Source organism: Ptychodera flava, chromosome 13 (genome assembly GCF_041260155.1).
Source record: "Ptychodera flava strain L36383 chromosome 13, AS_Pfla_20210202, whole genome shotgun sequence".
In the NCBI taxonomy this organism is placed as follows: Eukaryota; Metazoa; Hemichordata; class Enteropneusta; family Ptychoderidae; genus Ptychodera; species Ptychodera flava.
The window spans coordinates 23560412-23704590 of NC_091940.1; the positions used below are offsets into that span (position 1 = coordinate 23560412).

Below are 144179 nucleotides of genomic sequence, written 5' to 3' on the forward strand. Positions count from 1 at the left end.
CACCTCGATGATTTATTCAACCAAAAGAAACTTACCTTTTATTGTTGCTCTCGCTCACATGAAATCACCTTAATGTTTTAATTCAACCAATGAATAAAGCTAACCTGGCATTACCACATGGATTGCCAATGTTGTTGTTGTTGTTGTATTTTATTTATTTAAGTGTCCTATGTGGACTTATTCACCATTTAAATAAATTACAATGAAATGTTTTCTATTGCCACATCCAGCCCACTGGGCTTATAAGACACGTTGAATATCACATTGAAGACAAAAAAGGATACATTATTTGTAAAGTGTGCTTTTCCTTCTCGAAAATGCCCTATAAATGTAGTCTGCTACATCATTACAGAATTTTGTCATAAGTATACATAACTTGTTATCGTTGCTTAAGTCATTAAAATCTGGCATATCAGTCAATATCTTGTCTAAAAGTGACTTACGGTAATCTTTATACAGAGTACATTGAAACAAAAAATGAAATTCATCTTCAACATGAAGAGGACAGAATTCGCATAACCTCTGTTCAACTGCAAGATTACTGAATCTCCCGTTTCTATTTTAAGTGGGAGTATGCCCGTCCTAAACTGGGCCATGAGAGACCGCTTCGCACGAGACATACAACCTGTCAAATACATTTCTTTTCCGTATTCCTTTTTAAAATACAATACGTCCTTAATTTTGACTTTTGTTGCACATCTAGTTCCCATTTTCTTGCATGAAAAATTCTTAACAATTCACGAGCTTCTTCTAATTTTATCACTTCTCGGTTCACAAATCTATTTTGAAAGCCAATTCTGAGAGAACACTTTTTATATCGTTAGACCAATTTTTTTTGCAAAGCATAATCCCACAGAAAAACTGATTTCGTTATTCTGTTGTCTGGTGTTTTCAACAGTCTATTCCAGAAACGTAACATATCAAGCTTTCGACGAAAACTTGGGTTATCCCAACCCATATCTCCATTTAAGCCAACTTTGGTGCATATTTATGTACACCCATGAAATATCTCAATGCTCGATCTTGTATTGTGTCACAGTTTTTAAACTGACCAAATCCCCATATCCCCGCACAGTAGTCCAAAATTGGAACAACACAGGAATTATACAAGGTAGAAAAAGTATTGTAATGGAAATCCTTAAATCTATGGATTTTAGAAATAACAGCTCCTAAAGCCCTTCCTGCTGAATTGCATAAGATTTTTGCCGTTACTTCGTAGTCTAAAAACTCATTGAAAACCAGACCTAGATATTTATACTGAGACACTGTTTCTAAATTCCGTCCTTCATATTTAAAAATAAAATTTGACAGCCTGACATTTTATTTCTAAAATGAACAACTTGTGTTTTGTTTTCGTTTACTACCATACGCCATTTCTTACACCAATTTTCTAGACACTCAACAGCCTTTTGGAGATTTTCTTCATTTTCAGCAAGAATGACTATATCATCTGCGTACAGCAGAATTGCAACCCCTCGGTCACCGACTGGAACTCCAATATGGAGGTTATTTACCTCTTTAGCAAAATCATTCAGATAAATAGAAAAGAGTGTAGGAGATAGTACATCTCCCTGTCTAACACCAGAATCTGTTGAAAACCAAGGGAAAGCAAACCATTTACATTAACAAAAGAAAGTGGGTTCTCATAGAAACTCTTAATTGCCTTGTACAATTTGCCTGAAACACCATTTTCAAGTAACTTAAAGAACAACATATCTCTGTTTACCCAATCAAATGCTTTTTTCATATCTATAAAAGCTGCAAATGTGGGCAAACCTGACGCTTTTCTATTTCTGATAATACTTGTCATAACATAAATGTGGTCGATACAGGCCCTACCTTTCCTAAAACCATTTTGCTCATCGACTAAAATATTTTCTGCGTCAAAATATTGAACAAGTCTATTATTTATAATCCCAGAATACAATTTACTCACAGTTGACAGAAGGCTTACTCCTCGATAATTTAAAGGAACTCGGGGATCATTCAATGCATTTTTGGGTATTGGTTTGATTATAGCTTTTCTCCACATACTAGGTATTTTTCCAAAATTAAAATAAAGTTGAAATAACTTGTGAAGCAATGTAATTGCGGTATGGTTTTTAAAAATCTCTTACAGTAGTTTGTCAGCGCAAACTGCTTTAGTTTGTTTTGACTTATTTATAACATTGGTAACTTCATGAAGTGAAATATCACAATTCAATAGGGGGTTAACATGATTACTGTCTAACTGCCATTCCAACTGATTTTTACAACTCAAAATATGTTGGTAAAAGCCCGGGTAAAAGTCCTCATCGAATCCAGTGTCTCCCGTGACAGAAAGGCTATCGAGATCTTCAAAGTCAGATTTCCATTTATTTAAAACTGAATTAACATCTGTTGTGACGCTATTGTTTTCTGCGTAAACCTCCCATGGAATATCATTTTTTGTTCTAGGACCCAATTTATTAATGTGACTCCAAAACTCAGTTGGATTCTGTGTGTTTCAATTTTCAATATCCATCATAACCTATCTTTGGTATGACCTCTTCAGCTTTCTGTAAAATTTGTCAAAATGTATGTTGGGCATTCCTAAAGTTTGTTTAAATACCGATTTCTGTAATTTAGTACCTGTACATCTCATAAATTGTTTCTCTTTTTCTCTCATGTCCCTCCAGAGGGCAGTCAGTTCTGTATTCCAGAATGGCTTAGGGACTGGTCAGTTTCTTCAGCCTGGGGGGGGCGGTGGATTCATGGGGGGGGGTCACCCTGTTTTTGACTTTGGTGATAGGGGGGGTCACCATGTTTTTGAAATGCCCAATAGGGGGGGTCAGGTGTTTTTGAATTTTGACACAGGCTCATCATTGCCTAAAATGCTAGTGTCAGCCACAAAATTCATCATTCAGTTGTATTTTTCGGCGCGCCCTTCGGGCGCGTAACTTTAATAATCAGTCATATTTTTCAGCACGCCCAACGTTAACATATCAAGCATACATACATCAGAGATATCTGTATGTTCAATATTTTTCAGCGTGCTCTTCAAGCTCATTACTTTAATATATCATACATCTTTCAGCATGCCCTTCAGATGCATGACTTTAATATACAAGGCATATATATCAGAGATATCAGGATGTTTCATATTTTTGGCGCGCCCTTCGGGCGCCATACTTTCAGAGATATCTTGATGTTTGCTAAGTGAAAGTGTACCATTATGAAATCTGCATTTCATATGAAAAGGATGACAAATTCCTGATACTTTTCTGTTCTCTCTGTGAGAATTCAGTATGAGAAAGCAACATGCACATATATTTCACAATATATATTTGATACAGTGACTTATTTTAGAGATAGAAAAATGACAAGATATCTTTCCTTCTCATTGATGCAATTATTTTCCTTTGTTTCATAGGTTTTCTGTAGAAAGATACTTTTTTATGAACAAAATAACAGTTAAAAAAGGCAGTTTTTGTCATTATTAGGTGTGCTTTTATGGTTTCAATGTTACACAAGAAAAGTCCTCTCAGACACTGTACACATCAGATTTGGCTAAAAAAGCTCTCTATGGCTCCTCAGTAGATTTAATTGGATGGTTGGCAAGTCTTAACACCCATCAAAGTTTTTGATTCACTGCTTTTTCCTCTTTGATATTAATGATTGACATCCATTTCTGTACAACAGTTCAGGACATCTGGTTAAGCAGAGAAAGTGTGAAATACATTCACAGCTCATTCAAAATACAGCTCATTCAAAATGTACTGTATTTAAACTTTAAGATTGACACTTTGAAATTCCTATCTTACAACTGACATGTCAACAATTTCACTAAAACATAGAATGACTATTTAAAATATAAATATATGTAAAATGTAAAATATAATATATATATATATATATATATATATATATATATATATATATATATATATATATATATATATATATATATATATATATATATATATATATATATATATAATTATGTCCATCTTTTGTTTTACCTTTGTCGCGCCTGGGGGGGGGTCACCCTGTTTTAGAAATTTGGAATAGGGGGGTCACCCTGTTTTCAAAATTTGGAATAGGGGGGGTCAGCCACTTTTTGACGTCGACAAAAAATAATCCACCGCCCCCCCCCCCAGGCCGAAGAAACTGACCAGTCCCTTATGTACTTTGAATTTCTTTGAACACACTGGGACATCCCTGTACTCTAGCGTAGCATCCATTTCAGAAAAAAATACTGTCACAAAATTTATCATATATAATATCTACACTCAATTGGTTATTCCGAGATGACTCAATTTGATCTATTAATTCTATAATAGCATTTCTGGATAATTCCCCGTCTAGAAATCCATTTGGTATATTTGAAACCTTATATCGCCTTGTCTTTTCACCCCTAACTACGGGATTCATTGAATTTTTTCCATCATGCTCAAGCTCTCTTGTCCCCATTTTGAGTGTCAAAACTGAGTGATCTGGTAACGCACAATCACCAAGAAAGCAGTGCAAATCATACGTATCAATTAATGCAGTGACAGAATCCACAGAAAATTCATGACACAAGTGTACATTATCACATGGTACAAGCATATAATCATATAAAGTTGTCTTGAAGAGGATAAATTCTTCCATTCAATACAGACATCTGAGAATCTTTAAGAAACTCAATAAGTGTCTCACCGTGTTTGTTAACTACACTGTCTATGTTAGTTCTTTTAGGAATATTATCAATTTCTGGTATACAATCGTCTAAAGCACCAATCCGTGCGTTTAAATCCCCGCAAACGATAATATTGTCAACATCATTTTCTACATACAGTTGACAAAGTAAGTGAGAAAAGAAACCAACGGCATCTCTTCCCCAAAGAGAATTTTCTGGGGGTAAATAACACGTAAAGACGATAAAACTATACTCTGTTATTTTATCAACAAATTTCAATCCCAATATACCGTCATAAGATTTATCACAGACTGATATGTTATATCTACGGACAGTGTCATGTTTGACCAATATACCAACTCCACCTGAAGGGCTAATTGTACTCCGCGAAATAGCGAAATGGCGAAATGACGAAATGGCGAAATCACGATTTTCGATTTTTTCCAAATAGCAAAATAAACAAATAAAGAAACTACACACAGAGAAATTACCTGCCACCTAGAGTATGCTTTATAATCGTCTCCTACTCTTACTAGTACAACATTACATGTAAAACGCCATGTTGAACATCGCTGAAATTGGCCTCGGAATCAAATTCAGTTTCGAGTGACTGAACAAACAGCTGGCATGTTTTTTTTCCAAACTGACCAAAGTCATTTTCTGTCACATGAAAAGTATTTCGACCACAACAAGTTTATTACTGGCATGTGTTTTGCAGTATAAAGAAAAGGCACTGATTAGCGATGATACCATTGTCGGTTTAGTTTATTTGTTTGGCCGCCGTTTTATCACATACTCCTGCCAAACTACGTGTACGCGTGCACGCTTACGCAAAACATTTTTATCTTGGTACAAGAGATCTAAGGGACAAACCTTTAGATATTCGGAGGGGGTGGTCAGAAACGGAAAAAAAAATTCAGAACAGAAAGTTTGGGGGAAATATCTTCACACTACATGGCAAAATAAACAAAATATTTAGAACACAATTGAGTAAAATAAATCTGCAAGACTCAGAAAAATAATTTGCACATCTATTCTCATTTGAAAAAAAAATGAAAATTTGAAATTTCAGTTGTACAATTTTTTTTTCACAATCCGATCGTGACCACCCCCTCCCAAAACCTAATGGTCTGTCCCTAAGCCTCGAGGTATACGTGGTTTTGTGCGCTGTCAACTTCCGGGTTCGCGATCGCGCGATTTCGCCGAATTTATCGTACTTTCGGTGCTAAACTTCGATGTTGAGAATCAAAACATGTGCAGATTCACTGAATTTGACTTTGTTCAGATGAAACTCAGCAGATTTTCTTATCAATTTCCAACCTGCACGGCATACACATGGGTTTTGGAATCCACCGTGCAGATTGCAGTGTGCACCCGGGTATTTCGGCTTAACATCGATTATACAGCATACTCTAGGTGGCAGGTAATTTCTCTATGTGTAGTATCTTTATTTCTTCATTGTGCAATTTGAAAAAAATCGTGATTTCGTCATTTCGCCATTTCGCTATTTCGCTGAGTACAATTAGCCCACCTGAAGCACGTATGGCTCTTTTGTGAGCCAATTCTCTGTTAAAACCAAACCATCTATATCCTTCAATCTCAATACTCTCACCTTGTTTGAGGTGAGTTTCACTTAGACAAAAAACATCGCAATTCTTACGTAAAATAACTTGCTTTATCAAGTCGTCCATCCATTGATATTCCAATGTTAACACGTCACTGAAGGTCCGGCGGGCTGGTTCACTCCTCATTCAACGTGCTGATTTCTATTCTCTTGCCTAACAATTCGGCCACTACCTGTCACTCTATACTGCTCACCGTTTGGTAAATCCTTCAAAATTGATCGAAAGTTCAGCTCTATTAGGCGTTCGGCATGGGATCTGCATGAATGGATATAGACCCGTTGGTAAACTTCGTTGTCTTTGAGCAAAGTTTAGCTCTAAATACATTCACCTTCTGATTTCGTGTTTCAAATTCCACTTTTACCACACCTGGTTTGTCATTGCAGAAACGCATTCTACGACACTTTAACACCTGTGCGTCTGGAAGATTGAGGACATTGTGAACTATGTGGGTGACTTTTACGGGTAGATCTTCTTCTTCTTCTGCAACCAGGTAACTGAACAACGATAACTGAACGATTTATGTCAAAGTTCTGCTCGTCACTTTCACTGTTTGCCGCTGCATCAAATGTTTGTTCCATTTTCTCGACCCTTGAACGGAGGCCAGCTATCTCAAGTATCAACTCTTCTTTTATTTCTTTGGTTGACTGACGTACCTCATTGAGTAACTTCGTTTGATTTGCATCAATATGGTCGAGGCGACCATTGAGACGATGAATGGCGGCCATTATACCAGAGTCAGAATCTTCTTCCAAAGAAGCGCTACTTACAGATCTTTGAGCCCGAGTTGAAACTCCTCCTCCGCCAGACTTGGTTGACTGAGACTTATAAGATGACATATTAATTTCCAGACAAGAACAATTTGTAGAAATCGTGCGAAATTACAGGCAACTTGAGACGGGCGTTCAGCAAACGATGCACACTTTTTGACCCCCTAGCACACATATAATATAAAAGCACTCCACGCATAATTTGGTTCAGTTCACCTCTGTAGCCGGACAGGCAACAAGGAACTGACAATATCTTTGTGTTCCATTTTCAGGTTAGTTTCTTTTCTTTGACTACATTAATTGTACGGTAGTTTGGAGTATTCACAATGTATTTTGTTGCATTATTACTGCTGTATTTTAGTGTATGTAATTGCTGTATTTTGGTGTACATGAATTTCTTTAAATTTTGCACTCGTGTAATTTTGTTCAGTTCACCTCTATAGCCGGACAGGCAGCATACAAGGAACTGACAATGTCTCTGTGTTCTATTTTCAGTAATAAACGCTATCACTAGTGAAATGCATTTGAGTGTCGGCTTGTGGTTGACAGCAAAGACCGTGACAAATGGCGTAGTCGGCAGGATTGGCAAGTCCTAGTCCTTTTCCTGGTGTTTTGGATGGAATGGTAAGCGGAAGATACTGACAAGTGCCACGTCATAACTTGTCAGAAGTGTCTGGGCAGGGGACAACGCACAAACCAGGTGTGTGTCTTTATTCCGTTGGACGTTTTTGGGAGCCACCCAGACTGCATACAGATGGGGAGCCAGGTCCGTACGTCGACGGTGAGGAAACTTCTCTGTGCAGAGTACCAAGTGTTGAAGCTACAGAACTGTTGTCCGGGCCGGAACCGTTTTGTGAGAAGTGTTCATCATTGTATTCAAGGTATTGTGTGCCCAGAACTTGACAGTATTTTTTCCATGTGAATTATTTTTTTTTCAGTCAGTGATAACTTTGACTATGAACTGCCCGGACTTGGTGTTTTTGCAAATGAAATATTGTTAAACTCTTCGGTTATTCGCTGTTACAACCTGACCTATGTAGTGTTCTATAGCGTAAATGTCATGTAATATTTGTTAATTTTTAAATCAGAAATTTTCAGTGTTTTCTGTAAACAAGTTGATTTCACGTTACAATTGTGACTGAAGTGTTCTATGGCAATAGAGACACCAGTTTTGTAAAAAAAAAAAATTCTCACGACTTTAAAAAACCCAAACAAACATGGTTTATAGACATGGTAATTTGGGTTAGTTGCTGGACTATAAAATAATTAATTAATTAGTTTCAAGTTCAAAACTACTGGAAGATATGTGAACATTGAGTTTTGATTTTTTTTGGAAATTTAGTAATTATTAGTTGATTTTGTTGAAATTTTCTATTAAGTCATTGTTGATTCGTTAATATTGCATATTGCCTAGTATTTTCTGAATTTCCCTCTAATTTAGTATTTATTGAATCATTAAATTTCTCCTAGCATTAAGTTGGGTCGAACACCACGTTAGTGTAGATATATTTGAAGTATAATGTTCAAAAAAAAGTTGGTGCTAAGTATTTTTTTTGTAATTTGAAGCATTTAATTAATTTCGTTAGATATTATCTGTACGGTATATAAATTATAATATTCATTCATATCATACCTTGGTCTGAAGAACCTTTAACATTTTAGTCATCATACAGTCTTGTGCTACATATTATTTGTTGAGATATATATTCTTTGCATGTTGATATTTGTCATTGTGTAGTTTTGACTTGATCATATTCCTAAGAACACGTAGCTATTTTTGTTCTACATATCCCAACTTGCAATTGTTTCATAATCCACATTTATGTAATTAGAAGGAGTTCCCTTTTCAGTGCCTTCTCATTTTCCTGGATCTATCAGAAGATAGACTTCCAATTTTCATAAAATGGCTTCCAATGTATCAATTCAAGAGCGAAGCATTTATGTTCAACATTTGCCCATTGCATGTACTGTCGAAAGTGTCAAAAGAATTCTTAGAACAGCAGCTTGGTGTGGGAAATCTTGAGCAAATTTATATTTCTGGTGAAGATTCTGCTTTTATTATTTTGAGGATGTAGAGTCTATCACAGCTGCTTTGCCAGTCATACACAAAAGCACATTTAAAGAATGTAGGTTACAGGCAAGTCATATGACAACAAGTCGAGCGTTGGAACTGGGACACTTAATGGAAGAGGTCAAGTAGAGTGCTACACCACAGCAAACCAAAATCGGGAGATGTACAGGAAATTATAAGAATGCTGAGTTTACTATCTGAAGACGATAAGAAAGCAGTAGTGCAGGCCTTAACTCCCATTTCATCTAAGCCAACAGCAAAGCCAGAAATACCCACAACTGTGCCGAAACCAATCCCATTTCCATCATTAGCAGCATCAATACCTACCTCTGTTCCAGGGTCTTCTCCAATTATTGCATCATCACCTGCTGAAGCAGTTGCTACACAGCCAGTCACAAACCCAACTGCCTTTCATTCAGTGGAGTTCCCAAGAATAGTTGTTTTCTCTGGTAAGGGTGATGTCACTTATGAAATGTGGCACTACGAAGTTCGGGCACTACAGAGGGAAAATGTGTTTCCTGAGGCTATAATAATGCAGGCTGTCCGGAAATCATTACGATTCTCTGCTGCCGAACTCCTACTGCATATGGCACAGTAAGTGAGGCTACCCACAATCCTCCATGATCTGTACACACGGAGATCACTCACTGAACTGAAGCAAATTTCTTCTGTACAGAGAACAACTCGGTCCATATTTCAAAATTCTGGCAACATAATTCTGATCACCATAATTTTCTGATTTCTCACTGTGAATAATGAGAAGATCAACCCTTTTTCCTCGGAGGAGATAGCAATTTTGTAATTTTGTCGACATAAATTTTTGACAGCCATACACAATATTTTCAAGGAAACTAAGGGAATAAGTTGCATCTGTGTTGGCGAAAGAAAGGGTATTGATTTTTTTTTACTGTTTGTAACAAAGGAAATTTGCATGTCTGACAGGTGGTATGATGAGACCATCTTAGTTGCTGATAACTTTATCTTGACAAGTGTGCAATTTTTAGCACCTCCAAACATAAACTTCTCACTCAATTTTCTCTTGAATTTTAAACATAATCAATAATTTTCGAACATAGTCTTATCAAATAATCCTGAACTTGAATTGTAAGTTAAAAATTGTTAAGAAACTGATAAAATTGAAAAAGCCTTTAGCAAAAAATGTCTGAGTGAACAAATCAAGGGGAATTGTGGGTAGCCTCACTTACTGTGTATGGGTGAAGACATCACTGTGTCGAGATTGATCGAGAAGATGGATATGGTTTTTTGGAAAGTGTTGCCCCCTGAAGCAGTTTTGGAAAAATTCTTTACAGCACGTCAAGGCAAGACAGAAAAGGTAGCCGAATGGGCATGTCGCATTGAAGGGCTGTTGGATGAGCTGAGATCAAGTCAATCTGTGACTAAAGATGCAGTGTAAACCATGCTCAGAACGAAGTTCTTTTCTTGTCTGTCAGATGATCAAGTTAAGAGTGCTATAAGACACAGGTATGATACTGGTGAAAGTTACCCTGAGTTATTACTTGCTGCTAGGAAGCTGGAGGTAAATAAGGAGACCATCACACATGTTCACCAGAGAAGTGTGGCTGACAAGGATATGCTGGCCAAAATGGATGAGATCACCAAAAGTCTGGCAAGGTTATCCGAAAAGGTTGCTGAACTGGAGAAGCAAACTTCAACAAAAACACAATCCACTCCCCGTCGACGTGGTAACAATGGAGATGCCCAGGGACGGTGTAACAACAATAATTCTCAACCCAAGCAAGCTTTTACTGATAAGTGCTTCCAGTGTGGTGAACTTGGGACACAAGAAAACAGACTGCCCTTTAAATGGGGAGCGGCCAGGCATATAGATGGACATGTACTAAGCCGGAAAGGAAGCAGTCCCTCTAACATAATTGATTCCTTGGTAGGTGATGCCAACGAAAGTGAAATCATGAAGATTCTCTTGTGTAGCTCTCATAGACACAGGATCAATGGTATATACTATTTCTGAAACCTTCAACAGAGACAAGCTACAGAAACCAATCCAGGAATTGAACAACTTAGTGAGGGTAGAAGAGGCTAGTGGTACAGAAGTTCCTTATATTGAAGTCGAAGCACGTTTGCCTGATAGTCATGGGCGGAAATATCCAAAGATATCCTTTTACTTGTGGTTGAAGACACAGAATATAATAGATCAGTACCGGCTGTTATAGGCACAAATGTTCTCTGACACTTTGTGGTTGAGCCAGAAGAAGTACAATCCAAACCAGAACTGTCACCAGAATAGAGATTGACATACCAAGCAATTATCCAAGAAGATTGAAGCTAGGACATTTCCAGTCACCACTACTAAACCTATAACAGTCGGGTCATATGAACGCACAGTCATCCATGGATTTTGTAGGGCGGACATAAAGAATTGTGGATCAACTGTTGTGGTGGAACCAGAGAATGATAACCTTTTACCTGGTGGCTTACTTGTTACTCCTGCAGTGTTGAAGTTAGAGCCTCAGGGAAAATCATGCCGGATACCAGTAGTAGTGACAAATCTTGGAGCATGAGCAGTTACAGTCCCCCTGAAAAGCACCTTAGGCAACATCAGCTTGGCATTAAATGTCTCACAGCCTTAGATCCATATGGAGAGGATATTGATGCACACTCTAAGGACGCCACTTCACAAAAGGTTCCTGAATGGTTGATGCAAGATCTGGAGTTAGAGGAGGCTGGTGCTGAATTATCTGATGTCCAAAAAGGACAAGCCCTAGCTGTTATTGGAAAATGGCAAAATGTGTTCTCCAAGGGTGAAATGGATTAAGGATGCACAACATTGGTAATCATACTATAAGTTAACAGATGAAACACCCTTTAAGGAAAAATACCGTAGAATTCCACCTGGTATGTACGAGGAGTTACAACAGTACTTGAATGACATGCTACACAGTGGTGTGATTAGAGAGTCAAACAGTCCATGGTCATCAAATGTAGTTTGCGTAAGGAAGTCCGATGGAAAACTGAGGATATGCATTGACTATAGACGCCTGAATTCCAGAACAATCAAGGATGCGTATGCACTTCCCAGAGTTCTGGATACACTTGACAACCTTAGTGGGGCGGCATGGTTTTCATCACTAGATCTCCGTTTTGGGATATTTCCAGGTAGAGCACAGGGAACAGATGAAAGGACCCTGGGGTGGGGAGGAGGTTTTTTTGTGCAACGGTTTACCTTATTTGATTTTATTAATTTTGACTGTGATATTTCAAATAAAGATTTCAACTCCACACCGTCTGACTGCTTTATATATTACCGACAAGTCCTTATCTCCTCTCCAACTTGTGTATACACCACTGTAATTGCTCCGAAAACATTGCCAACTTGCTAATCCGCTGTCCGTATCAGCGGATTAAGTGATTGAGTCAACACCACAGCCGTCACACACGTAGTAAAATAAGGAAAGGGTTGAAGATCTCAGACACATTGTTACAAAAAAACGCAAATGTGAGCAGATATAGAAGTCAATCGAAATTTAACGACTATCAAAAGCATCGCTATACCGATGAACTGTTACATGCCAAAGTACGCCGTCTAAAATGGTCACCTTGCGCCAGAAACCAACCTACATTTTTGAGTCGGTCATGGTCCGATGTCGTCCGTAAGAGCGGAAGTCGGAAGTAGAACCTTTTGACCTCAAACCTGTTTATTTCCAATCCAGAAGTAAACATATTTCCCATGATGCGTTTGATGTTACATAATGTCAAAGTTAGTACATCATGCTCAAAATGAGCAAAAGTTTTATAAGATACGCTACACGACTGGTTTTGATCAATCCTACAAAATCAAAAACAAGGATTCAATTCCTTTTCGTCACAAAATGTTGCTAACGATGATTTGGAGAATATAACCAAAACTTCTGTAAATCCTGCACGGAAAGAGCTGAAGGGCGAGGTATCACGTTTCCTGCCTCTGCATCTACACAAACCTCCTTGGTCAATCGAGGTGGTAGCTTCAACAGCCACAGACAAGGAGAATTTTTCTCCTTGTAGCGAGGCTCGTACAGCATCAACCGAACCGAACACCGCTGCAGGCAGCTCAATATAGATTGATGTCATCGTGTATGCCAGTATTATACACTTTCCATGATATTCAGATATTATTCGATGCCACCATCGTCACCGTACATCTATAGCGTCTATCGTAAACATAGCACACCGTCATCGACGTGACTGACTCGTTTGCCCGGCCTCCCCGCTAATACATCAGCGACAATCCGTACCAATGAAGTTCTCACCTACAGGTACTCCAAAAGAACCTCCACAATGTGCACATCGTATCAACAAAACATCTTGAATGGCAAGGAACACGATTAGACTTCCTAATATTAACCCCAGTTATTACCAGGATTACGAATTTACTAGACATTTTATTGCCCATTTTCGTTTAAAATGTTAGTGTGTTTTTCACTCCGTGTCCATGTGTAGCGTAAGTTATAGTATTTTCCCCAAAGACGGACAGCCCTCGCTTCACTTTCCGAGAACAAGATGGATAAAATTATCAACTTTTTATTCAGTTTTTTGTTTGTGTGCTGGTACTGCAAGCACGCCTTTTCAATGAAAACGATTTCATGGTATTTGATACATTGTCTGTGTATTCTGTCTGTAAAAACGTCAGCGGCTGCGTTTAGGTTGTTGCGCGGCACAACAGAGGGTCCACGCTGACTTTTATATATTTTCGCTGTATTGTTATGCACTTTCCACCAGTATCATTCCTCAAACACGCAACTCAACGACGACAGCACATAATCTGAATGAACTGAAAGGATGGACTTAGCTTTTTAAAGTTCTAGGGTAGGAAAATGTAGTCAGGAACTTAATCTATGTCATTAATGTTGCTGTTCACCTTCAGGCCGTCCAGATCATGTATTTAAATTTTTTCTGAGCTGTCTCTCCACATGGCTGTTGTTAGTGACTTTTTAACTTTTCTACATTTTCTCTCCTGATCGGTCGGACGGTAGCCTAGTTGATTTCATCACAGACAAGGAGCTTCAATTTCCCTCCACGAGAATAGTTTAAGCGTCCACGGTCGTAGATTTCAGGCTTCCGATTTTTTCCCAATATTTTCTCTCCACAACCGATCGCACCAGGTCGTGGCTGTAAAGTGTTGAATTTTCACGACATTTTCTCGACGACCGTGACTTTCAGGTATTCGACTTCATTTCTGTCCACGACCGGTTGAGGTAGTGGCCGTAAAGTGTTAAATTTTTCCCGACATTTTCTCAACGATCGGTCATGAGGTTATGACTTTCAAGCTTTGACTTATTTCCCCGGTAATTTTTTTCAACGACCGGTCGTGGCTATAAAAGTGTTGAATTTTATAAGCCCGAAATTTTCCAAATGATCGGTCATGAGGTTATGGCTTCAGGTTTTTACTTTTTTTCCGGTAATTTTTCTCCATGACCGATCGTGAGGTCGTGGCTGTAAGTGTAAAGTGTGGAATTTTTGCCAACATTTGTCTACAGACCGGTCGCGAGGTTGTTGCTTTCAGTAATTTCTCTCAATGGCCGGTCACTAGGGAGCTCCTTTACCGTTTATTTATGAATAATAAGTTGTGTACCTTCCTATTTATTTACGAATTAATGAATATTTTAAGCGTCCACTAGTTTTACGGACGACATCGTGACACTGTGTCTGTGATTTTCAACCCTTTCCTTATTTTAATGCGAGTGGGACGGCTGTGATGTTGACTCAATCACTTAATCCGCTGATACGGACAGCGGATTAGCAAGTTGGCAATGTTTTCGGAGCAATTACAGTGGTGTATACACAAGTTGGAGAGGAGATAAGGACTTGTCGGTAATATATAAAGCTGTCAGACGGTGTGGAGTTGAACTCTTTATTTGAAATATCACAGTCAAAATTAATAAAATTACTTGTAGCAATAAAGAAAACAGTCAGACGGTGTGGAGTTGAACTCTTTATTTGAAATATCACAGTCAAAATTAATAAAATCAAATAAGGTAAAGCGTTGCGCAAAAAACCCTCCCTCCCACCCCAGGGGACTGATTTCTTTCCCCTATGGGTAGAGATGGCAGAAGATAACAAACAGAAAACAGCCTTCACAGTTGGAAACTTGGGCTATATGAATTCAACTGCATGGCAATGGGACTAACCAATACGCCTGCAACATTCCAGCGTCTCATGGAAAGTTGTTTTGGAGAACTGGCCTTCAGAGAATGCTGCATATATATGGATGATGTTATCGTTTTTTCTAAAACCTTTGAGGACCATCTTGTGAGATTAGAGCGTGTATTCCGGTGTTTGGAGTCAAATGGTCTGAAATTGAAGGCAAGTAAATGTGCTCTATTCCAGAGGAAAGTGAAATACCTGGGACACATAGTATCTGCTGATGGGATTTCAACTGATCCAGATAAGGTACCAGCTCTACAGAACTGGCCAGTACCAACCAATGTAATGGAACTTAGGCAATTTCTTGGGTTTGCTGGATACTACAGAAGATACATACAAAACTACAGTAAGATTGCTAAGCCACTGAAAGATACGGAAGCATATTCGTGCCATTTTTGTAAGAAAAAAAAATAAAAAATCTCGTAATTACGAGTTTTAATTCTCGTAATTACGAGTTTTGATTCTCGTAATTACGAGTTTTTAAATCTCGTAATTACGAATTTTAAAACTTGTAATTACGAGTTTTGATTCTCGTAATTACGAGAATTTGGTTCTCCTAATTATGAGATTTTAATTCTCGACATCACCTTTCTTGTGATATTTCTGCTCAGCAAATAATATTTGCGTGGGCTTCTTGGGTTTTGTTTTATTTAACACTTCTGTTAGCGTCTATTTGTAGCCGACTTCTAACTCGTTTTGATGACATGTGATGAAAGAGAACGCAACACGCTTCAAAGGAACAAGTCCTACCATGCCGGCCATTTTGACCACAACAACAGTGCAACATGTTCGAAGTCAGTCAACAATTACAAACATTTTATGAAGAAGGAACTTCATTGAGCAGTTCTTTGAGTGTTACCAAACGGAAAGGTAAGATCTGCAATAGAATGGAATTACATGAGCATACTACATCGTCGACTGTTTTCACTGCCGCCATTATCGGTGAATGTGGTGTTGTCAAGGTCACTCACAGCCACAGCTAAGCTAAGCACGGACGGGAAGTTCTTGTCGGAAACGCGGTGTAGTTGGCCTGAATTTTCACTGAAATGTTTCTTTCTAGATTGGTCAGTTTCCTGTTATGGATAAGAGACGCATGCCATCCAATGATCACCGATGTGCTAGCCACGAATGCGCGGCATAAGAGTGATTGACCTGTATGACCCCTACTTCAACAACAACCCACCATGCTGTATGAACAGCTCCATGTTTGCTGTGCGCTCACATCTAAGTTGATGCAGGGCGATCTGTTTGTCCCTATCATTTGATAAGTAATAGCAGGAATTAATTAAAAGAAGTCAAGTCAATTCCTGTTAAAGAGCATTGTACATATTACCTACTAATTCTGCTTAATGTAGTTGCAAAATAGTTTCATTGTATAGCTTGCCTTGCATTGTGCGTTCATGCGTGCAGTGTGCGTTGTATCGATAGGTTTGTTAATATATCATATGTTGTGATGGAATTATGTTCTAAAATATCTTATTTTCCCCTCATTTTCAGATTGACCGGATAGTGATCCAGAATATGGATGGTGAACTTTGAGCAAATCACATGGAAATGCATTGCGATAGGCTAGACATAATTAACAAACGTACCTGTTTGAGAATGCCAATGCCATTTGCAATCAATATTTGACTATTTTCTTCTTGAAAGTTTGTAAGTCGTCAATTGTAGTTCAGTTTAATTTTATTTATTACAATTATTCTGTGAATAAATGCATTTTTTCAAATAGGTCGCGATGTATCAAACTTCTTGACATTCGGTGCAAGTGAGAACTGTGAATTTAATTTTGATTTGCTGATCCACTAAGTACAGAGTTTACAGATTACAAGTTGCCCTTAAATTGGCAAACTAAGCAACATTGCTGAAGTGTTTTGTTTCTATACAGGCACAGACTTCCTTAACACTATTGCAACGTTCTCATGTTAATGGCTATGCCATATCATGCCCCCAGACTGACCAAAGTCTTGTAATAATGTAGATTATGCGATTTAAATTACGAGAATTAAAAACTCGTAATAAGAGATTTAAAACTCGTAATTACGAGATTTAAAACTCGTAATTACGAGATTTTAAAACTCGTAATTACGAGATTTTAAAACTCGTAATTACAAGAATTAAAATTCGTAATTACGAGAATTAAAAACTCGTAATTACGAGAAACAAAAACTCGTAATATTACGAGAATAAAAACTCGTAATTACAAGATTTAAAAACTCGTTAATTACGAGAATCAAAAACTCGTAATTACGAGATTAAAACTCGTAATTACGAAGAATTTATACTCGTAATTACAAGAATTAAAAACTCGTAATTACGAGAATCAAAAACTCGTAATTACGAGAATCAAAAACTCGTAATTACGAGAATTAAAAACTCGTAATTACGAGATTTAAAAACTCGTAATTACGAGATTTAAACTCGTAATTACAAGAATTAAAAATTCGTAATTACGAGAATTAAAAACATATAATTACGAGAAACAAAAACTCGTAATATTACGAGAATCAAAAACTCGTAATTACAAGATTTAAAAACTCGTAATTACGAGAATCAAAAACTCGTAATAACGAAAATTTAAACTCGTAATTACAAGAATTAAAAACTCGTAATTACGAGAATCAAAAACTCGTAATTACGAGAATCAAAAACTCGTAATTACGAGAATTAAAAACTCGTAATTACGAGAATCAAAAACTCGTAATTACGAGAATTAAAAACTTGTAATTACGAGAATCAGAATCTCGTAATTACGAGAATTATCTTGTCATGAGAATCTATAGTCTGTCATTGTCATTGCGAATGAATGAATAATAGGTAAAAACTACAGTCAAGTAATCGCAAATTTCTAAAATCTCAAAATTATGAGGTTTTAAAATTGCCAGAATGTTTGCATAATGATGATTTTGTAATTTCAATGTTTATGCAATCATGTGAAAATTTAACTATCACTGCGTTATTTCAACTCATCATCTATTTTGAGATTTCCTTTTCACTTCTACTTGATAACACCTGTGATAAAAATAAAATTTTTACGCTTTTATTTGCCATTTTCAATCATTTCTTGGGTTCTTGAAATGAGTTGCACTTCAATTCAGTCATTCATCTAGATCATAATCAATGTTTGTGTACTGTTCTTTTATATTAGGAGGAAGCAATGCAAAGACACGGATTGTTAAACATTCTTTACTTTATCTGTCTCAATACAAACCTTGATTGTGTAAATCTTTGTACGCAAATAATACTAATCTTGAAGTTTGGAAAGCTGCCGACTTCCTCGTTCACTGCTGTTTTGGATATGTCTTTTTCACACATGAAGGGGTGTTAGAAGTCGTCAGTTCGTCATAATTTCTAGTGCAAACCCAACATGATGACAACTGCTAATCTACGGTATGCTGGATGTAAAAATATTAACATCACATCGGCAGGTATTCGAAGTTGGGGGTTTATCTCCTGAGGCGGGGAGGGGGTGTTTATCAGGTTGTCAGACTCTAGTAAAGGTGTTGATAGATGTGAAATATTTGCATAATGTCACACTATCGATATTTCACCCCAAAAAGAGTGTTTATCAAGCCATACAAATCTACATGATGACTTTTGATCTAATGGATAACATACTGAATATCTACAATTGTAGCCATGCATCAGTCCAAAGTTCATTCATTCATTTATTCATCTACGAGTGTATTATAATTGCTTACAACACCTTATAAATCAGGATAATACCATATTGAAAACACCATATTGAAAACACCATATTCTCATTGCAATATGTATGAGAAATAAGAGCTCAAAATTATATAAGGACTGAGTTATTATGGATTGTCTGATAACTAAGAGAATGAGTGTTATAGTTGCGAGATCAAGACTCGTAATTACGAGAATAAAAACTTGTAATTACGAGATTTTAATTCTCGTAATTACGAGGATTAAAAATCGTAATTACGAGAATCAAAAACTCGTAATTACGAGAATGAGAATCTCGTAATTACGAGATTTTTATTTTTTTTTCTTACAAAAAATGGCACGAATATGCTTCCGTAGAATGACTTGTTGTGTGGAAGACAATCAAGAAGTAAAGCTGGGAGATTTCAAAAACTCCAATGGGGACAACATGAACAGCAAGCTTTTGATTCACTTAGAGAAATCTTGATGGCTTCACCAATATTAGCTTTGCGGACTACACACTACCATTTGAACTCCATACAGATGCAAGCTCAAAGGTCTTGGAGCTGTACAATACCAACGTCAGAAAGGTGTCCTCCGGTTGATCGCCTATGCAAGCAGAGGACTGACTAAATCTGAAAGTAACTATCCTGCTCACAAATTAGAATTTTTGGCACTGAAATGGGCTGTAACAAAGAAATTCAGTGACTACCTATACAGAAGAAAATTCACGGTGTACACTGACAACAATCCATTGACATACGTATTGACTTCTGCAAAACTTGATGCAGTTGGACACAGATGGATGTCGGATTTGTCTTTGTACGACTTCTCTATTGTTTACCGGAGTGCTAAGAAGAATATAGAGGCCGACGCTTTATCAAGGATCCCATAGAATAGAGAAAACTCAGAAGAGGAAACTATTTTGGGGCCAAGGTAGTCCAGGCACTGTGTCATGCAACAGAAGTTCCATATGTAGAATCACTCGGAATGATAGCAGATGTTGAGGGATCAGAAGTTCAAGGTGGAGGTAAAGTTGACTGGAAGACAGAACAGTCCAAGGATACAGCGATGAGGTATATCATTGATGAGTTGAAGAAGGGCTACAAACCAATCGTAAATGGTCATACAGAGGATGTCAGATTACTTTTACGTGAATGGAAACGTCTTGTTTTGAAGAATGGTGTCTTGTACAGGAAATGTTTAATTGATGATGTAGAACACTTGCAACTTGTACTGCCAGAACAACATAGAAAATATGTCTTGGAGGAGCTACATGATAAATTTGGACATTTTGGTCAAGATAAAACCTTGGACCTCGTACGACGGAGATTCTACTGGCCTAGAATGGCACTAGATGTTCAAAAGAAAGTGGAGCATTGCTTACCTTGTAATCGTCGGAAAACTTCAAATTCCGCAACCAGAAGTCTACTGGTGAATATTTATACATTACAATCAATGGAAATGGTTTGCATTGACTTTCTCCATATGCCAACCACAGATAGAGGATACAACAACATATTGGTGATGACAGGCCACTTCACTAGATAGGCGATGGCAGTGCCCACAAAGAATCAATCTGCGAGAACAACTGCCAAGGCACTATTTGAACATCTGATCCTGCATTATGGCTTCCCTGGAAGATTGCAAAATGATCAGGGAAGAATTTTGAATCCTCGACAATGCAAGAGCTTTGCAGAATTGCTAATATCAGGAAATCCAGGACCAACCCATACCATCTTGAAGGAAATGGAATGTGCGAGTGTTTTAATCAGACTCTACTACAGATGCTGGGAACCATGTCTGAAGAAAACAAGTCATGTTGGTCCCTTCATGTGAACACAATGGTTAACGCCTATAATGCTACGAGGCATGAAAGCACTGGATATTCACCTTTCTTCCTGATGTTTGGTCTTGAACCAAAACTGCCTATTGATGTGTTGGTGCATACTGACCAGACTTACCTACATCATGGTGGAACAGTCTCGGACTATGTAACAAAACTTGGAGAGAGGTTGGATTATGCTTATAAACTAGCAACTGAACGGTCTATCAAGTCTGGTAAACGGCAGAAGAAATTGTATGATAGACAAGTGAAGGGGCAATAATAAAACCTGGAGATACTGTGTTGGTAAAGAATACTTCTAACCCAGGTACTTAAACTGTCAGTCAACTAAACCTGGACCCAAGTTCATATTATCCAATCAACAACAAAGGAAAGAATGATTATCGTACAATTTGAGTTGCAGTTTATGTTGAAGGTTTATTTCACTACACACTCATGATGATAAAAAGTCTACAATGATTAGCCGGCAATACTGTTTAAACATTCAGAAACTCTAGACACGCCCCTATCCAAGTTCATATCAATTACAGTGTTCACTCAATAGACACTCTCCGGAATTGTTCAGGGTTCAGAGTCCACATCGATCCTGCTGCTACGGTTACAAATTCTGTGATGTAACCTCTTCGAGTTCGGGTGGGAAACTGATTCACACAAACGTCCTCCAGACAGTTGTCCTTTGGGATTAACTCAATAGCAGTCCAAACGCTTCTGTCAATGGGTTGGTATGTCGGGAAACTAGAAGTTCATAAGCCATGCAAAAAAGAGAAGAGCACTTACAAGTTACATAAGCTCTTTGAGTCAGCAGATCGTGGTATCGACTGGATCTTAATCCATGGCATGGCAATGCCATTCTAGTCACTTTATGTCAAGGTGAACAAGTTCATTTTCTGTTGAACTATTGGTATTCAGGAATCAAAACAAAAAGTACAAAACTACTAAACAAATCAATCTATTGCTGTGGAAGCTTGAGATTCAGAATGGCTCACAGTCCAATCGGGAAAGCACATGGCCTCTCCAATTTGCCTCACAATGGGTGTGGTCTCAAACTTCAAAAAATACACCATGAAAACACGTTACAAATTCAGTATTGCAACAAATGTGAAAACCTACCTAGAAGTTCATAAGCCATGCAAAAAGACCAACCACGTCGTCTTGGTACTAGCAAGAAGAACTAATTCCCATAGACCGAGTTTCTGCCCGCACAAGCACCACTCCACGCAGTATCTGTCTGCTTGCAGTGCATTGTGGGAGATAACGGCAATCAAGGAATTCCATCTGATTACTTAACTGTCAGATGGGATGGAAGATCAAATCACGTGACTTACTTCGTAACCAGGGTTACATACTGGACCTAAGAAAAATTACAAATTGGCAGACTAATGGGAGAAGGATCTATATACGGTACTTTCACAGTCAACAGAGGATATCCCGGTTTATGTGGTTCAAAAACAAGCTAAGGGTGGAAGAAAGAGAACCCTACATCAAAACCTACACTTCCTGATGAATGCAATGATTTCCATGATTCTTACATCAATGTTAGACATAGTGGACCAGACAAAATTGATAATGCTGATGAGGATGAAGTGGATAATGATGATACTGGTAGTGGTAATTTGCAACTAATTTCAATGGTCAACGTACCTTCAGAACCTCAATGCCCTTACGAAAGATCAAAATTTGCCACAAGTTTGCATTCCTTATTTGTTACAAACTTGATACAAATTCTGACATCCAAACAAGCACCAATCTTGCTAGTCACTTATATACACTTTGATTCAAACATAGGCTAAGTTTGCAGCAAGTATGTGTGGAGAGTGTGATGAACATTGCACAAGTTTGTACAGAGAATGTAGAGGTCATTTTGTTTTTGTTTGTATTGAGTGTGCACCAAGCTTGGAGATGTTGGGGGGGGGGGAGATTTTAATATCGTGGGCATGGTATCTGTTGCCTTAGCAACAGCAGACATATACTGTTGCCCTGGTTACATTTCAGGGGATTTAGATGATTGTATGACAGCGTCTTTTTCAAAGTAATGCTCACACAACATGTGGTACATGACATCATCGTGCTGCTACTCCCCATTGTATTGTATACAAATGATAATTTCTAAACTGGCTTATAAAGGTACACTCTTTAGATATGTTTACCTTGTGAGCAGCAGATTCTAAAATTCACCTTAGAGTCATGTATCCCGATGTTAGGTTGAACATCTATGAAAAAGTTGAGAGGATATTACTACATCCAACACGCACTCACCCTACGACACATTCAACTATACTACACTGTAAAAAGAAAAAACTTCTCACACAATAAATTTTGTTAACTAAAAACACAATATATTACTAGAGAATAAAACAGTATCTCTACTATAATAAACATACAATCTTTGTACTTTATACATAAAATGAGCTGTAAAATATATTCTTTTTGGCATATATGTACAGTACACTCTAATTCAAAACATTCCCTGACAATGGAATTTAGATTGAAAAATGGTAAATTCTGTCTCTTTAAAGAAGATCATACAGATCACAATTTTTTTAAAATTTGTACCAAATAGAAACTGAGTGGTGAAAAAATATTAAAGTCTCATAGATAGTTAACTATGAAAAACTTATTCAAAAAATTTTGTAATTTTTGTGACATATATGCTTTTGTTGACGAATAAAATTCACTTTAAACATTTCAAAATACCTTTCCGATTGAATGTACATGGAAAACATAAGAGTTTTAACTTAATGTTGTATTATTACAAATCAAAACGCAAAATCATCGAAAAACATTGTCCAGAGCTACAAAAAAAAAATAAAAACTTCATGGGATGACCTTGACTTAACAGCGATATTTGAACAGACACTTAGTGTTCAGTCCAACTTCAAAAGCAAACAACTAAACACAACCACATTCCATATCACTTGGATGATAGATTAGTTCCGCCGAGTCCAAAATATTGCTTCCACCGTAAGATACTGACAACAGTGACGAAAATAACTCTGCCATGTCCGATTTGTCCAATGCACAGCATGCAGTGGAGTTTCTATCATAAGAACCAATGCAATGATCGATAGGGACAGTCTCACTTCTTGTCATCATGATGTTCTCAATGAACAGTGGTTGTTTGAAATGGTCCTCTGTGGCATGGAAAGTGTCAAAGCAGCAAACTCTAGCTTGAAACTTAACTGAAATCCCGCGGAATTGTCCAAGGTCATTTGAGTGTATAACGGACATCCATGATCCACTGAATGTGTTTAACTTACATAAACTCTTGGTGTCGAACGGAGGCAATGTGTCCTTCATCAAACAACAATTGTACTCCCAAATCTCTTCTTTGTTCCCTTAATCGTCCGATGACAGAAAAGTCTACAATTTCTCCCAAAAACGGCAGGTAAAACGTTGTAAATTTGACTGCTGAAGCAGTGCATGATCCATGACTTGCTATGGTGCAGTGGAATTCAAATGCTGGTGTTGGCCAAATTAGCCAATCAAGTGTCTCTCTTCACGACATGTGATCTTGTAAGGTCGAAGTTCAAATACATAATAGGCTGTGTGACCTGTGACCTCGATGCTCTCATTTATCTGAAACGTCAGTTTCTCGAGAAATGGAAGAGTATATTACTTTTTTACCAACTTTTATGCACTTGAAATCAATCATTTGAAGACATTTGGTGTCAGCTGGGATCCATGGTCTTTGGACATGTGTAATAATGCAAGTAATCATTGATAGCCGTGCCAATGACTTTTCCCTGCTCTGAGCATACTGGTATGACAGTGTGAATGTGTTTTGGCGGACACATGACAGGTACTTTCAGTGGTTACGACTAGTGAACGGAACAAAAAAGTCTTTAAATGGAATTCGAGTACCAGTTTTGGATCCTTATCATTTAAAATATGTCCAAGGAAATTGTTTGAAAAATGGCAGCTTAGTTGACTTTTGATGTTTTTCATTCATGATGTTGCAATGGTTTGATATTGAGGTAGCTACCTCAATGGTTTTTATAAATTTGTGCATTCCACGCGTAACCTAATTCATATGTGTTTAACAACCGAGAGTATTTAAAAATTTTTGAATAAAAAGAATTAATTTGTCATTTTGTACAATGAACACAGGGTACGTAGTTCGATCATTGTTTCAATTCTGTGACAAAACAGTGCCACGTGGGACAGCTAAAAAAATCTGAAGTTCGTAACAAACTTGATTTGTATTTCACATATATCTACAAGCTTGGTACAAATGTCACAACTACCATGGTGAAAATCCCAAAGTGTGTACCAAACTAGTACAAACTTGGTGCATATTTCACATGTTCAATTAAAGTGTGTATCAAATTTGTAACATATATGTACTAATATGTAGCAAGTTTTGATCTTTCGTACGGGTGTCTAAATCCTGCTGCTGCAGAATTTATCCCATCCAAGAATGTAAGAGCCCCAATGGATAATGCCACAATATCAACTAGTACGGATACTGAAAACAACTATCAACTACTTACCTCTACGATCACATCAGATGAGGAGAGTCAAAGTCAACATACTAGGCGACTAGGCGACTGATGCCGCATGTTGTGGGTTCAAACCCAATTGAAAACTAGCCGTATTTTCTATCCTGGGTTGATAGCTCTGCTGGTGGACAGAATTGCTCCCGAGGTTATCGTTCACCCAGTTAAAGCGATCAGATTCGTTTCTTCCCCTCGATAAAGTTTGTATGTGCGATGTGTGATAGTGAGCATGCGTGAGTGAGTGCTTCACGAACTCTAGAACGTGTGGAGCGGTCTCAGTCAGAAAAATGTAACAACTTAGCTGGCTATTGAACCACTCTTAATAGAGTGGGGATTTAGCCGAGCGGTTCTCTCTGTGGCCTCTCCGCTAGGCAACTGATGCCGTATGTTGTGGGTTCGAATACGGATAGTTTTCAATCGGATTCGAACCCACAACATACGGCATCAGTCGCCTAGCTGAGAGGCCACAGACAGAACCACTCGGCTAAATCTCCACTCCCAAAAAAGAGTGGTTCAATAGCCTGCTAAGTTGTTACATATTTCTGACTGAGACCGCTCAACACGTTGTAGAGTTCGTGAAGCACTCACGCACGCATGCTCACTATCATACATCGCACATACACACTTTATCGAAACGAAGAAACGAATTTCATCGCTTTAACTGGGCGAACGATAACCTCGGGGACAATTCTGTCCACCAGCAGTGTTACCAACCCAGGGTAGAAAATACGGATAGTTTTCAATCGGATTCGAACCCACAACATACGGCATCAGTCGCCTAGCTGAGAGGCCACAGACAAAACCACTCGGCTAAATCTCCACTCCCAAAAAAGAGTGGTTCAATAGCCGGCTAAGTTGTTACTATAGAGCCGTCTTTCTCATCGAGCTGCGTCTATAAGGGGAGAACCATTTGATTTCTGGGGGGGGTATGGAGGATTTTGAAAAAAAAAATTTGTCACCAGGTGAGAGAGAAGAAAAAAAAATTGATCCTGTCATGGCCTGAGAAAAAAAAAATTGTCATAACAGACAGAAGAGAAAAAAAAATTGTCACAATGCACCAGAAATAAGCAAAATTTGGAAACCTTATTCTCATGTAGTCTTTGCCGGTGCGCCGCCATAGGCGGCGCAAATGTTTTACCACAAGCAATTATGTTTCTTTTCCCAGCACTTATGATATAAGCATGCACTACACGGGTCTACTTTACACCTCAGTACACTCAATGTTTTCCTTCCATTTTCTGACCCAAGAAATCATATTTCAGGATTTTTGTTGCCATATCTCCATAGCATAGGCACTATCTAAAGGGGACTATTTGACTTCTGTAAATTGTGAAAATTTAAAACACAAGACAGGAGTCAATAAACTAGTGTTAAAACCAATATTATTTTCTCAATATGAATTTGTTAGAAAGATGTACCTTGACAATGAAAAATTGAGGAACAACAAATATGATGAAATACAATGTGTGAGCCTTGTTTTCTGACCACAAACACTGGATCGCAAACATACCATATTCAGGCTTTTCATTAGAAGCTGGCAGCTGGAGAAATGACACAAGAAGGTCACAGATTTTCCGTTCCTGTATATTCATTTGTCTTCAGTCTCTGGCAAAAAGAACTGTTTTTCACAAATTGTATTGTCATTGTTTGGTTGTTGAATATTGTGACTCAAAAACTGATCATGCAAAAAATGTAAAAAATATCAGTGTTCAATGTCATTTTCAAACAGTTTTACCGAGTGCAAAATAAACTGAAACTCCTCTCAGATTGCACCATTAAACACATCAATTTCTCAAAATTTCCAATACGGGAGGGGGAACCCCCCTCTCGTGCTCTCCCCCTTGGGGTATTCTAATAGTTTCACTTAGTAAACAAATTAAAAAAACTCTCAGATTGCACCAGACTGCACCATTGCACACATCAATATCTTAAAAAATTCCATGTAAGATAGGGGAAAGCCCCTGTGACACTTGCCCCTAAGCCTCTCTCATGTTCTCCCCCTGTACTTTCAAATTCTGCCCCATCAGATATCCTAGTGAAAACCCTGTCATAATATCCATCCAAATTAAACAATATACTATATGGTTAGATACTGCGTGATCTTTTATATTTTTATTTTATTGTGACTTTGAATTTCATTTTGATGTGTTCACCTTTTTTGAACCATCATGAGATAACTGATGATAGTCTAGCAGGGTACATCAAGATTTGAAAGGTCTTTACTGTTGCTGTAATTACATGTATTGGTATTTAACTTTTCTAAGTGGGGAATGGTCAAAATTTCAGAGTTAGAGAGGGAGGTTACTTAAATTCATCATGGTTGGTGAAGGGGGAGGGTCACTCGAAATTTCGGAGTTTCAGGCCGTCAATAATGACGGCTCCCTTATATACAACGCATTACAAATTTGATGACCAATAAAAAAAAATTTGCACTGCTACTCCATTTGGAAAAAAAAATTGATGCAGGTCTGACAGTAGAAAAAAAATTGCTGTCACTCTGACAGGAAAAAAAAATTGCTCCCATACCCACTTCCTCCATACCCCCCCCCCCAGAAATCAAATGGTTCTCCCTAAATGAAGTGATCAATACAAAACTTTTAAACATCACTGGTTCTGAAAATTTACGATCAACGGTTCTGACCTATGGAATTAACACTGCGACGTTGTTTTTTGTGTGTTTGGGCAGCTACTAGACCTGTAAGGCTGTAGGTACTACATGGAGGTAGGTAGTAGACAAGTGCAGCGGGGCCGGGCCGAGATTGGTGTGGGGCCTGCAGCAAGGTGAAATTGATAGGGTCCATTGCAGAATGCCCGCGTGTTATCCTTTCTCGTTTGGGAGGAAATTTACCGCTGTATTCAGAATGCCTTTTTACCAGTATAAAAGCTCAGTAACTGATGCATCAAGAGCCAAGAGTCTGTAAATTTCTTAGCAGTAGCTCCATTGTTTTTTTCTAAATTTTCGCTGAGATACAGCAGTGCGTATACTAGTACCGATCGTTCCGACTCAGGCGTTCACAGTTGTTTAGGGAGCCGTCATTATTTACGATCTGGGGGTCGGAGGAATTACATTAGAAACTCCGAAATTTTGAGTCGCACCCCAGCCAACCATGATGACTTTGAGTAACCCCCTCTCTAACAGAAAGTTTGGCTTACCTGAGCCCACGTTATAATATGTAGATATAAAAGCTCACCTAATAAGCAGTCTCCGACCATATTGTTAAATTTGGATGGGTAGCATGTCATTATGGTATGGTTAAATGTCCAAATGGTTGTTGAACTCAAGTCAAATAAAATTTACATTTCTATGATAATATAAAGGATGAATTCACAACAGTTCAGTTTTGTCCTAGATCCTGTGCACTCATAGTGATATCTGTCGAGAACATTTCTCCATGACCCAGCCTCTCCTTCCAACCCTGGTAACGACTGCAGAAAACTACTGTGTGACATCATCATCACCACTGTTGATCCTCATCTTTAATGTCGCCGGTGTCATTGCGTACATGAACAACGATATCATTCTCATCGTCACTATCTTCTCTTTCATAATAAGTATTGCTAGTAGTAGCACCTACTTGTAGTTTTTTGCCTTGCTTCATCTAGTTGATATTTATTTGTACTGTAAGAGTATTTATTTCTTTTTATTTAATACGTATCAAGAGTAAAATATATATAATCAACTAATCATTATGTCACTGAGGACAGAGTAAGACAAAGAAAAAACATTTTGAGCACCCCCTTTAAACTTTCAATTTTTGAATGACCCCCAGGTCGTAAATACTGACGGTTCCCTTACTTGCCGCCAAAGGCCATCGCATTCACTGCATTCGACAGCCTACCATACATTGCCAAACTATGTTGCTTCGATTTCGCAATCACCTTGCCGCGCGACAATCAGCTGAAATTTATTACTTCAAGTTACTCAATTTTGATAGCTATTTGCCTACAGAAGTGAGCCAAGCGTATGTAGTGTCGTCTTGATTTTACATCGGTACCCGGAGTTCTGAGTGACCAACTGCAGGGTGCCGACTGCCGACTGCAGTTTGAACAAGTCATCGTTGATGACACAGTCCCCACTTGTTAATGGGTACTTTGATTACAGGTCCTCAGAGAGGATAGAGTCCTCTTCATTAGGTCTGTGATAAAAATACTTTTGAATAAATTTGCTTGATACATGTCTGAGTTGTGGTTCAGGACATGAAAAAATCGTAAAAAATGGTCGCACAGTGGCCATATTGGATCGCATCACAAAACAAATTGATGTGCATAGCTATGACATTGGTCGATGTCCTTGTACCAACTTTGATTAAAATCGGTTGAAACATGAGGATATGGCAGAGAAATTGCTCTGTACATGAAAAAATAGTAATAAAATGGCCGCCTGGCGGCCATATTGGATCGTATCCAAAAGAGATTGACGTGCATATGTATGACACAGGTCAATGTCCTTGTACCAACTTTGAATAAAATCGGTTGAGATATGCCCGAGTTATGGCTCTGTACATGAAAAAATCGTAATAAAATGGCTGCAGAGCGGCCATTTTGGATCGTATCACAAAACAAATTGACGTGCACAGCTATGACATTTGTCAATAACCTTGTACCAACTTTGAATAAAATCAGTTGAAACGTGCCTGAGTAATGGCTCTGTACATGAAAAAATTGTAATAAAATGGCCGCCTGGTGGCCATATTGGATCGTATCACAAAACAAATTGACGTGCATATCTATGACATTGGTCAATGTCCTTGTACCAACTTTGAATAAAATCGGTTGGAACATGCCTGAGTAATGGCTCTGTACATGAAAAAATCGTAATAAAATGGCCGCCTGGCGGCCATATTGGATCGTATCACAAAACAAATTGACGTGCATATCTATGACATTGGTCAATGTCCTTGTACCAACTTTGAATAAAATCGGTTGGAACATGCCTGAGTTATGGCTCTGTACATGAAAAAATCGTAATAAAATGGCCGCCTGGCGGCCATATTGGATCGTATCACAAAACAAATTGACGTGCATCTGTATGACATATGAAGTAATCCTTGTACCAAGTTTGAATGAAATCGCTCCAGGCATCTCTGAGATATCTGCGTGAACGGACGGATGCACGGACGCACGCACGCACGCACGGACATGACCAAACCTATAAGTCCCCCCGGACGGTGTCCGTGGGGACTAATAATCCGTATATAACGCACACTGTACCAGAATAGAATGTCAGCCTCCTCTGCCAAAGTTCTGTATCCTCTGAAACACAGTAGCAGTACGTATTTGAACAGAGAAGAACAAAATAAAACCATTCGCAGGTCATTCAGCCGGCGACCATGGGCGATTACCCAGGCAGTGTGGCGTGGCATGGCAAGGCCCCAGGAATGTTGCAGGCTCGATGATGTCATCAGTATCGGCGTTCTCGGTCACGTGCACAGCCTACAAATTGTCAACAAACCCGCGCGGCAATCCAACTCGATCGCGCAATATTTAGCGTTTGTATGTCACTACAGGAGCACAAATTTGGCTTATTTCTTTACTGAACAACATTTCACGATGGATGTAAGAGAATAATATGTAATTTCGAACATAAAAAAAGGTTAAAAGTTACAAATACTGGGGCTTTAATATTACCATGGAAAGAATTTGGCCAAACCAAGAGTTGAAACCCTTCATTGATTAGCGATTGTTTGCTCAAGCTCATGTTTTAACATCTCCAGAATCCTGTACAGATTATTGTTATGTTACTTTCAAACACTCTGGCAATAAAGTAGGTATGGGAAGTACAGAGACTGACTGACAAAGGAAAGAAAGGAGAAAGACGCCAATGTATCTTTAAAATATTTACCTCACTTTGGAACAAGCAACAGTGAGATATAATTTTACTCCTACTTTTGCATTATATTGTGCTATGTTGTATTTCTATTAAATGCATGGTCAATGTAATTTGAATTTCCTCACTGAGTTATGTGGCACATATACATGTATACATAAATCTGACTTACAGTAACAATAAATGTAGATTCCATGGTGTTTCTGTAACTTGTTGTCTTTATAAATTCAAATGTTATAAAGCTACAAAATGAATCAAAATAGACCTTGACAGTTTATAAATTTACACAATATGAATAAATAAGTATGTGAATCTGCATATTCACTATCAAGATTCACTTGTCATTAATGAAAATGTACATCATGTATGATTAGGCTGTAAAAAGTAGAATACTGGATATTTGCTGAAAAGGTACATGTGGAAAGAGTTCCTTTATAAGAACACACAGCTTTACAATGACTTTCTGGTTTGTCAAAACAGCTGCTTTATATAAAATAACAGAATATTATGAACTAAAAATTAACAAATCAGGATATGAAGACACTGAAATATACAAATTTTGAATACAAGCTCAGCTCAATCATTGTAACTGGCACCTTGAAACAAGGGATTGGGTGCACAATATCTCATCTGCTGTGAAAGTCCGGCTGTTTGTCTTTGAACTGTGCAAAATTTTTCTTTAGAAATTATTCCATGAATTTTTTACCTAAAGTAGAATGCATCTCAGGACAGGTATACAGACTCTCAAACTTTTACAATTCTTTCCTGGTCAACCACTTGTTGGGGCTTATTTTAATGGTATTGGAGTGAGAAATATTTTCATGGTCTTATTTTTTGAAAACAGAAGAAGTATGTGTTTCCCCATAGAATTATGTAGCAAATATAGCTAATGTGAAATGGCAAATTTTATGATTATGCATAATAGTGATAAATAGATGACCTGCCATGCGGCTTGATATGCCTTGTTACATTGTAGAATTGCAGAATGTACTGAGAGGATGGGGTCAATAAAATAACACGTCACTGCTGTTTACAAGAAATACGCTAATAAAATAGAAAACCAAAAAGAAAACTACTCAAATTAGGGAAAAACGATAATGATTGCACATATCTATTGTATTAGCTTTGCCTCTATGTAGTTGTATCACAAGACTGAACTCATTAAATTATTTGTTTGCATCCCTGCAAACACAGGATTTTGAAGGTTTGCATGGAAATTACAGTGTATTTGAAAAGGACCAAATTACCTGTTTACCTTTTTACCAACAAATCGCCATTCATAAATCTTGTGCAGTGTTTTTGAAACATTTACATGCTTGCAGAGTGTCACATTATAGTGTAAACTATGGATGAGGTAAAAAAGAAAGTTTGCTTTAATTATGGGATGGGGACATTAAAAGGAAACAGTGGAGTGAATATATAAAACTTGTATACATAAAATCGTCCATGTTTTTGATTAGCTGTCTTTTGAATGTTTTGAGTGAATGCAACACAAAGAATTTAATAACTCTAGTTTTATTATCATTTAAGTTACGATTCAAGGCCTGGATATCTGGTTCCTGGGCCTTCTGGAGCAATCCCTAGGCCAGCTGGTAGGTTTGATTTTGACAGAAGTCCTAAATCCCATTGCTGGACCACATCTCTGTAAATCACATGGTTGCATGTAGCGTCAATGTTGCTATATCTTCCACATGATGACTTTTCTGTCTTCTCCACCAGTGAGCACTGTTCTACCATCACTGCTACAGTCTATACAAGTCAAAGCACCTACAATGTGTGGGAGAAATGAAAGAGAAATGAGATTTTTTTCAGACAAAGAATACAAATTTCACGAATGAAAGTAAATTAAAACTTTTAACTTAATCCAAAAATATCAAATGTAGAGATTTGGTTGGTCTTTCCCTATTTAATTTGATCTTGTAGGAACAGCAGATATAAGTGGAAAACATTGTATTTAAAGACTGAGCACATGCATTTTAAACATATCATTTTCAGTTCGTACGAATCTACCATTCACAGAAAACTTTATACTGAACTTTCAAATAAGGATCTGAATATTAACATAGTGAGATACAGACACACATTTGAATATTTCTCATCATGGAAACTACAAGATACATGTATGGTAAAAGAAAACGAGAAACCTTTTCTCAGTCTTTCCCAATGTTCAGTGACATTATTAACTTACTACTGAGACCCACAGGAAACTCACCGGTGTGACCTTTGACCTTGTTCAGAACTTGAACTTTGACAAAGTCCCATATGAGTAAATGACCAGTCTCTGTTCCAGCTAACACCGTACTGCCATCCCAACATAAACATCTGGAAAAGTCATGTTTGGAAATGTTGGTAGAGCCAAAATATTGATGGTTTCAGAGTACATGTGCGGCTTGAAAGTGGTATGAACGACTGAGGGATTACATCAGGCAGCTGGATTCTCCTTTTCTTGTTTGATACCTATAAGTTGTGCAATCTAATTTTCTATAGAAATTTTTGTAATTTGAAATTCAAACAGTTTGGACTTTTAAAATTTACTTGAAGTTGCTGAAAGTTTACTATAAATTGCAATAATTATTGATGACTTCCAACTTGACTGAGGCTGGTACCAACCATGAAAACACTTGTCATCGCAGGGCTTACATGTACATACTCTGTATATAGTACCTTTTGTCTGTACCGGTACACTTGATCTGATACCATTTTTGTGATAATTGAGAGTAAGTACAGAGTTATGTATGTTAAGGTGCTTGAAAGAAGAGCATTTTATGATTGCTGCTGGTCTCGCGCAAACTGAAAGTCACTGATAACTGTTGCAATTTGTAGTAAACTTTAAAATGTCCTAGTCGTCTGAATGTCTTACGATATATTTTTAGCTCTTCTAATCTCATTAAATTGTATAGATATGAAATTCAAATATATATGTCAACAGGTAGACAATTAGTGGTACAGAGAAAGTTTTGATTTCAGATTTAAACAAACAAGAAGTCAAATTGAAGAAGTTGCTCTCTGGACATGGACCCTGCTAACAATCACAGAATTAAACCAAACCTGAACTGATAAGTAGAAATTGAATCTAGCTGATACATGTCCCTGGGTAATTGTCCTGATATTGAAATTATATATTTAAGAACAATTGAAATTACACACCAATTAATGGATGATAAACTTTAGATTAAACAAATGATAAAACTTACTCATGAATACAGTTTATAAAGATATCTATACTCTACAATACATCTTAATGCTAAAAGTTGAATGGATAACTGTGCACCTATCATCATGTTTAGTTTATCACTTTGTAAACATTTCATGATTGTTGCCATGGTGTACCTGAGTTCTTCCCCAGCATCCTTTGCATACACTTCAGTACCGCTGTGTACATCTATAACTCTCATGAAATGATCATCACCACAGGAAAGAACTCGCTGTCCATCTGTTACAAAACAGAAGAGTTTACTTATGTCAACTCTTTTCATTTGTATGTTGTTTGGACAGGGCTTGTTCTATCTCCACAGAATACGCCTTGGTGTATTTTGAAACGTCATTGGTACATGTACATTCTTAAGATGATTTACAGCAAACCTTGCATGCATTTTCCTGGGGAAACCCTCATAATTTCATTTATTTCTATGTTTAATATCCATTGTGGAGGAGAGATGTATCTACTCAGACGTGAAGTCATTCAAAAGCATTGAGAATTGAATGAAGTACTCGACAGCATTTAACATTGCAGACTGGAGTCAACTACTTGACTTTTGGACTAGACTGTGATCTTTCTGAATCCATGTTTGGTTATGTACCTTGATCTAAATAAAATGCAATACTGACCTGGGCTGAACTTGACATCATGGACAACTCCTGAATGTACATGTTTCTGACTTATCAATACGTGTGTCTCTGCATCCCAGAGATACACTTGACCTTCCTTGGTTCCTGACAGAATCATTGTACCATCATTGCTGACACAGAGACAGCTCACCTGAGACAAAGTCAAAGTGCAGATGACTAGATGAATGACACAACCTCTCAAACCAGTGTGCCTTTGGTTTGTTCAATATCTCTGAAGAAAAGTCTGTATATCTCACGGAAAGTATACGAGCATTAATTATACAAATGGGCACTTATGTTTGTGAACCCTTAGGTCATTTCACTTTGCTATTTCATTACCTTCCACCCATTGTTTAACCATGAAAACTGAAAAATACTTTATATTAATCTGACACTGAGAAGAGCAAATATACAAAATGCACAATATCAATGATAGGAGGGTATTTCCAAAACATTATATAGCTTTCAGGAAAAGATGAACATTGCTAATTTAATCTCTTTCTGCTTGACAGATTCTTTGAATTAGACATGAACTGCAAATGATTCTGGGACAACTTCTCAAATTGTTTGGTGTAGATGTTGGTTGTAAAGGTTTAGGTTGTATACTGATGTCAAATAACTACTCAAGTGCTACACTAGAGTACGATGAAATACCTGTTTCGGTATTCTATAAGAATGAAACCCTCCGTTTTTCATGTTCATGGTCTGATCCATACAGAATTCTATACAGATATTATTGAATTTACATTCATGTATGTACCTACCCCAGTTTCATGATCTAACTCTGCTATAACTTCTGTGGGTAAGGTTCTCTTACCACCATTACTGGGACTGTAATTCCACATCTGTACAAAACACAGTGATATTGTAGATGACTTTATCTCCTATTTAATTTGTCTCCATCTTCAAATCATTGCTTTAATAAAGCTAAAACTTTCCTATCTTTCAGTAACGATCACACTCTTTATACTATTACTTAATTTTATTGCCTTTTCTGAAGTCTTTCACTGAATCAAAACAGTGGACATGAATACAGGTAATTGTATGAAAGCATAAAAAAACAGATTTATACGGCACAAATGTGTTATGTGCATGTTATGTACAGTGCACAACCAAAGAAAACAACCAGGAGACTATTGATAATGGTGAGAGGTTAAAGGTTGTGATAGTTACCTTGATGGTGGAATCCCAGGATGCTGTGACCAGGATATCATTGTCCCACCATATACTGGACACTGCATCATCGTGAGCCATGATAGTATCAACTGCCCTGCCATACTCTATTGAGTAAAGGTAGCTGTCAATGGAGATAGAGACCACATTTTCCTATTACTTGATGTGCCTGTTACAGGTATATACTACACTGCAGTACACAGATACTTGTACAGTGTCAAGCTGAGAGTTGCTTTTTACCTTTTTTCAATTCAAGTTTCACACATGACAGATTTGTTAGAATGTATAATATTCTTCCTTGTAGTGTACATATACCTATCAATGTTGCACTTCAGGCAGTTTTACAGAGCTTCATATAACTGGATTGCAAAAGCTGAGTGGGCAATGTTATTGTCATACTTCTCACAGTCAGTACATGTCGCTTCATGAAAAAATCATACGAGAAAGACCTGATTAAGACTAGTGGGTGTATGTTTGAAAAGAATATTGAGAGAAAAATAAGCTGAAAGCTGGTGAGAAAATACTCAATATTTCACAAAACATTGGTTTGTAAAATAAATAATGCACCTTCCAAAGACTAAAATTCCAAACATCAACCCTTTTCCTGCCAGACAGTATGACTTCCCTGTCAGCCAAGTCAGTAAAAGGCGGTATTGAGCCAAAACATGACATATTTTCACCAACTTGGCCTGGTCTGTTATAGCATCTTTAGTCCCAAAAAATCAACTTTACAGTATTATGTTTTCAACAGCTTTCAAATGTACATTATTATGTTAAAATAAACCATGTGGAATATGTGTTTCATGAATTTTAACCATCTTGACCTGGTGGTGAAATATGGACTTGGCAGGAAAAGGGTTAAGCATATAGACCTCTGTTTTGCCACTTACACATTGTTATCCCAGCAGCTGACTAGGATAGTTTTATCATCTGGCATGATGGCTAGTGATGACAGCGCCATGTTGGAGAGGTTGACACTTCTGAGCTGTCGTTGGTCTTCAAGTGAATAGATTTTCAGCATGGTGTCTGAAAGTATCAAAACACCAGATACTGATTTTCAGCTTGAATATTTTACATTCTCTGAATTGGCATGCATAAAATTTCTACTTTTACAAGTACATGTAAAATGTTGGTAATTAGTCTCCAAGCTCTCTGAAACTTCAATAAAGCTTTCTATGGAAATCTTGCAAAACATAACACCGAAAAAATTTTATGAAGAAGACAACTTTTTTGTCACAATAAACAGATTTCATTGTCTTCTTGAAAACTACATTGTAGGTTTCTGCAAAAAGATGAACTTATCGTGATGTACTGAAAGCATTCAAAGTCTTCACTATAACACTACCATAACAATCAAATTTATAGTACTGAACATGATGATTACTATGAAGCTTGATTTGTCACCACAATTACAGTTACAATTACCATCATCATTACTATTATCATGGATTTTTCCAACACATCTCTATAACCTTCATCTACAGATACACACCTTGTGATGCAGAAAAGATATTCTTGCAGTCTTCAGAAAGCTTGACACACATCACTGTGCTGAAATACAACAGAACAATGATGTTTTATATGACATTAATTATTCTTTTAACTTCAGAAAACTGAAGAGACAATTACTGAGAAAAAATATTTTGTGACTGAGTGTAAATGATGCTTTCAAGCTGTTGACAAAAGCAGTCAACCGTTATTTGGCTCTTTCAACATAGTGTGCAGGTACCGTACATGCAGCAGGCACAGTCTACTGTACTATTAGGGCATGGCTACATGTCCACAATTGTTGGGCCCAGCAATAGTTTCTTTCCAGCTCATCAATGCCATAAGACAGATTACCCTGCACGACAGAATTAATAAGTATACTTTCTGCTGTATCTAACATGTGAATAGAACCTGTTGGATTGAAATACAGAGCCTGAAATACATGTAGGAATCAAACTCCTCATGCTGGATATCATCTACAGAAAAGACAATACCATACTTGCTTTGTGTTCAATGAGTATATTACAGCATGCACAGTCATATTGTAGATTCTTGTGGCAAGGCTGACTAGCATATTCAATCTACCATACATCCTTCTATTTAACTGTAATAATCAAAGATGCCCCTTTATGTTGGCAATGTATATTCATGAAAGACATTATGATCCTGCCTTTAGTATTACTTCTGGTGTCAGCAAGATGACATGGCTGGGAACTTGGGCCAGTTTAGCAGATATGGCCTCTATGGGGTGCCACACAACCTGCGTAAATTTACATACAACATTCTGTTTCGTATTTTCCATGGTCATCCAAGAAGTGTGATAGGTCAGAACAATCGAGGTGGCTGTGACTTACTCTTTATGAAGTCTGTGCTCAAAGCAGGGATGAAGCTGTTCCATATCATTCCAGTTACTACTAGCAACCATGACAAAACCATCAACGAGACCTTCCTCGGTTTCAGGGGCATCACCTGGAATAGAGAAATCACAAACTTCATGTTTACAGGTGGAGAAGATTCAATACAAGTACGAAGACAAGGCATACATAAATTATTATTTGTTTGGCCTAATGTCCTCGCATGTGCCCATGCAGATCCAAACTCACAGCTGTCAATAAATGGCCAGGGCTAGACCATAGTAGTGAACTATGATTCTGATTCATTTTGCCCTAATACAGGTTTCTTCACCCAGGGCTGGGTCTATGAGGGTACAATATGTGTGTCAAACTGCTGAATAACAGCTAATGTCCCATCAGATTTACCGGTAATCAGTATTTATCAAAAACCTCATGCAACTCTAAAAATCACCTGGAAAGCAAATGTTGTATAACTAAAGATGAAATATTGGATGCCCATCACTTTCCATTGCTATTTTGTTCATGTATATGGAGAGTGTGTATTGAAAATTTCTTATGCTATATAACTTGGCAGATTCATAAACATTTTGATCTAAATGGTCTATGATGTACATGCAGATACATGCTTGATCCTGACAAAATCTTAAACCTTTATTAATCCCCTCGAATTCCACCATGTAATAGAATTACTGTACCAAATATACTGCAAACACATACTCATGATACAGGGTCTTACCAGAATTTTCAAGAAGAAGAGGCAATTTTATTATGATACCAGAACTTTTTCAGCATACACAATAGTGAAGGAGTGATAGGCTATTTGACAACACATATAGTAACTGAGAAGACAAGTATAGCGATTTCTACACCAATGATATATGGAAACTGGGTTAACTACAAGGAAAGCACATCATGCCATGTTGTGCAAAATTATTACCTCCACGATCCCTGGGAATAAATTCATGTATATGATTGGTTTCCTACTTGTCTTAAAAGCATTTTCATTGTGAAAGAGTATTATGTGATTCAATGATATGTGTTGTGATGTTCTTTTGTAAAGAAATACCACTGCATAGATGCACTAGCTACCAGAGGTAGAATGGGTAACAGCATTTCTTACCTTCGGCACTTAGACTTGGCTGATCATACTCTGTTGTCAGAACTATGTTACTTGGTATGAGCTTGCTTGTATCAGCACCTGCATATCTGGCTGGATGCGGACTTGTAAATAGCTGCCTTGGAGTCTGACCAAACTCCAATATTTGATTCTCTAGAGCTGCCCTCTCATTTGGATCATTTATACTGTCAATGATGAATGTCAGTATTGTCATATGAGTAACAGCGCTCAAGTTAAGCATCAATGGCAGTTTTTGGCAATTTTTAACATTAAGGAAAAAGGCACGAACTTCAAAATCAACCAGGAATGTGGTGAGAGTGAAATATGCTAATGCAGCATTAGTAGAGAAGAAATGTCTAAACTAAAGTAACATATTTAAACTGCACAGAAATAGTTTGTGAACATTTCTAGTTTGTTGGAGAAGCAGGTAAGTACTCTGGTAGATTTCTAGTTCAAACATAAATTAAGGTAGAATGTGCCTCGGGGACAGATATTAGGACTCATTTTAAAGCTCTTGGACAAGTTGGAGAAGTCTTAGTTTTTGGAAAATCCAAAATTTAATTTTCCTCATAGAGTTAACACAAGAATGGATGGAGACCATTTTGAATTTCAAATATTGTAAAAATGTTTGGTAATTTGTTTCGCTAGATCAGTGTTCCCGCTAAGGTTTTGAGAGGGTGCGCAACTTGAGATACGCCTGATTGCCTCACAGCTACTGTAGGTCCGTTCATGTATATGCTAATTTATTGAGGTACGTCACAACGTATAATGAACGTTGGTGGCAACTGCGCCGCCAACGGGCACTAAACTTGAAACGCGGAAGTAAAATCTACTCTGCGCTGAGATCGCACATTTCGCCCTGAGTTTAATATCGTTTCCAAAACTAATACCGATTGAAATGACTGAGACTTAAGCTGCGCAAAACATGAAAATTCACTGTGAGAGCAGTCGGAGACACTGCGCAATTAGCGTGCAAATAATTCTTAGTGGGAACACTGCACTAGATCCAAACTTTGAACAGTGACCCCAGATTTTTATTGTTGATTTGGTGAGAAAGTTGTTGAAAGTTTCATTTAGGAAAGTTTGAGCAAAAGTTTAAACCATTCACTTTTGAGGCACATATTTCCTCAAAGGGACAAAGCTGTAACTTCTGACAGTATTTTCATTATTTTTGTTCTGGACAATGAGAACATTTTCTTTTCCTTCTCTCAACACTAAGTTGAAACACAAAGTATTAGCCAAACAGGCAGTGAACTGTGAACAATATGTGATGTCACTGCAATGTTGACTGTTGAATTCTTTTCCAGGCTACTGAGAATTCACGGCAACAATAAAACTGTACAGTAAACAAATACCGGCACAGTTGACATGTCGAATACATTATTTCAACATGACTTTGGGGAAGAACAACAGTGTATTTTATAAAGAGAACAACAACTGAAAAATTACATATAAAGTTAAAGCTATTGATGGAGCTTGTAAATAATGGACACATCATGACTTCTCAAACAGTACAATACTCACAAGAATTGCACCAACAGAAAGGAAATTTGTGCGTCTTTTTACATCAAAAACTTATACTTCTAAATTGTTGTTCACTTTCAGAAAGAAGGCATAAGACTTGATTTCAGCTCACACCACATTACATTACATTACATTACACAAATCTCTGAAACGATATCCACTCTATATAATAATATCCGCTGTGAAACACTGGTAATGGATTGTTGTGTGACAGCATTGCAATGACATTGCAGTGTAAACATAACCATGCCCTTGACAGTTTGGGATCTATATCAGGATTAACCATGTGTACATTCTTACAATGGTTTCCTTACCTGTCTAAATCTACTGCCCCTTCATATGTTAAATAATAAAATACTGAAATGAAGCAGAACAAGGTAGTCATTAGACTTGCTGCAAGTCTGTGGGCTTATAAATATCAAACCAGAATAAAATGAAGGAATAACCTTTGGCAGATGTTGCATAAGTGGTAGGCTGTTGTAGATCATGGGATGAAGGTGTTGACCAGCCAGTAACTGTTGCCGAGAAAAGCCAAGCGACTGAGGGCCAGTCCAGGTATTCACATTTATGAAGGATAAAAAAGGTTTCTTGATACTGTCACTTATCGGAATGTTTGGTAATACCACACACTTGCAGTGACGGCACCAAGAATTTTGACGATGAGATACAGCTGGATATTGATACACTACCTAATTAGGTTTGTCAGTTTGCTCTTGAATTTACCCTTTTAGTGGTCAACTTTTACAACTTTGCGCCAACATCAGACAGACTAAAACAGCAGGTGACACAGCAAGATGTCTGTAAACTAATTTACTATGTAGTATGTTTATATCTTTACAGCAGCTATCAGTTTCAATGGTGACACACACAGAGACTGGTTGCCAAGTTTTACAAGCAGTTCAAATTCATGGAGAGGTGGTAAAAGAACGATGTTACTGCAAATTTAGACTCAGAGGACAGTGTTCTTTGTAGTTGAATATCAATAAAGTTCATGACTTCAAAAATAATAGAGTGATGTGTAAAATGAACAAACTTTACTTTGGTTATCAACAAATGAATGACACCACATTTCTCAATGAGCTGACATCGGGGCCTACTTCAGTACGAAGTGAACTTGGGGGTTTCAGGCTATTCGTGAACGTCATTTGTTTTCTATTTTGACAAGATTGTAGCGACAAGTGATAAAAACATTGCAACATTGTAAGAGTGTTTATCATTTCTAGTGATCCGACGTTTTTATTAAACACAAAAAAATCTAAAACTAACAACCCAAGGTCTTTGTGTCAGCAACTTTTTAGCCTAAAAAAACTCAGACAACAGTTTTCTATATGACAAAAGATTGTATTATATTGATATTCAACTACAAAGAACACTGTCCTCTGAGTCTAAATTTGCAGTAACATAGTTCTTTTACCACCTTTACCACCTCTCCGTGAATTTGAACTGCTTGTAAAACTTGGCAACCAGTCTCTGTGTGTGTCACCATTGAAACTGATAGCTGCTGTAAAGATATAAACATACTACATAGTAAATTAGTTTACAGACATCTTGCTGCGTCACCTGCTGTTTTAGTCTGTCTGATGTTGGCGCAAAGTTGTAAAAGTTGACCACTAAAAGGGTAAATTCAAGAGCAAACTGACAAACCTAATTAGGTAGTGTATCAATATCCAGCTGTATCTCATCGTCAAAATTATTGGTGCCTTCACTGTAAAAAATATTAAAAATATAATGGGCGGTCCATCAAGAAATATTTAAACCAGAAAAACAAGAATGACAAAAGTAAATAAGGTTTGAAACTTTAGGTATGGAGGTAAACTTTAGGAACAGGCTTAGCAGAAGAATGTTTCAACACAGACTCCTTCATGGTTTCAGCAGGTCTGCCAATGTGTATCAGTTCATGAACAATGACAGGAAATGACTCAAGGTCAGTGGAGTAGCCTGTTTCAGTCACTGCCACCACTCCTACACATAATAGGGCACACAGTCCATGTAGCCGACAATGACATGCAAATGATATGCGGTTAAGGTCTCCTCAACTAACTTTCAGCTGGTTGTTCACTTTCTACTATTTTTATAGTATTTTATACAAAGGCACAGACTTATTCTACCTGCAACTTAAAACTGATAGTGATTTTGTAGCTCATTCTTGACTATTTTTCTTAGTTTTTGGTAGCCGGTAACAGACACTTCGTGTTCGTGTCGGCTACATGGACGATCTGCCCATAATAGGTACACTGCATACAAATAGGTTAGAGATTACAGAATCTCCAACTCAGATGTGTGGGCTAATTCAGTTAATGCCACCACTCCGCACATTTGCAGGAATTCCCCTTTTTCTTACCTCATTTGCATATTTTTACACTGACACGTTCATTTGAATAACGTCATATCTCAACCCCTGGGTCTATCTGTACACCAAACACTGTGATGGTAGGTGCAGTGGTTCGGGAGCTTTTGCGTGTGACAGACGTACATCCGCACATACATACATACATACATACATACAGACATACATACATACATACATACAGACGCCACTGACTCACATAAGCTCTTTTTGGTATTTACATGTATATACATGCCAAATATGAGCAAAAAACATGTTTGCATTCAATCATAGTTTAAGGGCATGCTATCAAATTTATCTGACAGGAAATTTATTTTATTGATAAAAATTTCTATAGAGAATAAAACATTGACAAAACTTTTACACGTACTTCACACATCAAGAAATGTGAGCACGAGGGTTTAAGCAGGGCATGTTTAAGTAATTTTTCCTGATGTTCGTTGATACAACAAAATAACTTGTCAACACAAATTTTTATCTTGCATCTTGTGTGATTTTTAGGAGTGCGTTATAAAAGTAGAGTGTATCTACTGTGTCTAATGAGTCAGTTACATTACAAATATATGAGACATGAATATGAATTAATAACACAATACTCACCATTGTCTGCTTTCTCGGCTTCAGTTCCTCTTTGTTTAAAACCAAATATCAAATCAATCCATTGATGTAAATGCCTTGAAACAAAATCACTCTCTAGAGCTTCCCTACATTTGCTACAAAAATCTACTGAATCTGAAAACAAAAGAATAAGACGACATGTACTGCCATCAAAACTTTGTACTAATTTAAAAGCTTTCCTCAATGATTTATGGTTTATAAACTTGCAGGATGCCCCGATTAAGTTATAAGAAGTCATGTAAGCAGATTTTTGTACAGGTGTACATAAGAGGTTTTTTGAATTGATATTGGTTATGATGGCCACTTAGTGGATTAATATCAAGCTCTGGGAATAAGGAAGACTGTAAGAAGACTTATGACTAGTAGCTTGTAAAAATGTCAATTTTTCATCATCCAAGGTCATTGTGGCATGTGAATTTACCTGTTCTCTAAATCTATCGTTAAACATGGCAAGCGTTTAAGTGCATAAAAAAAAATGTAGAAACGTTACAGCTTTATCTAAAGTGTCAATGTGCATACCTTTTGCCCAGGGTGGTAGTTCAACATTGTGTAATTTCAGTCCATCTTGCCTGGTTCCTAAAGTTAGGTTTTGTTTGTTCAATAAAAAATCAGCTTCTGAAATCTGGAAGAACTCTGGTATGAGCTCTTTGAAATCTGTTGCTCCTGTCAAACAATTCTGCCATGTTTCTTGTATACTGTTTCAAAGAGAAAAAAAAAGATTGAAAAAGTGTTGACTGAAGAACACACAGGAGACAACTGTTGATTAATTTCCTTTGCAAGCATTCTTTATTTCTTCGAAGCGTTCTGGTTGTGTTCATGTATACTTACCATCTTTGCTGATGTAAAAGAAACTGATGGCAGGCAACAACCAACTTTGACGATTGTATTCACTCCACATGCAGGATGGCTTAAACTTTTTCAAAATACAAGTTGGTGCAAATTGTCATTGTTGGCAGCTGGTATAGGGCTGAACCTTTTTAAAAATCGTCATTGGCAAACAACCAGAGAAAGGCTGAAAGCTTTTTAAAATTTAGGTTAAGCATCATCGGTACATAAAGGCAGGCAGTGAAGAGGAGGAATTCATTGAGGATGTTTCCCCCTTATTGATAAGGACATGCATACTGAATAAACAGCAAGCAAAATCAGTGAAAGGTTGGTGTCTGACTCAAAGTAGTCTAGGATCTTGAATCCTTCTTCTTGCTTTTGTCAATATTCCAAAAAGGCCAGAAGATGGATTATAGATCCCAGACTAGGCAATACTATACAATTTCACATAGATTTTTAAACTTAAGGTAGAATGCACCTCGAAAGTGAAAGACTTAAACTTTTGCTCAAACTTTCCTTAAGGAATCTTTCAACCATTCTCTTTCAAAATAAAAAATAAAAATCGGGGGTCACCGTGCAAATTTTGGTACTAGATAAACAAATACCCCAAGATTTACCGATATTTGAAATTCAAAATGGCCGCCACCCCTGTGTTAACTCTATGGAGAAAAATAAAAATTTTCGAATTTCGAAAAACTAAGTCGGTGAAAAGTTTTCTTTCACCAAGAGCTTTAAAATGAGCCCCAACAAGTGGTATATCAGAAGAGAATTGTAAAAGTTTGAGAGTCCGAAGGTCTGTCCCCGAGGTGCGTTCTACCTTAAAGCATTAGTCTATTTGCATGGTTGCTGAATATGGACTGTAACACTGAATAGGAAAGTATAGTAGGCAAAATCTCAGAAACATGCCACCCCCTTATTTCAGCAGTTTTGAATTTTTCCATTTTCACATATAGTAAATTATGGAAAAACTGGTGTAATTGGATTTTTTAACTCCTTTTCTGTCATTTACTTTTATTTTTCTGTTTTTGTATATGGATTATTATATCTGAAATAAACAATAATAATAATATCAGGGATAGATACAACATGTATCAAAGAAGGACTGTTTTTATGTGTATATGAATTTATCATGTCTGTTGTCAATGAATAAATAATGATTTCAAATTCACAAATACAAAATTCAACATGAAAGCTGAAATGCATTACACTGATTGATTTCCACTTTCAAAATGGAATACAAATTGGTAACTTTACCTGTTAAACATTCTATCTGCTTGGTCAAATTTTCCATTCTGCAGACACAACATATATTCTGGCGCCACTCGGACTAAATAGAAAAGTATAAACCCTGGAGTTGAATAATGTGATCCGTATAAAAACTTTGGTTCTGGCATGTCCAAATATCTTTCCTGAAAGGTAAAAATGGTTAGGATATTATTTGGAGAGATATAGGTAAGATATCTTTCTATCGTAAATCAAATCATTTTTGTTGATTTAATAAAGACACAGCTTTAATTTACATATGAGTGTGACATTTGTTATTTTGTATATCAAATGAGACAAATATGATGATAATATATGTGTTGATGAGGTATTTGTGAAACATTTCCAGAAATTTACAATGTGCTCCTATGAGCTGCAAGATTCTTAAGTGCTTCAAATAAACAGACTTACTTCTGCATTAAAAGACGATGGGGGAAGCGAGTAATTATGTTTCAAACAATAAATAGTCTGTGGTGTTTTTTATGCATAGACATTTGTGCAGAATGGTTTGTGATAATATGTCGTAGTGTCTCCTGCTTATTGACCTCAACCTAGACCTGTTAACAGCTATTAACATTTTGAACCCTGATGACCTTTGACACCTTGCAGAGATTTTGCTTGAAAAGGGTTCAATGGGTCAAATGCAAATTGTTCAATATAAAGGAATTATTGGGGAAATTCATTTCACTGAACAGCCTCCTTTGTTTTTCTGAATTTTCTATGTACTCTAATCTACATGTGTAGACACAGAACCAAATGTCCATTGTCTCTAATATGCTCACTTTGCACATTTGGTAAAGCATGTTTCACACACTACATTTTTGTCTAACATTTTGGTCATTTAAGGTAGGATGCACCTACGGACAGATATTGGTACTCCAAAATATTACAATCCTTTTCTGATCTACCACTTGTAGCTGCTCATTTTAAAACTCTTGAAGTAAGAAAAATGTTCACCATTTTTGTTTTTCGAAAATACAATATTTTATTTTTCCCAGTAGAGTTAATACAGGATGGTGTCTACTTTGAATTTCAAATATTGGTTATGTCAGGTAATTTGTTTCACTGGTACCAAAATTTGCACGATGACCCATGATTTTTGTTCTTGATTTGGTAAGAGTATGGTTGAAAGTTTCATTGAGGAAAGTTTCAGCAAAAGTTTAAGTCTTTCTCTTTGGAGGCACATACTACATGATGTACCTTAGCATGCATGTAAGTCCCCACAAGTAAGCATAATTGCTACACATTATAGTAACATCAAAATTTGCATGTCCTACTGATAATCATCCTTGGTGAACAGTGCATTGCATGCATGTGGATATAAAGCGCAATATGTGTGCACTCTTGGTGCATAAGTGTGTGTAAAAGTTTTGCAAATTGATGTGTGAATCAAATGAAAATGAATTTGAAATAGATACTAACTCGCAACCTTTGAAGCCTTTCTTCATAAAGTGCACCAACTGGCTTGCTCAGGTCCCTGAAGGTCTCTGGCTTTGTCAGATCTAACTCAGAACTTGTGTAGTCAGCAATGACCCATGGAAATACTGGATACTGAGTCAAGTCCATGAAGCTACGATCAGCAAGACTGGAGGAAAGCAAGAAAAATATTAAATGGAGTTTTCTGTGTCTTGTTTTTGTCACAATCAAAATTCAATTCTTCCATGGGTTAATACAAGTTTTAAAGGCAATTCTGAATTCCAGATATTTATAAATTTTAGGTAATTTGTTTCTCTACTACAACGTTAGCTATGTGACCCCTGGTTAATTAACACTGAATGGTTTGAAGTTTCCTTGAGGTAAGATTGAACAAATGATTGAAAACCAAAGTTTCAGGAGCATATTACCCTATCTAAAACAAGGTACTGTACCATACTGTCACAACTACAGACAAAATCCTGTCAACAAATGATGGCTTGTAATTGATCAACTTCAGCAAATTTCTCAATAGATAAACAGAACATGTTCATAGTTTTACCAGGCATTTCAAACTTAAGGAGGCACTCTCACTTGGTAACATTTTAAAACACATTTTTTTAATGCCTACGGTCGAATATTTGACATGGCGACTGCACGCCGGATCGGGAGATATCGATATAAACATGTCATTTCCCGAGCACATTTTTCACATCCAAAGTTTTACGATCGTTTCTGATTATGACCCAAAATTCCCGAAGGTTTGTGTTGTGCTGATTGACGATATTCAAGGGAGTCCATAATAAGTTCGAACGACGCAATTTTACCTCCCACTGCAAAGACTTTATATACAGCATTATGCCTTCACTTCAGGTAAGTTTTTTTTTAAACTTCTCCTTAGTTTTTGTCGTTTTCATTATTCTCAGTCAGTCCTATTATATTTTTAACCAATGCCATATAGATGCCAGTTTTACGTGTAAAAATACTAGCCGCCTCTGATGACTACATTTTGTCGTCTGCCACACAGATACGCGTGGTTCGATACATAGCGGCCGCCGCGTGGTATGCATGCATACAACGTGGCAGCCACTATGTATCAACCGTACGTATCTGTGTTAGTCACCTATGCGAATTCTGGTGGAATCAGGAAACTTTGTTTTCCATTTTTTCTCCGAGTCAGTAAGACTCGGCTTTCCCCCACGGGGCATTACCAATCACCGACGCCAGTGGTACTGTGGCGTACAGCAGCGTTAGCGTAGACTATTCCATAGCTTAGTTGATAATGGCCCCAGTGCCAAACATTCGATGTTCGGAAACTGAATTTAGGTAGGCAACCAGAATTCAAACTTTTTTGAGGACATGTTTTTATCGATATCTCGTGATCCGCGTGCAGTTGCCACATCAAATATCGACCGTTGGTATTAAAAAAATGTGTTTTAAAAATGTTACCAAGTGGGAGTGCCACTTTAAATAGTACTCCACGGGTTTACATCAAACTATTGTTTCATGGTAGGATTTATTGTACTTTACTAAGTTTTGGTTTTACACAAATTAATATGTTTTCAAAGATGCAAGCATGAATGCACATTATTGGACACAATCCTTTTGATACAAACCATAAAGTTATGGGTACTTCCAACTATTTACTCTATCTCTAATATACATCTACCCTGATGACTCCTTAGGTTACTAGTGATTGATGTACATGTATTTGCTGTCTATGTCTACAAATATTCACTCATGGCAAGATGATAATATGCAAAATACAGAACTTACCTGTTGAGGTACATCAGATAATCAAAGTTTGATATAACACCATTCTGCCACTTTAATGTTATGTTTTCAGATCCAGAGTCTTGTACGCTGACATCTACAGAAAATCAAACATTACTGATAATATGAATTCATTGGCAAAGGTAATAGCAGGTGATGATTGTATGGAGTCTGTACAATGCACCACTTTGGACAATATACCACAAAGGTCATTTGGTGGCCATTAGTTTTTGTATTAAAAGTGGCAAACCGATAAATGTCGCCTTGAGCTGGGTATATAAACTTAGTTGAAGGGACAGTATACAATCTACATAGACTCTCTCACAGCTGGTTTGCTTCACAGCTTCTTATCTTTAACCTCAACTGATGTGCACTGAACAATCTGGCTAGACCAGTCCCGAGTTAAACACGAAGCGAAACCAGCCTTGGCCAGCTTGCCAGGTGCTGGACCTGACTGAAAACCAAAGCACAAAAGGACCATACTGCATAGCCAAAAGGGGGCTGTAAAAAAGTCTATCATATACATATTCTGGAGTGTGCCCCTGTGTTTCATATATATTCTGCCATCAAAGCAATATACACAGGTATGTGACTAAGATCAGGTATGTAACTTTTACAATCGATAATGCTGCATACCCATTACCAAGCACTGGTGATACATGTAGTATGAAACAGGTAATATTATATAGGGCTCAGCCCTTGGTGTCGCGCCAGGGGTTAAGATTGCAATGTTATTTGTATTGATTCATGATAACTGTAATTGTTACTTTATAAACGTTTATATGACAACTATGCCAGTTTCCCACTGATGAAAGCAGTTCACGTACTTACACGACGTCAAACCCTGCAGCAGGGCAGGTATAGATCTTCTGTAGCGTGCAAAAAGTTTGGACAAAAATTGGCAATTTTTACAATGATAACAGCCTATTGCGCTAAACAAGGGACGTATTATGCAATAATTATCATTGCAATGGTAACCGCACTGCCCACCTTCCACTTGCAAGCTGAAAACTATAGCGTTCCGTCTAAAAACTTGCAATTTTTGAATCTAATTATTGACACAGGGGGCGCTCTTCTATAATTCAATCCCAGCATTCTTTGCGTATGCCCCCGTTCATATGCACGACAGTTTTCTCCGTTTATCTATATCAACGATACTTTGTATCAGCGACAAGGTGTATAATAACATTTACTGGCTAATAAAAGAGGTATATTTTATAAAAGGCATGTTATATCATGGTAATTTGTTTCGTATTTGTTTATTTACGAGTACTCAAAAAAAAACATGGCGGCGCCCATGAAAGAAGGGTACACTTCCGGTTACTCGCATAGTATATTATGAATAAGCGAATGCGTAGTCAGTAAGCCGCTGGCGCGACTATTATGTACCATTTTGTTCCTGTAACAGGTAGGTTATAATAGTAATAACTGCTTCATAGTACAAAGTTTTTAAAGGCCCATGAGCTGCAACTCTGAGAAATTTGTTGAACCTCAAAATACCTCCAATTTCCTCAGATTGCCATCTACAAATTGAACTTATAGTCATTAACTTTGTCTCAACAACATTTGCTTGCGGTAGAATAGGCAAGAAATTGAACAGATTTTTGTTCATTTCAAATTTCCTGCCATTTTCAAAATCTTGCCATGTTATGTGAAAAATGGAGAATTTTTTGTCAAAGTGGAGTGAATCCCACTCCTGTCCTTTCAGTCGATTGCACCATGTTGTATTTATAAAGATTCAAACGTATACATGTGCCATACGCTGCTTATCATTTAGTTGCATGGAGGTGGCCATATTTTGGTGCGGCACCTGTTTATTATTTGTCTTACTGAAACTTCCCCATGCAGTCTCACTCAGTGGATAATTATACTTGAGTAACATTTCTGAGTAAGGAAAATTTCTATGAAATAATTTTAATCTAAATGTAAAATCATGAAAATAATGTCAAAAGTTGCAGCTCATGTGCCTTTAACTTTGCCAAGTCCAAGTAGTTATGGGTAGAATAAACTGGGTAAGTTGCTAAGCAGGTACAATTTACATTTACCTATAATGAGAAAGCAAGTCTACTGACTTAGTACTTTACCAAAGAGGTACAAACTAGGTACAGACTTTACCAAATACATGTAGGTACCAACAATACAACTTTGCCCATGCGGACAATTTCCAATATGGTAGGAACCTCTGTCTGGAAATTAATTGGATGCAAATTAGATCTGCAAGAGCCTGAGTGAATTGAATTTTTTCTTTGTTGGAAAGAAAAAGTACAATTTCTTTAAGCTTACCTGGTTGCTGGAGAATGTTAACATAGAGCTTTTCCCTGTCAACCGGAGTTCTGAATACCAGGAACATATCAGAGTACATGGAATCCTCGGAACAGAATACCTCCAAACCCTGTGTTTTGAAAGAGTTTCAGATGAAGTGTCAGTGAATTAAAAATAACACAAGTACCTGAAACAGCAAGAACTCCGATAAAAGGTAAGTCTGACAATGGATACGTCACTCAGAAGTTTGAAGAATTATGCATCATGCAAATTTATGACTGCCACAACTGGTGAACCCTATGAGCGCCAAAGTCAAAACTTTGTCACCTAAATAAATTATACCATAGCCGATTTTTGGCAAAATTTGATAAAAAACTGTAGCTGATGAATTGTGATATCCATTTGGTACAAAATTGTGGAAAAACTTACAGAAAAGTTCACAAAAATTGGTAAAATATTGCAGCATAAAATGTTGATGGGAAAAATTACAGCAGAGAAAGGGTTAATGTGCATCTGAAATAATACTTTGCTAACTACCGGTATAGCGGAAAAAATAAGTAAATGACTACCATGTCTTGTACAATTCTCAGAGCAGATTATAATAATTAATAGTACACTTGCCATAGAGACAACTGCATGTTGATTTCTCCTGTTTTTTTTTTTAATTATTCGACACATAAATGAACCACAAGGTGACATTTTAACAATTGAAATTTTCAAAATTTGAAGTCTGACAAGAAAGCATGCCCAATTGGAAATCTGTGATGATGTTTAAGTCGTTCAGGTTTCTAAGATTTGGGAATGGGCTTTATGAGATTCACTGACAGAAACTTCAATAGCACTGATCGCAAATGACACCATGATTTCTCTCATTAATATGCATAAATAAATATTTGTCTGCATTTTCCGCATAAACGACGAAAATAAAACCTGCTACCATTACAATGGCTGCTAAAAGCCACACTAGTTCGTGGTGTTTTATGGCTCAGACTACAAGCTGCAACAATAGCCGTGCATGCAACAACAAAGTTTGTCCAAATTTTAGGCAGCGTTGTCCGAAAGTTGTGCACGTGCTGCTATATTTAGTAACAAACCTGAAATCGCAATCAACGCTATTCTTTGTCAGAAGAATGCTAAAGCTGCATTCTGATACTGAAACTTTGGGAATAATACTAGAGAGAGTCGTATTCCCTTATACAGAGATTTGGTACAGTTCTACTTACAACTTGTCTGAGTAGGTATCTCCTTTTAACCAGTCGTTTGATATCTGACAACTTGATCTTCATCACTGGAACCTGAATTTCACAAAAATAACAAACTTGCTGTATCATTCACATGTTTGTCAATGATCTAAGAAATTTGTGAGGCTAAATTATATGAACATGTTCCTAAAACAACTTGGCATGTGCATCAATGCTGAAATGACTGCTGGCATAAAACCAGCATTTTGTTGTGTAAATTACATCATCAAAGTTGAGTACTATTTCAAAAACATAACCAAACATAACTGAACAAATTGATATCAAAATCAGATTAGGTACCAGTGTTCTCCCAAGGATTTTCTGATAGAGCGACGGCTAATTTGCATAACACTAATGTAATTGTTATGGTAATGAGTTTCTATTGTTTACCAAAAATTAAAGAGTGGCAGCCACCACTCTATAATTGCTCTGTGGAGAACACTAGGTACCTTGTCAACTAAGTAACAAAGCAATGTGACTACTGATTTCTGAAGTTTTATTTTTTTTAACATCTTGATATTTTTGGATCATTTGCATATTTCCATGTGTAGCATATTCCTTTTTGATAAAACACTCTATTCAGTGTACAATGCATCTACATACCAAATGGTATGCTCTTAAGGTAGTTCGTGCCTCAAAAGTGAAAGACTTCAACTTTTGCTCAAACTTTCTTAAATGTAACTTTCGACCATTCTCTTATCAAATCAAGAATACATTAGGGAAAAACCATCGCGAAAATGAATCAACGGTCATGACCATTAATTCATTTTCATGTTGGTTTCATGTGTTGTGTCTAAAACCGGGAACGAATATATGCACAGTCACTCATTTATTCAGTATCTTTCAACATGTCAAACAATATAAGTAGTATCTTGTATCCAACAAAATTCATGAAAAATGCCTGACTTTGTCCCTTAAGGTTCCAAGACAAGAAATTGACCTTTTTTTAATCTAACAATGCTCTGGTTGTTAATAAGTTCAAAACCCCCTTAAATTATACATTTTCTGAAAGCCTAGATATAGGGGAACATTTTGGTGACCACAGTGTCACTAGGGTTAAATTCACCGCTCTGGAAGTTTTTCTGGCATAACAATTGTTTAAGAAGGTTTAAAACAATTCTGAGACACACTTTGGAAGATCTCTAGAACAGCTTACCCTCACATAAATTTCAGCCACATATCTCAAAGCATTGAAACAAAACATAGGGAAAACCGATCTTTGAAAGGTTATGCAAATAACAAGTTACGTGATAGTTATGTAAACAACGGAGACACTATGGTGACCAAAATGTTCCCCTAAATCTAGGCTTTCTGAAAATATGTAATTTATGGGGGTTCTAAGCTTACTAACCTCTAGAGAATTGTGAGCTTAAAAAGGTCAATTTCTTGTCTAGGAACCTTAAACAGGGGGTGGGGTGGGGGTGCTGATTGATTCTACTAGCTCCTAATGACACATTTGGAAAGCACCGATAAAATGACTGATATTTTGATTTATTATGATCGGCTATACTCAGAAATTGCTAACGTGAAAGTCTTCACCTTACAGCCATAATTGTTCCATTAAAATGCCAAATGTATATTACTTACAGGTTCAATGTTATTAAATGGCTGGAAGTAGAGCCTTGTGGAAGTCAGCATAATCCTTCCAGGATTGGTCACCAGTGGAGTTATCCTGTCCCCCATGGTTTCCATGATAATCTGTTCATACAAGGTCTCCAGCCAGCTTGTGTCAAAACTGACTCTGGCTTGCCTTGATTGAACAATAGTGGCTATCTGAAGATGAAAGATATTCAACAGATATGTGATTGTGTGTTCAGAATGCATGTTCAAAATATATTTGAAATTAAACACATCAATACACAAAGTTCCACATAACTGTTATTCTTAACAAATTTGAGTTGTTTTATATTGACCACACAATCTAGGTAAACACACCACAGAATACAAAAATGTCCAGTGATGCAATTACAAAACAGTGTAAATAATGCCTGAGATTGAAGTAGCATTATTGCTGGTTTTGGAGACATGCTCTGGATTTGTACATATCAGTTGCAAACTACATATGATCAGCTGTACCTAAAAGCATAACCTCATCTACATGTACCAGTATATAAGGTTTGATTGTGGTAGCATCTATACACATTGTAGGTATACAGTAACATCACATTGTACATCATCTGACATCAATGTTAATTCAAAACTGATCATAATGCCTCAGGACCTTCTTTGCATCATATGAATCAAGGTCAATGTTGTATCAACGATTTGCCTACAACAAGTCGCCAAAGAGGCTGTGAAAGACTCAGTGTTTCTGAACAGAATCTGGACTAACTTACCATGGATGCCTGGTCTGCTATTGGGAGAGTTGATGCTCTCATTAACTGACACATCTGTGGCACTACATCTTCACTCGTTCCATAATTCAATGAAAACAGATGTTGACTGTGTTTCTGCAAAAGAAGCCCAAGAGTTTCCTGCCATCAAATTGACTTTAGAAAGCTTTGGACTCACATTGTTAGTTTTCGGACTCATGATGAAGTACTTCCCAGATTCCAACACTGATAAACCATAAAAGGAGAACTTGTTCAGTTTTGGATTTGCATAAAGGTGAAGTACTTCCCCTGTGTTCAACAACATTAAAAATAAAATGAGCACTTCCTTATTTCTCATACATTGGCCTACACAGCGTATCAGAATCTATTCTTACCATATCAATTTGCTTACATGTACCTACATAGGGTTAGAGAGAAATTCTGCTGAACAGAAAAACAACTTTGGTTGAAAACAACAGGACACTTTCAATGTTAAAACCCTCAACTACAATGGTTTAACCAATTTGTATTATTTTTAAATACAAGACTGACCTCTACAATAAGATATGGGGGTTGGGGTGACCAAATGGCCAATCACATACACAAGCAGCTCTTGAATAACTATGGATGTCACAATGACACATCAATTTTGTATATCCATGCAGTGCCATCATACAAACCTTGATGAATTTGTATGATGCGATGATATTATCTTCCTTCATCTCTGCTCTTTGCTTGCATTCTATCATCACAATGTTGCCATGGTTACCAAGTCTATAAGAAAAACAAGGGGATTCTGCTGAAAACATCTGATGCAATATGTATCATTTCTTTGAACTTTCTCTGTTATTGTCTTTGTCTAACAAATGGTTTCCTGTGCTCTAGACAATAAAGGTTTTGGAGAGGATGTGACTGTCTTGAACAGAAATGAAAGTATACATATTTGAATGTCCTCTGTGATTGTTACAGTAGTCTACATGGTATAGAGAGATGAAGAACTTTTCAAAACATTTCTCACTGCAGTTGCAACTCCACAGAAAGCTGAGTAACATCTGCAGAATTATCATATGCCTGATTAACCAAGCAGACTGATCATGATTAACTGCCACCTAAGTACAGTAGCTTGAGAACAAAGGCCATTGGCATTGAAATACTGTTTTCAAATGACAAAAAGAACACATTTCTACAGATTTGCATTTAGTGAATCAATGGAACGCAAGTAATGACAACCAAGTTTTTAAGGGGACAAAGTCGGTCATTTTTCATGAATTTTGTTTGATATGAGATACTACCTATATTGTTTGACATGTTGAAAGATACTGAATGAATGGGTGACCATGCATATATTTGACCCTGGTTTTGGACAAATTAAATGAAACCATCACAAAAATAAATTAATGGTCATGACGATTAATTCATTTTCGCGATGGTTTCGTTTATCGTCTCTAAAACAGGGGTCTAATATATGAATGGTCACCTGTTAATTCAGTATCTTTCAACATGTCAAACAATGTTAGTAGTATCTCATATCAAACAAAATTCATGAAAATGGCCAACTTTGTCCCTTTAACAACCTTCTCTTTCTTGCAGCTTTACTTTTATTATATTATATTACACCTGACAATTGACTGCAAGCCAGTAGTAGAAAATATTTCCTACATGTTTTACAAGCTGATGTGAAACTTTTAATATTATTAATGACAGACATTTATGTTTGCTATTTTCCAAGCATAACTTTATCTCTGGCTATCTGCAAATACAGGCTGTGCTGATACGGTTTGATAAAACAGAAAAAAAAACCCCATGTGGTGATCAAATCATAGAGTATGTTGAGTCAAAGAGTGAGTAATTTGACTGTTACCTTGACAGCAGTGGTCCATTCCATTCTTCAATCTTAACACAATCTCTCAGTGGAAACTGCAGGTTGACAAAGAGAAAGCAGTTTGACAGGAAGTTTGTGATTAAAACAAGATCTGCTTTATGTCTAACTAATAAATTCAGGGACTTCAATCCCAGAAATCCTGAGTATCGGATGTATCCGTGATCACCCTAAAACATACTATCTATGGTAGTCTTTGAATTAATTTAGTCTTACAATTTTATAAAATATTTTTTGCTTAGATGTATTCAATACTTGTTTTACAACACCATAATGAGAAACATTGGCAGGTTACAGTTTAGTCCTTTTCTCCCAGGGTAGGCGTTGGGGTGGGGGTGTACAGTTAGCAATAATTAATTAAAAGAACCTTGGTAAGTTCGGTTTTTGATCAACTTGCAGATCACAGTATCTTCCACATATTCCATTTGATTTGGTATATCACCTCTATTATGGCCATCAACTGTCCAAAAGATGATACTTACTTTTAAAAAATCCCAAAATTATTCTTTACTACTAGAAAGTGTTTTTCAAATGAATTTCTCACAGTTTTAACCCTTTGAGCACCAAAGTCAATTTTTGTCGCGTTATAAAATATACCTCAGTCAATTTTTGTCAGATTTTTGCAAAAATTTTGATGAAAAACTGTGGCCAATGAAATGCTGTGTTCATTTGGTCTAAAGTTATCAGAAAGATTACAGAAAAATTCATAACAATTGGTAAAATGTTGCACTAAAATTTTGGTGGGAAAAAATACAGCACTCAAAGGGTTATTAGATGGGATAAGAGCAACTGAGACATTCCACTAAATTCAACTCAGAAGAAAATGATTACAATATTAAGAACTTCACAAATAAAATATTCACATCCTAGCTCTTGTGAATTCTATTTCTTCCTTCGCCAGAATTGTGTGAATACTAACGTTGACTGTTAAACAGCTGACATCATTGCTTTTATCAAATTTGAATATTTTCAATACTTACCTTCATGATTGGATAGGACAGATCCTGTGGATCAAACACAATTGACTTTGAGCAAGTCTTGAGTCTGCCTTTCACTTTCCTGTGACAAAGGAAGTGCAGAGGGGAAACATCAGAGGAATCTCCTCGGATGGAAAGACTCTAAAAGCGTGACGTGATGGGGGTCATCCATCACCATACTCATCATCGTTACTGCTACTTCACACAAGTTAACATTTTTTAGTCGCATCTATTTCGCCTTTTAAGCTTCTTTTAAATTGTTACACTTTTCTTACGACAAACGCGGACAAGGATATTTTGATTAATTGTGGCGTGAACAAGAAACTTGCCAACAAGACTCAGTGACACAACACATTGGGTTATGTCAAGAAGCTCACTCAAATATGCCACTACTACACAATAATACAGTCTCACTTTGACTGATCTGAAACTTGACGGCCCATCAGAATTGATTCTTAAAGCCGCACTTTTCAATCCCAGGTTCTCGCATTAGTGGAGTTCTCCTCCCAGTCAAACACCTGGCCAGTACGATGTTTGATTTCTATAATATTAATCACACAAACTGATCTCAACCTTTTGTCACATTTTGCTAATCTTGCAAACAGAGTTTATGCAAGCTTTTGATTGACGGTCGGTTCAAATCGCCAACGGTCATTGATTCCCCACCACAAACGCTTGAATTTCTTAAAAAATTGTCTTCCAGTCGCGTTAGACTTTGAATATAACCACAGAGTTCGATCGGCAGCAACTTTGCGCTGACCGCTTGGCAGTCTTTGTGCGTTTTTGCATACGGGGAAAACTAAAAACTGGCATTTTCTGGAGCGTGTGCCCGTGGTTTGCCTGTTTGTGTCCACTTACACAGTGAACGCCGCCATAGCTTTGCGTCCTTTTAAAGGGAGGCTCCGCCTTTAAGTACAGTCTGTCACAGTATGTCACAGTTCATGAATAGACCAAAAAAAATTGTCTTCAATATTTACAATGACTCAGACAAATATGCCTACAATTTAGCCAAAATGATTCTTGTTTACCATCAATTTTATGATGGATAACATAGCACAACATATCAGGGAGGTCTGACAAAAGACAGCAGTGATAAACATGGAAACAAACAAAAAGAGTTTGAAAGAATGTCTGCCATCAGAGCTGCAGAAACATTACATGTGTGTATGTGCAGGAACAAAACCTACAATCACAACCATGCATGGTACAGCATTATGGTTTGCCATGGAGTAGCCATTTTATGTAACAGTAAGCAATTAAACCTTTAAAGGTTATAAATGGCAAGCGAGGGTATTCGGTTGCAGATATAAGCCTCAGGGGTTAAATTAGCATATTTGGTGGGAAATAATCACCGAGCGAAGAGAGTTGATTATTTCATGAAAATATGCTAATTTTCACATCAGAGGTCATATATCTGCAACAAAATACCTGAGCGCACTGTTTATAACCTCATTATAAAATGCTTAAGTTAAATACAAGTGAACAATATCATTCTTTACGGCTGGAGTTGGAACGAGGATATCAAGAGCACCCAACCTCACAGAACTCTGAAAGAACATTTCAGAAAGCGTACGCAGGCACAGTTGCAAAATACAGTAACGCAATTCATCGATATTGCGATTAGACATTGAACCAAGAATTTTACTTGAAAAAAACGCTCAAAAAATTTTTAAAAATTATGTTGTTGTTACATAGCCGTGGCTGCTAATACAAACTCTTCATTTGTGGGATCATCAAGCTGCACTAGACAAAAATTTAACAATCACGATCAATCTGAAGCCACAGACTTGTTTGACATTATGGTGCGTTGAGCTCTCAAGCTAGCGTTCGAATTTTGCGCGAGCTCAAAAATATTACGCTGGCTCCAGCCAATCAGATTGCCGGATTCCAGCTAAGCATATTATAATCCAAGTTCTAACATCGCTGCTGTTGATTTCAATTGTTATCAAACTTGTGTATCATCACTTTGCAAAGCAGTTCTGACGCTCACTCTCCATTTTCCAATTCACTCTTCAGCATTTGTTTTGCAACGTTGCTGCCCAGAAACATTAGAAAATGATCTGGAAATCGAAGTAACATTTCTGGCGCATAGAAGAAATGCAATGGCCTACATAAATCAAGGCCTGCACAGTAGTACTGTATGCTCAAGGTCTTGCCGGGGCACTTAGGTTGGACGGCAAAACCAGAAACCGTCCGACCATGGATGTGAAAAATACCATGGTCCGACCCAATACCCAGGCAAACCTCGAGCTACAGTACTGCAGCTAAGTGCTACAGAGAGAATGTATTTGAAACCATTGAACTGGCGTTACACAACGTCCAACCATGGAGGTAGTAAACTACCTCCATGGTCCAACGAAAGCATGTGGTTAAACACCATATAATGATGTCGGTAACGCGGTCCATGCAGAAAATCCGAGCACCTAGCTGTAGTCTCAGATTACAGTAAGTTCCCGAGTCTCAAACTGCGGCTAGGTGCAAGGCTTTGAATGAAGCAATCGTGTGTGTAGCTGCAAAATTGTAACTCTACGGTGAGGCGGTCGGTGAGTTTTGTTTTTTGCGACCTCGCTCACCAGTAGAGCTACAATGCCGAAGGCCCTGTAGCATACAAAATAAGCGCGTCACACATGGTGCGGCATTTTCATGTAAAATCCCACATATTTACTGCATTTGGTCGTACTGATTTATCACTACTGAAGACTAAACACGATACTACACTAACCTTGTCGTTTATGGGGTTTGGTATTAGCACAGACATGTCGATCGCGTTCCATAAACATTGAGCGTGTTTCTGGGAGCCGCCATTACCGGAAGTTGGTAATGGCGGCTCCAAGAAATGTTTTTGGAACGCGATCGACGTATTTGAACAAATACCAAACTCCATACACGACAAGGTTAGTGTAGTATAGTGTTTAATCTTCAGTAGTGATAAATCAGTATGACCAAATGCAGTAAATATATGGGATTTTACATCAAAATGCCGTGCCATGTGCAGCGTGCTTATTTTGTATGCTTCAGGGCCTTCGGCATTGTAGCTCTACTGGTGAGCGAGGTCGCAAAAACCAAAACTCACCGACCGCCTCACCATAGAGCTACAATTTTGCAGCTAGACAAGTACATTTCGATCTCTTTTGTCCTCACAGCCTTACTCATTGCACAACTAACCTTCTGATTGCCTCTTCTTCTGATAACCCAGGTGGATAATAAAACACGCTAAAATCTTCGAAATAGATTTCACCAGGCTCTAGAAGCAGCAGGGAAAACCTAGGAACAGAGTTGAAATTCAAGGGATATTAAATCGGTGTACCAGACGACGCGTCGGCATCGTCAACTTTCACCACTTCCGGTATCGCATTCTTCAAGAACAAATACATATCTCTCTGGCCAGGATTGTAAAATCTTATACACCTTTTCTGTTTACGAACTCATATACGTAGTGGCTTTTCCAAAACAGATTTAAAAAGTACTGAAAGTCGATAGAAATTCCCAATATTCACCTGTCTTTCCCTGCGGCTCCTAAGCTGTGGATGAACGCCATGTTTAGGTGATGACCTGGAGGCAAAGGTCAACCATCAAAGTTCAATGATCCAAGCAGAGGAACGCCCTCAACTTTCAACAGTGCCAGAAAGGTAAGCCATTTACTCGCAGGCTACTGTATGAGGTAGTTCAGTGTAGTATCGTAGCTCGTGGTTTTGCCCGGTTATTTGGGGATGGCAAATACCAAGGCAAAACCTCGAGCTACAGCACTGCAGCTACATATTAGGCTACGTTCACAAATAACGGTGGGGGATCGCGATTAAAATCTTATTTTTCAGATCCACGGTACCCTCAAAAATTTTCAAATGCCCCCGTTTATAAGCTTATGATCAAATTTTACAACTCCCCCCAGTTATCATACAGCCGCATACTTATTAGGGATTCATGCAAAGAAAAAATAAACATGTATTGGGCAGTTTTACACGCAGATGTTCCACACTACCTGTTATTAGCAGTTTGTAGAGACATATTCCTGTAAGGAAAGTGGTTCATTTTTAAACTCATCAGTGGATTTTTTTATTAATCAGTCTAAGCCGACTTGAGTTAATCCAACTCTGGCCAGGTCAATGACACTTGCTTAAGAGCACACAAAATTACAATCATGAGAGTGTCTACAAATTTTCTACATTTTGCCAAATAATGAAAAACTGATCATGAGCACAGTGACCTACCAATATTTTTTTTTTCAAAAGTACGAGACATATATGACTAAGATGCTGCTCAAAATTGACAATACTGGAAGATTAAAATATTACATAAAATGAACCTTTGAATCTCTAAAATTTGGGGTGAAATAATGGCAAAATTGGTAGAAATAAATAATTCCATTCAGTTACACATTTTTTTCATTTAAATTAGTGTCCTTACTGTTTACTATTTTGTGTTATTTTACGATTACAACGTGAAAATTTAGAAAATCAAGCATGGCCCATCTTTTTCCGTAAGGCCAGAGAAAAAAAATCTTGTTCATCGGATGTTTGGACCAAGGTTCGGGAGCGGCGAGCGAATTTTTTTAGGCCAAAGGTAACTGCGGTCCCTTGGACTTTTTTGCCGGGATGCAGACAAGGCAAAATAATCTTTTCCCTTTTAGGCTAACCAGTAATATCTCAGACAAGATACACTGACACTGGTTATTGAATTCAACACTATATTTCTCAACAATAAAAAGGGAATTACATATACGGTCGGTGTTTGCACAGCATATTCTGAGTATTTCAACATGCTCTCTCAATAAAACTGATATGCACAGCAAATCATTGCCAAAATCAAAGAAAAAATTCTAAATCGGGCAAAGTAGATAAAAATAATATCGTCTAACATCTAAGTTAGAGTCTAATATTAGACAAGTGGGGAAGTTGCCAATGCCTGACATGCTGTTTTATCGGATAATATTGGATAAAATCAAAAATATCGTCTCCCATCTATAAGTTAGAATCTAATATCAGGAGGGTCGGGAAATGGACCATGCCCGACATGCTGTTTTAAGGGTCATTGTAAACGTTGACGTCGAAGACACACAAGTGAAAGTAGTCACCTTGTTCTGAGATCAGGCTTACACTATTTCTTCGACATCCATACAAACACGTCTAACAAAAATCATAGAAAACCTTGTTTATGCTAAACAAGCTTATTTTAATACTTACAATAATGCAAAATTTACAGAAGAGTTAAAATCAATGTTGATTTGCAAAACTTAAAGAAATCTTACATCATGATCATGACATTACTCGGCAATCAGATGTGGAGCTTTTCCTGCTTCTCCATTTTATTCACAGACTAGTGAAAGCCACTATTCTCTACTGCGCTAATTCGTCACGGTGAATATTAACTCAAAACTCCTGAAATAAACGTGTTCAGCACACAAACTCACTGAAACTCTTATTTATAACAGTACTCGACAGTTCATATGAAATGGGGGATTAACATACAGGTCAAATTACCGTACTACATGAGAATTACTCGAGACAGCTCCATTTCGATTCTTCAGTTTCAGCATATCAGCCATCGGCCACGTCCCAACCCTTCTAATATTAGATTCTAATTTAGATGTAGACGATATTACCGATTTTATCCGATATTATCCGATAAACACCATGTCGGGCATTGGCCACTGCCCCACCCGTCTAATGTTAGACTCTAACTTAAATGTTAGACGATATTATCGATTTTATCCGATATTATCCGATAAAACAGCATAGAGGCAGCAACATCCATGTTTGAGGTGGGGGTGGGGGGGGGCTTGAGGCTGTGGCCAAGGTCGTGGAGATTGTGTCACCGGAAGATCCCGTTTCATCGTGGAACTGCCAATAGCCCAATGGGTGAACCTCGCCATCTCCCTCAACAGGTTCCTTGTCGTGGCCTCCAGGCCCACCAGAAGCATCGTCGTTGGTTGGTACGCCAACACAACCACAGACCGAGTAGCCGGCATCCAAAACTCCCTGACTGCTGCTGTTTTGAAGGACAAGGCCAAGTGGAAGAAAACAATGGGCCACCCCTTGCCCTGCGTACCGTGCTTGTGAGTTCCCGGCGTAATAGCTCCCTGTGGTGGGAGGCCGTACAACGCCGGGAACACACAGCACGGTACACAGGCGTTTGGCACATTGCTGGGATAATAATCGTATTGATTATGTAGAATGTCTATCTATATACGACTTGATTATTCAATAAAAGAATCACCGTACGTGATATTATTGTAGGCGTATAGTCCTACATGTTTACTGGCATTATCACTATAGGGAAAAATTGCGAGACTAGAGCGAGAAAATGACGCTTTCTCGCAATAAGTGAGAATCTGTTCTTATTCTCACTGCTGTCGGTGAAGAAAATTTTACTCTCCACTGGAGATTGGTGAGAAATGCACTCCTTGGCGAGAATTAAGTGTGAGAATAAATTCTCACCGGTGAAAATATATAGATCTCACACCCCCAAGGACCTGGGATCAGACTTCTCACACGAGTTGGGGGATATTTTGTCTCACACGAGCCGCAGGCGAGTGTGAGACAAAATATCCCCAACGAGTGTGAGAAATCTGATCCCAGGTCCTTGATGTGTGAGATTCTTTTTCTCACATGACCACAAAATGCGTTACATTCATATTGGACACGTACAATATTATCAAAAATCGTGACAACTCTGTCGTCTCCTGCTGTACTTTGACCTGCTTACTTTGTAGTTCTAGTCCGTGTGTTACTCGTCGTGCCATTGGATAACATTTTGCGCGTGGAACGAAACAGACTGCTTATCATCCAATCAGAGGTCGTGTAATATTTACTGCAGAGTGTGGGACGGTTTCTGAGAATAGGGGATCGATTTATCCCACACTCTCGATCCCGCACTCCCAGCAGCCAGGAATGTGAGAATGGAAATTCTCACCAAGTACAGTGAGAATTGAAATTCACTGGCGAGAATCATCAAGACTCGCCGTTCATTGGTGAGAATCAGCAAGACTCCCCATTCATTGTCAAGAATCAGAATCACCGTTTTATTCTTACGAGTACAAGTTACATTTCGACAAAGATTTTAACAGAAGGGCCCGCTGTCGAAAGCATAGGGTGACGCCTACGTGTCCGTCCCTAGGGGTAGATAGGTGTTTCGTTGTATTGCTTTAAGATATACAACGAAAGCGTCAGCAAGGTATAACAGGAGCCTCCTGTTATACCTTCATGATGCGTTCGTTGTTGACTTTGTCAAATTTAGGGACTGGTCAGTTTCTTAGGCCTGGGGGGACGGTGGATTATTTTTTGCCGACGTCAAAAAGTGGCTGACCCCCCCCCATTCCAAATTTTGAAAACAGGGTGACCCCCCTATTCCAAATTTCGAAAACAGGGTGACCCCTCCCGCACGCGACAACTGTAAAAAAAGGTGGACACAAATTATATATATATATATATATATATATATATATATATAATATATATATATATATTATATTTTACATACATTTATATTTTAACAGTCATTCTGTGTTTTAAAGAAATTGTTGACATGTCAGTTGTAAGATAGGAATTTTAAAACGTCAATCTTAAAGTTTGAATACAGTACATTTTGAATGAGCTGTGAATGTATTTCACACTTTCTATTCTTAACCAGATGTCCTGAACTGTTGTACAGAAATGGATGTCAATCATTAATATCAAAGAGGAAAAAGCAGTAAATCAAAAATTTTGATGGGTGTTAAGACTTGCCAGCCATCCAATCAAATCTCCCGAGGAGCCATAGAGAGGCATTTTAGCCAAATCTGATGTGTGCAGTATCTGAGATGACTTTTCTTGTAACACTGAAACAAGAAAAGCACAGCTAATTATGACAAAAACTGCCTTTTTAACTGTTATTTTTAACTGTTAACTTTTCTGTTCTCTGTATGAGAATTCAGTATGAGAAAGCAACATGCACAAATATTTCACAATATATATTTGATAAAGTGACTTATTTTAGAGACAGAAAAATGACAAGATATCTTTTGTTGTCATTGATGCAACTGTTTTCCTTTGTGTCTCAGGTTTTCTGTAGAATGATGCTTTTTTATGACCAAAATAACAGTTAAAAAGGCAGTTTTTGTCATAATTAGCTGTGCTTTTATGGTTTCAATGTTACAAGAAAAGTCATCTCAGACACTGCACACATCAGATTTAGCTAAAATGCCTCTCTATGGCTCCTCAGGAGATTTAATTGGATGGCTTGCAAGTCTTAACACCCATCAAAATTTTTGATTTACTGCTTTTTCCTCTTTGATATTAATGATTGACATCCATTTCTGTTCAGGACATCTGGTTATAAGCATAGAAAATGTGAAATACATTCACAACTCATTCAAAATGTACTGTATTCAAACTTCAAGATTGACACTTTGAAATTCCTATCTTACAACTGACATGTCAACAATTTCATTAAACCACAGAATGACTGTTAAAATATAAATGTATGTAAAATATAATATATATATATATATATATATATATATATATAATATATATATATATATATATATTATGTCACCCTTTTGTTTTACAGTTGTCGCGTGCGGGGGGGGGGTTCACCCTGTTTTCGAAATTTGGGATAGTGGGGTCACCCTGTTTTCAAAATTTGGAATAAGGAGGGTCAGCCACTTTTTGACGTCGGCAAAAAATAATCCACCCCCCCCCCGGGCCGAAGAAACTGACCAGTCCCTTAAGGCAAAAGATTTAGGTTGTCATGATTTCTACTTACCCAACCCCTCTGTTGTGAAAAACTGTTCTCTAAAATTGACTTAAAGTTTCAACCTAACTTTCAATAACAATTTGGGAGACAACCTATTTAATAACATTCTCCAATTGACAATACATTGGGTCTAGGTCAGTGTCAAACGCTCATGTCACCGTATGTACATTTTTTGAGGACTTTGACAGAATACAAACTATTTAGAATAGCGCATAGTGTCATCAATAACAACTAGAAGCTTCAGGTCAAATAACCTTTGAATAACGATTTGAGAGATGCTAACCTATTGTTATTCGTAGTTTCCTCATAGCCTATAATGCATAGTGAATCAACATTTTCAGTGAAATTCCAAAATGAAATTTCTTGCACATACACATGCAATTGTAACCACCTTAGTCTAATAAAGTACATTAATGTCAATGATCAAACGTCTATAAATACACAAATTTAGCTAGTTGTGTATTGTAAAAAATATTAATAGTTTCCTCATAGACTACAATGTAAAGTGGATCAACTATTATAGCGCTGACTTCGATCGTCTTACGAGCAGGATACCAGAGATCGACCAGAGTAGTGGCTTGTGGATGGCAATTATGAATCTTTATTTCTTCGATAAAGATGCTTACAGAAGAGCCCGCTAATGATAAAAGGCTGCTCTATCAACTTAACACCTAACTATATAATTCCTTAACTTAATTATTGATGGAAATTCGATTCAACCCATTACAATAATTCAAGGTAAAACTTAATTAAACAAACAACTCTAAAAACAATCAGCGGGTAATGAATTACAAATCTTAATCAGTGAAACTGTTTCATAAGTTACTCTTCCGGAGAAACTCTCGTAAATTAATTAGACACTGGCGAAAACAACATATATTATTAGAAACGTCTACCCTTAAACTTTCAACTTGTTTATGCAAACATCCGTTTATGATGACATCATCTTATGCTGACATCTGCTCAATAACTTTGTGGTTGTTCAAACAATTAAGAGTATGTGTAAATTAAATGGCACTTACAGCAAAAAAACAGGATGGTTGGACAGTCTCATATACATAACGTTTACTTTTTTGTACGTGACACGCAAGTTTTGTAGATAACATCGTAGATAAAAAGAACCGACTCATTTGAGTGTCTGGATAGAACACACAAGGGAATTGCTAAATTACTTTGTGAGTTGATAGTAAGGACTGAAGTTAATTAGGACAGCCCTCTGGCTAAACAAACCATAATGCAATGTATGCGTACGGATGCCAATCTGTTTTTATAGACACACAAGGATAAACAGTTGAGTAGAGTGTTACATGATTAGTATTTCACTCAAATGAGTCGGTTCTTTTTATCTACAATGATATCTACAAAACTTGTGTGGGCCATACAAAAAGGTAAACGTAATGTATACGAGACTGTCCAACCATCCTGTTTTTTGCTGTATGTGCTAAGTTATCATCAACTTTGTGTTGTTTGTCACAGTCTCCAATTAACACATAACTGTTCGAATTCATAAAGTCAGGTTACGTGAAATTCACAAAGTCGGTTCACGTAAACTGTTATACGTACTGAACTTTGTACCACACTGAAAGTTTTCTGAGAAGCAAATTTCCTCCGTAACACAACATTTTCGGCGAAATTCCAAAATAAAATTTCTTGTACAAACATGCACATGTAACCACCCGGGTACCCTCTTCTAATCAAGTACAATGATGTCAATTATTCAGGGTCATATCCACAAATATTGCAAGTTTAAGATTGGGAAAATATTCACAGTTTTGTCATAGACTCCCATGTATTGTGGATCAACATTTTTGGCGAAATTCCAAAATTAAATTTCTTGCACACTTGTGCACCTGTAAACACCACAAGCTAATCAAGTACACTTATACCACTTATTAAACGTCTACAGATGAACAGATATAGCTAGTTTCATATTGGAAAATGCGCGTTCATAGTTTTCTCATAGACTGCAATGTATAGTGAATTAACATTATCGATTCAACCCCCTCCCCCTCCAGAGGTGTTTGTGAATGCAGCCGAACTGTCCGAATTTCTAAAGTTGGCATTCGTAAAGTGTATTAACTTTTATTTGTAGCAGTTTTAACAAACGTTTTCTGAGAAGCAAATCGCTAGCGTAGCATTAGACATTCAGTATTTCGACAGAGTGCACTTAGTCGGTAGCAACGAGTAAAAAGACATTATATCATTAACCTCCTGTATCATACATGCTATGCAAGTATCGCCATGTCCCATCGACCAGAGAGTATTGATACGAAACTCTATTTTATCATGTTAAAATGTGAATCATAGTTTCACTATAACCGGAACTACTTGCAGCTGCGTGTGCGCGTTGGTATGTTCAAATACATTAAACGACAGAGCGAACAGAACATAAGTTCGGACATGCGAAAGGAGGGATACATTCGTCTATCACCATGGTCACCAGGTCACAGCTGAGTAAAAATTCATAGACGATAATCGTCATTTTACCACTAAATGCCTTCAGGAGAACAGAGTCTGAGACTTAAATGTAAAGCCGTGCAAATACCTTCAACGTCCGATTTCTTATCGTCTTATTTCCAAGCTTGCCACTAAACAGATGTGATGACCACATATCTTGTCAGGTGACAAATTTTGACTTAAATATTAGCCTACACCTGACCCGATTTTCTTATGCAGCGCAGCCAGTGTTGGAAATGGAGCATGGGACAAAATGGAGCATGGGACCAGACTATGCCATGGTTGAGCGCCCTCTATCAACTTTCGCAATGCAGTAGTGCGGATAATATCAAGCCACAAGGCGTGTTTCCAGTAAAGGCAAACCCCTAAATTCTAATAAAGAAAATTGTCCAAAGTACTCGAGCAAAATCCGGCATGGAGATATTTTAAACTTTAAGTAAGGGCATATGCTGAGAGCTACATGGGCGATTTTAAAAACTTCTAGGCCTAATTCAGAAGAGTTGTAAACGCGTGGAAGACTGCCAATCAATGGAAACCTTTAACCCTTTCCTGTTAAAATCCAGTCAAAATATAGCAGATACGTAAGGACGAAGTGTTCAGTAGAGACTCAGTCTGTATTATATCGACCAACTTCAAACTTAAGAATAGCCGTTTGAAGCCCCAGTAAAATTAAACTGTGTTCTTCGTGCAAAAACTAGAGAGTAAACTGTTCTGGACGAGACGAGACGAAGAATTTTGTGAGGTAAGGAAATTTGGCACTTCCACTCTTCAGATAGCTTGCCCTAGAGTCGAGTAAAATATGTAATGGATTTGTTGCTAGGTCTTTTATTTGGAGAGCTCTTCCGGAATTTCGTATGCTGTACTCAGAGAGGCAATGTTAAACCCATTTTCACCAACGGCAATGATTTTTATTAAATATGTGCCAGGCGGTACATTAAAGGCTACGTCATGCACAATAGTAATTGAATAGTGGTGTTGACATTTAATTGTTTCCAGGTACTTGCCATCGAGAAACACTTTTGCGTATCCACATTTGTCTGGCTCAAGGGTCATTGTTGTGATCGCGATAATGCTCTTGAGGTCTCGGTACGGAGGGATGCTGATCTCAAATTCTATGAAGGCGCCTGGTTTCAAGGTATGCCAAACCTGTTTTAGATCGCCGCGGTAGTCCCCTCTCACCTTGGTAAACTTCGTCCATCCGGACTTGTCTTGAGGGATAAGAGTCCCCTCTGTCGGCCGGTATTCCGATCCCATGAGGGACCAACACCGAGGATGAGTTATAGCAGTCGTGTTGAAGAGAATTGGGGGTAGATCTTTTTGGTGCAGTTTGCCATCGTCGTATTTTGTAAAATTAGGTTTGTTATCTTCTATGAGAGCGTGTTTCATGCTCTTGTTTAAGTCCCCTTCTAAACTTTTAATAGTGTTGATCAGAACCTCTTTGACTAATTCAGTCAGAAAAATTGCAACCATGTCATGATATGCTGATCCGGGGTGGCTTTCAATGTGGCTACTGAAAAGATTACCTGCTTTGTCTTGTTTTACTAATTTACATACGACGTCTCGCATACTGATACACGGGACGTCATAGTATGGGCTCAGCTGCAGGCTACCATTTACTTCATTCTCAAGGCACGTGTTGTAAAGCCTGTCCTCTCCACCAGCGAGAAAGTTAATGTAAATCAACTGTGGTTGGTTCGACAAGTCTGCAAGAACCATTCTCGTCAACCTTTCCTGTCCTAAGAATCCGTGTGGGTTGCATTTGTCATTGTGAGCAAATTCCCAGAAAAGTAGATCCACATCGTGTACATTGCAATGAGTTTGAAAGCAGTATCCATAGTAATAGCTGTTTGTCGCACCGATGGCACCATTGGCTAATGTAACTTCAGTGCCCAGCATCTTTTCCAAATAGTGTGCAAAGGTTGTTGCATATATTCCCTTAGTACCATCAACTCCAACACCTACAGAAATTGAGCCACCTAAAACACCTATAGCAAAAGTTCTGTTCATCAAGAGCACTTCTTTGAATTTTTGAATTAATCTCTCGACCGATGATTGGTGTCTCAATGCTAACTGAATCATACCTTCTCTTATTCCAAGTTCTTCCTTTCTACGTTCCAGCAATTCCTCGATATCCTTGATTCTGGTTTTGATGTCGACCGATGTCTCTTTCATCGACTTTCGCACAGCGGCTACATTATCCTCAAATTGTTCTGAGCTAGATGATGCACTGTCGACTACCTCTTCAACTTGTTTCCTTTCCACTTGTTTGGGGGTGGGAACATTGCCGACTCGAATTGAGTTATCTTGTTTTGGTAGGACGATGCTGTAGTAAGCGGTATAAATTAGAATTATGCTAACAGCTCCAAGTATATATGGTATCCCTATTCGTTTACTTGACATGTTGTTGCTATGCCGTTAAAAATTATTTAATGATTTTTTTCCTCGGAGATGTTTCCGGTTGGATTGCTAGCATCAATCAGATGATGCTGGTTCAATAACTCGTGATGTTGTGTCTGAAAAATCAAAACATAAAAATAGTCAGAGCTTTTTGTGGCATAATTTCAAAGCTCTTTTTATAAAGAAGGAGTGTCCCGCATTTAAACGCAAGGGAGCCTGAGAGGGTGGGCCGGAGTAAATTGGGGTACCTTCATATCAAATGTGACCCTCCTCTGATGCGCCATTCTAAAGTATGACCCCCTCCCCCCGATGCACCTGTCTAAAATGTGAACCCCTGCTTCCCCGCTCAAAACTCAAAAGTCAGAAAAGTGTGTATAATCTCAATAAGTTGGCTGATTTTGTGATATTAATAGTAGAGATAAAAGGGCCTTTTGCTATAACTTTTGGTCATACTTTTAGTTTTATTGTCGTTTGTATCAAACGCTGTTCCTGTCCCTCTCCCTACAGCATGTTCGTTTTCCTCTTGTGAACAAAGCAAATACACGTGTCATGACAATTTTATTGTTGACAAATTAATTCAAGTCCCGACTTGATTTCAACTGTCATAAATATTAATCCCGACTGAACACTGATACAAGCACAGATTTGGCTAGTATTGTAAAAACTTAGTATTCATAGTTTTCTTATAGACTGCCATGTATAGTAAATCAACATTTTTTGTGAAATTCCAAAATCAAATTTCCTGTACAGGTATGGACTTGTAATTTCCCTATTCTAACCTAGTACTTTTATATCAATTATCAAACGTCTCTAAATACACAGACATTGCTAGTTTTTTATCGGAAAAATTCTTCGTTTTCTCATAGACTACCATGTATAATAGATAGACTGTATAATTTTCGACATTCAAAAATTAAATTTCTTGTTCACATATGCACTTATTATCACCGTTTTCTAATCAAGTGAATTTATGTCAAATATCCAATGTCTAAAAATACACAGATATTGCCAGTCGTATATTGGCAAAATTGTTAATAGTTTTCTCATAGATCCCAATTTATAGAAGAGCCACATATTAGGTGGTCTAGGGTTTCTCTGTCGTCTTTTGGCATTCGCCCATACGCCATCTAGCCTCGAGATCTACTTTTAACGCCGCAGTATGCAAAACACCTATTTAAATGTGAATAGGCAGCAGCATAGACCATGATGTCACTGGTGTCCCCTTGAAATCAATTACTCAAAATAGTCCTCTCATGAGTGACCTATGATTAAAATGGTTTTGCTCATTAACATTAACTGTGCCCAATTATGGCACTCGTTCTCTAGCTAGTTTTTTAGTAATTACAGTGTATCTCAGCCCCGAACATGTCACACGTGTGACAATAGCCAAGTTGACTATTTCAACGCGCGTAAAACGTTTTAAAACTGAAGTCCGAAAGCGACAATAAGCACAAGATGAACAGTGACTTATTTTTCAGGCCAATAATCCAAAAGTTACTTGTCCTTGGCAACCAACCTCTCTGATTGTGAATTTTTCCATTCTAAAATGACTGTCAAGAAGAAGTTGGAGCGAATCTGACATCGAGAGTGTCAGTTTTCAAAACACATAGCAAATTGAACTCTACTGAGACTGCGCATAAGCAGCGACAAGACCAACTAGATCATTAACACAGACAACTCCTTTGTGTAGTGTAATTGTTAATACAAACTTTATAGCGGTTAGGGATGATATAAGCGAAATACAAACATGACAAAGAACCACATTATTTTTTCAGCAGCTACAAAAATTATAACTATAATTATAACTACTAAAGAAATTTTCTTTCTTTGCATAAGTGAACGGTTCAGTTAATCAGACATGAACTGAAAATGTTCACGTGTTTCATTATATATTGGAATTGTGTGTAAATTTAACTTTCGCCACATGTTTGCAAATTCATTGAAAGTGTTATGATCAACACCATGAACAATATTCACCACTGATTAATTCTAAAGGTCATAGCATACAAATATGTAATTAGCTGAAATAAAAATACCAATTGATTGCTGTCATTGTATCACCACTTTATATAGCAATAACCTTTGGCCAAGTCCTTCAAGCTATATATGCCAAACTGTTAAAACTCATGAGATATGCAAATTATACATTAGCTGACATGAAATACGAAATGACTTTCAATATTGTTTTAACCTGGTATCATCAATATATATCTCTGATTTGGATAGGTCATTAAATATACAAATTAGGAATTCACTGAAATAAAATGCTTAATGACTTTTAAGAAAGTTGTATCATAGTATCTTCAATATATGTAGCAAGTCTGGTCAAGTTTGGTCTAATCAGTTCAGATATATTCCTAATTAGGAAAGTTCATTAATTATGCAAATTAGTAATTGGCTGAAGTAACAATGCTTAATGGCTTTCAATAATGTTAAATCATAGTATCTTCAATATACAGATCACGTTTCGTCAATTTTTCATCAAATCAATTCAAATATATATCCCTAATTAGTAAAGGTTCACTAAATATGCAAATTAGCAATTATCTTTCATGTCATCCCTAAAAATCTTTCACGACTCATATATGTTGGTGTGATCAACATTTTGCAGCAAATCTCATCAAATTGTGTGCGGTCGTTCTCAATGTATATCCATTTTTTCTAAAATCATTTATTATGCAAATGAGCAAAAAGTAAGCAAGCCACACCAACCAAAAACTAATCAGTTCTTGCCATTTGCAAAGTGAATGTATGTACCAGCTTTGATTGTGATCTGGTGGGCCGTTTTTGACATATCGGGTGTTCAGACAGACGGACACACACGCGCGCGCGCGCGCGCGCGCACTCACACACGCACACACTCACTCAAACACAAACACACTGACACACACACAGACATCGCTGCGACATCAGTTTGTGGCTATACTACGTGTAAAATGGTACCAAACAACTTGTACCTTACAGTAAAAAAAATTCGTGTGTGCTAAACATTGAATTGAAACTCAAGAGACAAGCGCTGTAAACAGTAGTGCGAACTTTGAAACAGTAGAGTGCAGAACAAGCTGTACAGTAGAGCAGAGAACATAAAATTGTAGAGAAAATTTTAACTGTAGAGCGACATTTGAAATTGTAGAGTGGAAAACGTATCGTGGCAAAGAAATTTTAAAGTACAGCGTAATTTGAGACAGTAGAACGCAGAACAATATCTATAGGCAGAAGAAATGTAAATTGTATGAAGAATTGGCCCTATCGGCCACGGTTGAATAAACTCGGTATGACATAACAAGATTCAAGTTTGATATTATATATTATTGCCTGAATACATGGGTTTAGGTGCCCGAGAGCAGATGACAATTTGCCCGACGCCAGGAGGGCAAATTGTCTCCTGCTGCGAGGGCACATAAACCCATGTATTCAGGCAATAATATTTTTATTACATGCCTCTTCACAGTTAATCCTACATGACATTTAGTGACAAGCAGGGCATTTTCAAAGAATTTTACCATTATCGACCGGCATCAGACAGATTTTAACGAAAGTCAAAATAGCAGTGCGCACATGGATATTTTACATCTAGCGTTAAGCGTCAACTTTGACGTCGAAAACATCGAAAGGTTTCACTGGCCCGGGTAACCATGGAAACCGGTCAGTACATCGTTCACCGGCCCGCTAACATCCCGGATGTTCCTATTCAAATCAATGCACTGATTTGCATTCACCTCGAGGCATGTAATAATATTCTTGTACTTAGCTACCCAAAATATCCTTGTTCCTCAGAGCTCTCCAAATAAATTGCATCGTAGGCGGAGAATTAACGGCAGCCATTTTGTTTGTTAACTTTATTTACTATCAAATTGTTAATACATTGTTCGGGAACATTTAAAAACTGACGACGTTTATTGTGTATATCTCGAAGATTACTGTAAAATATCAAGGCTGATATTTTACGGTAAACGTTACCAGGATGGAGGGATATGGGGCTGGGTATATGATAAAATATGGCCGCTTGGCAGCCGTTTTGCTTTTAGCAGGCCGACGGTGTCTGACATGCCAAGGCCAATTTCATTTAAAGGTATACTGTCACCTGTTCCCTTTTTGCCACAGTTACAATGGGAAGAGAAAATCTAAAAAATCACAGATTTTAAGCAGGTGGCCGCTTTTTAAAAAAGCGCCCTCACATGGGCATTTTGAATAGCAAGCAAAGCCCTCGACCATATATGTGCACATTTAGATAACAGGTGACTGTATACCTTTAACCGTGGCACAAACATCTTGGCACAATCACTATAAAAGAACGACATAATGTCCGAATAACCATAGAATAGCATACCAATGATAATATACTCGAACTGAAAGTAATTTGAAAATTAAAATACAATGAAAATGAAAATCAGAAGTAAAGATAACTGACAAAGATAAAATTAATTTAAATCAGAGCAAATAGCAAAATGGAAATAGAAACGAAAATGAAGTATCATTTAGCCAACAGTTATCAACACCAAAACGAAAGTGAATTTGATTTTGAAAGCGAAAATGTGTTTAACTTTCAAACGACAATCACTTTGCAAAGAAAATCACCATTGAAATAAAAGTAAATGAAATGAATCTGATAATAAAGCCATAATGGAAATGCAATTTAATTTAAACATAAAAATGACAGCTACAAGATCTCAATTTTCAAAATTGTAAGGTACATTTTTAAAATGATTTCATATTGGTTTCTGTACTGAAGTTGCTCCATCTCAATTAAAACTATGTGAAATCAAAGAGATAAACGAAAAGAGAAAGGAGAATAAAGAAAAGCCCGAACCGAAACATTACACTTCAAGTAAAAAATTGGGCTAAACCTTTGAATCATAGTTAACAAAATTTCCAACACGAACGTGCATGAGGTGCAGATAAAGTTGAGTGTCTGGACACAATGATTTGGAGACAGAGCAAGGCATTGCGGCAAGATAATGAGAATGACAACAGTGCATCACATTTAATGATCCTGTCTTTGGTATGTGCCTGGCTTAAGTTTGTAACTTAAACAAGTCTTGAAATAGGTTGCTATAGGTATTCAAACGGGAGAACAATACCTTTGTTGTACTTTAGTGATCTCATCTGCTCGCAATATTGGCATGGTCTATAACAATAATCACATGTTCAGTCAGCACATTGAATACACTTTCGAATCAATCTACAGCCATCTCCATCTCGTCGGATTATATCTATCTGACGCTACCTCAATAATGTATGTAGCATACCGAACCTTAGTGTACACTAGTTTTTAAGACAAACTTTACTATTGTAATTCACTTCTACATAACTTCCAGATAACAGAACAGGCCTGTTACAACGAATAATTTATAACTAAAAAAATAAATTACTTAACTAATTATGATCAATAGATTAATTAAAATCATTTCAAACAGTTTGATTACAAGTGGCTATAGCTAGGCTTCGCATGACCTATCGTTTCGCGGTACAAAGGCATTTTACAAGGATTACGAGAGTGAGCCAAGAGTATTTGAGGCCGTTACCTTCGCCTCGTTGGCACTCTGTGGACTTTACGATGGCGAGAAAATGTGAAAAAGAAACTTCCAGCAGTGAACATCTTTTCTTTCTTTATACTGATTGAACTTGCGCATTTTAAGGACAATAGTCCGGCAAGTAGTACGTTTAATTGTCAAGCAATTACATGAACGGCAATGTGGGTATTTGGTAGCGGATATGTACGTCAGACCTCTCAGGCGAAATCCATTTCTTAAAGTGTGCAATGGCAGCATTTGTTCATCTGCAATTATACAATTGGACAATTATCGACGGCTGATTTATAATTGCTTTTATAGTTTCTTTCATTTGTATTTTCTACTTCAGGTCTAAAACGTTTTGCAGTAACCTAGGTAAGTTGTTGCAAACTTGACCGCGACGACCCCCCCCCCCCCCCACACACACACCCACAACTCGAGTTAAATGCAGCCTGTGTATTCATATACGCTACCATAATAAATCACTCACACCTAATGAAAGCAATAAATACATAGCTGAACCGGGCATCAGATAGCTTCTGGGATAATTTTTCTGTCAGCACATTTGCCCATCAAGGCCAGAGAATTCAATAATTTATCGTACAGATACCAATTCACAACATCGCGTACCTACTCACCTTGCAAAATTCGAGTTCCAATTTTCCGTCACCGTATCTATTTGTGTAGATCACAGTTGTATACTGAGGTGGCAACTAGAACGTTCTGTAAAGAAATATCTCGCAGCCAATAAAATGAAATGGTGGAGTAATTTTGCCTGGCCATAGTAATATTATTCATCCTCTTTTTTTCTAACCATAACCAGATGACCCCTCTGCTAATCACTTTCTATTCCGTCAATAGCGAAGCGATTATAATCCGTGACAAAACAGGAATTTGGAAACAGATTTTTTGTGGATTTTCATGCTAAGATAAAATCTGTCGCATATTGAAATATACCCTATTTCCTTTTGTCCATTTCAAATATCAATTTATCATTTCGAAATAAGCATTATGGTGCTATTGCGAATCCGTGACAAAACGCGGCCAATCTGTTTACCACAACGAAATTGTAATAAAGAAATTTGAAGATAATTTTTGTTGATTTTTCTTGTAAGCTAAATCTATTGAATATTGAAATATACTCGTATTTCTATTTCTATTTCTAATATAAGCGTATGATTTCGAAATAAGCATAATGTTATGTCCGGATAGCAGATTGCGGCCAACGCGAAGCCTTGTTTACTCACCAGCCCTACGTAAATTGAAAATAGGAAATACAGGCTATTTCCTATTTCCAATTTGGTGCAGACATGCGCAATGGCATGCTGCGTCGCTAACTCAGACGTCAGAAAGACGGTGCGTCGCACGGTAATTGTTACACTGTAACACAGCCCCTGGGAGTGACTGCTCGACTGTGACTGTATATTACATTCATCGAATCATCAGCTTGGAAGTGGATTCGTATTAGGTGCCAGATTTGCTCTTCACAAAGGGGTTATAAACCTGATTTTGGTACTCTAATGGAAATTTGGATACCCAAGCGTGTTCTCAAAATCATGGAAAAGCGGGAGTTTTTTGTTCATCATCTAGGCCCGTGAAAACACGTACTTTTTGCAAAGGTTTATCCATGAAAGGATTAGAATAACACTTTGAAATCTGGTAAACAATGTTCTTTAATACACGTACAACCATTTCAGCGCTGAGGTGAAAATGTGACTATTTTAATAAGGGCATCATCATGAACACTCTTTTCCCAAAGTTGTCATATGTTGCCCCAGACTGTAATAGTGGTCGCCAGCTGTCAGACAATTACAAAGATTACACTGATGTGTCAAGACGATGTCATTGGTCATTCACATGGTTGTAACTGTATCTGCAATTATTTCGCTGTCTCTTTATTAATTAGGTACTTTTTTGCTGATTCTTATTTCTCCTGTATTTCGCACTTTATAAGGGTGTCTTCTTTTCTTGAAAACCCCAGATCAAAGTAAGGAGTGTTTTGAAATTTTGCGTATCAAGCATAGGTACCAGCTTTTCCTGTGAGTGCCAAGACCGTGTTCCGGGTTTACAAAAGAGCATCGGGTATGCCAAAATGGTCTGCCATGTACGAGTCAATAAATCTATCAAACCAAACAAATGCCTGGGAGAGATGTTTTCTTCTTGCTACAATTTGTCAAAGCGCCCACCTGTTATCAGGGCCTTTTTGGGACAGGGCAAACAAAACTTAGACTATCGACAGTCCCTTGTGCCTTTTCTTTTCTATTATTGATATTGTCTCTCGTAACATACGGGGTTGGGGTGAGGCCCGGGACTGGGGCCGCAAGCGTAGCGCCGAAGGCGCGAGTCAGGAATGCCCCCAGTGGTGTCACTGTCGGGGGAAATGGGTATCCATGCATGGTCCTAAAATCACGGGGAGCGGAGTGTCTTTATTCCCTATCACGGGTCCGTGAAATCGAGAAAAAGGCGTTAAAAATTGTACTTTACCAAAAACCTGGCTTAAGAAAGGTTTTAAATATATGGTTCTTGTTTCTTTTTTGCGACCGCCCGCCCTGCCCGAGTTTTCCTCTGGAGATGAGAAACAAAAAAATAAAAGTGTCACCTTAAGTTTGTTGAGACTGTCGGCAGTCGTTTGCGCCATTTCGTCGTTGCAGTTCCGCTGGATTCGACTGAGTCAGTCTTCGGTATTTGCAGGCATTCCCCCGGTGGCGTCACTCTCAGAGAGCATGGGCAGCCTGCTCATTCTACAAATTTCAAAATACCCCAATCTTTGATTTTTCAACAAAAACTACCCCCTTATTTTGAGAAATACGGGAGAAAATACGACCAAAATTACCCCTTACTTACAAAATCCAGGAGAGGGAGACGTAATGTTAGAGTAAGGTCAATGCTGAATTATTGTTTTCACATATATTAACACATCAGAGTCTGAAAGAAACTGTCAACTTTGGAACAGGAATGTCAACCCATAAAATTCATTAGATTTCGAATTACCAGATCAAAGCATAGAAAACGCACAATGAAACTTTTGGTGAAGTTTGAGTGTCTGATAGGTATTTCCTGGGATATTTAAAACCTTTCTTAAGCCAGGTTTTGGTAAGTACAATTTTTAACGCCTTTTTCTCGATTTCACGGACCCGTGATAGGGAATAAAAACACTCCGCTCCCCGTGATTTTAGGACCATGCATGGATACCCATTTCCCCCGACAGTGACACCACCGGGGGCATTCCTGACTCGCGCCTTCGGCGCTACGCTTGCGGCCCCAGTCCCGGGCCCCACCCCAACCCGTATGTACGAGAGACAATATCAATAATAGAAAAGAAAAGGCACAAGGGACTGTCGATAGTCTAAGTTTTGTTTGCCCCGTCCCAACCAGGCCCTGACAACAGGTGGGCGCTTTGACAAATTGTACCAAGAAGAAAACATCTCTCCCAGGCATTTGTTTGGTTTGATAGATTTATTGACTCGTACATGGCAGACCATTTTGGCATACGCGATGCTCTTTTATAAACCCGGAACACGGTCTTGGCACTCACAGGAAAAGCTGGGTACCTATGCTTGTTACGCAAAATTTCAAAACACTCCTTACTTTGATCTGGGGTTTTCAAGAAAAAAAGACACCCTTATAAAGTGCGAAATACAGGAGAAATATGAACCAGCAAAAAAGTACCTAATTAATCAAGAGACAGTGAAATAATTGCAGATACAGTTACAACCATGTGAATGACCAATGACATCGTCTTGACACATCAGTGTAATCTTTGTTATTGTCTGACAGCTGGCGACCACTATTACAGTCTGGGGCAACATATGACAACTTTTGGAAAAGAGTGTGCATGATGATGCCCTTATTAACAGTTCGTTACCACTCTAAATTTGGAGGGTCGTTTTCGAACGACTGCGCATGCCCAGATCTCAACTCGATTACGTCACTGACTTCGAAGACTTCGTGTTTTGATTTTGACATCGGCTAATTTCGGCCTTTGTTTTAACGCTATGCAAGGCCAAGTTAGGAAAAATTCGGTCGTGGTTAACCTCGTGACTAACCTCACTACAACATCATGGCAGCAAGAGAGCATGATAAGTCGTAATTTGCCAACTTTTCGAGCTTTCTGTTTGACGTAGTGCGATCGTGACCTCAATGTTTTCAGTATCGGCAGTGACAGGTCAAGCACCTGCAGTTCAAAAATGTCCCATTTTTTGCTCACGTGTTCACACACGTGAGCATATGGTTTAGCCATGTCTGTCTGTGTGTGTGTGTGTCTGTATCCCCATTATCTCAAAAAACGGCTGAACGTATTTCAGTCAAATTTGGTAGACATCTTCAGAATTCAAATGGCTAGAACTGAAAAGGTTTTGGTGGGCGTGACTTGCATATTAATGAAGTTATCACAGTTTTAATTTTTTTGATACATGGTAGTCTATGGGAAGCATGATGACCATGGTTCTGGGTATCTGTGGTTTGAGGGCGCTATCCCCACGTTACACTCTGGCCAGACGATGCTGAAGTTAGACACGGTTTCGGATTCGGTTTCGGATTCGAGAGACTGAAAGAAATTTTATATTTCAGCCAATTGTTACACTGTGGAATACTGGATTTTCCTTACTTTCCCTGGACCTTTTTTCAGCTAAAATAATATCTAATCACACTAGACAAAGTGAAAATAAGATCACAATAAAACAATGCATATATTTCATGGCATAAATTGTGTGCATATATTCACAAATGGTTAAAAAAGTAGAAATTACAGAAAGCTTCAAAGCACTCTAATTTAAAATTTAAAGGAAGTGTCGAGCAAGGAAAACAATATTTACAAAAACATACTTTATCATTTTATATGTCAATGTGTGTCACATGTTTTAATGTTAATATGTTGTATTAATTTGATGTTTTGATTGATGTTGTTTTACATAATATGTTGCGTAATAAAGGTAGCATTGAATGCATTTAGTCTGAACTGCATAATGCCCATAATTGAGATGGACAGCTCATAAGTTGTAACTTTTGACTGATTTTTCAGCAGTTTTGTCTTGTGTAGTCATGCATTACAGTTCCTTGCTCTACTGCCTAAAGTGTTTTGATTTTTTAAACTTTATAAATTATCATTATATATGAAACATTTATGTCATGAACTACATGCTACATTTATGTGATAAAATACATGCTATTTGTGCAATTTCATCTAGTTAAAATATCTCCTTGTGTATCAGTAGTTATTATATTCTTCGAAAAAATAATAACATAAGCTGGAAATATAAGAACCGAATCCGAAACCGAATCCGAAACTGAGTCCAACTTCAGCATCGTCTCTGGCTAGAGTAAAGCCGTAGTACTCATCGTCAGAAATATCGTCGAAGGCCGGCTATTGCTGGCAATCCGAAGCAAGTAACGGCACTAAGCTGCTTTATAAACCTTAGTGCATCTAGAGGACCGTCACAGGAAAAAGTCAGGTAAGTGTTTCACTCTTTTGTATGGTAACAAGTCGCGATGATACGTGTTACTGTTAGTGTTAGTGGAAAAACAAGGTGGCCGATGTGGCTAAGGTGTACGGTAGATTTTGCGTCAAAAGATTAGACTTTGTATTTGTGAAAATAGACAAGATTTCATCTAGCTAAAGGTAAATTTGTTCATTATGGAAGCGATCAATAATTTTGAATCTCGAGAACGGTGTCCTTGATGAGTCGTAAATATGAACAAGTGGTGAGGACACGTGTTAGTGGAAAAACAAGATGGCCGACGTGGCCAAGGTGTACTAGTAAAGTATGCGTATCCGTGCGACGTCAGAAGTTTATTGCGTCAGAAGGTTAGACTTTGAATTTGTGAAAATAGACATGATTTCATCGAGATAAAGATAAATTTGTTCATTATGGTAGTGATCAACAATTTGAATCTCGAGAACGGTGTCCTTGATGAGTCGTAAATATTCAACAAGTGGTGAGGACACGTGTTAGTGGAAAAACAAGATGGCCGACGTGGCCAAGGTGTACTAGTATGCGTATCCGTGCGACGTCAGAAGTTTATTGCGTCAAAAGGTTAGACTTTGAATTTGTGAAAATAGACATGATTTCATCGAGATAAAGATAAATTTGTTCATTATGGTAGTGATCAAAAATTTTGAATCTCGAGAACGATGTGCTTGAGGAGTCGTAAATATGGAAAAAAAAAATCAAATTCGTTCAATAAAAAATACGCATCTCCAATAGAAATATGGCCGACTATGGTCATTCAAGACACAGTACACATTTTTTCAAGGAACCAAACATTGTATAGAGGGGGAAGTGTAGTTGTTGTATATAATGGTTGTTTTCAAAATTTTGAAATTGAGCAGATAAATCATAAACGTTTACCTGGAAAATGCCTAGGGTAGGTCCGTTTATTTGCATATTTTATGGTATATGTCTTCCTATTTTTTGTCAAAGAATTTTAGAATTCGATAGACTGATATATTATACAGTTCATGGTGGGCTACATACATGACTCAAATTTGTTGCAGTTATTTGAAAAGTCCTGATCAAATGGGAGCAGTACTTTGGCAGTATTTTTGATAGGGTGACATTTTGTTGGCATGAACTTTCTACTGGTTTTTTTTTTGAACTTTAAATTTAGGGACGGACCATTAGACTTTGGGAGGGCGGTGGTCACGACTGGATTCTGCAATTTTTTTTTTTTACGTCCGATAATTTTAAATTTTATTTTTTTCAAATGAAAATAGACTTGCAAATTTTTTTTCTCTGAGTTTTGCAGAATTTTTTATTATCGGTTACGTTCTGAATATTTTTTATTTTGGAGAGAAGTCTGAAAATTTTGTTTTTCAAATTTTCTGCTCTGAAAATTTTTTTTTCCGGTTCTGACCACCCCTCCCCCCCTTGCCAAAGTCTACAAAGTCTAATGGTCCGTCCCTTAGCCCATGCTGCCACTCAAATCATATATTGATTTTATTTCTTATACAGATTACATCTACAAGCCGAAGTCCTGCACCACTACTGCTCAAGAGGTTGATTTTGCTGTAATAAGGCTTGTATTTGGCCGCTAGAAGGCTCATATTTGCACATTTGGCCGCTGGAAGGCTCATATTTGCATATTTGGCCGTTGGAAGGCTCACATTTGGCCGTTGGAAGGCTCATATTTGGCCGCTAGAAGGCTCATATTTGCACATTTGGCCGTTGGAAGGCTCACAGAACGCTCAGACATTTGGCCGTTAGAAGGCTCACTTTTCACTATTATAACAATCACACCATCATAAGAATCAAATAAATATTTAAAAATTGGAAGATTTGAGTACTTGCTTTAATTTAATAGTGACTGCCACAAGATATATATACACAACATACAGAGATATATTTATTTATTCTTGGTGTTTTCCATCCTAGAGAAATACAAGGATAACTTGTACACGAATTCTTGAGTGAAACACAACAGCATTATTCCAGATTACACCTTTTTGATACTGCAACAACTACAATAATCTGAAGGAATCTTATCACATCTGTTAGAAGTTGAATACATCAATACAATGAGAGTAAAGAAATTAAGCCACAAGGCCAAAAATGAAAAGAGAAAATTGCATCTCCAACGTAAAAGACAATGTCCACAAAATTCTTACAGAAAGGTGGTTATTGAGGGTGATGGCAATTGTTTATTTAGGGCTATAAGTCAAGGTCTCTTTGGATCTCAGATTCATCATAATGCTGTAAGATTACAAATTGTCAACTATATAATTGATCATTGGGATCAATATGAGCAGTTCATTAAAGGTGAATATCAGAGATATCATGTGAATAATCAAGATGACTACAGACAGTACATGTCTATATCTGACCCAGGTTTGGCAACTCATGGTGGCCATATTGAAATAAATGCAGCTGCTATGGCATACAGTGTAAAAATTGCAGTTCATCTAGATGTTCTGAATGAACCATTCGACACTGAAGGTGAATCCTCTGAAACAATACACCTATTATACCATGCAATCCGTGTAGAAGGACAAATTGATAGTGGGCACTATGATTTCCTTGAGGAAAGAGATACAGAGACATTTCATGACACGGCTGAAACCACAGACTGTGCAAATTATAGAGAAAAAGAGAAAGTGAAAGACAAGAAAAGAAAGCAAGAAAAAAGGAAAATGGTAGAGTTCAGAGAAAATGAACAGCAGAGAAATGTTCAATCAATGAAATTAAGACGGTCTGATGAAGTGTACAGACAAAGTGAACAACAGAGAAATGTTCAATCAATGAAATTAAGACGGTCTGATGAGTGTACAGACACAGTGAACAACAGAGAAATGTTAAATCAATGAAATTAAGACGGTCTGATGAGGTGTACAGACAAAGTGAACAACAGAGAAATGCTAAATCAAAGAAATTAAGACGGTCTGATGAAGTGTACAGACAAGCTGAAAAAGAAGGTGATGCAAGAGCTAAGAAAATTAAAAGAAATTGCAGTGGTGCCAAATCAATTAATGAACTTATTGAAGTTTTCCATAAATCAGTTCAGAATGGTCCAACATTTGTATGTGTGTGCTGTGAACAGCTGTGGTACAGAGAAAGTGTTGTAAATTACAATAATATTAAAAGTAAATTGTCATCATTGGCATCATCCTATGTAAATGCCACAGATGATGAAATGTCACCATTATGTCAAACTTGTTACTCATATTTAAAACAGTCCAAGCTGCCACCTTGTGCTGTAGCAAACAAAATGTCATTCCCAGGAATCCCACCAGAGTTAAAATTACATCCACTCGAAGAAAGACTTGTTGCCTTACGTATTCCTTTCATGCAAATCAGAGAATTGCCACGGGGTAGACAAGTTAGTCTCAAAGGCAATATTGTAAATGTCATAGCTGATGTATCTAGCACTGTTTCAACATTACCCAGAACTATCAATGATTCACAAACAATACCTGTCAAATTCAAAAGGAAAATAAGCTACAATCATGCGTACCAAGTTGAAAATATTAGACCTCACAAAGTGATAATGGCAGCAAAGTGGTTAGTTGAAAACAGTCCTTTGTATAAAGCGGAAAAGATAACAATTGGTACAAATTGGAATGTTTGTGATCAGAATGAATCTGATGACTGGGAAGAATTTTTGCAGGACAATGATTGCAATCTTAATTCTGAAATAGATGAACAGGAATCCTGTAATGAAAATGTTGATAATAACAATGATGATGATTGTGATGATAACAATGATGATTGGACAGAAGAAATCAAATTAGAGGATCAGGCTGCTGGAACATTAGATACAATGCTTTCACTTTCTTATGATAGAAACATAGATTCACAAGGAGCATTTGCTTTGCCCCGGGTGAAGGCAACAGACCTTTAGGTATATTTCAAGATAAGTATTCCGAAGAACTCTCATTTCCAACAATTTTTTGTGGTCAGCCGAGACAAAGTGAACAAAACATCCCAGTATCATACAGTACACTATGCAAATGGGAACTGCGACATAAAGATCGAAGAGTTGCGAAATCTGTTCCGAACATTTTCTTCAAACTGAAAAAGTTACAAATTCAGCAAATCAAAGACAAAGCATCATTATGCTTACGCAAATGTAATCTGAAAGGCCGTAAAGTAACAGCTAGTGAAGTGCAATCTCCTCAAAATGTAGACAAGATAGTTAGACTTGATGAAGGATTCAGGGTATTAAAAACATTGAGAGGGTCACCACCATATTGGGAAAGTGCTAAGAGAGACATTTTTGCTATGATACGCCAAATTGCAATTCCTACATACTTCATGTCCTTCTCATCAGCAGAGTCCAAGTGGATACATCTTTTGAAAATTCTTGGAAAGACAGTTCATGAAAAGGAGTACACAGACAATGATATATTAATATGTCATGGAACACTAAGTCTGAACTGATCAAATCAGACCCGGTTACTTGTGCTCGACACTTTGACCATTGCTTTCAGCAATTTATGCATGATTTTCTACTCAGTTCACACCATCCACTTGGTGAAATACAGGACTACTTTTACAGAGTCGAGTTTCAACAAAGAGGGTCACCACATGTACACATGCTTGTATGGATCAAAGATGCACCACAGTATGGTGAGAATGATGATGATGAAATTATTAATTTCATAGATCAGTATATTACATGCAGCAATGAAACCAGTGATGAAAACCTTGCAGAGTTGATAAATTATCAGATGCATAGACATGCAAAAACATGTAAAGTCAAAGGTCAGTGTGTTTGTAGATTTGGCTTTCCTCTACCACCTATGCCAAGAACAATGATATTGCAACCATTACCTATGGATATTGATGAAACAACAGAACAGAGCCTTAAAGAACACTATACACGTATTAAAAATGTACTTTCTGATTTACAATTCGGAGAAAAGCTCTCATTTGATGAATTCTTAGACAAAATACAACTTGATGAGGAGACCTACATTAAAGCAATACAGTCATCCCTAACATCTGAAAAAATCTTCCTCAAAAGATCACCTAATGAAATCAGAATAATAATTATAATGAAATTCTACTGAAAGCATGGAGGGCAAACATGGACATTCAATTTATTATAGATCCATATGCCTGTGCAATGTACATAGCATCTTACATCAGCAAAGCTCAACGAGGAATGAGTAACTTGCTAGCTAGAGCTGTAGATGAAGTGAGAGAAGGAAATCAAGACATCAGGGAGAGTGTCAGACATATAGGAAACAAATTCCTAAATCATGTTGAAGTTAGTGCCCAAGAGGCTGTGTATCTAACTATGCAAATGAAATTGAGGAGAGCATCACGAGATGTCATATTTGTTAATACATCACCCCCTAATGATCGAGTTATTCTACTGAAACCACTGGATGAAATACAAAATATGCCGGCAAATGCTACTGATATAGAAAGTGACAACATCTTGAAAAAATATGAGCGTCGTCCAAAAGCCCTTGAGAAATTGTGCTTGGCAGATTTTGCAGCTTGGTATACTTTTGAAAGGGAAAAACCTGATGAAGTAGAGAAGAAAGACAATGATGATGTTTACAATGATGACAACAACAACAGTGGGACAACTTATCGTGTCGGTAAACTTATCTACAAAAAACGCACAAAAAGTAAAGTCATCCGATATGTTCGTTTTCATAAAGAGAGAGACTCAGAAAATCATTACAGAGAGTTAGTAATGTTGTTTTATCATTGGAGACATGAAAATCAACTATTGGCTGGTTGTAGTACATACCATGACCGCTATTTGCAAATAAAACAGGAAGTAGATACTAAACAAAAGGATTACAATAAAAATGCTCAGGCATTAGATCTAGCAATTGAAGCAGTACAGAATACAGCTGTGGATATGTTTGACAATATTGCTCCAAATACAGAACATCAGGAAAGACAAGACTCTGCAGAAGGATGCAGACAAAGTGACACAATGAACATATTTGCCCCACAGAATGACAGTCATTCACAATATGACATAGGACAAGACATTGGCATGGCTGTAAACAATCCCAATATTGAAGAACTTCAACACCCACGAATGCCTGACAGTCAGCTGTACCCATTTTACAGATTCTTAACAAGAAGCAAAAAGAAATATTCTATCATATAATTCATTGGATTAAAACAAAAACAGATCCTTTGCATGTGTTTGTTACAGGTGGAGCAGGTGTTGGTAAATCTGTTGTTCTGAAATCACTTTATCAAGTACTTTTGAAACATCTTTCAAGTCGTCCTGGTGAAAATCCTGACACTGTATTACTATTACTCATGGCACCAACAGGCAAGGCTGCATACAATATTAAAGGGAGTACAATTCACTCAGCGCTGCAGATTCCTGCAAGCCAAGGATTTCACTATAAACCCTTAACATCAGAAAGACTAAATACTTTGCAAGCAAAATACAGGAATTTAAAAATTATTTTCATTGATGAAATCTCCATGGTTGGCAATGGTATGTTCAACTACATCAACCTTCGGCTTCAACAAATCATGGCAAACAATCAGCTATTTGGTGGTGTCAGTATAGTTGCATTTGGGGACCTGTATCAATTGAAGCCTGTCTTTGATGGCTGGATATTTAATGATCTTAGGCATGATTATGGACCACTTGCTTTAAATATCTGGAAAGACCTATTCAAAATGTTTGAATTAACAGATATTATGCGTCAAAAAGATGACTTGGATTTCGCACAATTACTTAATCGTGTACGTGAAGGAAAACACACTTCACATGACATCAGTATTCTGAAAACCCGCATAGTACAAACCAATAATGGAAGTCCACCGTACAATGATTCAATAGTGCATCTCTACTGTGAAAACAGACTTGTTGATAACCATAATGTGTTAGTGTACGACAGACTTACAGAAACTAAAAACAAATGTATCTGCTACTGATACTGTAATTGGGGATGTCTCTGAAACAGTGAAACAAAAAACATTAACCATAGTTGCAATGTTAGGTCCTCAAAAGACAATGGGATTAGTATCTCAATTATCCATTGGAATAAATCAACGAGTTGAACTATGTATGAATCTGTGTGTTGATGATGGATTAATAAATGGTACTCCAGGAGTAATAAAGTTTATTGATGGACCAGACTTAGATCATGTCATGGTTCTATGGATTTTATTGATGATAGCACTGTTGGCAAAGCACTGCGACAAGAAAAACGACATTTATACCAGAGGAGAGTAACCAAAGCATGGACACCCATTACACAGATATCACGGCAATTCAGAGTAGGAAGACATAAAAATGCTGAAGTTGTTAGAAAACAATTCCCCATCAGACCAGCCAGTGCAAAGACTGTCCACCGTTGCCAAGGTGATACTCTCACTGATGTAGTTGTTGATTTCAGTACTGCTTCAAACAGAAACCAGTGTCATATACACTATGTTGCCCTTAGCAGAGTCACAAAACTTGCTGGTCTTCACATAACCACATTACAGGAAAATCAAATATCTGTCAGCAGTGATGTCACAGAAGAAATGCAACGCATGCGATCACATTCCATGTTACAACTTTGCTTGACTTTTCCATATGATATACCAAACAAATTTATTGTTGCTTATCAAAATGTAAGATCACTTCATTGCCATTTTCAAGATGTTGTCAATGATTTCAGTTTGACATCAGCTCATGTACTTATTTGCAGTGAATCAAGATTACAAAGTGGTGATCAAAATGATGATTACACAATTCCAGGTTTTGAAATTTCCAGACATGACGATAACAGAAATCAAACAACAAGACCATATCATGGCCTAGTATTGTATAGCAAAGCGAACATCCTGGAGTCGGTTCCACAATCACACAATTACTTACACTGCGAGTTTATCACAGCAATATACAAAACAACATTTGGCTTACTTCAAGTTGTTGCTATTTATATTCCACCTTCAACACCAATAGGCAATTTAAAAAGAGCTCTTTTAAATCTTAATGAAGAACTCCACAATAATCTACCAACAGTGATACTTGGTGATTTCAATATTGATTTGTTACAAGAAACATCTTCAGCAAAACAATTGATTGAACTTATGACAAACCAACTCAAATATAAACAAGTTATCCAACAACCAACAACAAACTATGGATCTTGCCTTGATCATATTTATACAAATATTCAGTCTACAGATTTTGGTGTACTTGAATCCTACTACAGTGATCACAAACCAGTGTGGGTAGCAGTATAAAGAAATTATAACAACAGTCACTCACATAATACTCAGTTATGCAGTCATGTCAAGCACAAAATAATGCAAAAGATAACTTTCAAATGACCTTTTCAATGCCATTCAACATTAAAAAGCATTTCATTCAACTATGCCCTGTTGATGCTGTCATTGTCATTTCAACTTGCCTCCTTTCTTTAATATCTCAATACTAAAGCTTCAATCTTGAATTCCACATACAAATTACAAACTGATAACTATCACTAATTATTTAATCATCTAATTCCACCATAATTTGACTGCTTAGTATCCATCTATTCCATTGGAAAATATATTCTACTTGTTATACTCAGGATGGTCTTGGTACTTAAATCCCACTAGCTATCAATAAGATAACTGCATAACCAAAAACATCACCATTGTCTAGGATATATTCATGTCATGAATTATTCATTTTATTTCTATTACTCAAATACACTACCAAGAACATCAATACGCAAAAGATCATGATTTCAATACCTAACACTTCCATTTCCTCCCTCACATAATTCTCAAAGCGCAAATGTTATTTCTACTTTCACTAGAATCTATTCATTATTAAAAAATTCATAACTTTTGATTGAATGAATCAAGCCCCTTCAACCTTTTATTTTTCACCTTCGTACCATACCACTTTACTGTCAAAGTAGAAAAAAATGCCTTGGCCACCCAACTATAACAAAATCAGTTCCAACACTTTATCTAATGTTCTTGTCATTCTGTCAACCAATCACAGTAATGCACGTGAGCATATTCAGTTCATATCTGGTCGCGTACTAATATGTGTTTGTGAGCAATGTCATTCAAGTTATTCAATCGATAAATATAGATGAACAAAGGATGGCAGTTTCATTGAGCTACGTTGATGGGGGACGTTGGGGGACATTTTTGAAAATCGGTTATACCTTCCAAATTGTATTCGTTTAGCCTGGTCAAGCCAGCGAAATTGATGATCGCCGAACTGTGGATGGTTCAAAGACTTTGGAAGAGCAGATTTTTAATAAAGAGCTAAGTATGTTTATGACTGAATGTTTCCAAGTCGTCTTTCCCGGGGTTGAGGCATTTATTTCCAAATACCACACACTAGGGTAACGTGGGTAGGGGTTGACATTGACTTCGTACTTTCCACTGTCCCTTATAAAGTTAAACCACATCGTAAATATGTTAAGCTTCAGCATGCTCGAGATACAGGTTTTAATATAGATACACTGCTGTTAGTCAAACACGTGTATGTCACACATTCAGAACCGACCTAGACACATTGGGCATGGAGTGAAATCAGTTACTTTGCACGTCGCCTTCAAGTTCAACTTAATTCGCATTCCGAAACTTCATCATTATAGTACATACAGTGATAATACCAATGAATTGTCCCCGGGAATTTACCAATGAATGGGCGCTCAGTTATGAACACGGACGAAAATGTACGGCAAAGCGAACATTGAGGTCTAAATCAGCTTGAAATTGGTGTGTAAACAACCTATTTACCCGATTCCAACTCGTCCGATTCCAACTCGCCCGATACCGACTCGCCCGATGCCAACTCGCCCGATACTATTTTGCAATTTTTATGAGTACTTGGTACGTTAAAAAAGTTTTATTACTGAAAACAGCCTACAACAAATATTTCTAACATTGAGAACCATAGGTGCGGCTAGGGCTTGAAATATGTGCCAACGCGGAAAAGTTTTTATTTGCGAATTTCATGTTTTGCAAATCTCTTGAAAGAATATTTCGTTCGGTTTCTTTACGTATAGGGAAAGTTACTGCAGTTACTGGCTCATGTCTTTAGGAACAGTAGGACCGCCTTTTACGAGTTACTGGCTCGGCATGAAAATAGCTGGCCTCTAGCTCTGCATGGCAGGGCTGTGTGTTACCGGCGTTATACGGCCTCCCACCACATGGGCAGAGTTAGCTGGCCTCGGGCCATCGGGTTTGCGTACATGGAATCTACAACTAGGCCTACATCTCAAACAACGAGCAACTTGGCATCGTACGAGTTGGAATCGGGCGACTTGGTATCGGGCGAGTTGGAATTGGGCAAGTTGGTTCTGGGCGGGTTGGGAAAGGTGCGAGTTGACTGTAATTCGTTACCCGGCTGCACTGTGGCCGGTCATCGTCCATTTCCGCGTCAGATAACGTAGGCAACACGTACGTACATTGATTCCCACTGTAATCTGTTTGATGCATTCTGGGATTGAATACGCATGCGCATATCAAAGTTCACCGAGGTCATCCAATCTGCGATTGCGCAAACGACCCTCCAAATTTAGAGTGGTAATGAGCTGATTAAAATAGTCACATTTTCACCTCAGCGCTGAAATGGTTGTATGTGTATTAAAGAACATTGTTTACCAGATTTCAAAGTGTTATTCTAATCCTTTCATGGATAAACCTTGCAAAAAGTACGTGTAATTGTCAAGCAATTACATAAACGGCAATGTGGATAAGTACGTCAGACCTCTTAGGCGCAATCCATTTTTTAAAGTGTGCAGCGACAGCATTTGGTTCATCTGCAATTATACAATCGGACAATTATCGACGGCTGATTTATAACTGCTTTCATAGTTTCTTTTATTCGTATTTTCTACCTTACGTCTAAAAAGTTATGCAGTAACCGAGGTAAGTTGTTGCAAACTTGACAGCGACCCCCAACACAACCCGAGTTAAATGCAGCCCATGTATTCATACACGCTACCATAAATCCCCGGGGGGGGCACATCGCATTGTTCCCCATTAAACCATTAGAAATTAGCTTTGTTTGGTTGAGGGAGCTTCCTTTTCTCCAATGAGTTCTGAGCATGCTCAGTTTTGTCGATGACGTCATAATTCACTGTGGCTGCTCCCTTGTGGAAAGTGTACTCCCTGGCTTACAAGCAAAATAAACTAAAAAAAGACAAATACTGCAAAAGGTGAAGGAAGGTTTGTTTATACCTTCAGAAGTCAAACTGCAGCTGCTGTATCTGATGATACATATCTGTCTCTTTGAGGAGGTAACAGTAAAAACGAACCAGCCTGGCATGGCATATAACCAGCTCAAGACTTTCTTCATGTGAACTCAGAAGACAGTAATTACATGAGAATTTTGCCATTCTTTCAACATCATAACAGTGCACTCTCACACTTTCAGTGTTATCAGTCACTTACTGCCAACAAACTCAGTACTAGTTGCAATGATTTATTTTTATTGAAAATGTGACCTTATAGGTGTACATACTTCAGTTGCATACATTTGTTACATAACAAATATTGTACAATAAATTATCTCTGCATTCAAAACGTGGGACTCCCTCTTTTCGAAGTCTGTCAACAGTCCATAAGAGTGGTCAATAGCACTGTACTGATATGTCCTTCTGCAAAAAAAATATGAGAAACATAATAACATTATTATGTCATTAATATTATTAATGTACAGTAGATTGAATGGAATGCATGAGCAGCTGTCAAATGATAAAAATATTCATGATAAATATATGTATATGTCCATGCAATTGACAGAAGTGACAGTTTTTTATTGTTCACAGTAAGCGTCATAGCTTGCACAAACCACTTTGTCAATTCAAGAGAAAAGTTTAAAAAAAAACTTTTTAATTTTTGTCTCCACGCTATCTAATTACGTTTGGAAAAACACAACTGGCAATCATCATTGTGTGGCTTGAAATCAACGAACATTACTCGTAAAAAGCTGCCGTCGCCGGTCACCAGTTTTAGATCTAAATCAAATCAAAATCTTCCTACAATCATGGAGGTACCTCCATGCTACAATCAACAATGTTTTGACACGATTGTAAATAGTGGGTTGACTTGCGTCTGGCTGGTCTAAGCCCTAAATAATTATGTATATTGACGTCCATGATATTAAACAATGTTAATTTAAGTCTGGTTTCTACGCTAAATTTACTCCTGGAACATATCCTACACGTATTGCCTATTTCGTTCTCACGGTCGTTCATTATCTGGAATGCTGAAAACCGAGAAAACAGCACGCCATTCAAAATCACGGCCGTTGAAAACCAGCTGATCGATTTGGTCATGACACGTCTTGTTTGATTCAGCGTGACACGATCTTTCACGGAAAAATATCGGTCTTGCACGGAAAAATACGGCCGACCTGTTATAAAGACTTTTAGGGAGGGCATTTTTAGATTCTGAAAATAACGATTTTCCAAAGTATTGGTCCGATTTTCTTCCGGTTTTCGATGTACAGCACAGGACAGTTACCCTAGTCACTGATAGTGCATTCTGCACATGCTCAGTAGTGATATATAGGGGGTTATGGGAGTAAATATCAGATAGAACGGCTAGGAAAAGGGGTAGGCCTTGTTGACAGATTTGAATTCTGTCGATGGTGGCGCTACACTTTGCGAGTTGAAACTACGGACTCCCATTGGCTAAGAGATCGCGCATGCGCGCGTAATAGAACAAGCAAATTTCTAAAGGACAATTCGATGTGGGGGGGGGGTACTCCAATAGAAAGGTGAACGTTATGTCGTCATTTCCTGTGCGTCTGATCCTTGGAAGTCATCTGCCATGGCGGGTTTTGATGTTTAAGGTGTCGCGGGAGGTGTTGCTAGTGCACACATTTGAGGTTAGGATTCCAGTTTCTTTCAGAAAATTCCCATAGTTTAAGTTATAATAAACCCCCGGGAATAAACCTCGATCTTTTATTCAAATGTTACAAGACAGTACGAAGCTGTGAAAGATATCGTGTTTTGATTTCATTCATATGTTGTCGTCTGCGTGGCTTTCTTGGCATGGCTTCTAGTCACACATAGCCACAAAGATGAAATGTGCTGTGATGAGCGAGTTCAGAGGATGTACTGTCCAGTTATTGTGATTTTGCATATTCTCAAAAATGATTCAGGCTACACAGTGAAAATCCATTTCTGTTTTCTGACTGGTGGAAATATGGGCTTATATAGCACAGTGGCAATAAAGACATTGCATGCATGATAATTAAGGGACTGGTCAGTTTCTTCGGCCTAGGGGACAGGGGCCGGTGGATTCATGGAGGGGGGATGTCACGCTGTTTTTGATTTGGTAATGGGGTCACCATGTTTTTGAAATGCCGAATAGGGGTCAGTGTGTTTTTGGATTTTGATACGGCCTCATAATTGCGTAAAATGCATCGCATCAGCCACAAATTTCATCATTCCGTTACGTTTTTCGGCACGCCCTTCGGGCGCATAACTTAAATAATCAGACATGATTTTCAGCACACCCAACTTAAATATATCAGACATACATATATCAGAGATGTATCATATCTGTATGTTCAATATTTTTCAGTGGGCTCTTTAAGCGCATTACTTAATTAATATATCAGACATTTTTCATCAGACATTTTTCAGCACGCCCTTCCAGCTCATGACTTAAATATATATATCAGAGATATCAGGATATTTCATATTTTTCAGTGCGCCCTTCGGGCGCCGTACTTTAATAAATCAGAGTGATATGTCAGAGATATCTGGATGTTTGCTAAGTGAAAGTGTACCATTATGAAATCTGCAGTTCATATGAAAAGCATGACAAATTCCTGTTACTTTTCTGTTTTCTGTATGAGAATTCAGTATGAGAAAGCAACATGCATAAAGATATCACACTATATATTTGATACAGTGACATATTTTGAAATAGAAAAGTGACAAGATTTTTTTCATTTTCATTGATGCAACTATTTTCCTTTGTGAAAGGGAGGTAAGCCACTTATTGATGGCGACAAAAAATAGTCCACCGCCCATCTCCCCCTGGCCGAAGAAACTGACCAGTCCCTAAGGAAATTTGAAGCTTCAACAGAGATTTTTTTATTTCAGTGACACAATATCTCATGAAAATAGCAGTTTCCCTTTGCTGGCAATAAATGTGGTAATCCAAAGCAATAAAATAACAGAAACTTAGGACAGTAGTTATATGTATGAGTGAAAGTGTAATGTTTTACAGCAATACTTTCATGGTTGCAAGTTTAAAGCCAAATATATAGGTATTGAGCTGCAACTTTTGGCAGAATTTTCAAAAACTTCCTTTCAAACTAATATCACTCCATGCAGAAGTACTTACTGAAATATCTGCGTATAAGTTACATGAACCTCTGAATGTGAGCACATATGTAAGTTTTAACCAGATAAAGGATAAAATGGTGCCACACCAAAATGTGGCCACCCCTTGTTAATTTTCAAACAGACAGTGAAACCAGTGCATAAACCTATAAGAATTTTTACAGACCGACATGATTCAGTCAAATAGATCTCATGGGACTGAATATACTTCACTGAGACAAGGTATTCTCTATTTTCATTGTAATATGTGAAGTATAGGAAAATTGTTGGAAATTTAAGATTAACTTAAACTATGTAACATTCTGGCTGTTTTGTAACAAATTATTGTTTTCCTGAGAGTGCAAGGTAATATCACTTTATTGGTAGAAATAAAATAATATCTGAAATTATTGGAAATATTTGAACTTGAACAAATTCAATGACATTGCAGCTCAAAAGCCGTTAATACTTTTATTTGCTAGTATTCTATGTGACAACTGGTCGGCTTATTTTGTTTTTATGCTCGCTGCATTATTCCTAACTATGGGTCTGATTTTGACAAAAAGTCCCTAACATTGGGTACCTACTCACTTGCAAAATTCGAGTTCCAATTTTCCATCACCGTCTCTATTTGTGTGGATCACAGTTATATACTGAGGTGGCAAGTAGAACGTTCTGTAAATAAATATCTCGCAGCCAATAAAATGAAATGGTGGAGTAAATTATTCATGCTCTTTTTTTTCTAACCATAACCTGATGACCCCCTCTGTCTATCACTTTCTATTCCATCAGTAGCAAAGCGATTATTATCTTACCTTTGACAGATCTCGATCAGTTGTAACACTAAACAGAAAAGAAAACCTTTTGTTGAACCAAGTCTTTCTTCAGTTTTTAGAATAGTGTCATTTCTTTTTTAATTTATCATCTATTAACAGGTCATTCCCTTCAGCACCTACATCGTCCAATAGAAATGAGGTGCATTTCATTGACAGTATAAATCAGCATGTTACCGAACCGACAAAGGGTAACAATATCCTTAAACCGGTGCTGTCTTCATTTTAGTATATTCCGATTCATGTATTGGTGAGAACATGTTAGATTGTGACCACTCATCAATTACATTGAGTATTCCCATTCATGAAAATTCTACTAATAGCTTTCCAACACTCTGTAAATACTATAATTTCTAGAGGACCGTCAAGCCATTTCAGGGGGTTCTTTGTTGTCTGACTCCCTACACAGCTTGCGCAATATGTTCTATGACATTGGTTTTTCTATACTCAAGGATCTTGATCCTTCATGCGGAAAAGACAATTCCACCATGGTTCGATGACGAGGTTTTTCACCTTTTAAAGACCGTGGCAGCTCCTTGGACACCTTAAAGATAAATCCTGTCTTCTACAGCCGGAAAAGGTATATTCAAAGTTAGTCCCCTTTAAAAAAGAGGGCCAAAGGCAATTATGCTCTTTATATAAGAGTGAATTTCAAAATAGGTTTGAATTACAACGTGCTTGTTGCTTGGGTGATAACCAGGGGGTGATAAGGAAAACGCTTCTGGCGATAGAAAATGACGCCACCTGCATTCATTACAAATGTTCTCCTTCGATAAATTTTGCAACAATTTAACCCAATACGACGTTCACTGTGCCAAAGTCAACATCGTCAGAGTTACCGCGCTCCCATTGAAAGCCTCACCCGTACAATGACTGCTTGAACATCCTCTTATTGCCTTTATCACATTTTCCGTCGATGAAACTGCAGAGAATGCCAACGATAGGTTTTTCCTCCGAACAGTGTGTACAGGTCGGTACAACGATTGGTATTTCCTACACTGAACGTGTTCTGTAAGTGAGAACAGTGGACGTCGTATTGGGTTAAATTGTTGCAAAATCTATCAAAGGAGGACGTTTGCAATGGACTCAGTTGGCGTTATTTTGTATCGCCAGAAACGTTTTTCTAAATACCAAGTAGGTTGTAATTCCAAGGTATTTTGAAATTCATTATAACTCCATTGTAGATGATAACCAACAAATCCTATGCGATTCTAGGTATTGCTACAGTACTAGTCCAGTAAGCGTTTAAATGCTTTTCGTCAGTTCTCACACACAATAAAGAATTACGGGCTAGCTCTAACTTTGATACAGTCGATTTGCTGAATAATTTTTTTTTAACTCACTTTAAGGTAATATGCACCTCGAAAGTGAAAGACTTAAACTTTTGCTCAAACTTTCCTCGGTGAAACTTGCAACCATTCTCTTACCGAGGCAAGAATAAAAATCAGGGGTCACCATGCAAACTTTGGCACTAGAGAGACAAATAACTTGCGATTTCTCAATATTTGAAATTCAAAATGGCCGCCATCCCTGTGTCAACTCTATGGGAAAGAATAAAATTTTTGATTTTCGAAAATAAGACGGTGAAAACTTTTCTTTCGCCAAGAGCTTCAAAATGAACCCCCACAAGTGGTAGGTCAGAAGAAAATTGATAAAATTTGAAGGCCTGAATATCTGTCCCCGAGGTGCGTTCTACCTTAAAAACAAAAACAAAACAATATTGCTGATTGTATTCCCGATGTCGCTACTTAACTTGATGACCCATTTTCTACATATATTCGTGTCGACAGTGTAAGGGAAGAATTGCTTAGCATTAAAGGTATTCGGTAACCTGTTATATTATAGCAAATCACAGATTTTACGCGGGTGGCCGCTTTTTTAAAAGGGCGCCTCCACACAACCAGCCATGGCATACTTAGCAGCGTCGTCTGCATGTTCTCTTACGTATCAAATATGGCGGCTAAGCCCCACCCCATTACCATATATTGAAATGCAAATTTACGGTGACCATGTACCTTTAACAGCAGCAAAACTACTTGATGTGATAGCGTTGCCAATATATTTTAAGAAAATGTGCGAATGAACCCGTTATTCAAATTATTATCTTATTCAACAAGTCAATTAACGAGGGAACTTTTTTCTGATATATGGAAACGTGCCAACATTATCTCCATTTTCAAATCAGAAAGTCATTCAAAATTTGAAAAATTACAAACCGATTCATTTTACCTTCTGAGTCTAAAATATTTGAAAATACAGTTCACAGACAACTTTCACACCATGTTTCTAATGCCATATCTACCAATCAGCATGGCTTTAGTCCAAGGTAGATCTTGTATCACTAATTTATCTATTCTCATGAAGATGTCCTCCTAGCAATTAATAGCAAGCCACAATGTGAAATTATAAACACTGGTTTTTCTAAGATATTCTATAGTATTACTTATCTACTACCGCTAAGCTGACTTCTTGCGCTGCTCAAGGCACCTATCTGACATGGTTCAATTCGTATCTTCATAGAAAGCTAAACAGAATAATTATAAAATAATGCCTTTTCTGAAAAGACATTTCATTTGCATGTAAACGACTAATATGACATACATCCTTTAGTTACTTTGAACGGTTCTAAAAATATTTGAAAATTTTGTTTTCCCAGTATTTGTTAAAGTTTGTATGTTTTGTCTCTGTGATTTAATTCTGTATTTTTTTCTAACTGTCTTCCTTAAATGGCCTAGGCTGTAGGCATAATAATGAAATAAACAAAAAATAATAATATAATAAAGTAAAGGAAAAATAAACAAGTAGGCGTCTCGTTGGTTGATCGGGCCAACACTGCTATCAAAAATAATATCAATCTTAATACAAGGATTGCCCGAAAACAGTCCTAATAGTAGAGAGCACGAACAGTACAAACTTAATGGAAGCAACGAACGAGTATCAGTAAAATTTCAGCAAGCTAAGTTTTCAAGATCAGGATAATCTGCTTTTGACATATGGGCGTCAGCTGCAAAAAACTGAATCGTTAACGATTTAGATCGGTAAAGACAATAGGCAATTTTATTTCTTGCAAAACCATATTAAATAGAGACATCTGTTTCTTCCATTCAAGACACTTTATTTATCATACGTACAAAAGCGGGATCAAAAGGGCTAACTTCCAAAGTAACAAAGAATGGGGAAATTATTTCCAACAAAACGTAAGCGGATTGGTGTCAGATATTTCCGGAGTTAAATCACACAGTTTGCCGTATAATTCCTTGGAGCTCAGGCTGCGACTTCGAGTACTCTGTTATACCACGGATTTGCATGTTTGGCATAGTTATTTGGAAATTTAGATACGATTCCTGACTGTTGAAAAAACCGGAAGAGCAGTTGACAAATCGACGTCCGGTTCATGCTTGCCCCATTGAGTCGAACAAGTTGATCAGGATACTGTTCCGGCTATTGTTCGTTGCCGTATAATTCATCTCGTTGGGCCTTACCATCATGAAACCCTTTCGTTGTCAAAAAAGTTGACATTGACGTTTAGAAAGACAACGAGTGAAACTCACATCAAGCAACCAACCCAAAGACGGAACCATGTGCTTTAGACACAATAATACGTACTAACTACCTAACTGCAGAGTCGAAAAAAACAAGGTGCGTATTGAACAATCATGTCAGAGCAAGCCGCGCCGCCACCTTAAACTGTAGGTATGGAAACATGCCCTGTTCATCAAAACGAGTAAGAGAATATACCTTTGCAAGGCCTGTAAATGTTGCTTTCATGACTGAAATGACTGAAAGGTCGAATTGGTAAAAGCATTCGATGGTGTTAATCATCAATTATTACTTCTTAAGTCGACATCGTTTGGTGTTTAGGATACCTGTCTGAAATGGTTCAATTCATATCTTCATAAAAGGTTAAACAGACCAATTATAAAATGCCTTTTCTGCAAAGACAATCATTCGCTTGTTTATACAGTGATGATACATTTGAATGTGCAATATTTACAATAAACAGTCAATAAAATCGAGGACTCTTTTGACGATATGTTTTTATGCAATCGCATAATGTAAAGTCTGATGTTAATGTCTCAACTTCCTTTCTTGCTCTTTGCACCATTTCACAAGTTGTATAGCCACAAACTGATGACGTCAAATCGCCGTACACAAACACAGACGCCTTGTAATTATGGCACTATGTATTGTGTACGATGATTTGACGTCATCAGTTTGTGGCTATAGGCCTACCACTTTTAAAATGATGCCTTGCTCTTCATCAACCAAGCTTTTTAACTCGGCGTACTGCTTTGTTTCATGTGCCACTCAGTCGTAATCTTTACTGCCCTGATACGGCTTTTGCGGCCCGAGGTCGAACGGCGGAAGGGCCCGAGCGTGCGAGGGCCCGTACGCCGTACGACAAAGGGCCGCAAAAGCCGTATCAGGGCCGTAAAGGTTTTATTATAATCTTTATTGCTCTTAAAGGCCTCCGGCCCAAATAGCAGCTTTACAGAGCAAGTACAGAAAATAAGTAACAGAAGAAAGAGTACATAGCAGTTAGAAAAATTCTTTCTCAGTTTATCTGCTTTATATACAAACAATGCCAGCTTGTAAGTGACTGAACTGTTATGGGAAGACATTAGTGAATAAAACTTGGCTCTGAATAAGACCATCGTGGTAAATATTGGAATCTTAAATTCTGATATATGGGGCAAATACAGATAAAGTGATATTCATTCTCTATTTCCTGCAAGTCACAAATTTTACATGTTCTATCTTCTAAAATAGTACCCTGTGCTCTACCTTTCTCTACTTCTAAATCAAGCCCGGAACTTCTGAGACAGGCAAGAGCTCTTTTAAATCTAAGAAACATATTTGATGTTAAATAATCTTCAGTCTGAAATAAAAACTTGAAATTACGATACACCCGAAGTTTGTCCTTAGTACACACTTCTGAATACAAATTCTGTTTAAAAATATCCAGTGCTCTCTATGTAAAAAGTTGGATGAAAAGGTCAAAGTTTCCTGGGCCTTGCCAAAACCAGACTTCTCCAAAACCATGCTCACATAGTAAATTTTTAACATGCGTAGCCCAAGAATCTTTGTTGTTGTCATCAAGTGTCACAGCAAGATGATAAGCATGCTTAGTCACTCTGTTCGGGGGCATGTTTAAGATTTTATACCAATATGATAAAACCTTTTAATAACTATAGATGAAAATTGGAAATCTACCGCAGTCCCCTAAAACAAAAGCATCCGGGGAAGAGGCTTTCACTCCCATGAAAATTTTACAATATTTGAGATGTACTCGTTCGGTAACACTATACATGCGATACCCCCAGATTTCAGCCCCATATGTCAATACTGGTAAAACCATTGAATCAAATAGCTTAAAGTATTCACGAAATGGTAAAGGACCGAGTATTTCTGACCATACGGAGAATACAACCCATAGCTTTTCTAGCTTGATCTGCTAAGGTAAGTACAGCCTTACTCCATACATTTCGACTTGAAATCGTTAGACCAAGGTATTTGTAATAAGTTACAGTTTTCATTTGTTGTCCATTAAAAAACCATTTTTCGCTCTTTTTCAGAACGCCCCCTCGCCTAAAAACAATGACTTGTGACTTGTTTAGGTTCACATTCATTTTCCACTTAGTGCAAAAGGACTCTAAAACTCGTAGTAATCTTTGTAATCCAACTGGGGTATAAATATTGTTACATCGTCAGCATACAGTAATGAAAACAAAGGTTTTGTTATATACCTTATGGAATGATAAATATGTAGTTTACATAATATACAACATTGTTAAGGATTAAAAAATGCGTACGATATCAAATATTCATCGCCATTTGTGTCATTTTTTCCTAAATACGATGGCCGCTTCCCGTCGCGGATTGACATACATAATGACGTCTTTTGTTTACCTGCAGAATTCTAGAACGCGCAAAGCAACATCCGTACTATTAAGTGACCAACAGAGATCAAGGCTGAAATTGAGGTGTAAGAAGGACAAGAGCGTGATGTAAGTTTCTTGTTATTTATACTGAACAGGCACGCACTTAGTATACACACGATTTCACTAGAATTTAGAAATAAAAGTCGATGTCACCTGCGCGGCTCGACTGTCGCCACGCGCAACTACGATCTAAGCGAGCATGCGTTTTCCTAATCTCGCGCTGGCTTCGTGTACGAATGGAACGTTTGCGGATAGCAACGCGCGTAGTAACCAGAATCGAGATTGCCCATATTTGGGCACCGGGCCGGGGCGTGATACGTAAAAAAATGCACGGATCTGAGGGCGCTTTCTCCCATAGCTTTACACAGGCACGTGAATGTAGGTTTATGATAAAGTTAGTTATGTTCGTGACTCTCGTTTTAGTAATTTTTTTCATTCGCTTGGGAACGACTACTTTAACATACATTCTTTTTTCTGTTACTTTAGACATTTTAAAAACATTTTAAAACTTGGTTTTCTTTGTATTTGTTAAAGTTCGTATATCTTGTATCTGTGTTTTAACTCTTGTCTATATTTGTTCTAACAGCCTGCCATAAATGGTCTACTAGGTTGTAGAAGTCATATCATTATCAATACAACAAATAAAATGAAATTTTAAAATAAAATACAAAATAAATAAGAACTTAAAGGCGCCTCATTGGTTAATCAGGCAAACTCTGCGATAAAAAATACTCAATCATAATACAAGGATTGCCCGAAAACAGTCCTAACAGCAGGGAGCACGAACAGTACAAACTTAATGGAAACGAACGAGTATCAGTAAAATTTCAGAAAAATTGCAAGCTACGTTTCAAAGATCAGGAAAATCTGCTCTTGACATATGATGGGCATCAGCTGCAAATGACTGAATCGTAAACAATTTTGATCGGTAAAGACAAGAGGCAATTTTATTTCTTGCAAAACCATATTACAAAGTGACATCTGTTTCTTCCATTCAATGACACTTTATTTATCATACGTACAAAAGCGGGATCGAAAGGGCTAACTTCCAAAGTAACAAAGAATGGGGAAATGGTTTACAACAAAAATAAGCGGATGGGTGACGGATGTTTCTGAAATTAAACCACCCAGTTTGCGATATAATTCCTTTGAGCTCAGGCTACTAGTTCGTGTACTGTGTTTATCATTGATTTGCTGACTTTCAAGCCTTAGTTTACTTTCAAAAGATATTTTCCGGTAGCTTCAGTGCGGCATAGTTTGACACTGCTGCGTTCTGTCATTATAACCTGGTTATACTAAAACTTTACAAAACAGCTAATTGGATAACATAAATTACGTTTTTCCTCAGTATTTAATTGCATTATGGCATGTTTCGCATATTGTTATTTGGAAATTTAGATACGATTCCTGACTAATGATAAAACAGAAGAGCAGTTGACAAATCGACGTCCGGTTCATGCTTGCTCCGATCCGTTGAGTCGAACAAGTTGATCAGGATACTGTCCTGCTATTATTCTAAACATCTCGTTGCGCCTTATCACTCATTGCTATGAGTGTCTAGAAACCCTCTCCAAGTCAATAAATTTGATATCGACGTTACAACGATTTAAATTCACATCAAGCAACCAATTTAAAGACTGAACGAGCGCTATAGACACAATAATACGTACTAACTGCCGAGTCGAAAAACCAAGGTGCATGTTGAACAACCATTTCAGAGCAAGCCGCGCCGCCACCTGAAACTGTAGGTATGGAAACATGCCCTGTTCATCAAAACGAGTAAGAGAATATGCCTTTGCAAGGCCCTGTAAATGTTGCTTTCATGACTGAAATAACTGCAAGGTCGAATTTGCAAGAGCATTCGATGGTGTTAATCATCAATTATTACTTCATAAGTTGACACAGTTTGATGTTTAGGGCACCTGTCTGAAATCGTCATGTACAATTCGTAAAAGGCTATAGTAATTTAAATACCGAAGCTGCAAGCAGTATTGCCGGAGCTCAAGCGATGTAATTTGAATTATGGAAGTCGAAGGTTGTCACTCTGGTCAAAGGTCATCACATAACATTGTGGCAGAGGAATTTGCTAAGTAAAATAATGGGAAAGTGGCTGCACACATCAACTTCTTGATTGTGTTTAGTTTTTATGTGTGTTTAGTATGTTGCTGAAAGTTTTGGCGAGTATTATGTTCTGTGCCGTTTTGTATGTTGGTTGTTTCTTTGTGTTTTATTGTATATAGTATTTGGCAATAATATTAGGAGTGTGCCATGCCATCTATACCCTACGGGAATCTTACCTCGAACTCTATTGGCTAGCCTCTAATAGATATGTGCATAATTAATGCATGTAGGCCTAGGACCGTTAGGTGCGTCATTAAAACCAAATTCTCCTTGTCTGTTCAAACGAATGTAGAGGTATAGCACAAGTAGTTACTGATCTAGGCATATTTGTTACAGCGAAGTCACAGATCATCCTGGTCACATGACACTTTTGCAGAAAAGATTGCCGAAACTTAACCCCTTTCCATCGTGGGGTAGTGTAACCGTGAAAAATCAGACCTTAAACTCTCTATATATTGGCAATCCCAGAATTAGATATGCGCATCATTAATGAGCTACAGGATGTAGCCCCTTAAGGTGCTTCCCAGTTGGCTTGGGACTCTGAAAGTGCCTTTTCTGGTTGAACACCTATGTTTCCGGCGTTCCTCAAGGATCTCACTTCGATCCATTTTCATTTACTCTTTCCATTTATGACATATGTGAAAACCTGGTGTCAGACTCTGGCTTTTTACTGATGACATGAAAATTTATCGCATTACTGATTCTGATAGTGACTCGTACACCCTGCAATCTGATATAAATACAATCATCAGCTGGTCCGACACTTAGTTATAGTGTCATAATCCTACCAAATGCAGGGTCCTTACTGTTTCATTGAAAAGAAGTATTGGTTTATTTATTGTAATTGGTATATTTACCCGATTTGAAAAGTCAGTTACATAACACATAAAATCGAGAGGGAGAAAGTAACAAAGTAGAAATAGAAATAGCTTACAGCGAATCTAATCCAAACCTTGTCATGATTAATTGTCAGAAACTCAAAGTTAGCAAAGAGGGCTCATAATAATAAAAAATAGATCTTTAAAGAAAAAGAAAAAAAGGGTAAATTAATTATAATATCGAAGAAATCACTACATGTACAATGGAAAAGTAAAATTATATTTAAAAACAAAAAGATGATTTTCTTGGGTGTTGCAGTGATCGCTGTCTAAAGCAGAATGACTTTTGAAACTCTTTTGTTTTATTGTCATAATCAAACTTCACCGAAAAAGCACGGACTGACAGAATTGAATCGGTGTAGCATACATTGTTAACCTTTCCTAGTAAAGAATTACTGGCTTTTACAGTGAACACATTCACTTATTGTGCAATATGTTCATTTTAGAGTCATTAAAATCGAGAAGGATTTTTTTGACAATTTAATGTAAATGTCTTCCCTTTTTGATGACATACTTTTTAGCTTTTTAACTCGGCGTACTGCTTTATTTCTCATACCACTCAGTACAGTCGATTTTATTTCTGACTCTCTTTTAATAATAATAATAAAGAATTTTTAGTAGAATTCCGAGACATTTTATTGCGCTAACATACACCCGTGTCCGTAATTTGAATGACCGTTACATTTCGATGTTATCGTTCTCTTCTTCTTTTGTGTTACAACAAAGTTAGAATGCGTTTGAAGAGGTTTTTACTTCTACCCTCTCTTACACAAATCTATAATTCACTCTCGTAGCGAAAGATAAGTATGCATTGATGCAAAGTGTATTAATTATCATCGTTTAGCACATGTTTATACTCAATATCTATGAAGTATATTCATGTGCCTCGAATGATGTGCTATATAAAATCTACGGACAATTTGAGGCAAATATCCCATAGCTTGTTTTGGTTGACCCGAGAAGCTTGACTGTTCGGTCAGTTGGAAAAGAAATAAAGTAAATGACTCTACAAAATTTTAGTGTCGCCGTAGAAAGAGAACGGCCAAGAACATTGCTAATTTGTGAAAGAACACCACCAGACAGAACTTACAGTCTCATAGTTCAACTGCAGTCTTTATGAGCAACAGTGAAGAGACAAACAAACATATCATTATAGGTAAAGCCTTCACTGCCATGGTTTGTTGGTTGGTCAAATGATACCTCTGTAGGTTTATCAGGGTCAAAATGTCAGTCTTTGTAATTCTCTTTGGCAATCCAATTATCAAGCAAGGTGTTCGAGTCATATATCTAAACAATGCCGCATATGCAGTCATAGTGTTCATGATATTCAGGGCCTCGACAGAATTAACGGAGAGGGACTGGTGACTATTTTCAAGCAAGCCCCAAGTGAACTATGACCCAAATGTCCAAAATGTACCTTTTACCTGTCCAAATATTCAAAACGTTTCCAAATCCATGTGTTGACTAGGTATCAGCGAGAATGTCCAATTTATTAATGCCCGTCAGTCACTCTAATTGCCAAAATCAACTGTGTTCCGGCGCGGCATGGTCCTCATGGTAGAACCGTGCCTGTGTTACAGACTAAATTTTCTTTGGCTTATTGATCTGTACAAAGGTCAGTGAACGAGAGGGCTGAACTTTTCAAGTCTGTGTAAGGGTTAATGATCGTTATGAATTTTCACACATCTTGGTTCAAACTCCGTTGTTAGGGACATTTAATGTATTTACGTCATTGACACCTAAGTATCAAGGATAAAGATAGACACTTTTATTAGTGACATCTAGTGTCAAGGCAGTAAAGTGAATTCTTATAGTCAATATTTAAATTCCAGAAAGGACCCTGGGACGATTACGTAAGGGAAATGTTGTATAACGATGATGTCACTTATGCAGATCATGTAAGATTTTATATGATCAATAGCCTATCAGAGAAAGTTTAGTAATGTATTTCTTGAAGGTAAGAATATATTAATTATTGTAACCAATCAGGAAATATTAGTTGATTAGTGATTGGAGGATTAACTAATTTAATCTAATTAGGATGTTACGATTTCTTTTTAAAAAGGGATGATCACCCACTATTTTCAGTCGGAGATAGCTGGGCATCAGATGTGTAAACTTTACACTTCAGTAATAAACCACCATCATTGATATCCAACAACTCTGTGAGTCTCTACTCTGTCAAAGATCTCGAAGTACCTCTCAGCAGTGAGTACACTCCCCAGACCGGCGAGATACGACTATAACACTTGCACTAATGTTTTGATGACACCAGTATCTTTCTCACTTTTAACGTGAATCAAAACAAAGTGATTTTGGCATATGCCAAGTTTCATATGTGATCAATTCAACCATTTATGATACAGACATCTTAAAAGGAACATCGCTACATGCATTGCCGTTCATCTGGGATACGATTTACACAGAATAATAGAATATTAGCCTTTATCTTCCACTGTTTTAACTAAATCTCTTATGCAGATATTTCACAATAGGCCGATATCACTGACAAAGCATTGTCTGTGTTAATAGGCAAAATAATAACACCTTATATATATATGTATTATCAGCTGTAAGGCTAATCGTTTTGTTACAAAGATATTGTTGTACCCTTCGCCACTACATGTCTTAAATGTCACCTAATAATGACATCATTTTAACAGGGGCGTAGGAAGCACTTCACGGTAGGGGGGGGGGGCAAAGATAACCTATACTCTGGTGATGAATGAATTACGATCTAAAATTTGCATATATGAATAAATTAAAATATTAAATCATACATGAATAAGTTTAGATAATTAAAACAGGCCAAAAACCATCTAAATAGTAAAAAATGTAATGAAAGCACCACTACTTTCACATACGGCAATGTCTCAATATTTGTGTTTTTATGTATTAGGCCGTGTAAAGAAAATTCTTTGTTTGCCGTCCTTTGATTTTTGAAAAACGTACAAGCCAGCCAGAAAAAAACACACACACACACAAAAAAACACAACATAGATCAATCGCATAAACTTTAACTTTCCCATCGGTTTATGGGTCACAAGTATGAAAAATCATCTGTTACATTTACAATGCAGTGTTTCTTATGCTCTTTTAAAAGCAATGCTTGGAAACAAAGGTTATACTTGTATAGGTACAACAAGCATACTTAGAGTTAGGTGACTGTGAGTCTCAACAAAAAATTCCATAATAAACAATGGAAATGAACACTATACCAGTACATAATGTACCACATGTACAGTGTGATAGTAATCAACTAGTTGTGTTACGCAGATCTATAGTTTGTCTCTGACGGAGGTTTATGCACTAGGTGTTCATAGGCAAGAGTAAAACTATTAATGAAAATAACAGGATCTCAATTATGAATACAAAGCATATTTGCGACAAATGTAAAAGATGCAAATTACGTATTGCAACGACGTTTACGAAGTTTTGAAGAAAACAAAATACAGTTGAATCAACACCTAATGAAGGAACATAAGAACTTCACCGTTTACGCAATGGCTTCAATTTTGCAACGTGTCTAAGTGACATTTGTATATTAATTATGACATGTACATTTAAGATCGAGATCTGTGTTGATGTTTACGATTTGACGTATATTTCCATCTTTAATTCATATCTATCATATGATCAAAACCACCTTAAACACAACGTTTAAAATCCCATTTTAAAATAATACGGGAAAGGGAATACAAAGGACCAGAGAGAAAAATACAACAGACAGGGCAGGAGGATAGACAATTGGAGAAGCGTATCTCGGGCGATGGCAGCTGTCAAGCTTGTCTACCGAGAAATAAAGTCTATGTAGTACCAACGAACTCTGAACATCTCGTGTAGTCAATTGAAGATTACCAGTACCTCTCAGCAAGCTAAGACGAGTCCATGAGTGAAAGCAGGCCAAGATGAGGTAATGAGATAATAGGAGAAAAACCAGTAGTAACAGTTGTTTTGACAACTGTACACTATGTATTTCAACATGCTGGGGTAAGCTTAGAACAAAAAGGTGTTCTTGCAAAACCTGAAAATTCCAAATATAAAACTGCAAAAAGTTACTGAGTATAACAAAGTATGTAGGTGTCACTCAGAAAACAAATTTAAATACTAAACATCTTGGTAAAAGATGAAACTACTATCCCTTCCATAAAATTACAATTTTTACAGTAAGAAGAGTGGGTAGCTGAACTGTGAACAAATCATAGCCTCGAGTACAAATCCTCCTTTTTAAGTGTCAAATAAATACTAGTCCTGATCACTTTTTCTGTTGAGTTAAATGCTCCATTAGCTGTAACTTTAAAGGCTATTTATTCTGAATTTTGTGTATCAACAATTTTTTTAGCCGAAATCCAATAGCGCTGATCGCGATGTCAGGTTTGTTACTAAATATAGCTGCACGCGCGACTTCAGACACCGCTGCCTGAAATTCGGACAAATTTTTGCATGCGCGGTCGTTGTTGCAGCTCTGTTGTAGTCTGAGCCATAAATTCATAGGAATTAGTGTGAGTTTTTGTATTCATTATAACACTAGCAGGTTTTGATATCATCGTTCTTGCCGAAAATGCGGACAAATAGTTATTTTTGCATATTAATGACAGAAAACTGACGCTATTGCATGCTAAAATGCTAAATATTCTGCTTGTCAAGACAGCAATGCCGAATGGCCATTGCTATTTGTTAAACCTACCCGCACGCGGACGGCAAACAAAGAATTTATTTTACGGCGCCTCAACTCCAGTTGTTTGTTTAACTCCCTACAGAGCAATAGTTGGGACAGCTAGCCGTAGTCAATGTGTATTTGTAAAAGTTGGGGGGGGGGGCAAAAGTATACCTTTGCCCCCCCCCACTTCAGCATTGGGGGGGGGGGGGGCGGCCGCCCCCCGGTTCCTCCGTCTATGTTTAATAGCTAAAGTTTTAAAAGCTTCTAAAGTTACTTATCTCCCCAACATGAAAAATACATGACCGTATGATGGCACCACATCGTGTCACAACAAATGCCTATCAGAAGGGTCGGGAAATGGACCATGCCCGACATGCTGTTTTAAGGGTCGTTGTAAACGTTGACGTCGAAGACACACAAATGAAAGTAGTCACCTTGTTCTGAGATCAAGCTTACACTATTTCTTCCACATCCATACAAACACGTCTAACAAAAATCATAGAAAACCTTGTTTCATGCTAAACAAGCTTATTTTTAATACTTACAATAATGCAAAATTTACAGAAGAGTTAAAATCAATGTTGATTTGCAAAACTTAAAGAAATCTTACATCATGACAATACTCGGCAATCAAATGTGGAGCTTTTCCTGCTTCTCCATTTTATTCACCGACAAGTGAAAGCCACTATTCTCTACTGCGCTAATTCGTCACGGTGAATATTAACTCAAAACTCCTGAAATAAACGTGTTCAGCACACAAACTCACTGAAACTCTTATTCATAACAGTACTCGACAGTTCATATGAAATGGGGGATTAACATACAGGTCGAATTACCGTACTACATGAGAATCACTCGAGACAACTCCATTTCGATTCTTCAGTTTCAGCATGTCAGCCATCGGCCACTTCCCAACCCTTCTAGTATTAGATTCTAATTTAGATGTTAGACGATATTATGGATTTTATCCGATATTATCCGATAAAACACCATGTCGGGCATTGGCCACTGCCCCACTCGTCTAATGTTAGACTCTAACTTAGATGTTAGACCATATTATCGATTTTATCCGATATTATCCGATAAAACAGCATAGAGGCAGCAACATCCATGGTTGAGGTGGGGGGGGGGGGGCTTGAGGCTGTGGCCAAGGTCGTGGAGATTGTGTCACCGGAAGATCCCGTTTCATCGTGGAACTGCCAATAGCCCAATGGGTGAACCTCGCCATCTCCCTCAACAGGTTCCTTGTCGTGGCCTCCAGGCCCACCAGAAGCATCGTCGTTGGTTGGTACGCCAACACAACCACAGACCGAGTAGCCGGCATCCACTGCTGTTTTGAAGGAGAAGGCCAAGTGGAAGAAAACAATGGGCCACCCCTTGCCCTGCGTACCGTGCTTGTGTGTTCCCGGCGTGATAGCCTCCCCTGTGGTGGGAGGCCGTACAACGCCGGGAACACACAGCACGGTACACAGGCGCTTGGCACATTGCTGGGATAATAATCGTATTTAATATGTAGAATGTCTATCTATATACGACTTGATTATTCAATAAAAGAATCACCGTTCGTGATATTAGTGTAGGCGTATAGTCCTACATGTTTACTGGCATTATCACTATAGGGAAAAATTGCGAGACTAGAGCGAGAAAATGACGCTTTCTCGCAATCAGTGAGAATCTGTTCTTATTCTCACCGCTGTCGGTGAGAAAATTTTACTCTCCACTGGAGATTGGTGAGAAATGCACTCCTTGGCGAGAATAAAGTGTGAGAATAAATTTTCACCGGTGAGAATGGAAATTCTCACCAAGTACAGTGAGAATTGAAATTCACTGGCGAGAATCAGCAAGACTCCCCATTCATTGTCAAGAATCAGAATCACCGTTTTATTCTTACGAGTACAAGTTACATTTCGACAAAGATTTTAACAGAAGGGCCCGCTGTCGAAAGCATAGGGTGACGCCTACGTGTCCGTCCCTAGGGGTAGGTAGGTGTTTCGTTGTAGGGCCTATTGCTTTAAGATATACAACGAAAGGGTCAGCAAGGTATAACAGGAGCCTCCTGTTATACCTTGCTGACGCGTTCGTTGTTGACTTTGTCAAATTTAGGGACTGGTCAGTTTCTTAGGCCTGGGGGGGGGACGGTGGATTATTTTTTGCCGACGTCAAAAAGTGGCTGACCCCCCCCCGCCATTCCAAATTTTGAAATATATATATATATATATATATATATATATATATATATATATAATATATATATATATATATATATATATATATATATATATATATATATATATATATATATAGGTCATCTCAGACACTGCACACATCAGATTTAGCTAAAATGCCTCTCTATGGCTCCTCAGGAGATTTAATTGGATGGCTGGCAAGTCTTTACACACATCAAGATTTTTGATTTACTGCTTTTTCCTCTTTGATATTAATGATTGACATCCATTTCTGTTCAGGACATCTGGTTAAGCATAGAAAATGTGAAATACATTCACAGCTCATTCAAAATGCACTGTATTCAAACTTCAAGATTGACACTTTGAAATTCCTATCTTACAACTGACATGTCAACAATTTCATTAAAACACAGAATGACTGTTAAAATATAAATGTATGTAAAATATAATATATATATATATTATGTCCACCTTTTGTTGTCGCGTGCGGGGGGGGGGTCACCCTGTTTTCGGAATTTGGGATAGGGGGGTCACCCTGTTTTCAAAATTTGGAATAGGGGGGGGGGGTCAGCCACTTTTTGACGTCGGCAAAAAATAATCCACTGGCCCCCAAGGCCGAAGAAACTGACCAGTCCCTTTAGGCAAAAGATTAGGTTGTCATGATTTCTAATTACCCAACCCCTCTGTTGTGAAAAACTGTTCTCTAAAATTGACTTAAAGTTTCAACCTAACTTTCAATAACAATTTGGGAGATAACCTATTTAATAACATTCTCCAATTGACAATACATTGGGTCTAGGTCAGTGTCAAACACTCATGTCACCGTATGTACATTTTTTGAGGACTTTGACAGATTACAAACTATTTAGAATAGCGCATAGTGTCATCAATAACAACTATAGCTTCAGGTCAAATAACCTTTGAAATAACAATTTGAGAGATGCTAACCTATTGTTTATCGTAGTTTCTTCATAGCCTACAATGCATAAGTGAATCAACATTTTCAGTGAAATTCCAAAATCAAATTTCTTGCACACACATGCAATTGTAACCACCTTAGTCTAATAAAGGACATTAATGTCAATGATCAAACGTCTATAAATACACAGATTTAGCTAGTTGTGTATTGTAAAAAATATTTATAGTTTCCTCATAGACTACAATGTAAAGAGGATCAACTATCATAGCGCTGACTTCGATCGTCGTACGAGCAGGATACCAGAGATCGACCAGAGTAGTGGCTTGTGGATGACAAATGTAAATCTTTATTTCTTCGATAAAGATGCTTGCAGAAGAGCCCGCTAATGATAAAAGGCTGCTCTATCAACTTAACACCTAACTATATAATTCCTTAACTTAATTATTGATGGAAATTCGATTCAACCCATTACAATAATTCAAGGTAAAACTTAATTAAGCAAACAACTCTAAAAACAATCAGCGGGTAATGAATTACAAAACTTAATCAGTTAAACTGTCTCATAAGTTACTCTTCCGGAGAAACTCTCATAATTAATTAGACACTGGCGAAAACAACATACATTATTAGAAACGTCTACCCTTAAACATCCGTTTATATACTGACATCATCTTGTGCTGACATCTGCTAAATAACTTTGTGGTTGTTCAAACAATTAAGAGTATGTGTAAATTAGACGGCACTTACGTGCTAAGTTACCATCAACTTTGTGTTGTTTGTCACAGTCTCCAATCAACACATAACTGTTCGAATTCATTAAGTCAGGTTACGTAAAATTCACAAAGTCGGTTCACGTAAACTGTTATACATACTAAACTTTGTACCACACTGAAAGTTTTCTGAGAAGCAAATTTCCTCCGTAACACAACATTTTCGGCGAAATTTCAAAATCAAATTTCTTGTACAAACATGCACATGTAACCACCCTCTTCTAATCAAGTACAATGATGTCAATTATTCAGGGTCCATAAATGCACAAATATTGCAAGTTTAAGATTTGGAAAAAATATTCAAAGTTTTGTCATAGACTCCCTTGTATAGTGGATCAACATTTTTGGCGAAATTCCAAAATTAAATTTTTTGTACACATGTGCACTTGTAAACACCCCAAGCCAATCAAGTACACTTATACCACTTATTAAACGTCTATAGATGAACAGATATAGCTAGTTTTATATTGGAAAATGCGCGTTCATAGTTTTCTCATAGACTGCCATGTATAGTGAAATAACATTATCGATTCATTCCCCCCCCCCCGCCTCCAGAGGTGTTTGTGAATGCAGCCTAACTGTCCGAATTCATAAAGTTGGCATTCGTAAAGTGTATTAACTTTCATTTGTAGCAGTTTTAACAAACGTTTTCTGAGAAGCAAATCACTAGCGTAGCATTAGACATTCAGTATTGCGACAGAGTGCACTTAGTTGGTAGCAACGAGTAAGAAGACATTATATCATTAACCTCCTTTATCGTACATGCTATGCAAGTATCGCCATGTCCCCATCTTCCAGAGAGTATTGATACGAAACTGTATTTTATCATGTTAAAATATGAATCATAGTTTCACTATAACCGGAACTACTTACTGCGTGTACGCGTTGGTATGTCCAATTATATTACCATGCCCTGTCCATTGCATTGTAATTGGTCGAGTTGAACCACGTGACTGCCCACAAATACACAGTACTGGTTTGTTTTCATGCCCGTGAATATGAATAATATCGTAACCGCGGTAACTTTACAGCTAAAACGAAAATTGTGATTTGTACAAAGATCATAATCAACCACAAAATAAAATGGAGCATTTGTGGGCCAAGTTTAGACGCTTTTTTCAAAAAACTCTCCGGATTTGCAAAATTTTTGCAGCGCGCGCACTACTCGCTGACAGGTTCTGGGGCCCCGTTGTCATTCGCACGGGAAATTTTCATAAATTTTGACGGTTTTTCGGGGTTCGTTGATAATATAATTGAAATAACAGACTCCGCGCTGACCATTAACGTTTATTTATGGGCGCGGGCGAGAGGAAAGCCAAATTAACGGGCTCGGCAAGTCTCGACCATTAATTTTTGGCTTTCCTCTCACCCTTGCCCATAAGGGAGCTTTCAGTAATTACAGGGGGTGGGCCGGGGGAATTTCGCGCTCACCCGTACCGTAAAATATGACCCTCCCCTTATCCTCCTGTCTACAATGTGACCCTCCCCCTTGTCAGACATTCTAAAACTTGACCCTCCCCCCCCAACCACTGCGGTATTCTCCCCAGGAATAACTAAAACAAAATCAGCTAATTTACATAACAATTAGTTCAATTGCTATGTTAGGGACAAATTACAGAGGGGAGGGCTGGTGTTTTTGGAGGGACAGTCGCAATTTATCACGCAAGAATTTTTAAAGAGATATTGTATTTCATACAGTTGAGGGAGGGTCACCATATTTTGTGCAACCATAAGAAGGCAAGATGTAGCTGATTTAGTGCTTCATCCAAAAGTATCAAATCATAATACATGGAGTCTATCAGGCAAATTATTGACAATTTACGCTCACAAAACATGCTATATCTGTATTTTATATATGTTTGATAATGTATTTAAGTGTACTTTGCTTGAATAGGGAAGTAAAATGTGCATTTGTGTACAAGAATGGGTTTCTGAATTTCATCTAAAAAGTTGGTTCACTATCCATGGTGTCTATGATGAAATTATAAATAGTTTTTTCCAATACAAAAATAGGTAAATCTTTGCATTTGTGTACTCTTGATTATTGATATTAATTTTCTTGATTAGACTAGAGTGGTTACAAGTCTATGATTGTGTGAGAAATTTGATTTTGGAATTTCACTGAAATGTCGATTCACTATCAGGGCTCGAAATTAGCGGTAGTCCTGCATTCACAGACTACCAACTTTTCTCTGGTGGCTACCAAAATCCATGAAATGGTAGCCTACATGGACTACCAAAGCCTGGAACCTGAAATTCAGTCAGTACTTGGTATGCAAAGTCTGCTCCGATACTTTGGGACGAGCTAAATGCAGTCAAACCCAGCTTGACACAGAAAGACCATGATTTGACTTTGCATACAAATTACGAAGACGACCGGCCCTGCCGTGGAACTTTGGAACAAAATTTCAATATCTGAACTAACGTACTTGAATGACAGGCACAGGAAATGATGGCCAATGAAAACGCATTTTCGTTGTATTTTGATCATAATGTATCAATCACAGAATCCAAAAGGGCCATGGTTTTAGCCCTGCTACAGTATGTCTGAGAAGGTCGTGTTGTTGTCATGACGACTATCAAAATGTGCATACACCTCTGAGAGTGAAACGGGTTGTCAATAGCTCACCAAAACTTTTGAGTATCACTATCGTCCATTATACCGGTTTCCTTTGGCATTAAAGGTGTGCAAGTATTCACATCAAATGACTAGAAAATTCACTTCATGGGCAGAATCTTGAAAAGAGCCCTTTCTTGTCTGGTTAACGAAAAAAGATACCCCTGAGCTAAAATATGAATGGGCTACCAGCCATTGTCACCGGCCGGGCTACTCAGAAAATGGTAGCCCAAGTGGACTACCAGGGAAAAAAGTTAATTTCGCGCCCTGACTATGCATAGCGGTCTAGGATGAAACTATGAATACTGTGTTTTCAGTACAATATTAGATAAATCTGTGCATTTATGTATGCTTGATTATTCACATTATTGTTCTTGATTAGACTACAGTGGTTACAAGTCAATTAGTCCAGTCAATCTACGAGATTTTGGCACCTAACCCATCACAAATTGCAACAGAATTTTTTTCTTCAGAATGCATTTTAATGAGGTACCCAGAACAACATATTAAAAGTTTACTCGAACCCACCTTAGGGAAATATGTCTAATTTGCATAAATCAAATATGGCGGCCAACTATCCAACAAAATAACATAATTGGCTATATATCACGTATTAAACGAGCTATTTCAGTCATTTCAAAGTCTGACACTAGTTATTCGGCTCAGGGAATTATTTTGGAGGTATGATGTTTCATATAGGCACCTCGTTAATTTGCATAATTCCAATATGGCGGCCAAAATTCCTACAAAAGACATTTTCGGTCATATACCACGTACTAAACAAGCTATTTCAGTGATTTTAAAGTTAAAAGTATATTTCTTAGGCATGGACAAACGATTTTCAAGATGCTATGATTTGCATAGGTAATTTGTTAATTTGCATAATTCCAATATGCTGGCCAACATACCTACAAAAGACATTTCTGTCATATACCACGTATTAACCCTTTGGGCGCCAAAGTCTATTTTTGTCAACTTTATAAAATGTACCACAGTCAATTTTTCTGCTTTTTGCCAAAATTTTGATAAAAATATGTAGCTGCTGAAAAATGATATCCATTTGGTCCAAAATTATGAAAAAAACGTACAGAAAAGTTCACAGAAATTGGTAAAATATTGCATTAAAATTTTGGTGTAAAAAATTACAGCAGTCAAAGTGTAAACAAGCCATTTCTGTGATTTCGAAGTTAAAAGTGTATATCTTTGGCATGGACAAACAATTTTCGAGATGCAATGATTTGCTTAGGTACTTCGTTAATTTGCATAACTCCAATAGGGTTGCCAACATACCTACAAAAGACATTTTCTGTCATATACAATGTATTAACCCTTTGGGTGCCAAAGTCTATTTTTGTCAACTTTATAAAATGTACCACAGTCAATTTTTCTGCTTTTTGCCAAAATTTTGATTAAAATCTGTAGCTGCTGAAAATGATATCCATTTGGTCCAAAATTATGAAAAAACGTACAGAAAAGTTCACAGAAATTGGTAAAATATCGCATTAAAATTTTGGTGTAAAAAATTACAGCAGTCAAAGGGTTAAACAAGTTATTTCTGTGATTTCAAAGTTAAAAGTATATTTCTTTGGCATGGTCAAATGATGTTTGAGGTGCAATGATTTGCGTTGGCACTTCGTTAATTTGCATAAATCCAATACAAAAGAAATTTTCTGTCATAAAATGTATTGAACAATCTATTTCAGCCATTTTGAAGTTTAATTATATTTCTTGAGCATGAAGAAACACCTTTTGTAGTTCAATGTTTTTAAAAGACACTTTGATGATTTTCAGAAATTAAATATGGCTGCCAAATTAATGCCCAAATAGCTTCAAATATCAATAAGGTTATGGTAGAGTTTTTAATAGGAATATCAAGAAAAAACTGTCAAGACTGCACTGCACCTAACGCACTGTATTTTGCAAATATTCTTCCAATTTTTATTAATTTGTTAACCCAAGATTAAAAATTTCTTAGGTTCACCTTTTAGCTTGGCAAGCAGTCGAAAGTTGCATGATATAGAAGGGTTAATGTATGCAAATCACCCGAATTCCTGCTTCCCTTTTATCCGAATTTCAAGATTTCCAAAGAATATAACTCTTTTCTGGCTGGGTCATATTTTCTGAAATTTTCACATTATGTCTTTAAATGCTATATAACAAAACAACTATTTTGTTTTGCAATAAAATTCTTACATTTTGAATTAGAGGCATTTTTATTTTGCTAACCATGATTTTAAGCACTTTTTTGAGTGTCAGTCGTTCAGCCCATGCCATTTTAGAATGAGGATATACTCTTGTTTTAAGTAAAATATTACATTTCACAAAATAGTTTGTAAGGTTTCTTTGTCATCTTAGATGAGAAATATTCCTTCAAAAAAAACTGTTGGCAATGTGCAGCTCCACATTAAGTCCTTGAACATTTATTTTTAAAAATGTAGAAAATATACAATAAATTTACATACAATAACGATCCATTTACAAATAAAAGTTTATTTTAATAGGTGTCTGTGATACCTGAATTCGTTAAAATACCCCATAAATATATTGTATTTTGAAAAGAATGTTAAAGCAAATTTGGTAGACTTACATATATGACTTCCGAACGGATTAAAATACGTATATGTTGATGTGCGTTTACTATTGAGTTGTAAGAAAGTCATGCAATTTTAATTATTTGTGATTTTTCTAAATATGACAACCGTTAATGATTGTTAGTCATCTAATAATAATCTCTTTCTGAATATAACATTGGATTCATCTGTGTACGGCATTATTTGTGATTTTTATATGTGCTTTATACTCTACAGTGTTAAAACATGTAATCTTTAATGTTTACTGTTTTAAAAAAGTCGTGGACAAAATCTTTAGTTTCTAATTTAGACTGAACCCCTTCCTTATGGACGAGTGCATCTTTGGTACATCCCCCTAGATGATAGGCAAAGTCATCACCTATAACAGCAAAAATACAATAAACACAACAAAGATAATAACAACGCAAAAAATAAAATAATGTGACCAAAAATAACACATGCCACAATACAGACAAATTAAAACTTAGCGCTGATGCAAACAAAGTCAGACTCTTAAAAACGTGATCAACACACAAACTCACAAAAATTGAAAATTGCGTGCTTAGCAAAGACTTAAAATTAATTCAAACAACTCATCAGCCCGACAGAATCCAACTGTTACATGATACAAACATGTACATCTGGAAAAATGACACTTGGAAAAATGACTCAAGATGTACTTCTTTCTTTGTTGAGGTGATTCAAATGCTATATTTCCTAATTGACATAACATTCAGGCAAACCATAGGCATTCCCATGGGCACAAACTGCGCCCCACTTCTTGCAGACTTATTTTTGTATTCGTATGAAGCAGAGTTCATGCAATCACTTCAGAAATCTGGGTGTAAAAGGATTGCCAAGCGATTTAACAACACCCACAGATATATTGATGATCTCATCAGTTTAAACAATCCTGGTATATCCAATTATCTACACCACATCTACCCAGATGATTTAGAAATAAAAGAAACAACTGAAAGTGTTGACTCGGCATCATACCTAGATGTATTGTTTGAAATTAGACATAATACACTATATACTAAGCTGTATGACAAAAGAGACGATTTCAATTTTGAAATCATAAACTTTCCCCTTTTGTCGAGCAATATACCATCATCTCCAGCTTATGGTGTGTATATTTCACAACTCCTTAGATACAGTAGAGCATGCAATTCATATGAAGACTTTCGAGTTAGACAAAGCCTATTAGCTCAAAAGTTAGTGAGGCAAGGATTCTCAGAAAGTAGATTAGTGAAATCATTTAAGAAGTTCTACGGTAGATACGGAGATGTTGTATCAAAATATGACCTGTCTGTTTCTCAAATGATGAGTGACAGCATACCAAATTTTGACTCACAAAAGTAATTTGGTGAATTCACCAAATAACAATGAATTTGTCGCTTTGGGTCAATCTTGACGGGTGCGGCTAGCTGGCAGGGTACGCTTACCCATTCCGGACACCTGGTACCACCACTATTTCGTGGTTCAAGATGGCCCCATTGCCTTTGTCATCATCTATATGTTCCTTGGACCTGGTAAATTTCACAGTTTACCTTGAATGATAACGATTATTGGACCTGATTTGATGTCTATTGTATTGTGTAATAGTTGGATTCTGTGTTTGGATTAATTGTAAGTCTTTGCTAAAGCATGCAGTTTTCAGATTTTTTGAGTTTGTGTGTCCAGAAAGTTTTTATGAATCTGACATTGTTTGCAATAGTGCTAAGTTTCAATTTGTGTGTAGTACGACACTTTTTATTTCGGTCATATCATTTTTTCTGTTTTTTAGCTTTGTTGTGTTTATTGTATTTTGCTGGTATGTGTGATGACTTCTTGCCTATCATCTAAGGGATCTTACAAAGATGCACCCATCCATAAGAAGGGGTTCAGTCTAAATTAAAAACTAAAGATTTTGAACACCCCTTTTTATCACAACATAGAGGTGGTTTCAACCGGTGTTTGATGTCGTCCATTTCCGTAAACGACAAAAAGTCAAAAACTGCTGAACAGACTGCGTTGATATTTGATACCGATACATAGACTGGTTCCAAGGTTCCAATTCCGAAAAATGGAGCCAAACGGAGCGCCGGTTAGATAGTTTTGGGAAATTTCTAACCCCCCTTTTTATCTAATTGATTTTAGGGGTCTTTCATATATGTAGTTTTGGAATGTACACCAATCCTGCATTGTGGACTGTTTTATGAGTTGTTGAACAGAAATGAGGTTTTGATGAATGTTACAAATATGCAGGATGGCTGATTCGAAGTATAAGAGATTTCTATGGTCTTTTAGGCATCAAAAGCATTAAAAAAAACATATTTCATAGTTTAGATTCTCACTTTTGAGATGTCCCTAGGCATTTGTTAAGTAAACATCCTTGAGTCAATATACAGACTTTGACATTCCAGAGATTAAGTATCCACAACCTCACATGTTACAGTCTTTCACTACAATGGTATTGCCCAACCCATTGTTATCAATGGAGAGTGTGGACCTGTCTACAGGAAATTGGGGTGAACAGGTTAGACAATGACGTTACAAGTTGTAGGTTAGTTATCAAGGTAGCACCAGCATAGAGTCCTGAGCATCTGTCCATGTGTTCTCACAGCAAATTACAGGGAAAAAATTATTTGAGAAGTTTCTCTCCTTTAAATAGAAGTATATTACAATTAAACCTGTCATGGATAGATTGCTCTCAAATGATCTGAAACACAGTTATTGCCCATTAGCAACAAATCTATAGCAAGATTTATGTAAAGTTCATGAACTTACACAAGGTATTAGACAAAAGATGACCATGACTTTGCTACTTTTCAACATTTATTTCAATCAGATTTCCCCAGCTTAGTGTATAATTTTGTAATCTTAATTACTGTCAACTTAGCTTTACTAACTTATTCATACCTCATTATTCTTACACTACTGTTATACCTTATAACCACAAAATTTCAAGAGATGCATATATGATTGTCACTTAACAAACAATTTACAAATATGTCTTCTGCTTTTTCTCCATATACATATACATGTCTCTTTTCTCATAAAAATGAGCTTAAAATCGCAATGTGAAAAATAGTCTTTCAGCTATATGTTGCTCATTGACTTCGTGGTCTGTCTAATTCACAGTGAGTGTGGTTGTTAATAAATGCCGATAATACTAGGCGGTCATTATGTCCAAGCGCCATTGGCGGTATTTTTTAACATAATGACCATAGGTCATTATCACATCTGGAAGTTGTGATATAGGGTTAGCTTCAACCGGTGGTGGACAGTGTCCATTTTCCGTAAACGACAAAAAGTCAAAAACTGCTGAACAGACTGCATTGATATTTGGTAGAGATATTCAGACTAATTCCAAGGTTCCGATTCCGAAAAATGGAGCCAAATGGAGCAGCGGTTAGATAGTTTTGGGAAATTTCTAACCCCCCTTTAACTAATTGATTTTAGGGGTCTTTCATATATGTAGTTTTGGAATGTACACCAATCCTGCATTGTGGACTATTTAATGAGTTGTGGAACAGAAATGAGGTTTTGATGAATGTTACAAATATGCAGGATGGCTGATTCAAAGTATCAGAGATTTTCATGTGCTTTTGGTAATAAAATTGATAAAAAACAACATATTTAATGTTTTAGATTTCTCACATTTGTTATGACCCTTAACATTACAGACTTGATGACATAACTAGCTGCTGGACCTGTTTACTGGCGCATTGATTTAAAGACAAAGATCGTTTTATTTTGTAATAAGGACGTGTGATTTCGTAAAACATAGTCTATTAGCCTGGAAATGTGATTTTTGCGAATATTGCTTACCCCACTGACAAACAGTGTGGTTTGAAAATGGCTGGAATTCGCTACTTCGGGACTTTGTTTTCTGTGTGCATTTACTGACAAACTCCAAACCCGCAGCACCTACCCATTCAGTATTTCATGTACAGGTGTACCCAGAGATAGAGTAGTTTCACAATGTGCCAGTTGTGATCAAGTGCCATTGGCGCTATTTTTTTAACAGTAAACATTACAGATAACATGCTTTGACACTGTAGAGTGTTAAACACCCTTACAAGTTACGAAAATGCCACACACAGATGAATTCAATGTTATATTTAAAAAGAGAATATATCATTCAGAAGACTAACATTCATTAACATTAACAGTCGTCATATACAGAAAAATCAAAACATTTTAAAAATGAATGTCGAAGGATTTAACAGTTTCTTCTTGATAATTTCCTAGTGCTAAAAACTATACCAAAACTGTTATTTATATTAGAAGCTATTAAGCCATGGGGCATTAATATGGCAGCCATATTTAATTTATGCAAATTATCAAAGGGCCTTTGTAAAAATTGAGCCACTAAAAGTGTTTCTTCATAGCCAAAAAAATATTAAAACTTTAAAATCAAAGAAATAGCTTGTTTAATGCGTGGTGTATGACCGACAATGTCCTTTGTAGGAATGTTGGCCACCATATTGGATTTATGCAAATTAACAAATTACCTATGCAAATCATAGCATCTTGAAAATCGTTTGTCCATGCCTAAGAAATATACTTTTAACTTTAAAATCACTGAAATACTTTGTTTAATACGTGGTATATGACCGAAAATGTCTTTTGTAGGAATATGCAAATTATGCAAATTAATAAAGTACCTATAAGGAACATTATACAAGTACCTCCAAAATAATTCCCTGGGCCAAATTACTAGTTTCAGACTTTTAAATCACTGAAATAGCTTGTTTAACATGTGATATATAGCAAATTATGTTATTTTGTCGGATGGTTGGCCGCCATATTTGATTTGTGCAAATAAGACATATTTCCCCAAGGTTGACATTCGAGTAAACTTTTAAGATGTTGTTCTCGGTACCTCTCTGAAATGCATTCCGAAGAAAAAAATTCTGTTGCAATTTGTGGTGGGTCTAACCCTATTTTGACTGGACTGAATGGTTGTGTAAGAAATTTGATTTTGGAATTTCACTGAAATGTTAATTTACTATGCATGGCGGTCTATAAAATGTAATTTTGTTGGTGATTTCCTATTCAGGAAATATCACATGGACAATTTTGGCGATAAAATCAGCTTCTGTCAAAAGTGACCCTCCCCTCAAGATAGGTTTATAAAAAGTGACCCTCCCCCTTGAACTGTTTTCTAAAAAGTGACCCTCCGCCCAATTCCCCCGGCCCACCCACCCCTGTAATTACTGAAAGCTCCCTAAATAAACGTTAATGGTCAGCGCGTCGTCCGTTATTTCTATAATATATTGAACGGCAGAGCGAACAGAACATAAGTTCGGGTACCGTCGTGCTGGCGCGCGAGAGTTCGATTTTGACACAATGTTTACAGGCTTCATAATTTACGTGAAGGGCTGTTGGTGTTTTCCGCAACACAAGAAACATTACCGTACATGCGAAAGGAGGGATACATTCGTCTATCACCATGGTCACCAGGTCACGGCTGAGTAAAAATTCATGGACGATAATCGTCGTTCTACCACTAGATGCCTTCAGAAGAACAGAGTCTGAGACTTAAATGTGAAGCCGTGCAAATACCTTCAACGTTCGATTTCTTATCGTCTTATTTCCGAGCTTGCCACCAAACAGATGTGCTGACCACATATCTTGTCAGGTGACAAATTTTGACTTAAATATTAGCTTATACCAGATCCGATTTTCTTAAGCAGTGCAGCCAGTGTTAGAAATGGAGCATGGGACGAAATGGAGCACAGTACCAGACTATGCCATGGTTGAGCGCCCTCTATCAACTTTCGCAACGCAGTGTGGATAATATCAAGCCACAAAGCGTGTTTCCTGTAAAGGCGAACCCCTAAATTCTGATAAAGAAATTTGTACTTTCATTCATTTATTCAGTACTTTGGCCACCGGCCTATGGTACAAATATACACTAATTATGTAGAAAAATACACACGGACACAAGAGGGATATATACAGTAAACAAATATTCCATATAAGGATAAAGTATACTTTAGAGCTTGAACTAAACATCAACCTGGTTAATCAACTCAAGGTTACGCCTTTCTCTGCGTTTGAAAGCAAAAAATACAAACTTTGCAAAATAAATCACACTTTGGGAATCCAACTGCATAAGCCTCAAAAATTTCTGATACGTATAATCTCTATAAAAGTAGGTTGGTAAATATTTCCGCCGTAACTCATTGTAAAGCGGGCAGACCAGACAAAAATGGAACTCATCTTCTACTGCTCGAAGATCACAAAAATTAAAAAGCCTACTGTGTCTAGGGATGCCCTTTGGACGATCAGTTTCAATCCTTAGCTGGTGTGCAGATGATCTCAATTTACAAAGTGACCTTCTTAACTTATTATCTTTAATGACATCAAGATACGATTCATATTTGAAAGTTAGCTTGAATTCTCTGTATGTATCGAGTTTTGAATAACGGGAAAGATCAGAGGACCACAACTGGGCATAGTTATCATGAATTCTCTCCTTAAAAATATGAAAAAATACTGTTTCATCACCAACACCTTGGTTTAGCCATACATAGCCAAAACCATATGAAGATAGTAATTGTTTAACATTGAATGCCAGCATTTTCGATTATTTTCTGCTTCACTATATTGGTATTTATAACACTGCTGTACAAAACGATGTTCACTCATCTTCAATATTTTAAACCAGTATTTGATGATACGAATATATCTTACACAGTAAAGTGGGGTTCTCCCAAGTTCGCCATAAATGACTAGATTCGAAGTGCTGTCATAGAGACCAAGTACATATTTACAAAATTTACGATGTATCTTTTCAATATTCTCGGCCTTGTGAAATCCCCATAATTCACTGCCATACATTAGAATTGGTAAAATTTTACAGTCAAAGATTTTCATTGAAATCTTGACATCAAGTGATTTAAATTTTGACAGTGACTGTTTTAGAGCAAAAATTGCTTTACACGCTTGTTCTGCTAAAGTTTTCTGGGCCATATACCAAAGTCCGCTGGACGAGAACATGATTCCAAGGTAGCTAAAGTACGGTACAACAGATAATTTTTCGCCTTTATAGAACCAATTCTCATAGTTCCTTAGGCCACCAGCTTTTCTGAAAACTACTACTTTCGTTTTACTTACATTCACTTAAGTTTCCATTTATCTGAATATACAGACAAGTCATTTAAAAGTCTCTGTAAACCATTGCATTGTAGCTAAACAAAATAAGGTCATCAGCAAATAACAAGTAAAATAACCGCAGAATACCTACATATACACCAGCAAACGTATTCTCAAGTTGTTGACCCAGGTCATTCAAAAATAAGGCAAAAGCGTTGGGGATAAAATTGAACCCTGTTGAACTCCACAATAGCAATCAAATAATTGGGTAATACCATGTGGCGTGCGTACACTTAATATTTGTATACATCGATTTGAGTGTTTTAAAAACTTGCCATGAAGACCACATTTTATCAACTTATAAAATAACAAATAATGATTGATACGGTCAAAGGCCTTTTCAAAGTCTACAAACACACAATAAAGACGACTTTTCAGTGAGAAGTACCTGTTAATAATTGTATCCAAAATAAACATATTGTCAACACAACTGTAACCCTTTCGAAAACCTGCCTGGTTTTTCCAACAGGGGACAATTTTTATCTATCCATACATTTAATCTATTAGAGATAATTGAGGAAAAACTTCCCCAGTAATGAGAGAAATGTTATACCTCTATAATTGTTAACGTTCTCTCTATCACCTTTCTTATGCAATGGAACTATTAAACCCAACACCCAGTCAGACGGAAAATAACCAGCACAAAATAGTTTGTTAAATAAAGAACAAGAAGTTCTTTGAACTTCCTTGGTGAGTGTTTTAGAATTTCTGCTGGGATGCCATCATAACCTGGTGCCTTCCCATTTTTCAAATCATTTATACATTTATCAACTTCATCAAAAGTTATGTCACTGTCAAGGTCGGAACAATCTACATGATTACAAATATTTTCTTGAAAGAATGGATTAAAGTCATCAACAAACGTTTTAACATCTTCATAAAATACATCGGATATCTCACTGTCATAGCCAAAATTTAATAAACTGAAAAAATAATTATACCAATCTTCTTTTGAAATATTAAGTGATGGTCCAATTTTCTTGTTTCTGAGAAGTGACCAAAATTTCTTTGAATCAGAATTCGCAGCAGCATCCAACAGCAAATTCTTCTGTTTTTCTTCATATTCTGTCTTTTTCGTTGATAGCAATTTTTTGTACTCAGCTTTATTAATTTTCAATCTATTTAGTGTTTCTTTGATCTAGTATGCCTGAATTCATTTAATGCTCTAGTCGCCTTGGCTTTAGCATCAACACAATCTTGATCATACCAAGATTCATTTACACGTGTACTCTCACATTTGTTTCGAGCAAACTGATATTCCATTTCCATCCCAGAGGCAGCTTTATACAACATATCAACAATAACGGCAATACAACCATCAAAATCATTGTTATCAAGTTTTGCTGTGAAATTATTCCCCTGGATTTCAGCTATCACCGTTCCAATAATTATCAAAATCAGCATGTTTTTCTTCCCGCCAGATGATTTTAGTCAATGAATCAATAGCATTGGCCGTATTGCTAACTGCAGGGGTGGAAGTGGACCTTAATGACAAGTATTTCTGAGAACGAAGACTGAAAAGCAATGGCTGGTGATCAGATTCGATTCTATCGCCGACAGGAAAATGAACCATGTCTTTCATCGTTGTGGCGTTACATAACACGTAGTCTACCACGCTACCACCTGTACCCTTTAAACATGTCAAATAACTGCTTCTGTCAGAAAAGCGACCGTTCATGATTCTAAGACCAGATGTTTTGCAAAATTCCACAAGGCATTTGCCATAATGGTTTGTACTAACATCACATGATTTTCTAGTCGGCAAAATCTCATCAGTGACGTAATCTTCATCACATGGATAAAATGAAGTGTCATCAAAACATATGTAATCTGGGTCATTAGCTGTTCGTGCATTGAAATCACCACAAATCAAACACTGGTGATCTGAAAACCGTTGTGAATACGTTGCATATTCATTTTCATTTAAATCGAAAATAGAATCATTAGAAAATGATGAAGATCCCTGTGGCGATATATAAACAACACAAAGAAGGAGTAACATGTTGTCAGTAGTTTTGATTCTAACCCACAATAAGTCTTCTGATTTGCTTGGCAATTTGTTAATCGATAGAATGACATCACACTTGTAAAAAATCAATAAACCCCCAGAATATCTACCAAGATGACATCGTTTTGACCTCACACTGGTGAAAGAATTGTATCCACACAACGTAAAATTGTCCGAAATCGTACTCCATGTTTCTACCAGACATATTATATGAAATTGTTTGATATATTTGATAAAGTCAGGATTGTACCATTTAGATTTCAAGTTGTTCACGTTCCAACACAGAAAATCAGTAGAATTTGACGCATTACTTTTGCAATTACCACTTACTAGTGCACTGACAGTAGCCTTATTAATGAGTGGTTCATAATTATGTAATTCAACAGAATTTTCACACGATCCGATTTCGTCCGCGTTATGTGTATTTCTTCGACCTTGGCCACACCCCTATCTTTTCTTGATCTTTATAACTTCTTCTGCTTTAGTGTCATAAGCGTAGACTTCGCCTTCGATGATCAATTTGTCGTATCGCATTGTTGCTCGCTTTCCATCAGTAAGGGCTTGATTCATAGTTGGCCATAACTTCCGTTTTTTTCTCTCACCCTTTCCGTGAAGTCTTCTCCAACTCTCACACTGGTATCTAATGTATTCTTCAAAACTCTGGCTTGTTTCATTACTTTGACTTTGTCCTTGTAGCGACTGAATTTGGCAATAACAGGCTGTGTTTTGGCGCGAGATGTGGTTATTCTGTGTGCTCGTTCAATGTCAACATCTTCGTCAATATTCAGATTACTTTTAATAAATTCCTTTACAATTTCTTCTGTCTCTTCCACGTTTCGTTATCATTCTGTTCCAAGCCATAGAATAATAGGTTTTCTCTTTTTGTCTGTCCTTGTTGTTTGTCAAGTTCGGTTTCAAGTTTATCAATTTTGTCATTAAATCGCCTGTTTTCTGCTTCTAAGCATGCAATTCTCTCGTCCGACTCTTTGGCTGACTAGCTAGCTTCAATACTTCTTCATTTAGTTCGTCAATTTTTCTATTTAAATTTGTTGACAAGCCGTCCATCTTACCGTTTAATTGTTTCATTTCTTTCAAAAGCGATGACCAAGGCACTTCACTTTCTGTACTAGAACCAGACGTATTACCGCTTCTCAGTAGCCTTGGTTCTGTAGAGTCACCACACACAATACCAGTGTCAGTTAGTTTGGTTTGCTTGGGGTTAGACTTCTGTGGCCCGGATTTGACTCAACATCACCACACATGACAAGCAACAGAAGGACTAGGAATCTGACAACAGGTGTCACGGTACTCGTTGCGGATCCAGTATGGCTCGTATTCACTGCCGCCACGGGTTGCTGAAAGCCACCAATTTCTCGTCTCCATTGCTGAACGCAAATACCCATGATTTTGTAGGGTGGCGTACTTACACAATACTTGCAATTAAACTCAGACCAAAATGCAAGAAGAATTTCAAAGGCTTTAGCCAAAATTCGATGATTTCTCGCAGCACATGCAACTGGAAACCTTCCTCTCGAAGCGCCCTCTGTGTCCATAAAGAATTTGTCCAAAGTACTCGAGCAAAATCCGGCATGGAGATATTTTAAACTTTAAGTAAGGGCATACGCTGAGAGCTACATGGGCGATTTGAAAAACTTCTAGGCCTAATTCAGAAGAGTCGTAAACGCTTTGAAGACTGCCAATTGAAACCTTTAACCCTTTCCTGTTAAAATCCAGTCAAAATATAGCAGATACGCAAGGACGAAGTGTTCAGTAGAGACTCAGTCTGTATTATATTGACCAACTTCAAATTTAAGAATAGCCGTTTGAAGCCCCAGTAAAATGAAACTGTGTTCTTCGTGCAAAAACTAGAGAGCAAACTGTTCTGGACGAGACGAGACGAAATTTTGTGAAGTAAGCACTTCCAATCTTCTGATAGCTTGCCCTAGAGTCGAGTAAAATATGTAATGGACTTGTTGCTAGGTCTTTTATTTGGAGAGCTCTTCCGGAATTTCGTATGCTGTACTCAGGGAGGCAATGTTAAACCCATTCTCACCAACGGCAATGATTTTTAGTAAATATGTGCCAGGCGGTACATTAAAGGCTACGTCATGCACAAGAGTAATTGAGAAGTGGTGTTGACAGCTAATTGTTTCCAGGTACTTGCCATCTAGAAACACTTTTGCGCATCCACATTTGTCTGGCTCAATGGTCATTGTTGTGATCGCGATAGTGCTCTTGAGGTCTCGGTACGGAGGGATGCTGACCTCAAATTCTATGAAGGCACCTGGTTTCAAGGTGTGCCAAACCTGTTTTAGATCGCCGCGGTAGTCCCCTCTCACCTTGGTAAACTTCGTCCATCCGAACTTGTCTTGAGGAATAAGAGTCCTCTCTGTCGGCCGGTATTCCGATCCCATGAGGGACCAACACCGAGGATGAGTTATAGTAGTCGTGTTGAAGAGAATTGGAGGTAGATCTTTTTGGTGCAGTTTTCCATCATCGTATTTTGTAAAATTAGGTTTGTTATCTTCTATGAGAGCGTGTTTCATGCTCTTGTTTAAGTCTCCTTCTAAACTTTTAATAGTGTTGATCAGAACCTCTTTGACTAATTCAGTCAGAAAAATTGCAACCATGTCATGATATGCTGATCCGGGGTGGCTTTCAATGTGGCTACTGAAAAGATTACCTGCTTTGTCTTGTTTTACTAATTTACATACGACGTCTCGCATACTGATACATGGGACGTCATAGTATGGGCTCAGCTGCAGGCTACCATTTACTTCATTCTCAAGGCACGTGTTGTAAAGCTTGTCCTCTCTACCAGCGAGAAAGTTAATGTAAATCAACTGTGGTTGGTTCGACAAGTCTGCAAGAACCATTCTCGTCAACCTTTCCTGTCCTAAGAATCCGTGTGGGTTGCATTTGTCATTGTGAGCAAATTCCCAGAAAAGTAGATCCACATCGTGTACATTGCAATGAGTTTGAAAGCAGTATCCATAGTAATAGCTGTTTGTCGCACCGATGGCACCATTGGCTAATGTAACTTCAGTGCCCAGCATCTTTTCCAAATAGTGTGCAAAGGTTGTTGCATATATTCCCTTAGTACCATCAACTCCAACACCTACAGAAATTGAGCCACCTAAAACACCTATAGCAAAAGTTCTGTTCATCAAGAGCACTTCTTTGAATTTTTGAATTAATCTCTCGACCGATGATTGGTCTCAATGCTAACTGAATCATATCTTCTCTTATTCCAAGTTCTTCCTTTCTACGTTCCAGCAATTCCTCGATATCCTTGATTCTGGTTTTGATGTCGACCGATGTCTCTTTCATCGACTTTCGCACAGCGGCTACATTATCCTCAAATTGTTCTGAGCTAGATGATGCACTGTCGACTACCTCTTCAACTTGTTTCCTTTCCACTTGTTTGGGGGTGGGAACATTGCCGACTCGAATTGAGTTATCTTGTTTTGGTAGGACGATGCTGTAGTAAGCGGTATAAATTAGAATTATGCTAACAGCTCCAAGTATATATGGTATCCCTATTCGTTTACTTGACATATTGTTGCTATGCCACTATAAAATATTTAATGATTTTTTTTCCTCGGAGATGTTTCCGGTTGGATTGCTAGCATCAATCAGATGACGCTGGTTCAATAACTCGTGATGTTGTGTCTGAAAAATCAAAACATAAAAATAGTCAGAGCTTTTTGTGGCATAATTTCAAAGCTCTTTTTATAAAGAAGGAGTGTCCCGCATTTAAACGTAAGGGAGCCTGAGAGGGTGGGCCGGAGTAAATTGGGGTACCATCATATCAAATGTGACCCTCCTCTGATGCGCCATTCTAAAGTATGACCCCTCCCCCCGATGCACCTGTCTAAAATGTGAACCCCTGCTTCCCCGCTCAAAACTCAAAAGTCAGAAAAGTGTGTATTATCTCAATGAGTTGGCTGATTTTGTGATATTAATAGTAGAGATAAAAGGGCCTTTTGCTATAACTTTTGGTCATACTTTTAGTTTTATTGTCGTTTGTATCAAACGCTGTTTCCTGTCCTTCTCCCTACAGCATGTTCGTATTCTTCTTGTGAACAAAGCAAATACACGTGTCATGACAATTATTATTGTTGACAAATTAATTCAAGTCCCGACTTGATTTCAACTGTCATAAATATTAATCCCGACTGAACACTGATACAAGCACAGATTTGGCTAGTATTGTAAAAACTTAGTATTCATAGTTTTCTTATAGACTGCCATGTATAGTAAATCAACATTTTTTGTGAAATTCCAAAATCAAATTTCCTGTACAGGTATGGACTTGTAATTTCCCTATTCTAACCTAGTACTTTTATATCAATTATCAAACGTCTCTAAATACACAGACATTGCTAGTTTTTTATCGGAAAAATTCTTCGTTTTCTCATAGACTACCATGTATAATAGATAGACTGTATAATTTTCGACATTCAAAAATTAAATTTCTTGTTCACATATTGCACTTATTATCACCATTTTCTAATCAAGTGAATTTATGTCAAATATCCAATGTCTAAAAATACACAGATATTGCCAGTTGTATATTGGCAAAATTGTTAATAGTTTTCTCATAGATCCCAATTATAGAAGAGCCACATATTAGGTGGTCTAGGGTTTCTCTGTCGTCTTTTGGCATTCGCCCGTACGCCATCTAGCCTCGAGATCTACTTTTAACGCCGCAGTATGCAAAACACCTATTTAAATGTGAATAGGCAGCAGCATAGACCATGATGTCACTGGTGTCCCCTTGAAATCAATTACTCAAAATAGTCCTCTCATGAGTGACCTATGATTAAAATGGTTTTGCTCATTAACATTAACTGTGCCCAATTATGGCACTCGTTCTCTAGCTAGTTTTTTAGTAATTACAGTGTATCTCAGCCCCGAACATGTCACACGTGTGACAATAGCCAAGTTGACTATTTCAACGCGCGTAAACGTTTTAAAACTGAAGTCCGAAAGCGACAATAAGCACAAGATGATACAGTGACTTATTTTTCAGGCCAATAATCCAAAAGTTACTTGTCCTTGGCAACCAACCTCTCTGATTGTGAATTTTTCCATTCTAAAATGACTGTCAAGAAGCAGTTGGAGCGAATCTGACATCGAGAGTGTCAGTTTTCAAAACACATGGCAAATTGAACTCTACTGAGTCTGCGCATAAGCAGCAACAAGACCAACTAGATCATTAACACAGACAACTCCTTTGTGTAGTGTAATTGTTAATACAAACTTTATAGCGGTTAGGGATGATATAAGCGAAATACAAACATGACAAAGAACCACATTATTTTTTCAGCAGCTACAAAAATTATAACTATAATTATAACTACTAAAGAAATTTTCTTTCTTTGCATAAGTGAACGGTTCAGTTAATCAGACATGAACTGAAAATGTTCACGTGTTTCATTATATATTGGAATTGTGTGTAAATTTAACTTTCGCCACATGTTTGCAAATTCATTGAAAGTGTTATGATCAACACCATGAACAATATTCACCACTGATTAATTCTAAAGGTCATAGCATACAAATATGTAATTAGCTGAAATAAAAATACCAATTGATTGCTGTCATTGTATCACCACTTTATATAGCAATAACCTTTGGCCAAGTCCTTCAAGCTATATATGCCAAACTGTTAAAAATCATGAGATATGCAAATTATAAATTAGCTGACATGAAATACGAAATGACTTTCAATATTGTTTTAACCTGGTATCATCAATTTACATATATATCTCTGATTTGGATAGGTCATTAAATATACAAATTAGGAATTCACTGAAATAAAATGCTTAATGACTTTTAAGAAAGTTGTATCATAGTATCTTCAATATATGTAGCAAGTCTGGTCAAGTTTGGTCTAATCAGTTCAGATATATTCCTAATTAGGAAAGTTCATTAATTATGCAAATTAGTAATTGGCTGAAGTAACAATGCTTAATGGCTTTCAATAATGTTAAATCATAGTATCTTCAATATACAGATCACGTTTCGTCAATTTTTCATCAAATCAATTCAAATATATATCCCTAATTAGTAAAGGTTCACTAAATATGCAAATTAGCAATTATCTTTCATGTCACCCCTAAAAATCTTTCACGACTCATATATGTTGGTGTGACCAACATTTTGCAGCAAATTTAATCAAATTGTGTGCGGTCGTTCTCAATGTATATCCATTTTTTCTAAAATCATTTATTATGCAAATGAGCAAAAAGTAAGCAAGCCACACCAACCAAAAACTAATCAGTTCTTGCCATTTGCAAAGTGAATGTATGTACCAGCTTTGATTGTGATCTGGTGGGCCGTTTTTGACATATCGGGTGTTCAGACAGACGGACACACACGCGCGCGCGCGCGCGCGCGCACTCACACACGCACACACTCACTCAAACACAAACACACTGACACACACACAGACATCGCTGCGACATCAGTTTGTGGCTATACTACGTGTAAAATGGTACCAAACAACTTGTACCTTACAGTAAAAACAATCCGTGTGTGCTAAACATTGAATTGAAACTCAAAAGACAAGCGCCGTAAACAGTAGTGCAAACTTTGAAACAGTAGAGTGCAGAAAAAGCTGTACAGTAGAGCAGAGAACATAAAATTGTAGGGAAAATTTTAACTGTAGAGCGACATTTGAAATTGTAGAGCGGAAAACATATCGTGGCAAAGAAACTTTAAAGTACAGCGAAATTTGAGACAGTAGAACGGAGAACAATATCTATAGGCAGAAGAAATGTAAACGGTATGAAGAATTGGCCCTATCGGCCACGGTTGAATAAACTCGGTATGACATAAGAAGATTCAAGTTTAATATTATATATTATTGCCTGAATACATGGGTTTAGGTGCCCGAGAGCAGGTGACAATTCGCCCGACGCCAGGAGGGCAAATTGTCTCCTGCTGCGAGGGCACATAAACCCATGTATTCAGGCAATAATATTTTTATTACATGCCTCTTCACAGTTAATGCTATATGACATTTAGTGACAAGAAGGGCATTTTCAAAGAATGTTACCATTATCGACCAGCATCAGACAGATTTTAACGAAAGTCAAAATAGCAGTGCGCTCATGGATATTTTACATCCAGCGTTAAGCGTCTACTTTGACGTCGAAAACATCGAAAGGTTTCACTGGCCCGGGTAACCATGGAAACCGGTCAGTACATCGTTCACCGGCCCGCTAACATCCCGGATGTTCCTATTCAAATCAATGCACTGATTTGCATTCACCTCGAGGCATGTAATAATATTCTTGTACTTAGCTACCCAAAATATCCTTGTTCCTCAGAGCTCTCCAAATACATTGCATCGTAGCGGAGAATTAACGGCAGCCATTTTGTTTGTTAACTTTATTTACCATCAAATTGCGAAAACATTGTTCGGGAACAATAAAAAACTGACGACGTTTATTGTGTATATCTCGAAGATTACCGTAAAATATCAGGGCTGATATTTTACGGTAAACATTACCAGGATGGAGGGATATGGGGCTGGGTATATGATAAAATATGGCCGTTGGCAGCCGTTTTGCTTATAGCAGGCCGACGGTGTCTGACATGCCAAGGCCAATTTCATTTAAAGGTATACTGTCACCTGTTCCCTTTTTGCCACAGTTACAATGGGAAGAGAAAATCTAAAAAATCACAGATTTTAAGCAGGTGGCCGCTTTTTAAAAAAGCGCCCTCACATGGGCATTTTGAATAGCAAGCAAAGCCCTCGACCATATATGTGCACATTTAGATAACAGGTGACTGTATACCTTTAACCGTGGCACAAACATCTTGGCACAATCACTATAAAAGAACGACATAATGTCCGAATAACCATAGAATAGCATACCAATGATGATATACTCGAACTGAAAGTAATTTTGAAAATTAAAATACAATGAAAATGAAAATCAGAAGTAAAGATAACTGACAAAGATAAAATTAATTTAAATCAGAGCAAATAGCAAAATGGAAATAGAAACGAAAATGAAGTATCATTTAGCCAACAGTTATCAACACCAAAACGAAAGTGAATTTGATTTTGAAAGCGAAAATGTGTTTAACTTTCAAACGACAATCACTTTGCAAAGAAAATCACCATTGAAATAAAAGTAAATGAAATGAATCTGATAATAAAGCCATAATGGAAATGCAATTTAATTTAAACATAAAAATGACAGCTACAAGATCTCAATTTTCAAAATTTTAAGGTACATTTTTAAAATGAATTCATATTGGTTTCTGTACTGAAGTTGCTCCATCTCAATTAACACTATGTGAAATCAAAGAGATAAACGAAAAGAGAAAGGAGAATAAAGAAAAGCCCATACGGAAACATTGCTCTTCACGTAAAATATTTGGCTAAACTTTTGTATCATAGTTAACATAATTTCCAACAAGAACGTGCATGAGGTGCAGATAAAGTTGAGTGTCTGGACACAATGATTTGGAGACAGAGCAAGGCATTGCGGTAAGATAATGAGAATGGCAACAGTGCATCACATTTAATGCTCCTGACTTTGGTATGTGCCTGGCTTAGGTTTGTAACTTAAACAAATCTTGAACTAGGTTGCTATAGGTATGCAAAAGGGAGAACAATACCTTTGTTGTACTTTAGTGATCTCATCTGCTCGCAATATTGGCATGGTCTATAACAATAATCACATGTTCAGTCAGCACATTGAATACACTTTCGAATCAATCTACAGCCATCTCCGTCGGATTATATCTATCTGACGCAACCTCAATAATGTATGTAGCATACCGAACCTTAGTGTACACTAGTTTTTAAGACAAACTTTACTATTGTAATTCACTTCTACATAACTTCCAGATAACAGAACAGGCCTGTTACAACGAATAATTTATAACTAAAAAAATAAATTACTTAACTAATTATTGATCAATAGATTAATTAAAATCATTTCAAACAGTTTGATTACAAGTGGCTATAGCTAGGCTTCGCATGACCTATCGTTTCGCGGTACAAAGGCATTTTACAAGGATTACGAGAGTGAGCCAAGAGTATTTGAGGCCGTTACCTTCGCCTCGTTGGCACTCTGTGGACTTTACGATGGCGAGAAAATGTGAAAAAGAAACTTCCAGCAGTGAACATCTTTTCTTTCTTTATACTGATTGAACTTGCGCATTTTAAGGACAATAGTCCGACAAGTAGTACGTTTAATTGTCAAGTCAATTACATAAATGGCAATGTGGGTATTTGGTAGCGGATATGTACGTCAGACCTCTCAGGCGAAATCCATTTCTTAAAGTGTGCAATGGCAGCATTTGTTCATCTGCAATTATACAATTGGACAATTATCGACGGCTGATTTATAATTGCTTTTATAGTTTCTTTCATTTGTATTTTCTACTTCAGGTCTAAAACGTTTTGCAGTAACCTAGGTAAGTTGTTGCAAACTTGACCGCGACGACCCCCCCCCCCACACACACACCCACAACTCGAGTTAAATGCAGCCTGTGTATTCATATACGCTACCATAATAAATCACTCACACCTAATGAAAGCAATAATACATAGCTGAACCGGGCATCAGATAGCTTCTGGGATAATTTTTCTGTCAGCACATTTGCCCATCAAGGCCGGAGAATTCAATAATTTATCGTACAGATACCAATTCACAACATCGCGTACCTACTCACCTTGCAAAATTCGAGTTCCAATTTTCCGTCACCGTATCTATTTGTGAAGATCACAGTTGTATACTGAGGTGGCAACTAGAACGTTCTGTAAAGAAATATCTCGCAGCCAATAAAATGAAATGGTGGAGTAATTTTGCCTGGCCATAGTAATATTATTCATCCTCTTTTTTTCTAACCATAACCAGATGACCCCTCTGCTAATCACTTTCTATTCCGTCAATAGCGAAGCGATTATAATCCGTGACAAAACAGGAATTTGGAAACAGATTTTTTGTGGATTTTCATGCTAAGATAAAATCTGTCGCATATTGAAATATACCCTATTTCCTTTTGTCCATTTCAAATATCAATTTATCATTTCGAAATAAGCATTATGGTGCTATTGCGAATCCGTGACAAAACGCGGCCAATCTGTTTACCACAACGAAATTGTAATAAAGAAATTTGAAGATAATTTTTTGTTGATTTTTCTTGTAAGCTAAATCTATTGAATATTGAAATATACTCGTATTTCTATTTCCTATTTCTAATATAAGCGTATGATTTCGAAATAAGCATAATGTTATGTCCGGATAGAAGATTGCGGCCAACGCGAAGCCTTGTTTACTCACCAGCCCTACGTAAATTGAAAATAGGAAATACAGGCTATTTCCTATTTCCAATTTGGTGCAGACATGCGCAATGGCATGCTGCGTCGCTAACTCAGACGTCAGAAAGACGGTGCGTCGCACGGTAATTGTTACACTGTAACACAGCCCCTGGGAGTGACTGCTCGACTGTGACTGTATATTACATTCATCGAATCATCAGCTTGGAAGTGGATTCGTATTAGGTGCCAGATTTGCTCTTCACAAAGGGGTTTAAAACCTGATTTTGGTACTCTAATGGAAATTTGGATACCCAAGCGTGTTCTCGAAATCATGGAAAAGCGGGAGTTTTTTGTTCATCATCTAGGCCCGTGAAAACACGTACTTTTTGCAAAGGTTTATCCATGAAAGGATTAGAATAACACTTTGAAATCTGGTAAACAATGTTCTTTAATACACGTACAACCATTTCAGCGCTGAGGTGAAAATGTGACTATTTTAATAAGGGCATCATCATGAACACTCTTTTCCCAAAGTTGTCATATGTTGCCCCAGACTGTAATAGTGGTCGCCAGCTGTCAGACAATTACAAAGATTACACTGATGTGTCAAGACGATGTCATTGGTCATTCACATGGTTGTAACTGTATCTGCAATTATTTCACTGTCTCTTGATTAATTAGGTACTTTTTTGCTGATTCATATTTCTCCTGTATTTCGCACTTTATAAGGGTGTCTTCTTTTCTTGAAAACCCCAGATCAAAGTAAGGAGTGTTTTGAAATTTTGCGTATCAAGCATAGGTACCAGCTTTTCCTGTGAGTGCCAAGACCGTGTTCCGGGTTTATAAAAGAGCATCGGGTATGCCAAAATGGTCTGCCATGTACGAGTCAATAAATCTATCAAACCAAACAAATGCCTGGGAGAGATGTTTTCTTCTTGCTACAATTTGTCAAAGCGCCCACCTGTTATCAGGGCCTTTTTGGGACAGGGCAAACAAAACTTAGACTATCGACAGTCCCTTGTGCCTTTTCTTTTCTATTATTGATATTGTCTCTCGTAACATACGGGGTTGGGGTGAGGCCCGGGACTGGGGCCGCAAGCGTAGCGCCGAAGGCGCGAGTCAGGAATGCCCCCGGTGGTGTCACTGTCGGGGAAATGGGTATCCATGCATGGTCCTAAAATCACGGGGAGGCGGAGTGTCTTTATTCCCTATCACGGGTCCGTGAAATCGAGAAAAAGGCGTTAAAAATTGTACTTTACCAAAAACCTTTACTTTCACGGTTGCAAGTTTAAAGCCAAATATATAGGCATTGAGCTGCAACTTTTGGCAGAATTTCAAAAACTTCCTTTCAAATGAATATCACTCCATGCAGAAGTACTTACTGAAATATCTGCGTATAAGTTAACATGAACCTCTGAATGTGAGCACATATGTAAGTTTTAACCAGATAAAGGATAAAATGGTGCCACACCAAAATGTGGCCACCCCTTGTTAATTTTCAAACAGACAGTGAAACCAGTGCATAAACCTATAAGAATTTTTACAGACCGACATGATTCAGTCAAATAGATCTCATGGGACTGAATATACTTCACTGAGACAAGGTATTCTCTATTTTCATTGTAATATGTGAAGTATAGGAAAATTGTTGGAAATTTAAGATTAACTTAAACTATGTAACATTCCTGGCTGTTTTGTAACAAATTATTGTTTTCCTGAGAGTGCAAGGTAATATCACTTTATTGGTAGAAATAAAATAATATCTGAAATTATTGGAAATATTTGAACTTGAACAAATTCAATGACATTGCAGCTCAAAAGCCGTTAATACTTTTATTTGCTAGTATTCTATGTGACAACTGGTAGGCTTATTTTGTTTTTATGCTCGCTGCATTATTCCCTAACTCATGGGTCTGATTTTGACAAAAAGTCCCTAACATTGGGTACCTACTCACCTTGCAAAATTCGAGTTCCAATTTTCCATCACCGTCTCTATTTGTGTGGATCACAGTTATATACTGAGGTGGCAAGTAGAACGTTCTGTAAATAAATATCTCGCAGCCAATAAAATGAAATGGTGGAGTAAATTATTCATGCTCTTTTTTTTCTAACCATAACCTGATGACCCCCTCTGTCTATCACTTTCTATTCCATCAGTAGCAAAGCGATTATTATCTTACCTTTGACAGATCTCGATCAGTTGTAACACTAAACAGAAAAGAAAACCTTTTGTTGAACCAAGTCTTTCTTCAGTTTTTAGAATAGTGTCATTTCTTTTTTAATTTATCATCTATTAACAGGTCATTCCCTTCAGCACCTACATCGTCCAATAGAAATGAGGTGCATTTCATTGACAGTATAAATCAGCATGTTACCGAACCGACAAAGGGTAACAATATCCTTAAACCGGTGCTGTCTTCATTTTAGTATATTCCGATTCATGTATTGGTGAGAACATGTTAGATTGTGACCACTCATCAATTACATTGAGTATTCCCATTCATGAAAATTCTACTAATAGCTTTCCAACACTCTGTAAATACTATAATTTCTAGAGGACCGTCAAGCCATTTCAGGGGGTTCTTTGTTGTCTGACTCCCTACACAGCTTGCGCAATATGTTCTATGACATTGGTTTTCTATACTCAAGGATCTTGATTCTTCATGCGGAAAAGACAATTCCACCATGGTTTGATGACAAGGTTTTTAACCTTTTAAAGACCGTGGCAGCTCATTAGACATCTTACAGAAAAATCCCGTCTTCTACAGCCGGAAAAGGTATAATCAAATTTAGTCCCCTTTCAAAAAGAGGGCCAAAGGCAATTATGCTCTTTATATAAGAGTGAATTTCAAAATAGGTTTGAATTACAACGTGCTTGTTGCTTGGGTGATAACCAGGGGGTGATAAGGAAAACGCTTCTGGCGATAGAAAATGACGCCACCTGCATTCATTACAAATGTTCTCCTTCGATAAATTTTGCAACAATTTAACCCAATACGACGTTCACTGTGCCAAAGTCAACATCGTCAGAGTTACCGCGCTCCCATTGAAAGCCTCACCCGTACAATGACTGCTTGAACATCCTCTTATTGCCTTTATCACATTTTCCGTCGATGAAACTGCAGAGAATGCTAACGATAGGTTTTTCCTCCGAACAGTGTGTACAGGTCGGTACAACGATTGGTATTTCCTACACTAAACGTGTTCTGTAAGTTAGAACGGTGGACGTCATATTGGGTTAATTTGTTGCAAAATCTATCAAAGGAAAACGTTCGCAATGGACGCAGTTGGCGTTATTTGTATCGCCAGAAACATTTTTCTAAATACCAAGTAGGTTGTAATTCCAAGGTATTTTGAAATTCATTATAACTCCATTGTAGATGATAACCAACAAATCCTATGCGATTCTAGGTATTGCTACAGTACTAGTCCAGTAAGCGTTTAAATGCTTTTCGTCAGTTCTCACACACAATAAAGAATTACGGGCTAGCTCTAACTTTGATACAGTCGATTTGCTGAATAATTTTTTTTTAACTCACTTTAAGGTAATATGCACCTCGAAAGTGAAAGACTTAAACTTTTGCTCAACTTTCCTCGATGAAACTTGCAACCATTCTCTTACCGAGGCAAGAATAAAAATCAGGGGTCACCATGCAAACTTTGGCACTAGAGAGACAAATAACTTGCGATTTCTCAATATTTGAAATTCAAAATGGCCGCCATCCCTGTGTCAACTCTATGGGAAAGAATAAAATTTTTGATTTTCGAAAATAAGACGGTGAAAACTTTTCTTTCGCCAAGAGCTTCAAAATGAACCCCCACAAGTGGTAGGTCAGAAGAAAATTGATAAAATTTGAAGGCCTGAATATCTGTCCCCGAGGTGCGTTCTACCTTAAAAACAAAAACAAAACAATATTGCTGATTGTATTCCCGATGTCGCTACTTAACTTGATGACCCATTTTCTACATGTATTCGTGTCGACAGTGTAAGGGAAGAATTGCTTAGCATTAAAGGTATTCGGTAACCTGTTATATTATAGCAAATCACAGATTTTACGCGGGTGGCCGCTTTTTTAAAAGGGCGCCTCCACACGACCAGCCATGGCATACTTAGCAGCGTCGTCTGCATGTTCTCTTACGTATCAAATATGACGGCTAAGCCCACCCCTTTACCATATATTGAAATGCAAATTTACGGTGACCATGTACCTTTAACAGCAGCAAAACTACTTGATGTGATAGCGTTGCCAATATATTTTAGAAAATGTGCGAATGAACCCGTTATTCAAATTATTATCTTATTCAACAAGTCAATTAACGAGGGAACTTTTTTCTGATATATGGAAACGTGCCAACATTATCTCCATTTTCAAATCAGAAAGTCATTCAAAATTTGAAAAATTACAAACCGATTCATTTTACCTT

The 144179-nt window shown here is 37.3% G+C and overlaps 1 protein-coding gene and 1 long non-coding RNA gene across 3 annotated transcripts; one reads left to right on the forward strand and one right to left on the reverse strand.

The window, feature by feature from the left end:
* Positions 1-30885: 30885 nt before the first annotated feature.
* LOC139147882 (protein FAN-like) lies at positions 30886-61547 on the reverse strand. Of its 2 annotated transcripts, XM_070719095.1 has the most exons (25): positions 61485-61547; positions 61153-61251; positions 57991-58069; positions 56993-57048; positions 55812-55905; positions 55156-55269; positions 54407-54592; positions 52802-52873; positions 51600-51708; positions 49320-49413; positions 47553-47715; positions 46122-46276; positions 44562-44737; positions 44025-44156; positions 41392-41434; positions 39557-39738; positions 38437-38551; positions 37587-37645; positions 36985-37120; positions 36095-36218; positions 35686-35766; positions 34922-35072; positions 34424-34526; positions 33306-33415; positions 30886-32860 (listed from the first exon to the last, which is right to left on the reverse strand). In XM_070719095.1, exons 1-25 carry the CDS (start codon positions 61523-61525, stop codon positions 32772-32774), a joined length of 2763 nt encoding a protein of 920 aa, XP_070575196.1. In that variant the 5' UTR covers positions 61526-61547; the 3' UTR covers positions 30886-32771. The 2 variants fall into 2 exon arrangements, with proteins under 2 accessions (XP_070575196.1, XP_070575197.1); XM_070719096.1 differs by lacking the exon at positions 57991-58069 and having other exon boundaries at positions 30892-32860; positions 61485-61505.
* Positions 61548-82043: 20496 nt separating this feature from the next.
* LOC139147883 (uncharacterized) lies at positions 82044-84358 on the forward strand. Its single transcript, XR_011555821.1, has 2 exons — positions 82044-82537; positions 84038-84358. It is a non-coding gene; the product is annotated as an uncharacterized lncRNA (long non-coding RNA).
* Positions 84359-144179: the final 59821 nt, after the last annotated feature.

Coding starts and splice junctions, on each gene's coding strand:
- LOC139147882 (XM_070719095.1), bottom strand. CDS start 61,525: ATGGCGTTCATCCACAGCTTAGGAGCCGCAGGGAAAGACAG. Junction 49,414..51,599: donor TAACATTCTCCAGCAACCAG/GTAAGCTTAAAG, acceptor GATTTTCTGTAG/ATGTCAGCGTACAAGACTCT. Junction 34,527..34,921: donor TGATGTCAAGTTCAGCCCAG/GTCAGTATTGCA, acceptor GTTTTGTAACAG/ATGGACAGCGAGTTCTTTCC.